Source organism: Hemiscyllium ocellatum, chromosome 12 (assembly GCF_020745735.1).
Source record: "Hemiscyllium ocellatum isolate sHemOce1 chromosome 12, sHemOce1.pat.X.cur, whole genome shotgun sequence".
NCBI classification, from domain to species: domain Eukaryota; kingdom Metazoa; phylum Chordata; class Chondrichthyes; order Orectolobiformes; family Hemiscylliidae; genus Hemiscyllium; species Hemiscyllium ocellatum.
In genome coordinates this window covers 57,457,120-57,561,399 of record NC_083412.1, presented here as the reverse complement: position 1 = coordinate 57,561,399, position 104,280 = coordinate 57,457,120, and the positions used below count along the sequence as shown (strand labels likewise).

General features: G+C 41.0%; 1 protein-coding gene across 1 annotated transcript; it reads right to left on the bottom strand.

The window, feature by feature from the left end:
• Positions 1-21,971: 21,971 nt before the first annotated feature.
• LOC132820773 (calsequestrin-2-like) lies at positions 21,972-73,867 on the bottom strand. Its single transcript, XM_060833065.1, has 13 exons — positions 73,772-73,867; positions 73,574-73,687; positions 73,105-73,452; positions 72,811-72,895; positions 60,263-60,363; positions 53,004-53,115; positions 45,391-45,464; positions 34,682-34,812; positions 32,101-32,146; positions 31,309-31,363; positions 27,122-27,222; positions 26,962-27,036; positions 21,972-22,386 (listed from the first exon to the last, which is right to left on the bottom strand). The coding sequence occupies exons 3-13, from the start codon at positions 73,342-73,344 to the stop codon at positions 22,141-22,143; spliced, it is 1,266 nt and encodes a 421-aa protein (XP_060689048.1). The 5' UTR covers positions 73,345-73,452; positions 73,574-73,687; positions 73,772-73,867; the 3' UTR covers positions 21,972-22,140.
• Between the last annotated feature and the right edge of the window lie 30,413 nt (positions 73,868-104,280).

The window sequence follows — 104,280 nt, the reverse complement described above, 5'->3', positions numbered from 1 at the left end:
TTGCAAGAAGGTAAAGATAGCAGGTTTCTTTCTCTCAAGATTTCATCAATTTGAGAAATTTGGAGTGCAGAAACTATGATGGGTCTAGTATAAAGATAGGGTGCTGTTTCTCAAGGTTGCACTGACCTTTGATTGGATTAGATTACTTACAGTATGGAAACAGGCCCTTTGGCCCAATTCCACACTGACCCTCCGAAGAGCAACCCACCCAAACCCATTCCACTGCATTTACCCCTTCACCTAACGCTATGGTGTAATTTTGTATGGCCAGTTCACCTGAACTGCACATCTTTGGACTGTGGGAGGAAACCGGAGCACCTGGAGGAAACCCATGCAGACACTGGGAGAATGTGCAAACTCCGCAAGAGTTGCCTGAGGTGGGAATTGAACCCGGGTCTCTGGCACTGTGAGGCAGCAGTGCTAACCACTCTGCCATCGTGCTGTCCTGTGACTGCAGCAGAAGAGGATAGAAAGGTTGGAGTTAGATAGAGAATTAAAATGACAAATAACTGGAAGCTCAGGGTCACGCTTCCAGACTGAACAGAGATTCCACACCAAGGAAAGTAAATATTTTCTAGATATCAGCCCTACCTAGTCTCCTCAAGATCTCTAACGTTTTAATAAGATCACCCCTCAACCTTATAAACTCCAACTGGTATGCACCTAAACTGTTAAACTTTTCTTCGTACAATTATTTCAATTTTAAAAAGTCTCTCTCTCCAGGAATGAGTCTATGATCCAAATCTATAGTGTGCAAAGTCCCTGTTCCAATTTTCAGTCAATTTCCTTTCACTTATGGCCTGGTATCAATATGAATATTATTCATAATTAGATACCTTGTGCTATTTATTCCATAGAAGAACATGACATTCTCTTCCTGCGTCTTCTCTTTGATATTAACAATTATGTGGGCCTCTCCATCTTTTTAACATTCCGATGCCTTCAGCTGGGTACCAGCTCAATTGGGCTTTTCTGTATATCTCCTATGCTTTGATATACTTGCTCAACTTGTAATAATATAGGAAATAAAAGCTGGAGTGGACCATTTAGAGTGTTGAGCCTGATATGATTCAACAAGATTATGGCTCACCTGCCTAAATGCCACCACCCCACGCTGTATCCACATCCCTTCATATCTAAACATCTTTCACCTGTTTAACAATTGAGCAATTAAGTCTGTTTCAAGTAGAGAATTCTAAAGATTCACAGAAATTGTTGTTGCAGTCTTAAATTATTGATTCAAAGACAGACTCCCAAGTTCTAGAATATCCAAACAAGAAACATTTATCATCTATTCTGTATTTCACTCTGAAGAAACAAAATCTGCAATGGACAGTCTCTGATACCTGTGCTGTTGTTCGTTCGTTCTTTTTCTGTTTCCATTCAATAAGGTTACACTTGATCTGATTTCCCATTCCAACGTATCCCCAATAATCTTTCAGCCCCTGAGAATTCAAGAGTGCTACTTACTCAAACCACTGTACCATTGCTAAAGATGGTCCTAAGACATTCCACCTTGTGAATCAATGGGGAAAGAGCATCCAAGAATTTTAAAAAGCATCACCTTTCTATATTCCAAAATCCATGAAATAAAAGCCTAACCCTAAATCTGTCTATCTTTCCTTTGGGACAGATTAGGAACCAGTCTAGTGAAATTTTGTTGCAATCCCTCCAAAGTATTCTAATAGTCAAAAATGTCAAGATTTGGTAACCCTTCCTTACTGCTGTTTCACTACATTGTTCAGTTTCAGTATGGTTTCCACTATTACTCCCATTATTCTCTGCAGTGTCATGATCTGTAACAGATCTACAATGTGTTAGTTGTATATCAGTATTTTCCTCCCTAGACTGAATAAATAATGTTTATTCACAATGAGTATATCTCCTACTTATCTCTGATCCTGTTCTACTTTGCACCCAGCTAGTGACTCTTTGCCATGCTTACGGTTTCAAAACTACCATTTGAATATTTGTTAAACTGGACAAATCACTCTATCTTTCCTCATGTTCAAAAACCCACCACTTGAGTAATTAATCAATTGACATGGTGCCAGAAGCGCTCAAACCTTTGACCTGTTTCAGCTTTAGTAATCATAAATTAGGCCTTTAAATCAAATCTAGAAATCAAAAGGATGATAGGTGAATTGTGGTAAATTAAAGCTGAATCCAGAGGAACGGTACTTGAGAAATATTTTGACCCTGAAGTCAGATGAACAATCCAAGAGGAGCTAGATCTCTTTCATTGGACCCCTTTGTCAAGCACTTATGATGTTAAAGATCAATGGTTGAACTCTGTAGTCCAATAAAATCTTGGTCCATTTCCTCCTGTTTAAAATATATAAATGGGGCATTTGACACAAATAGGAGCCAGTCAAAACACAACCACTTCACATCAGATAAGAAGCCATAATCAAAATGATTTTAAGATACTAATCTAAGAATTACTCTGAAATTCAATCAATTCATGTTCATAGGTATCTGTTTGTACTTTTATATATGCTGTGTAAAATTGTAAAAACAAATTCTTAAAATGCAGGTGAAATTTGTAAAGTACTAAAATACATATCTGAATGGAATAAATTCTTTAAAACCTACTTTACTCTCATATACCATGAATGATCATCAGGAAGTAATAATGAATGATCATTGACCTGAACTATTAATCCTGTATCTGTGAAGAGAGAAATAGCATTGCAGAATTTCTGACTTAATTTTTAATGAGAGAATTTGAACATCCCATTGTTGCTTAAAGACTGAGTGGTTTACAATCATCTGACACAAGGTGAAATGCTGGCTGTACAATCATTCTGATATAATAGTTGAAAGTGCCCTTTTCTATGTGGATTTTCAAGTCTGTTTTATCAATACCTTGTGCCATGAGCACTATTTAATATCCCTGACATTCACAGAAGGGAATTCTACAATATAACTACTGTAGCCTCTATGGAAACCTAAGCACTGATGATGAAATCCACAATATGCCAAATAATAGATTAACTAAGCTGTTACCCCATGCTAGATTCAAATAACATCAAACTATGGGAATGAAGCAAGATGATTAAAGCAATGATTGAACCTGAAATTTTATCTTTTCTAAATGCATTGATACTTTAGAGTTGTAAGATTTCTTTGTGAAATATGCAGCTGAACAGTGTACCAAGCATCAATAATCTATCACCTGCAAACCATGTAGCCAAGGAATGGTACTCACATTAAAAGATAAATAACATCATGCAACTTTACGATTATTCAAGGAAAATACAAAATTATCCGGAAATAATGTTCATTTGTGGCATATAAAAATTAATAAGGAAATAATGCAAACACTCATCATTTTACAATATACACCTCACCAGCTCACATTCACAAATAATTAGCATCATTGCAATTTTGTTAATGAGAGACTAGGAGTGAACTGTGAGTTATGAAAAATGCCTTCATTTCTCAGCAGATGTTAGTGAAACATATTTAAATAAAAAGACAAAAGGAAGTCCAAGCAATAAAATAATTGAATAGACTTTAACTAAACTATGACAGTACAATCGATAACAGAAACCAAGTCACAAAATCAAGATTTTACCAGATATGACTGGGAGGTTGGGCATTCCACTGGATTTATGCCAAAAATTTACCCTGTGAAATTAAACCTACCACCATACCACACCATGTCATTTATTTAGCTAAATGAATATACAATTTCAAACAAAAATTAATGCTTTTGGAAAAGTTTTAAAACAGCGAGTTGATTTCGTTTTGTTAATCAAAATACTGTGCAAATTGCAACACTACAACAAGGGCAATTTATATTCAGGTGATGGAAGACTTAACAGAGGCAGTAAAAAGTGGAAATTCATTAGATGACTACAGCAGGGTTTTCTTTTCCTCTGGGGAAGCACCTAGCCCTAAGGTTGGTGAGTCCACACAGTAAGAGGTGATAAAAAAAATCAGCATAAAGAATGAGAAAAAAAGGCAGTACGTTGTTGAATTGAAGTACATTCTAGCTCAACTTCAAGATAAATTCCAGTTTATGGATTAATTCATTGTTTCAGACACGAGATACATAAAGTCTGATACATCCTAAGAAATATATAACATTAAAAAATTAATATATATCAATGACTTTTATTCAAAACTGAACCCACATTTGTGACAAAGGTAGCACTCAGGGTAGAATTTTTTTGTGAATGCACAATTATGATGATCTAGAATTTGATATTGTCACAGATGCATTTTAAGTAAATCCTGAAAGTACTGCGGTTTCTGGATTGAAAATAATATATTTAAAAATACTGGTCAGCAGTGAATATTAGGCAATGATTAATTGCAGTGAAAATGCATGTTAAATAAGTAGGAAAAAGAATGTTTTATTATTCATTAAGTGATGTGAATATTGCTGATAAAACCAACATTTGTTGTGCATTCCTAATTGCTGTCAAGAAGATGTGCCATTTTCCTTGAACCTTTACAGTCCATTTGGTGTAGGTACACATACAGAGGGAGTTTCAAGATTATGATCCAGTAATAATGAAATGTTGATTGATATGTCTCCAAATCCAAATAGTGAGAGACTTGGATGAGATCATGAGGTTGATGGTGATGTCTTCTTCTTGGTGATAGAGTACATATGTTTGGAAAGTTTTATTTATAAATGGTATACACTGGTGCTGCTGTGCGTCAGTATTTGAGAGAGTGGAATTTCAGGTAGAAGATAGGTTGTCAATCATGCATACTGCTTTGTCTTGAATGGTGTTGAGCCTAAGTGTTGTTGTAACTCCACTCATCCAGGAAAATACAGAGTTTTCAATTAATACCTGACTTGTGCCATCTGGATGGTGTAGAATCATTAAGAAATCTGGAGATTCGACACCCACCTCACTTACGACCTGCTGTCATGGACACAGTATCTACATGACTGCTCCAGTGAAGAAACACACATATCTTCCTTTCGCATTTAAAATGACTCTAATTATTGGAGAGTTTTTTTGCCACAGATTGCCTTGACTTCAATTTTACTCAGGTTTCTCAATGCTACATTTTGACAAATTCTACCCTGATAGCTAGACCAGTTATTCTCATTTCACTTCTGGAATTCAATCTATTTCTATGTTTGGATAAAAGCTGTCATGGTGGAAACAAAACTGAACATCAGTTAAGCACTACTGGTGAATAAGTGCTGAAGACTGAGAGCAGACTGATCAGTCAACAATAAGTTAAGATTTAAGTTCTTTTGTATTTTGTGGACAAGACATCCCTGGGCAATTGTTCACTTTGCCAGTGATGTAAACTGCACTGGAACAGCTTGACTGGTAGCACACCTACGTCTGGAGCATGCTTTTAGCACTACAGCTGGAATGTTATCACAGGCCATCATCAAAGCCATGTCCAGTGTATTTAGCCATTCTTGATATCATGTGATGTGAATCAAATATGCTGAGAACTGGCATCCGGGAAAGTGGACACCTCTCAGATAGTCAAGCACTCAACACTTCTGGGTGAGAATGATTGCAATTATTGCAGCCTTGACCTGTGCTTTAATGTGCTATATTAGAATAACGACCTTCATTCCTGATGAAGGGCTTTTGTCTGAAACATCAATTTTCCTGCTCCTCGGATGCTGCCTGACCTGTGCTTTTCCAGCACCACTCTAATCTAGATTTTAATGTGCTACACTCCGTTATCATTGAAGATGGGGCTATTCGTATAGCCTCTTTTACCAGTTAGTTGTTTGATAGTCCAGTGCAATTTGGAAGTGGATGTGGAAGGACCTGCTCCAGGTGGTTTTATAGGGCGGGTGCCCAGGGTCAAATTCCAGGTTTTGGGAGAATCCTCAAACCTGGGTATGGGGAGGCTGGCAGATTGTTGCACCCAATCCCTCCCTGGCTGCCTTTGGGCAAGACATAGAGGATGAATGGCAGAGCATGCTTGAAGGGCAAAATGGCCTCCTCCTGCTCCCAGCTTCTATGTTCCTACGTTTCTATGAATGTGGAATATCTAGCTTAAGTCTGCATATTCTCAGTAGCTGCTACATACAGAAAATGCAGTGGATGCTATTATAATGAATAATGCACAAATTGTTAAATTTAACTCTGATATTGAGATCGGAGATACTTTTTTATTGTAACTGCCTGGTTAGAATGTCCCAGCTTTCTGCTTATGCAATGGAAATGCTTCACCGATCTGTGGAAAGTGTGTGCAGTTACCTGACAGAGCAATGGCTGTTGTCACATTGAAATCTGCATTTTCCATGTTCTTTATAAATAGAAGTATAGAATACAAAAGCAAGTAATTTTTGTTGACCCTAGGTAACAGTTTGACTCCACTGCGATAATGGTTTCTAATCTGGGGGGCAGAAGGATCTGAATGCTGTGTAAAGGGTTCTGAAGAAATTTACTGTAATGGCTCCAGGGATAAAGGACTACAGAGACATTGAGGCAAAAACAATGACTGCAGATGCTGGAAACCAGAGTTTAGATTAGAGTGGTGCTGGAAAAGCACAGCAGTTCAGGCAGCATCCGAGGAGTCCGAAACGTCGATTTTACTGCTCCTCAGATGCTGCCTGAACTGCTGTGCTTTTCCAGCACCACTCTAATCTAAACTACAGAGACATTGAAGCTGTTCTCCTTAGGCCTGAGAGAATTTGATGGAGATGTATAAAAATAAAAAAGGTTTAGATAGAATAAACAGAAACCTTTTTCAACAGCTGACAGGGTGATAATCAAATACCTCCAACTTAACTTCATAAATAGGCACAAGAATCAGACGAGAAAAATCTTTACAGAGAGCAGTTAAGATTTGGAAGATGCTCCCTCCCTGAGATTGTGAAGATTACAGATTCAAATTAGTTTGCAAAAGGAAATCAGATTAATACTTAGAGAAACAAAATGGGAAAGATGGTTAAGGTGGAAGGATGTCGGACTGACAGGGTTTCTCTTTGAAAGAACTGGAGCAGATTCAATGGACTGAAAAGATTCCTTCTGTGATTTACTCATTCGTGAGCCATGGGTGTCACTGGCTGGCCAGCATTTATACCTAGTTATCCTTGAAAAGGTGATGGTGAGCTGCCTTCTTAAACCACTGTAGTCCATGTGCTGCAGGTAGATACACAACGCACTTCGGGAGGAAATTCTAGGATTCTGACCCAGTGGCATTGAAGGAATGGTTATATATTTCTCAGTCGGAATGGTGAGTGGTTCGGAGGAAAACTTGCAGATGGTGTCATTTCCATGCATTTGCTTCCCTAGATGGAAGTGATTGTGGGTTTGGAAGATGCTGTCTCAGGATATTTAGTGGATCTTTGGAAAGCAGTTTGTCATCCAGTCTTCTGAACTGTTAGAAAACAGGGTCACCTGACAGTCATAGGCAGAGTCAGGATTATGAATGGTACTTTGTTTATAAATTGATATGTTGGCCTGAAAGTAAACTTTAATTTAGTCACAAGGTAATTTAAATATGTATGAATAATCAAATGCTTACATGTATAGTTTTGGAGGTTGAATGTATTGTATGCAAGTTTAATAAGTGCTTTCTGTTCATAAGGAAATGTGAAATATGAGGTGAGCTTTGATTGAGCTAATACAGTAATGACTGGTTAGAATATAGGGGTGTAGGCTTGGATTAAATCCATCTAACTGTCACTTGTTAAAGTAAGTTTTAATATGCACCAGAAATACAATTAATATTATCTAATTCATTATTTCTTTAGTAAACTGGACATTTGCCATTTAAGTAAGATAACTTGGCTGGGACTTCATGCTGACTACATCATTATTCTGTGACAGCCTCACTCCTGCTCTGGATGTGAATGCCAAAGTAAGGATAGAAAACTGTGACCCCAAGGATTGGTTAAAAAATGAACTGGGCTTCAATCTGGGAACTTTTCCACTGCTTGAGAATTTAAAAGTTTCATACAAGCCTGTTGACAGAGATTGGTTCTTACTCTTGGAAAAATTAAATCTGTTTAATTGATACTATTAATATTCTACTTTCCCTTATAAGGTTATGGAGCAAAGGCTATACCAGTTTATTGTGACAGCACGGGATGAGCTCCAGTAAATTTTGAAACTCAATACAATCAAATGCTAAATCTAATCTGTGCCTTACAGGCATATGATCACCAAATAATTTATTGTGATGTTTTCTCTTCAAAGAAATATTTTCTAAATTAGGCATCTCAATACCTGTGGGAGAGGGACAGGACTGTTCACTTGCCAGCTCAGAAATGTCAAGTGGAACACTTGAGTCTGTTTGGGGGAGTTTATCTATGGTTGAAATTACATTCTACAACTTTGGAGTCTCTGTCAAGTGCTCAGTTTTGTTTTTAAAATTTGCACGTTTTTATTTTAGAAAACTTCATTAATCATCACTGCTGAAGAATAAAAGCAAAACAACCTAGTTCAGTAATATCAACACTCCTAACTTTCATGAATTATCATGTGGTTTATAAGGTGACCACGCAACTACGCACATTTTAATCTTGATCCTAAGCAGTTTTTGATAACTGAGTCCAAAAGCAGTGTTGCTGTACTATCAGTCAAAATACATCTAAATAGGGAATAAAACAACAATTTTCTCAGAATGGATGATGGAGGTGGTAAACTGGGTATTGCGATGGTATCAGTAGGAATGACAACTGCACAGTCTCACCATTACATTGAGGGCATCCCCGTTTATCACTACAACAACCATGCTAAATGGAATAAACTTTAAAGAGATTGGGTAACTCAAGACTGGGAATCCATGAGGTACTTTGTGCCATCACGTGCAGCAGAATTGTGTTCAAACACAATCCGAAATCTCATGGCCTGACATTTCCCTCACTCTACCATTACCGTCAAGCCAGGGGATCAGACCAGGAGCAGCATCAGATTGGACATAAAAGTGAGATGTCAGCTTGGCGAAGTTACAATTGAGGACTACATGAGTGCAAAATGACAGATGCAGCAAGTGCTGGTGCTAAGTCCTGTCACATCCAATCATAAATAGTGATGGTCAACTAAACAACTCACTGAAAGGGGCTTCATAAATCTTCCTATCCTTGATGATAGGGGAGAGGGACAGCACATCAGTGCACACGATAAGGCTGAAGCAATTGCAGAGATTTTCAGCCTGAAGTGCTGAGTGATCCATCACACCCTCCTCCAAAAGTCCTCATCATACATGCCCATCTTCAGCCAATTCCACATGATATCAAGAAATGGTTGTAGACTCTGGATACACCCTGCAAAAGCTATAGGGCATGACAACATTCTGGAACAGCTAGTTTGCAATGCAGAGTAATACTAACAGCAAGAGGTTCAATTCCCATACCAGCTCATGTTACCATGAATGCTTAATTTTCTATCTTTTCTCCCTAAGAGCTTGTAATGAAGAATCTGTATCTAGCTACCTTGTATTTAGATGATGTTATAAGTGGCAACTTGTAAGTGTCTTGCTGTAGTCTTTTGAGTACATGTGACAATAAAGCTAATTCAAAATTCAGTGCACAGTAGCAGTGCTGTGTACCATCCACAAGATGCATAAGTTCAGCATGGTTTCTTAAACAGCACCTTCCAAACCCAGAATCATTTCCATCTAGAAGGACAAGAGCAGCAGATATATAGGATGCACTACTTGCAATCCCCGCTCCAAGCAGCATACCATCTAGACTTGAAAATATATCACTGCTTCTTCACTGTTGTTAAGTCTGAAATTATGGAACAAACATGTGGAATTAAGAATCTATTGATGACCATGAACCATTGTCGATTGTCTGAAAATGCCATGTGCTTTGAAAATGAAATGTGCTTTAGGGAAGGAAGCTGCCATCCTTACCTGATCTGGCCTACATTGTGACTCCAGACCCACAGCAATGTGGTTGACTCTTAACTGCCCCTGGATAATTAGTCAGGGCAATAAATTCTGGCCTAGCCAGTGTTGCCCTCATCCTGTGAATGTATTTTTAAAAATGTCAAAATCCCAGAACTCCCTCTCTAAACATACTGTGGATATACCTACATCAAATGGATTATGGCAGTTCAAGTCAGTAACTTGATGCTACCATTTTGGACAACAATCAGGGATGGTCAATAAATGCCTGTGACATCCACATGTCATGAATGAATAAAAAAATCCCCTAAAAGAATCTGTCAATGTGAATTGTCTTGATTGATGGTGAAGAAGCTGTTGCCCTCATTGTGAGCAGCTTTAAACCAGCAGGATATTTTCAATGAAGGGAAAGTATTCACAATGAAATCTGTTTCTTTTCAACCTCAGTTAAAAGGCATCTATTCACAAACGTCCTTTGTTTCCTGTTCCAATGTTTAGCGACTTTAAAATACAACTTGCATTCCTTTGTCCCAAATTCCTTAGAATCCTTTAAAATTTCCTCACTGTTATATTAGTTGACAGGCTACAAAGCAGTGTGTTAGCAACATAGTTTACATTTGTAATATTAGAAATGCTTTTACTGAGAATCCGAAAACAAATCCCTGAAAGTCACCAGTAGCCATTGTCCCAAATTAAAACAAAGTTTATTATTCTATGCATTTCATTGCAAGTTGTTAATTAGCTAATTTGTCATTAAACGCACGAGTTTGGATTACGTTTAAAATACTATCCAGGTGGAACATTATCAAATGCCTTTTGAAATTCATGTAAATTACAAACATTCAGTCACAGATTTAGATAAAAATAGGTTTTCTTAGCTATTAAGTAAATATCATGAGGCCTGGCATCATTAGTACAAACTGATTAAAAAGATTGGAATGTTTTTCCAATTAAAAATAATCACCATGTATACCAATTAGGATTGTTTGAAAGAATAGCTGGAGTAGTTCCAGCCTCTTTACTTAATCTAATGCAGAAATTACATGGGTGAGTTGAGACTCTGGTTTCTTGAAAGTAAACCAAAGACCTTTTTGACCATCTAATGTAACTAAAAAGCCCTGGGCTGCCAGTTTATTTCAAGTTTAGTCATGAGTGGCTGAAACAGGTAAAGTAATTAGGGTTGAACAATAAACACTGACTTTGCTAATGATGTTCACCTCCTATGAATACACGAAGGAAGAAAAAAAGAAAGTTAATATCTAACCTATAAGAAATTATAACCCTAACAATCCAATATTTTCTGTATAATACAGATAAAAGAAATTAGCTGATACAGCATTGATTTTCTCCATCTGAAAAGGCATAAATAATTCTAAATAGGCAGTTGACAAGAGAACATAAAAAGAATGTCACAACGCCTGCATTCCCAGCACTGGTTTAACTACATTGCTGAACTGACAGCAGGAAATCACCTGGTATCCTATGCTTATTTCTGCAAGTGTTTAGAAAGAACCAAGAATGACCTCAGACTGGGAGGTGGGCAGAGAGGGAGGTGACTGTTCTGACATCTTGGGTATCTGTCATTTGATAGAAGGGTAATTGATACAAGGTCAACTACCAACCCCTAGAAGTAAATTACACTAACAAGTGCTCAGGACAGGCTGCCCTTGTCAGTTGGCAGTTCTCATTAGGCTTCTTCAGATAGATGATTGACAAGGAAATATGGAGGAAGACCAAAGGAAGAGCTCTTTAGCACTTTAACTAGAGAGCAGGATGTTGCCATCACAAGCTCCTGAGATCAATTCATTCCCTGCTATAAGTAATGAAACCCCAGCTATCAGAGGTTAAATATTTCTCCTGCCTATTTAGCTGATATATATCATATCTATACTGTTACCTCTGTTACTGTTAACCTTAAATAAACTACCTTAAAATATTCAACTTTAAGATTTGTGCTGTCTGAATCCAAAATCATGCAAGTGACTACGGGCATATAGGATGCAAATAATATGTGGCTTTAATTGCAAAGGTGCTGGTGTACAACAGTAAGGAAAGCTTTAAGATATTTGATAATGATGTTAAAATCGTGAAAATTTAAATACAGTTTAAAAAGTGCAATTGTTTCAGATGACTGCAGCTTGAAAACCTAGGAGGCACTGATCTCTGGGACTGGGAAAGATCCATAGGTGACAATGAATATTTAGGATGTGGAATGCACTAGGTGGAGGTTTAATAGTAGCCATTGACCAGTAACTGGATAAATATTTGAAGTAGAGAACAGGTAGAGAGATGGGAAAAAAGCAGCCAAGTGGCACTGACTGAATTGCTCCATGAAAACATCATTCAGACATTGGTAAATGTCCTCTTTCTGAGCGATACAACTCTTTGTCCCTATTTACAAATCCAAGTATCCATGTTCTTATTTAAACACATTATCAACACAATCTGTAACCTTCACACAATTTTGAAATGCATTTCCAGGGTTGTCTGTTCTTACACCTCTGCAAATTTATACCAGTTAGATCACAGTCTCTCCATGGTGCATCTCCCAAAATGTATCACTTCACACCTGTCAACATTGAATTGTATTTTCCATCTGTCAGCACATTTCATCGTTCTGTCATCCTGAATACTGCTACTGTCATGCCACTATTTACAATGTTGCCAGGTCTTGTATCCTACTAACTTCAAATTATAATCCCTACAGGTCTATTGTATATCAAAGGAAAATCTCTCAAGAACACCTTCTGAGACACCTACTTCTCAGAAAAGATCTGTTTGTTACTCGTCTCTGCCTCCTGTCCTTCAGGCAATTTCGTACCAATGTTATCGATGCCCCTTTCATATGAGATTGTAATGAGATACTTTATCAAATGCATTTTGAAAGTCTATATATAAACTTATAAAACTTTCACTACCTACAATCCTCTCTGTTACATCACCAAATCATTTTTAGCATTTGAGGTTAATGATGTAAGGTCAGAAAGTGAAAGGTCATCAACCTGTTAACTCTATTTCTCTCTCCACAGGTGCTGCAAGACTTTCTGGGTTTTTCAAACATCTCTGACTTTTATTATTGTCAGATATGATTTGTCTTAAACAAGTCCTTGTGAATGTCCCTTATCTACCTGTGTTTCTATGAGTGAGAATTTCTTTTGTCTTTGACAATTGGTTCGAGCAATTTTCCATCCTCTGATATTAGACTGATTGACCAGTAGTGACCAGATTAATCGCTGTCCTTTTTTTGAACAGCCTACAAATCTAAATTTACACAAAATGCCTAAAGGAGGGTTATACAATATGATGGATGTGATTAGTTCAATTACAACAATTAAAATTAATGTGAAATTAATACTTCAGACTTGTTTTCTTTTGTAACCTTTAAGTTCAACCACGTGCTTTTAGATTAGATTACTTACAGTGTGGAAACAGGCCCTTTGGCCCAACAAGTCCACACCAACCCACCCCCCTACATCTAAAACTACAGGCAATTTCACCTAACCTGCACATTTTTGGACTATGGGAGGAAACCCACACAGACACAGGGAGAATATGCAAACTCCACACAGTCTGTTGCCTAAGGCAGGAATTGAACCTGGGTCTTGGTGCTGTGAGGCAGCAGTGCTAACCACTGTGCCAACATGTATAATATGCCACATATTTCACAAACAACCAACTTCTTGACTGGAAATAGCTTCAAATATCAGGGATTCTTGAACTATGAGGTTGGTGTGTGCAGAATGAGGGCAACTCAAAGGTTAAATGCCAAATGCAGGGAATATGCTAGGGCTGCTACACATCATTCCATGCTTACACTCACTTTAGGAGTAAACTTATGGAATCAGTGTTAGAATAAAATGGTGGAATAAGTTAAAGGTTTAAGAAATGCTAAGAATTTCATGACTGGGGGCACATTTTTAAGGTGGGAGATTTTAAAAAGACATAACTGGCAATTTTTTACACAGAGGGTGGTTCACATGTGGAATGAACTTCCTGAGGAAGTGGTGGATATAGGTGCAATTACAACGTTTAAAAGAATTTGGCTGGATACATGAATAAGAAAGATTTGGAGAGATATGGACCAGGAGAAGGCAGGTAGGACTAGTTTAGTTTAGGATTATGTTCAGTGTGGACTGGTTGGACCGAAGAGTCTGTTTCCACGCTGTATGACTCTATATGTTTATCTAACTTCCTTTTAGTTGCATGAAGTTATGCCATCCATTCCTTGTGGTAACAAGTTGTACAATCTAAACATGTAAATACGCTTTGTCTAAATCCTCTTTTATATTTATTAGTAACTGGTTTATATTTGGCTGCGTTTATTGCCGCCTGAACTACAGGGGGTACACTCACTGCCCATGTAATTGTGCTGCCCATAGAGCACTGCCAAATGAAGTAGGAAGGCCTAACAAGGCACAGGGAGATCAGATGGAAGGGATGTGGCTGAGATGGGTGCTAGGATACCCTACTGGGAGTGGGAACACTGGTACTCTCTTTCTCATAACACTATCTAAAGTGCATTTACAGATAAAATGACTTTTAACATACCTGTATCTGGTGCCTGTTACTACATTCCAATGTTATAGGTACACTCTTGATTACTTACTTTAAAATCTGTTAAAAGTTCTGCAAATGGCCTTTTTTTTTCCTGATGTGTTTCTCTACAATTATTATTCATATGGTGATAAATGTCTGAAAAGTTAAACAATTCTCAAACTAATATCTGTGCTTAGAATGTGCTATTTAATATTTGGAGTGATTACCATTAATATTTGGATATGCTCAGTATTAATAGAAATTCATTCATTATTCATAACAGAACTATGCATAATGCAGGTAATTTATCTTATCCAACAGTTGACTTACAAAGCAAATATTCCAGAGATTTTACAGATGCATGAGGATGAAGGCCCCCTGAAATGGCCTTACAAGCTTCCAGGCTGTATACTAAAAGGCAGCTCAACACTTACATTTCAAGGGCAATTAGGAATGATAATAAATGTTGGCCCCATGAGAAACACCCCAAGAATGATTAAAAGAAACAAACCAAGGAGAAAAAGCGGGGTGATCAAAAGGTTAGTCAAAAAATTGCCCTGTTTTAGAACGATATTAAAAGAAGTGGAAAGGCAATGCATTATAGGAAGGGAATTCCTATAATCCACTAGGCGGCATGGTGGCTTAGTGGTTAGCATTGCTGCCTCACCAGGAATCTAGGTTTGATTCTAGCCTTGGGCTACTGTCTGTATGGAGTTTGCACATTCTCCCTGTGTCAGCTTGGGTATCCTCTGGGTGTTTCAGTTTTCTCCCACAGTCTAAAGATGTGCAAATTAGGTGAATTGTCTGTGGAAAATTGCCCATAAGGTTCAGGGTTGTGGAGGTTGAGTGCATTAGTCACGGGAAATATAGGGTAAGGGAATGGCCCATTTCCACACTGTAGGGATTCTGTGGTAATTCCAGAGACTGGAACTTACATTACAGAGGTCAAAGCTAACAACCATAGACCAAAGAGTGAATGTGATTGGGGAATCTCGAAGACACTATTCTGGGAATGGAGCGCTAGGGTGAGGCAGTAGTGATGTGAATGGGACAGAGGATTGGGGGTCAGGGAATTCACAAAGAAATTTAAAGTATGACATCCGTGAGGCTAGGCATAATAGCAATAAGCAATGCTGCATGATAAACTTTGGGCAACAGAGCTTTGTATAAGATTTACAGATGGTAGGAGATCAGGCAGAAAGCATTGGTGTCAATGGGCAATATTTAATGGAGGCAACAGAGCTCACCCATGGCTGAGAGCCAGTGAGGCGTGGTGGCACAGTGGTTAGCACTGCTGCCTCACAGTGCCAGAGACCTGGGTTCAATTCCTATCTTAGGCAACTGTCTGTGTGGAGTTTGCATATTCTCCCTGCATCTGCATGGGTTTCCTCCCACAGTCCAAAGATGTGCAGGTCAGCTTAACTGCTTGTAGTGTTAAGTGAAGAGGGGGGTGGCTTGCTCTTTGAAGGGTCGGTGTGGACTTGTTTGGCCGAAGGGCCTGTTTCCACACTGTAAGTAGTAGTCTAACCTAAGAATCCTGTGTCATCTCCTTTTGGAGGGGCCTTCCCTGAGATCAAGAACTGGAGTTTGAAATCTTGCCAGCCAAGAGATGTCAGCTAGAGATGTTCAGCTTTTCATTGATTGATAGAGTGACCAGGAAAAGTTGTAACTGCTGCCAACACTACACACACCCAAGGTTGACAGGATTGCCATAGATCCAGACACAAGTGAGTGATGGCAAAATGGAGTGATGACAACAAGACAGGGAATTACCAGCACCCCCAATCCCCTCATCTCTCTTTCCCAAAGCCAGGTCCCTTCATCATTCATGCAGTGCCTTTGGATAAAGAGAATTCACCTTGCCTCCAGGAGCCCACAAGTAAACACCAAATGTTTGTTTTAATGATAACTGGTGATAATTTCATGGCTACTGTTATACTGTTACTGAGGCTAGCTTTTCATTCCAGACTTATTTATTAATTGAAATAAAATTCCACCAGCTGTCATGGTGGAATCTGAAACCATGGCCCCAGATCATTAGCTCTGTGACAATATCACAATCCAACCACCTTAGCACAAATACCAGTAGTAATGTATTTGCCCACTGAGGGTCTCAATTGGTAATGGGGGAGGAAAGCCAACCACAAATTCCATGGCAGTGGTAAAGATTCATCCGCAGAGTTGACTTACCTTATGCATATTTATTTCTCTTTATATGTACTGATTACGCAGATACCAAAAGTATTTGAATCCATGCTGTATTTATGGGCAGACTCTTAAAGGGGCACAAACAATGTTGACTGTGGCAAGGTTTGTAGCAGAATCAGCTGCAAATGTGTTGCTGGTCAAAGCACAGCAGGCCAGGCAGCATCTCAGGAATAGAGAATTCGACGTTTCGAGCATAAGCCCTTCATCAGGAATAAGAGAGAGAGAGCCAAGCAGGCTACGATAAAAGGTAGGGAGGAGGGACTAGGGGGAGGGGCGATGGAGGTGGGATAGGTGGAAGGAGGTCAAGGTGAGGGTGATAGGCCGGAGTGGGGTGGGGGCGGAGAGGTCAGGAAGAGGATTGCAGGTTAGGAGGGCGGTGCTGAGTTGAGGGAACCGACTGAGACAAGGTGGGGGGAGGGGAAATGAGGAAACTGGAGAAATCTGAATTCATACCTTGTGGTTGGAGGGTTCCCAGGCGGAAGATGAGGCGCTCCTCCTCCAGCCGTCGTGTAGTTGTGTTCTGCCGGTGGAGGAGTCCAAGGACCTGCATGTCCTCGGTGGAGTGGGAGGGAGAGTTAAAGTGTTGAGCCACGGGGTGATTGGGTTGGTTGGTTCGGGCGGCCCGGAGGTGTTCTCTGAAGCGTTCCGCAAGTAAGCGGCCTGTCTCACCAATATAGAGGAGGCCACATCGGGTGCAGCGGATGCAATAGATATGTGTGTGGAGATACAGGTGAACTTGTGGTGGATATGGAAGGATCCCTTGGGGCCTTGGAGGGAAGTGAGTGTGGAGGTGTGGGCGCAAGTTTTACATTTCCTGCGGTTGCAGGGGAAGGTGCCGGGGGTGGAGGTTGGGTTGGTGGGGGGTGTGGATCTGACGAGGGAGTCACGAAGGGAGTGGTCCTTGCGGAACGCTGATAGGGGAGGGGAGGGAAATATATCCTTGGTGGTGGGGTCCGTTTGGAGGTGGCGGAAATGGCTATCATCCCCGCCATTTCCGCCACCTCCAAACGGACAACGTATCATCCGCCGCCATTTCCGCCACCTCCAAACGGACCCCACCACCAAGGATATATTTCCCTCCCCTCCCCTATCAGCGTTCCGCAAGGACCACTCCCTTCGTGACTCCCTCGTCAGATCCACACCCCCCACCAACCCAACCTCCACCCCCGGCACCTTCCCCTGCAACCGCAGGAAATGTAAAACTTGCGCCCACACCTCCACACTCACTTCCCTCCAAGGCCCCAAGGGATCCTTCCATATCCGCCACAAGTTCACCTGTACCTCCACACACATATCTATTGCATCCGCTGCACCCGATGTGGCCTCCTCTATATTGGTGAGACAGGCCGCTTACTTGCGGAACGCTTCAGAGAACACCTCCGGGCCGCCCGAACCAACCAACCCAATCACCCCGTGGCTCAACACTTTAACTCTCCCTCCCACTCCACCGAGGACATGCAGGTCCTTGGACTCCTCCACCGGCAGAACACAACTACACGACGGCTGGAGGAGGAGCGCCTCATCTTCCGCCTGGGAACCCTCCAACCACAAGGTATGAATTCAGATTTCTCCAGTTTCCTCATTTCCCCTCCCCCCACCTTGTCTCAGTCGGTTCCCTCAACTCAGCACCGCCCTCCTAACCTGCAATCCTCTTCCTGAACTCTCCGCCCCCACCCCACTCCGGCCTATCACCCTCACCTTGACCTCCTTCCACCTATCCCACCTCCATCGCCCCTCCCCCTAGTCCCTCCTCCCTACCTTTTATCTTAGCCTGCTTGGCTCTCTCTCTCTTGTTCCTGATGAAGGGCTTATGCTCGAAACGTCGAATTCTCTATTCCTGAGATGCTGCCTGGCCTGCTGTGCTTTGACCAGCAACACATTTGCAGCTGTGATCTCCAGCATCTGCAGACCTCATTTTTTACTTGTAGCAGAATCATGCAAGAAGTTTACCAAGATCTATCTTAATATCTGGCACAACTTGCTGCATTTTTTATGCATCTGTACAGCAGAGAGCCATGTTTCTCACTGGGTAGTGGTGAGTTGCAACTCACCTCATTAATATTCAGCTTCCTACTTTAACAAGCTAGACATCAAGAATTTTCAACATGGAAGTCAGAGCAGGTACCTGGCGATTTCAAAACAGCAACTGCTCATGGCACCTCTTTACTCCACTTGCATAATACTTAGGATGTACCCACCTGTAGAGCACACCAGCAATGTAAGTTGAAAGGCTGCAGCAGGAATTCTGTGTGTAGGGACAGGGACTCAGCTCACAGATCAGATCAGGACTGCTTGCTTGCTCTTTTAGCACTTACTTGTTTAACGCTTACTAGCATGTTCACAGCATCTGTGCCTTACCATGCATGTTGGTGCTTCAAAGGCTGTCAGTACTGCACCCTTTAACACAGACAGGCTGCTTTCCAAGGCTGTCTATAATGGCCTGTCCCACAGAGGGACAGTTTGATGGACAGCATACTAAGGCATCAATCTACACAACATGTGCCGGCTGCCAGTGTGGCAAACATACCGAACATTTATTCAAGAAGTGAACATGTCAGAAAGTAGGCGAAGGCTCATCCTCAGTCCAGTCTTGGTAGAAGGGAATGCCATTGATGGTCAAGAGATCCCAGCACCATCAGTCCCTGATATGGTCTGCACACTGTCTAGGGGCTTGTCCACAACTGGTCTGGAGACAGGTCCAGCTGCAGTTTCTGGACTGGTCAACACTCAATCCTGAAGGAGAAAGTGAGGACTGCAGGTGCTGGAGATCAGAGTCGAAAAGTGTAGTAGTAGAAAAGCACAGAAGGTGAGGCAGCATCCGAGGAGCAGGAGAGTTGGCATTTCAGAAACAAGCTCTTCAACAGGAATGTTGGACGGGGGAAGGGCGCTGAGAGCTCCTCGGATGCTGCCTGACGTGCTGTGTTTTTCCAGTGACAACTTTTCGACTCAGTCCTGAAGAGCTATCACAAACATACAGGAGAATCATGTGTCCATCAGGGAGCTGTAAACTCAGGCGGGTTCGTCATCATATCTAGAGGATGTTCATTGAGGTCGGTAGGAAATCTCATGTAAACACAGTCCTTGGGATCCATGCATTGATTGTTGAGGAACATTCAAGGACACCCTGTAGGGGCAGTGGGAAGATCACTACCAAAAGTGATGAGGGAGTCAAAGCTGAGGGGGAAGCTGAGACTTATGCAAAGATGAAAACAGGAATGGTGTTGGGGAAACACAAGGTGTGTGAGGAGTGGTGGAACAACATTGGAGGGCATGGAAAGCTACAGAAGTGGAATTATTGGCAGTGAGCACCATTGTGACTGGGTCAACACCCAGGGTGGTTGGAATCAAGGTCACTTTGATGGGTGCAAGCACGTGATCCAGGTCTATTGGGCACAAGGACATTGTAAAGGCATGAATACATGAAGAATTGTTAGTGATTAATAATTACTTAGCCAATGCAACACCTTCACCAAAACTGTGTGCATGCTGTGATCAGGCCAGTGGTGAAGTGGAAGATAAGGTTCCTGAAGATACAAGTCTGCTGCTTAGACCAGTTAGAGTGGATTCACATCCTCACATGCTGTACAATGCATAATTGGAGAAGTCAAAGAGGCGATGTGATAGATGCTTAGGAACTGGGGGAATAGGAGCAGTCTTTCAAGGAGGAGGATGAGGGGAGAAGGGGGGCACTCATTTTGTGTGACAGAGCTCAACTGTAACAGGCTGGTTTCTGTAGATGAGATCAGGATGCAGCAGAACATCATAGACTGTAGAACAATCGTTGATCGTGATGTTAACATCTCTTTTACATTATGGTGTCGAATAGCAGCTTTTATTAATTTTGTCTGTGTTTACCTTTGGTTTCCGGAAAAAAAAACATGTTTGGAATTGCCTGATTGCTTTCCTGCATGTGATGTTCCCCCACTGGGTACTGGAGACAGGGTAGTGGTGATGTAGAGAGGTATTTAGGTGGATGTAGCTGAGGGCATAAAGCTATCTGGTTTGGTGGGTTAAATGGTAACTAATTTGAGACAAAGGGGCTGTATGTGTGAGGGATTGTCAGCCATGTGCTGTGAGCAATGTGGCCTTTTAAATATGACATGGCCACATGGGATGCTGGTCTTTTGCTGGAACTCTGCTGAATGGAGATTGTTCACAGAATGGCATGTAGTAAGATAGGAATAGAATCAGGTGAGTGAGATGCCATTGGGATGGGTAGGTAATTAAAAAGGGAGGTTTGGTAAGATACAGCATATAATCTCACAAGGCCTTGCAGCAAGAAATCTTCCCAAACAAAAACTCAACATAACTGGCACTTAACCAAATAAATGTGAGATTCCGCCAATCATGATCCAGCTGTAGTCCAACTCAATTTGCAACAATGCTTTCATTTTCGACTCTAATGATTCAAATTGTGCTTCATATTGCGCTTCACAGCTGATATTTCTGCTTGAACTTTAATCCATAATTAATCAAGAGGGAATAGCAATGCTGTCCAACATGTCTGTGTCTGATCCTAGCTGACATTTGTGGTCAGATTATTTAATATGTTGCCAATGGGTTCCTGCTGAGATTCCTGCCCTCAGATTTTATGGACATCGGTTTCAAGGATTAATCCCCAAATTTTTACTTTATTTACAAATATTGTCATTGCAATTGATTGCCGAGGCTTTAAATATTAAATATTTCAGGTGATCATAACAATCCTGAACACTGTGTTGAATGCCTTCCTGTAATCTTTAACAGAGAAGCTCTATGGTTCATAATAAAAAAATGATCAGTTTGTGTTAACTAAAATTTGTTACAAGTATTTTTAATGAATATTAAAATGACTTAATTTAACCTTGCTTTTTATTATAATGTCAACAGTATTCCCTTTTGCAGAGACAGTATTTGCCAAAACAATGTTAGTGAGCTTTCCCTTATTCAGCTGAAGAAGATTATCTGAAGCATAATTTAAGGTGTTAGCCGTAGCTCATTGATAGCACCCTTGGCTGTGAGACTGAAGGTTCAAATTCCACTTCAGACACTTGAGCATATAATACAGGCTGTCATTTCAATGCAGTACTGAGGGAATACTGCATTGTTGGAAGAGATGTTAAATCCAAATCCCATCTTGCTGTCTTTGCTGAATGGAACATATTATCAAGAAATAGATTATCTGAGCATTTTGTCATTGCTGTTTTTGAAACTCTTCTGTGTTAAAATCATTGCAACATTTTCTCACATTAAAACAGGGACTACACTTAAAAGGTACTTCATTCACTGTAAGGTGCTTTCAGTTGTTCAGGGTAATGAAGGCCTCTATGTAAATGCAAGCTTGTTTCTCATAAATATAAAGATGTGGTAAGGAGAATGAGGAAAATATAGATTAAAGAAATAAACAGAGAGCAAGTTGTATAAACCAGGTATTTTTCATTTCAAATATCTGAGATTTTATCCCAGGGCCTTATTTTCGCACCATGAGAATTAGTATTCATTTTCAAATACTCATCTTAAATTACAAATATATCAATTTAAGAATCCCTTTAAACATGTAGAATTAGAAGATTTGTTGTTCACAGTATAGATAATTAATCTTAAACTGAAGAGTTAATCATCATCGTCGTCATCATTATCATCATCATCATCATCATCATCGTCATCTTCATCATCATCGTCGTCGTCATCATCGTCGTCGTCGTCGTCATCATTATCATCATCATCATTGTTATTGTTATCATCATCATCATCTTCTGTATTGACTTTTCCTGACAGAACATCATGAAGCCATTCTTCTAATTCATCAGTTGATGGTAGATCATCATCATCTTTAATATCCATCCAGACACTGTCAGCCTATAAGATAATAGACACGAAAAGCAGTGCTAAATCACAATCAATCAGGAAAATTATAAATTATTAACTTTCAGAACATGCATATAAATACAGATATTATCATATATACACCTACAAATGCTACATGAAGTCCTACAATCATGATTGTGAGGAATGGACATGACTATGAATAAATTCATCAAGAAATCTCATTAGCAGGAAATAGAATAGTCTTCAACTAAATCAGCAAAAGTCATTCATCAGAAAGAGACTGGTTCCAATTAGGAAAAAGCAAACTCTAAAACACTTAGGAATTTTTAAGTCTACGGTCAAATTTTCCAGTGAGTGGTAATTTCGCACGGATTGGCCCTCCAGCCATTTCTTGTTTACAAAAGAAGGAAGCTCTGCATTTCTCAGAGGAGATTCAGCACAGGGTTCTTAATTCCATTTTGGCTGTTCTTTTATAATGCAGAACTATCAGTGGAAGGCAAACCATATCAATTTTTCACAGCAGTCAGATGCTGTAATCTGAAACTTAAAGGTCTTGATAGACACTTTGACAACAGCTGTCAAACCATAGGTACATAAGATAAGTGAGATGTTATGGTGCTAGGAGGGCTGGATGCCAAATGGGTAGCGAGTATGGTGCCAGGCAAGTGGCGTACCCAGTGTAGGGTGCCAAGAAAGTAGGATGTCTGCTAAAAACGGGTAGGGAACCTGGCGATAGGATGCCACATGGAGTGCGGGTAAAGTGTCTGGGTGCATGGTGACAAGGGGATTAGTAAATGTTTAGGATAGGTCAGGATGAGCTGGTCCTGTGGGGCATGGGGAGGGTAGGCATTGTGTCTGGGGTGTGAGTGGTTATAAATGATGTAAATATGGAGTCAGTTTACTATTTACTTAGGAGTTAGACTATGTATTTAATAATACATACTGTCCTGAGTAATTATTTCACTTAATTTCATCTGAACCATCCAAAGTCTCCAATTTTAATAAAGACTTTTTGTAGAGATCCAAATGTAGTGGAATTGCCCAAGGAAGAAACAATTTCCTTGGCGATTCCTTAAGAGAGTGCTCCAATGGCATTTCACAGGGTCCTCATCCTTAACTCCATCTACGTCCACACAATGACTGACTGGTCTACAGAAAATGTACCCCAATATTCTGTTGCTGTATGAGGTGCAAGTCCTTTTCTGACTTGCAGGGTACTGGCTGGAGTTTTGGATGACTGATTTATGCAGTGTGGTAGAACATCCGACAATAATTCAATAGATTTCACTTTTGGTACTCAATCATTTTGCTTCCTTTCATTGCATTGGACTTCCTTGCAGAGATTACAGAAGTTGGGACTGTTTTAAAGCACCTTCACCTTGAGAGAGATTAGTTCTTTTTTCAATTATTCGTGGAATATGGGCCTTGCTGGCAAGACCAACATTTACTTCCAACGCTAAGTGCTCTTGAAAAGGTGGTCATGTAACACTTTCTTAAGGCTCTTAGTCCACAGGGTGAAAGTACTCCTATAAGACAGTTAGATAGGGTGGCCCAGGAATTTGATGTAATGATAAAGAAACAGCGATATATTCCCACATCAAGATTTCATCTATCTTGGAGGGGAACTTGGAAGTGGTGATACTCCCTTTCGCTGTTGCCTTTGTTCCTCCAGCCCATAGGGATGTGGCTTCAGGCAATGTTTTTCATGACCTGTGGTGAGTTTTCAGATATACATTACAGCTACATTGCAGCAATGGAATGTTTATAAGCTAACGAAGGGGTGCCAACCAAGTGGCTTTCTTTGTTCCGATTGGGATCGAGATTTTTGAGTGCTATAGCAGCTGCACTCATCCAGCCAAGTGAAGACTATTGCATCATGCTCTTAACTTGTGCTTTATAGATGCTGAAACAGCTTTGGGGAGTCAGGAGGTGAATCAATCCCCACAGAATACCTAACTGTGGTTGTAGTATTGATGTGGCTGTTCCAGTTAAGTTTATGGTCAATGGTGAACTCAGGGCATTGATGGTGGGGATTAGGCAATGGTATTGCCAGTCAATGTCATGGGGAAGTGGTTAGCCTCTTAGAAGTAGTCATTGCCTGACACTTGTGTGACAGGATTTTTCATTTGTCATTTATCAGTCCAAAATTGAAACCTATCTAGACCTTGACATCTACAGACATGGACTGTTCCTTTATATGAGGAATTGTGAATAGAACTGAACAATGTGCAAGCACCAGCAAACATTCCCACTTTATGAAGGAGTTGAAAGTCATAAATGAAGCAGTTGAACATGGTTGATCCCGGGACACTGTCCTAAGGAACTCCTGCAGTAATGTCTTAGAGCTGAGGGGATTGGGCTCCAATAGCCATAACCATTTTCCTTTGTGTTAGGTATGAGTCAAGCTAGTGCAGAGGTCTTATCCTTCACTCTGAATGACTTCAACTCTACCAGGGTTCCGTGATGCCACACTTGGTCAAATACAACATTAATGTCAAGGGCAGTCACTCTTACCTTACCTACAGAGATCACATCTTCTGTTCATGTTTAGTTGTAATGAGATCTGGTGCTGAAAGGTCATAGTGGAACCCAACTTCATGCATCAGGGTTTTGGAGAATAGGAGAAGGGTGATATGACAATCCGTGGACTAATAATCTAGGACCCCTGGATACAAGGTTCACATCGCACCATGGCAGATGATGAAATTTAAATTCAATAAAAATATTTTTAAAACACAGAATTAAAAACAGATTCTAGCCTAAGAGTGAGCATGTAATTGCCACTGATTGTCATAACAACACATCTGGATCACTGATGTCCTTTAGGAAAGGATATCTGCTGTCCTTACCAGGTCTGACCAACAAGTGAATCCAAACCCATAGCAATGTGTTTGACTCTAGACAATTATGGATGGGCAATAAATGCTAACCAAGCAATACTCACATACTATAAATTAATAAAAAAAGGAGCCATTTGATAGCATTGTCAACAGCCCTCACATCATTTTTCTGATAATTGGGATAAGATAATTGCTGTAATTAATCAGAATGGATTTGTCCTAATTCTTGTGGGCAAGTTTTCAGTTTCATGGCTACAGGTTAGTTTGCTATTTGGCTGGAGGTATAGCTAGTTATAATGCAAGTTACAAATTTTCAGCACAGTATCTGGAATGTGATTCTCTTCATTATATCCAGTATGTTTGACTGTTTCTTCACATCACCTGAAGTGAGTTGAATTGGCTGAAGACTGGTTTCTGTGCTGAAGACCTCAGGAACAGGATCCACTGTTGATTATCCTTGCAACATTCTGGCTAGTTGAAAATGCTTCAGCCTTGTCTTTGCCTACAAATGCCAGTCTCATCCACCTACCAGCATGGAACCTTCTCTTTCCATTGTTTAACTATACATCACTATTAATGGTGAGGTAGCACAGAATTGCATTTTAGATCTGATCTGTTGGTTGTAAGTGTAGTCTATAGAAAGCTACTTTGTGGTTTATTGGGCATGTGCTGTACCCTATTGTGGTTGCCACTTCATTCTAAGGTACATCTGATACAGTTTTTCATATGTTTTATAACGCTCCTCACTGAACTAGGTAATGGTTGAGTAAAGAAGATTCTGGTTCAAGAGATTACAGATTGTGGTGGGATATAGCTGTACTGTTGAGGTTGACCTACAGCACCTTATGGATGCCCAGTTTTGAGATTTCTTCTAAAATGAATCCTTTTATGTTGATGGCACTGCCACACAAACTGTGTTCATTGCAAAGATGATCTTGCCTTCATAACTGCTGTATAGTGGCCAATACCACCAGTACAGTCATGGTTAGATGCAACTGTGAAAGGCAAACTGATGAGAATCAAGTCAAGAAGATATTTCCCTTGTCTTGCCTCTCAGCACCTATCACAGGCCCAATCTAGAAGCTAAGTCCTTCAAGACGCAGCCAACCTGATCAGTCCTGATTCAGTATACATAACGGGGTGAATGGTTAATCTCCTTTTGTGCTGTATTCTTTCATTAGTAGCTTTAGGAAGTGATCAATAACAAAAAATGAATCCTGGTCATTTCTTTTGCACTCACAGTCAACATCACCGATGCCTTTACTCCAAACTTTTTTGCACCCCAAAAAAAACATAGTTCTTCTTTCATTCTGGATACTTGACTTGCATTCGTCTGAAGCTTTAAGTATGCACACACATTTCCTTGCAATTCCATCCACAGTATCTAATCCCATACGTTTATGTGAATAATGAAATTGAAAAACACCATCACATAGTTACACAATGTCTTAAAGAAATAGATATTGAGTGAATATGTAGTGATTTCTTTTGACAAAGGGTCAGTTAGACTCAAAACATCAGTTCTTTTCTCTGCTTACAGATGCTGCCGGATCTGCTGAGATTTTCCAGCATTTTCTCTTTTGGTATGTAGTGATATCCATCTGCAGTCACAAATGGTATGTAAAATCACAATTAAAACAAAACATGCAGACATAAAACATGAACATGCATTCCGACAGTTCTCTAGCTCATGGTAAAATATAGTTATATGAGAAAGATTACAAGAACACCAGACCAATGACTGGATTTTGCTGATACTACTTACATCAGTGACATTAACTATACCAATCTGAGGTTTGTGAAGGTCAATCTTGAAAGTTTTCTCCCAATAGGTAAACAGCTGAAATAGTCACAGAAGGAAAGTAAGATTTAATTATTACAATATAATTCCTACTTATTTGTTACTCTGTGACATGCGTACTCACCAGTGGGAAGTCATCAGGGTCAATCCACACAATGCTTAGATCTGGATTATTAGTGTTTTCTCTTGCTACCTCTTTTAAAATTGACAGAAATTCATAACCATCTGTAAAGGAATAGAAATTCCTTAGTTACCCCCAAGCATGTGACCAAGAATTACTTAAATGAACAAATATACCAGAGATATCAATTCACTTCTAGCTGCCTATGAAATACATTTTTGGTGGATTGAGGCATCAACTTTGTAGGATAGATACAATACTTGAAATAATCATCACCAATATTAATGAATAGACATTTAATACACTCGTTGAGATTGTGTTGCTAGATGGCACAGTGTTTAGCACTGCTGCCTCACAGCGCCTGTAGACCCGGGTTCAATTCCCGACTCAGGCGACTGACTGTGGAGTTTGCACGTTCTCCCCGTGTCTGCGTGGGTTTCCTCCGGGTGCTCCGGTTTCCTCCCACAGTCCAAAGATGTGCGGGTCAGGTGAATTGGCCAAGCTAAATTGCCCGTAGTGTTAGGTAAGGGGTAAATGTAGGGGTATGGGTGGGTTGCGCTTCGGCGGGTCGGTGTGGACTTGTTGGGCCGAAGGGCCTGTTTCCACACTGTAAGTCTAATCTAATCTAATCTAAAAAAAAGCATAGCAGGTCAGGCACCATTCAAGGAGCAGGAAAATCGATGTTTTGGGCTGGAGCCCTTCACCAGGAATGCCCCACGGTCTCCTATTTAATACACTTGCATGATCTCCTGCAATTTGAATCTAAAGTACTTGAATGAACACTTGAAATGTCATAATGTTCAAGGCTAATGGCCAAGTGTGAAAAGTGGAATTAATGTAGATAAATTGGTGCAGACTTAATGAGCTGAATGCTTTCTTCTATGCTGAATGACTCTTTGAATTAACACAGGAAAAGCAGAAGGCTATTCAATCTCTCAAGCCTGTTAAGTCATTCAATTCAATCAAAGCTGATCTATTTTGCTGCATTTCACCTATTTTCGATTGATAATCTTTAATAAATATCTGACTTTTTTTTGTCTTAAGAGTTTCAAATTCCCAACAGGCTTTTGAAGTAGATGCTTTCCAATGCCATGATTGGGTACTTTATCAATATTATTCCATTGTTGAATATATTCAAAGCTGGAATAGATATATTCTTGATTTCTCTGAGAATCAAAGGACATGGGGAGTTAGCAGGAAAGAGGAGTTCAGGCATAAATCAGCCGTGATCACACTGAATGATGGAGGAGACTCAAGGGACCATATGATACATAATGCTGGTTCTGTTTCTGAGGATCTTTTATTCTCTTCATTCTTTCCTAATGTTCCTGTCCTTTCCGAATATTTTGTCGAGTGGTGTTGCTCAGTGTTTGGCACTGCTGCCTCAAAGCACCAGGGATCAGATTTCAAGTCTTGCCTCGGGTGGAGTTTGCACACTCTCCCCGTGTCTGCATGGGTTTCCTCCCACAACCCAAAGATGCACAGATCAGGTGAATTCGTCATGCTAAATTGCCATTGTATTAGGTGCATTAGTCAGGGGTAAATGTAGGGGAATGGGTCTGAGTGGGTTACTCTTTGGAGGGTTGGTGTGGACTTGTTGGGCTAAATGGCCTGTTTCTACACTATAGGGAATCTAATCTAATCTATTACTGCAACAGCTACAGCTTCAATTCATTTAGTGTTTTTAACATAGCAAACATTTTATACAATGTTGTGGTTCTGTTCGCCGAGCTGGAAGTTTTTGCTGCAAACGTTTCGTACGTTTTGTATTTTATACAATACTTGCGTTAAGCCTACTATCTACATTTTATTTTTACAGACAATTTCCAGTCTAATTTGAATAGGAGGCCCAGATTTCCTGGAGAGACACAGCATATCTGGGTGAAAATCTGGCAATCCCTATTTGATATGGATTTACTGCAAGGCAGGTATTTATTTGTGCCTTTTCTCATCTCATGTTATTATTTGTGCAATTTAAGCTTCCCTTTTTTTGTTGAAGCACTTACTTGTTTGTTCACATATGTGAATGTGTTTTTCCTAATTCATTTTAAATGTTGTATGTGTGAAAAAACTGATGGTTTGTTTGATGTGAGATTCACTGGTTAATTCTTTTGTACGTGTCCACAGATGCTGTCTGACTCAACGAGTGGACCAATACATTTTCTTACAGTTTCAAACTTCCAGAATCAACATTTTCATTTTATATCTACAGTAGTGTGAGCTGTCCCACATAAAAACATTTTAATAATAACTTAAAGTTTATTCAATAACACGAGGACTTCCTTTGAGCAGTGAGGGTAGGAAAATTGTAAGGTGATCCTTTGCAAAGAGGTTTATAGTTTTATGTTTCAAATGTAAGATATCTTCCAGATATTGCCATATAAGGTTTCACCAACATTCCTCAATAATGAAACATAACTTAGTGATATGAATAGAAAAATAAACTTTTCTAAAAGAATCACTCAGTGCAAGGCAACATTCCCACAAAGGGTATATAACAATACATACAAAAAAATTGGAAAATGATCCTCAACTGGTAAACTAAAAGAAAAAGAAATACTTAAGTATCACATTTCAAGATTTGTTTTCAGGAGTCTCATAGGCCGACAATTTTTTCTTGTGAGAACTCTTGCCACAACATTTGCAGGGTGTGACCTCTGCCAGCCCCTGTAGCTCATCATTTTTCAGTCGTGGATTTCAGATATTCACAGTCAGGGCAGGGCACAGCAGCTGAAGTCAAGAATACATTTTATTTTTAAATTTATTACGCAAAGGGAAATTAATTGATTACCTTCCTTCAAGAGGTGAGGTAATTACATTTCTAAACTTCCCACAAAGCTGTATGTCATGAACACATTTGTGTTACTTGTGTCCGGTGTTGCTATGGTATTGATGGGATTACATAATGTCATCATTAGTACATCACTTGAATGTACATTCTCTCTTTGGCTTTCATGTCTGGCAGAAAGTCCCGCAAGTAGCAGGAGGCTCAGGAAGACAGCTGAAGAGCTCCAAGCCAGAAATCCTGCTTCCTGCCTATCCTACATCTTCTCAAAATCAGGCAAATGTGACAATTAATTTAAACAGATGGAATTATTTTGAAATCGTATCAACTATTGTCCACTTTAACATAATTCTCATAACATTTAAACTGTATTTAGATATTCACTTGCATTGCCACAGCCTCCAGGGCTATGGGCCAAACTTTGGAAAAGTGGTTAGTGTTGTCACATTTTTGTTGACTAGTGTGGACACACAGTGGGCTTCCTTTGAGCTGTAAGCAACTATGTGTCTCAGTCAGCATGATAATGTCAAATAACTACAGTTAACATGACAAGTCATTGGACTTCAAAGTGATTCACTGGGCTGACTTTTACCAGAAATTGGCTAAGTATCAATTCTGGGCAGTTTCATGGAGAGTCTTACGACAAAGTCCAGCAAATTTCTCACGTTACCTTCCCAACTCCACCTCCTTAGCCATCTACCATAGCCTTATGGTACTTTGCCTTTCATATTCACTCATTTGCCATAAATGAAAGTACTTGGCACTACTAGACTTTCCCAGGATTCCTGGCATCAGTATCAGTGCACTAGTTGTGTGCCAGGTGAATTGTTGGCAGCCTGGAATTGCTCTGCACAGTTTGTGTTGTTTGCCCTGGACATGTTAGACAAAAGAAAATCAGTGCCCTGCTTTGAGGACACGGACCTGAAAGGCTTCCTTTCAATGGATGAGGTGGTACACAGGAGGGCCATCTTCTTACCCCAGGACCAGCCAAGAAGACCATACCACAAGACCTTGGCCTGCCTAGTTGAAGACCACCACTCAAATCAGTGCAGTGTCTACGATTTAGAGAAACATCCAGCAGTGTAGGATGATTAATATTAAATAAATCTAAATCTAAAGAAGGTCAATGACCTTCTCTGCTCCACAAGGATAAGTGCCATCATCATCTATCTTCCACCTCACACTCGCTCTGTTTCTGTTACTGTACCCATCTCACACATACTCTACCATTCTTCCCCAGCCCACTCTCATCCCTACCATCTATGAATCCTGCAACCCCTCTGTACTGTACTCACCCACCCAGGGAGTGAAGTTAAACTACGGCTTTAGACAAGTGAGAAAAATAAGTGATATGTCACATGGCTTTTTTTCGTATTATAGCTGATTCAGCTTTAATAGAATTTACCAGGGTCTTCTTCTTCAGCAAAAGCAACAATCTGGATCCCATCCATATCATCCTCCTATACAAAAGAATTACAAGTTTATGTTACTTTGTGAGAGATTTGAGGATGTTCCTGAATATCGAAAAAAAATCTTGTACATATATGGTTGCTTTTACATCTTTAGTACATCTCAGAGTGATTTACATGCAACATATATTTGTCTAAAGTGGAGTCATTGTTGCTAGATTCACAACTGCAACAGCCAATTTGCATTCAAAATCCTACAAACAACATGGAGATAAAATCTGTTTTGGTGGAGGAATAAGTATTTGATTTTCTCTTTGCATTGTGTAGTACAGTGGGATCTTTTGTATCAGTGTAGGGTGTCAGGACTTTATGTTAAATTCCAGATTAAAGATGGTATCTGCAATAATGCATTACTCCCTCAATACTGCAATGGTGTCAGCATGGATTAATCACACAAGTTCTACAGAATGGCATGAGTACTCCTTACATGATTCAGAGATAGCACTGAGTCATGTTGAAATTATAATATCATACATTATGATATTTTTGAATACACGTTGTGCCTGAATTTTGCTGAGAAAGGAACCACACTCTTCAGTATCTGATTCTCCTAATCTGTGGCTTCTAATTTGTTCAGCCTAGTCATCCTCCTCCTTGGCTGTCTTATTTATTAATGATGCCTCTTGACCTACCATCTTTCTCATTGAGAAAAAAAACCAAATTTATTTAAATTTAACAGTTTCTCATTCTTGCTAATAACTCAAAATGTCATTTCAGGTTTGTCTTACCCATGTCTCAAACACGTCCTCTGGACGCAGTTTCCTGAGGGTTGATCTAAAAAGAGAACAAACACAGCTTTAAAATAGTTACTATGCTCCACTGTTCAAGATTTTCCAACCTACCTCTCCTTGTGTGTATTCGTAAAGGATTGACCTTATTTTGGATCATGTTTGTATGTCTTCTTGATACTGACTTGACTATCGTCTCTATCAGAAAATCTGAAATTGACCCTGATGTCCACCCGGAACTTTCCTATAAAGTCCTAGCAAGGAAGGGATAAATTGGATGACCTTCTGCATGATCACGACTATATGACAGAAACATAAGCAGAAGGTAGAAGACATAGGATGGTGGTGGAGGGCTGTCTTTCAGACTGGAGGCCTGTGACCAGTGGAGTGCCACAAGGATTGAACCTGGGTCCACTGCTTGTCATCATTTATATAAATGATTAAGATGTGAACATAGGAGGGATGGTTAGTAAGTTTGCAAATGACATCAAAATTGGAGGCGCAGTGGACAGTGAAGAAGGCTACCTCAGTGTACAACAGGATCTTGATCAGATGGACCAATGGGATTCTACCACTGCTAATGATTTTACAGTGGCACAGAGGCCCAGTGGTTAGCAGCACCAGGGACCTGGTTCGATTCCAGCCTCAGGCGACTGTCTGTGTGGAGTTTGCATACTCTCCCCATGTCTGCGTGGGTTTCCTCCAGGTGCTCCAGTTTCCTTCCACAGTCCAAGATGTACATGTTAGGTGAATTGGCCATAATAAATTGTCCATAGTATTATGGGATGTGTAGATTAGGTGTATCAGTCAGAGGAAATGTAAAGTAATGGGGTAGGGGAATAGGTCTAGGTGGCATACTCTTCGAAGGGTTGCTATGTACTTGTTGGGGCAAATGGCCTGTTTCTACACTGTAGGAATTCTATTATAGGTGGAGTTTAATTTAGATAAATGTGAGGTGCTGCATTTTGGAAAGGTAACTCAGGGCTGGACTTACACTCATAATGGTAAGGACCTCGGGAATATTGCTGAACAAAGAGACCTTGCAGTGCAGGGTCCTTGAAAGTAGAGTTGCAGTTAGATAGGATAGTGAAGAAGGCAATTGGTATGCTTGCCTTTGTTGTTCAGTGCTTTGTGTATCAGAGTTGGGAGGTAATATTGTGGCTGTATAGGGCATTGGTTTGGCCACTTTTGGAATACTGCATGCAATTCTGGTCTCCCTGCTATAGGAAAGATGTTATGAAATTTGAAAAAGTTCAGAAAAGATTGATGTTGCCAGGGTTGGAGAGTTTGAGCTATAGGGAGAGGCTGAATAGGCTGGAGCTGTTTTCCCTGGAGGGCGGAGACTGAGGGGTGACCTGATAGAGGTTATTAAATCATGAAGGGCATGGACAGAGTAAATAGACAAGGTCTTTTCCCTGGAGTGGGGCAGTCCAAAACTAGAGGGCATAGATCTAAGGTGAGAGGGGAAAGATTTATAAGGGATCTAAGGAGCAACTTTTTCACGTAGAGGGTGGTGTGTGCATGGAATGTGTTGCCAGAGGAAGTGGTGGAATCTGGTACAATTACAACATTTAAGAGGCATCTGCTTGGGCATATGAATAACAAGGGTTTAGAGGGATAATGGCCAAATGCTCGCAAATGAGACTAGATTTATTTAGGATATCTGATTGACATGGATGAGTTGGATGCAAGGGTCTGGTTCCATGCTGTATAACTCTATGACTCGAACTGGCCATTCAACTTCTCTGGCAGCATCCAATGAACAGGAAAATTAACATTTCCTGGGCCTGCCCGAAAAGTCGAATTTCCTGATCCTTGGATGCTACCTGACCTGCTGTGCTTTTCCAGTACCACTCTAATCTTGACTCTAATCTCCAGCATCTGCAGTGCTCACTTTTGCCCATTCAACTTCTCTGTCATTCCAGAAGATCCTGACTGAGCCGTTTGCTTTACAAATACCACATTCCTATCGACCCATGATAATCTTTGACTCACTGCCTCATAAGAATCTATAAACTTCTTGCTTTAAAGTATTTAATGACCCTGCCTCCCTCTCTCCTGAGGGAGAAATTTAATAAGTCATATAATCCTCTGAGAGAAAAAGCTGTCCTTATATCTGCACTAAAAGATGGCCTCCTCTTCTAAAACAGATCCCCTCTCACTCAGTTCACAAGAGGATACATTTTTTCCATGTCCACCTTAGGACCTTATCCACTTCAATCAAATCACCTCTCACTCTATTTAAAGTCCAGTGGAAACAAGGCCAACCAATCTAACCTATCCTCCTAAGAGAACCTACTTATTCCAGGTACGTACCGAATGAAATCAAATCAAAACAGCCATTAGATTAGATTACTTACAGTGTGGAAACAGGCCCTTCGGCCCAACAAGTCCACGCCGACCCGCAACCCACCCATACCCCTACATTTACCCCTTAACTAACACTACGGGCAATTTAGCATGACCAATTCACCTGACCCGCACATCTTTGGACTGTGGGAGGAAACCGGAGCACCCGGAGGAAACCCACGCAGACACGGGGAGAACGTGCAAACTCCACACAGTCTGTCGCCTTATCTACCTTTTATGTTCTTGAATAAATTCTACGATTTCTTCCTCTGAGTGGGGTTTATCCGGAATCGTGACCGAATCATCCATGAAAGGCTCATAAAAATCCACCTCATTCATCTTCAGAGAGAGTTTCTTTGCGACCTAACCAGAGAGTGCATCAATGAAGAAAATGATAAACTTAAACAGACCTACATAATACTGTAAAGTGTATCCTGCCACAATTTTATCATTGAAGAGTGTGGTGCTGGAAAAGCACAGCCGGTCAGGCAGCATCTGAGGAGCAGGAAAGTCAATGTTTCGGGCATAAGCCCTTCATCAAGAATGAGGCTTGTGGGCCAATGGGGCTGAGAAATAAATGGGGGGGGGTGGGGTTGGGGGAAACGTAGCTGAGAATGCGATAGGTAGATGAAAGAGGGGCAGAAGTGATAGGTCGGAGAGGGGGTGGAGCAGACAGGTGGAAAGGAAGATGGACTGGTTATACCATTCAAAAGGGTAGTGCCAAGTTGGGAGGTTGGAACTGGGATAAGATGGGGGAAGGGAAATGGGGAAATCCACATTGATCCCATGTGGTGGGAGGGTCTCAAGACGGAAGATGAGGCATTCTTCCTCCAGGTGTCAGATGGTTAGGGTTTGGCGACGGAGGAGGCCCAAGACCTGCATGCTGTTGGTGGAGTGGGAGGGGAAGTTAAAGAGGTGGTGGGGTTGGTTAGTGTGGGTGTCCCAGAAATGTTCTCCGAAATGATTTGCAAGTTGCCATCCTGTCTCCCCAATGTAGAGGAGACCACATCGGGTGCAACAGTTTCAGTAGATGATGTGTGTGGAAGTACAGGTGAATTTCTGTTGGATGGGGAAGGATCCTTTGGGGCCTTGAAAGGAGGTGAGGGGGGTGGGGGAGGTGTGGCTGCAGGTTTTGCAGTGGTGGCAGGGTAAGGTGCTGGGAGGGGAGGGTGGGTTGGTGGGGGGTGTGGACCCGACAAGGGGGTTGCGGAGGGAATGGTCTCTCCAAAATGCAGATAGTGGTGGGGAGGGAAATAGCTCCACTCCCCTCCCATTTATCTGTCAGCCTCCTTGGCCCAAAAGCCTCATTCCTGATGAAGGGCTTATGCGCGTAATGTCGATTCTCATGCTCCCCAGATGCTGCCTGACTGGCTGTGTATTTCCAGCACCACATTCTTTGACTCTTATATCCAGCATCCTCCATCCTCACTTGCTCACAATTTTAGCATGTCAATCCAAAGGATAGAAAATGACACAACAAACTAATATAAACCTCCAAAAAGCAATGTATTTCAAAAACAACACCAAATAAAACAAGTTTATACATGTAAGTGGAGGCTGGAATTCCTGACATAGCTATACGATACAAATTAATCACATTGAGAAAGCAATTATAATTAAATGGTTTTCACTTATAACCACAGCTGCATTTCTGTTTTAAATGTTTCCATTTGGAAACATATAATGTTATTAAATTAATTAACATTCATTATGAAATGCTGAATTAATAGACATTGTTTAACAACATTATTACTACAGGCAGTACCCAGGTTGCGAAAGGGTTCTTGAGTCCATTCACAAGACAATTTTCACACAAGTTGAAGCACAATGCAGGAGAATGCAAAGCAAACATTCATAAGTACAGGAAATGGTCATTTCTAAATTGGGGACCTCTGTTAATCATTGCATCACTGTAATGGAGGGCCCATACTCTTCATGAAAGTTATTTTTAAAAATCTGACAAAACATCAAATGGCATATCTAACTGAAGTCTAATAAAGACGTTAAATACTGTAGATGCCGGGAATCTGACATTATCAGATCTGCTGAGGTTTCAGTGGGAACCTTATGTTTCTTATTTTTGCTTTTGGACGGCAGCAGTTCATAATTCTATTATTCTCACTTTCTCTGGCCCTGTCTTTTGTCTCATGTGCGTTTATCATGCCCTTTGGCTATTCCCATCGATTTGTAATTGTCACATAAGGTTTCCCATCCTCTGCTCAATCACAGGCTTGAATATTTTTTCATTGTTCCAATCTTCCCATCTCATCTCCTTAAAAATGATTGCATTTCAAACTTTTTCCAGTTCATTTGAAAAGTCATGACCTGAAGTATTAATTTTGTTTTTCTCTCCACAAGTATTGCCAATTGAATATTTTTACAATTTTCACAAATCAATGTGGTTTTACTAAAGGGAATTTGTATTTGACAAATCTATTGGAATGTTCTGAGGATATAACTAATGAAGAAGATAAAGATGAAAGCTGTAATAGATGCATTTTCAAAAATAAGCATTTGAAAAAGTGCCACAAAAAAAGGTTAATAGGCAAGATAAAAGACCATGGATTTGATTTAATATGTTAGCAGAAATGGACGATTGGATAACAGGCATGAAGCAGCTATTAGACATAAATAGGGCATTTTTAAAATGCCAAGTAGGAATGGTAACATACCACATGGATTAGTGCTGGGACCTCTACTATTTCCAATCTGTGTTCACAACATAAATGAAGAGACAGGGACTGCTGTGTCTAAATTTGCTGAAGATATAGTGCTCGTGCAAATGGAAACTATGGCAAGGACACACAAAAAGACTCAGCAATAAAGAGATGACCTCAAGATGGCAGATGGATTGTATTAAACTGAACTATGCAGTTATTCCTTTTGGTCTTTTGACTAGACAGGCAGATTTTTTTTTAAAAGCGTAAACTTGTAAGTAAAAGCAAAATACTGCATAAGTTGGAAATCTGAAGTAAAAACAGCAAGTGCTAGAGAAACTCAGTAGATCTGTCTAGTTCGGAACAATCATAATGAACTTGAAATGTTAACTCTGTTCCTCTTTCCATAGATGCTGCCAGACCTGCTGAGTTTCTCCAACAGTTTCTTCTTTTATTTGAAACTTTTAGGTATTTGTTAAAGATTGGTGTCTTTGTAAAGGAATGCAGAAAGTTGGCATTCAGATACAGCAAGCAAATAGGAAAGTATATGATATATTGGCCTTTGTTGCAAGTGAATTGAACTACTGAAATAAAGAAGGTTTGTTAAATTTGACCAGGTTTTGGTGAGACCACATCTGGAGGACCATGCCTAATTTCCATCTCCATATTTAATAAAAAATATATTTTGTTAGGACTGTGTAAGGAAGGCCAATTGAACTTCCTCTGTTTAACACCCTCTCCATCAGCTGCAACAAACAATTTTTTAAAGACACTGCTATCACATTCCAAGTGTACTACAGCAAATTATCAAGATTTGCTTCGGTGAAAGAAAGAGGAATCCCCTATGAAAACATAATAAAACATGTCATCAAACATTGTGAAGGTAATAAGTGAAAAACAGTGAGTAACTGGTATAGCATGGAGAAAAATGCAGTTCAGAATCCTACAGTCATTGAGCTGTTATAACTGAACCCACAACTATTTGTTGTCCGTTAATTTCAAGAATTGTGAGGTTTGAGGGATCTTTGAGCTTTTGATGAAGATTGATTCCCCAGAATGCTTTTTCACCAGGTACCATTTCCTGGGGTGATGAAAGAAATTGGCAGTGAGAGAAAGAGGGAGCGAGATAGATTTTTCCAGTTCTTGCTTCAAATCCATGTTTCTTTCTCTCTGCTATGCTGCAAAAAGCAGCTATTTAAATGATAATTCAGGGTATTTACCTGAGTCTGGCTCCATTTGCTTTACAAGCCAGATAACTGGCAGATAAACCTTTCATCTCCCAATACATGGAAATTATCATAAAAATATTATATGTAAATTTCTTGACACTGACTCAATTGCCTGGTTACATTGTCTTTCAATAAAATGGTAATTTCGGTGCCAATGGATTAATTAATTGCACAAGGTGCTGATGAGATCACATCTGGAGTACTATAAGCGGTTTTGCTCCTTTTATTTAGAGAATGATGAGATTTCATTGGAGGCAGTTCAGAGGAGGTTCACTAGGAGGATGATCTCTGGTATGGAGGGATTGTCTTATGAGCAAAGATAAACCAGATTGGGACTCTACTCATTGAAATTTGAAAGAATGAGGAGTGATCTCATTGAAGCACATCAGATTCTTAATGGGCTTGACAGGGTAAATGTTGAGAGGATCATTGTAGAACAACTAAAGACTGAGGTGATGACAAATTTCTTCTCTCAGAGGGTCATCAGACTTTGAACCTCCTTGCCATAGAGAGCTGTGAGGGCAGAGTGCTTGTTCATATTTAAAACTGTAATGGTAGATTCTTGATCAGCAAGGGTTACTGGGAGAGGGCAAGAAAGTGGACGTGAGGATTGTTGGAAAACCATAATCCTATTTAATAGTGGAAAAGGCTCAAAGGGCCAAATGGCTCACACCTGTTCCTATCTCTTATGGTCTTAAGAACTTACATTGCTGGCAATGCAGTGTATCTTCACTAAATTAGCCCTTGGGAAGACGGGATTGATTTATGATGAGAGGGAGAGCAAACTGGTTCGATTTTCTCTAGAATTTAGAAGTATGAGAGACAATCTCATTAAAATATACAAGATTTCAAAGAGGTTTGATAGGGTGGATGCTGGAAGATTGATCAGAGAATCTAAAATGCATGGGCACAGTCTCGTTACTCTGTTCCTAATACAATTAGTGGCAATGGTTTGCACATTACTCTTCCATCAGACTTAAGTTTGTACTTTATAACTGGATCTAATCAGAGTGATAATTCAAAGCATTGATTGTTTCTGGTTGAGATGAGGAGAAATTAGTTCACTCAAGGGTCATGAATCTTTGAAATGATCCGTACCAGAAGGTCATGGATGTTCCATTGTCTGATACATTTAGGACTGGAATAGACTGGTTTTAGATCTCTCAAGGAACTAAGGGATATGAGAATTTGGCAGAAACGTGAACCCTTACCCCATAAAATTCAATGCATGTTTTTCATAAAACCTTTAGAACAAGGCAACGCATGAACTTTGGAGTTTTTTTCAAGTAGCTTTTATCATAAAATAATTTTCCAGGTAGTCCTTATTTACTGACAGAAATATGCAGGTAGACATTGACATTAAATGATAGAAATTGATGGACAGATTAGAACAAACTGCAGAAACACAGGGAACCAAGTTTTGATGAGGAGTCATCTAGACTCGCAAGGTTAGCTTGCTGTCTCTCACCGGATGTTGCCTGACCCATTGAGATTCCCAGCAATTTTTGCTTTCAGTGCAGCAACAGTTAGTAAGAGGTTTAGACAACAGCAAGATTGAGTGAATTGAACAGTAATATGAAGCCAAACAATATTACACAACATTAAGCTTCTATAAATGGAATATTGATTGTATTTTTCAATGTATAATATCAGTTACATCACACTGTAAACTTTTGCTATAAAATCTGTGTCTTACAATTGTGTACTCCACAACCACCTGATGAAGGAGCAGCACTCCGAAAGCTAGTATTTCCAATTAAACCTGTTGGACTATAACCTGGTGCTGGGTGATTTTTAACTTTATACATCCCAGTCCAACACTGGCATCTCCAAATCATAACTGTTCCTAATATAATTCATGGCAATGATCTGCATATTAGACTTAAATTTGTATTTTTTGACTGGATCTAATTAGAGTAATAAGTCAAAAGAATATGTAGATCAGTATTTAGCTACAAACTGTTTTGCCATTTGGCTTTGCTTTTTGCTGAAACAATGGTTGGCACAGTAAATTACAATGGCATTACATCGTTTTGTTAATTATTTTTTCGAAAAGCACATTAAACCAAGACAAGGCATCCTAATAGCCTGTAGAGCAGCTACATAATTAGAGGCAGTAGAATTAGGAATGTAAGTACAGAAATAGGTCATTCAGCCTCATGAGCCCGGTCCATCATTCAATCAGTTCGCAGATAAAGTGTATCTTATCTTCATCCACCCACCTCGACTCCATATCCCTTTATACCCTTGGATAGCAAAAATCTATAATTGTACTATCATTTAAGTTTTATTTGTGGGAGATTGCCAAATTTCTACAATGTTTTCTTTAAAAAAATGTTTTGTAACATCTCTCCCAAATGGCTTGATTCTGATTTTACCTCCTTGTCTACGAATCCTGAATCAGGAGGAAAAGTCTGTCTCCATCTACCATACCAACTGCTTTCAAAATCTGAAAACTCTCAATCAAATCAGTCTCAATTATCTCTATTCCAGAAAATACAAGTCTAGTTTATGTATTGTGAAATCTCTCATTAGTATTTAATCTTTAGTGCCTTTGTAATATTCTGAGGAATCTGTGCCCTTCCAAGGCTGATATATCCTGATAAAGGTGCGCAGGACATTTCGTACTACTTCAGATGATGTAAGTAGATTTTGAGTAAGTAGAAAAAGCTAAAAATCACACAACACCAGGTTATAGTCCAACAGGTTTATTTGGAAGCACAAGCTTTCAGAGTGCTGTTCCTTCATCAGGTGGTTGTCCTGATGAAGGAGTAGCGCTCCGAAAGCTAGTGCTTTCAAATAAACCTGTAGGACTATAACCTGGTGTTGTGTGATTTTTAACTTTTTACACCCCAGTCCAACACTGGCATCTCCAAATCATAGAAAAAGCTATTTCCAATTATATTCTAATCTTCCAGTTATAAAGGTTAACATTCCAGCAGCCTTTTGGATTATATTTCATACCTGACTGCTACACTTTATTTATATGAATTCATAACATTAAATCTCATTGGAAATCTACGATACTAGCTTTTCACCACTTAGAAAGCAGTGGATCTACCTCTCTTGGTCCAAAAAGTATCAAATTTAGTATTATGCAAAAATAAAAACGTAAAGTGCTGGATAAACTCAGCAGGTCCAAAAGCATTTGTGGGATGTTTCTTGGAATTTCCGAAGCAGAATCATAGCCGACTTGAAACATTTAACTCTATTCTCTCTCCAGAGATGATGCCAGATCTGCTGGGTTTCTCCAATATTTTCTTGCAGCACTGCTGCCTGTACTTCTGGATTGTAGATACAGCACTGACCCAGGCAATGACTACAGACCAGGCTTCCAGGGTCTGGTGGTGTGGCTTCTTCTGACAGTCTTCCATGGAAAGTATTCCCCTCTTCTAGGCCACCTGGTCTACTAGGATGTCCAGGTGACTGTCAGAGAATTGCAGCGCCATTATCCCTATCTCCACCACCTTTGGAATGACTGTCCTTCGAAGAGCAGGGCATCTTTGAAAAGCCGCACTCACCTGGGTGCATAGTGGCCTTTTAAAAACGGCACACGCGCCAGAGATGCTGGGTCTTTAGGTGGATATGCAGTAAGTGGTGAATTCTTCTGGGAGCAGCAGGGTGATAGAGTGGGGTTACAGTTGGGAAAGGTGGCCACTACATAGTTGGGGTAGGTAATTAATGAAATATTAATATTAATAATTAATAATTGGTAAGACACAGTGACAGATCATGCTAGACCTCATGTACAGAAATCCCCATGAAACTCGTCAAAATTGACATGCAGGCAGAAATAATGGAAGATTTAGATCCATGAGTTTTTCCTTGCCATTCCACTGCATGCACAGAATCTGCAAACATACATGAAGTGTTGTGGCAGGAATAACTGCATCTATTTATTTTAATCAAACTGTTCAGATATCTTATGGCTAGCCTCAACAGCATGTGGGACTTTAGCCAGAACCACCAGACAGAGATAGGGACGTTGTCACTGTGTCATAAGACCTTTGAGTTTTTAACTTCCACAAATTGCTCGTGATTTGAATCCACGTTCATTGGTATTTAGGTGAACCTCACAATTACAAGCCCAGTGACATTACCACAACACTAGATCTCCCCTCTTAAATAAGAAAGGGATGATAACCTTATTGGGATTGTATTATAGACCCCCCCCCCCCCCCCCCCCAATAGTCAGAGGGAAATTGAGAAACAAACTTGTTAGGAGATCTCAGCTATCTGTAAGAATAATAGGGTGGTTATGGTAGGGGATTTTAACTTTCCAAACATAGACTAGTTTTGCCATAGTGTTAAGGGTTTAAATGGAGAGGAATTTGTTAAGTGTGTATAAGAAAATTTTCTGATTCAGTATGTGGATGTACCTACTAGAGAAGGTGCAAAACTTGACCTACATTTGGGAAATAAGGCAGGGCAGGTGACTGAGGTGTCAGCAGGGGAGCACTTTGGGGTCAGCGACCATAATTCTATTCATTTTAAAATAGTGATGGAAAAGGATAGACCAGATCTAAAAGTTCTAATTTGAAGAAAAGCCAATTTTGACAGTATTAGGCAAGAACTTTCAAAAGCTGATTGGGGCAGATGTTTGTAGGTAAAGTGACAGCTGGAAAATGGGAAGCCTTCAGAAATTAGATAATGTGAATCCAGGGAAAGTATATTTCTGTTAGGGTGGAAGGAAAGGCTGGTAGGTATAGGGAATGCTGGATGACTAAAGAAATTGAGGGTTTGGTTAAGAAAAAGAAGGAAGCATATCTAAGGTATAGACAGGATAGATTGAGTGAATCCTTAGAAGAGTATAAAGGCATTAGGAGTATACTTAAGAGGGAAATCAGGAGGGCAAAAGGGGGATATGAAGTAACTTTGGCAAATAGAATTAAGGAGAATATAAAGGATTTTTACAAATATATTAAGGACAAAAGGGTAACCAGGGAGAGAATAGGGCTCCTCAAAGATCAGTTGGTGGCCTTTGTGTGGCGCCGCAAAAAATGGGGGAGATACTAAATGAATATTTTGCATCAGTATTTACTGTGGAAAAGGATATAGAAGATAAAGATTGTAGGGAAATAGATGGTGACATCTTGCAAAATGTCCATATTACAGAGGAGGAAGTGCTGGATGTCTTGAAACACATAAAGGTGGATAAATCCCCAGGACCTGATCAAGTATACCCTAGAATTCTGTGGGTTGCAAGAGAAGTGATTGCTGGGCCTCTTGCTGAGATAGTTGTACCATCGATAGTCACAGGTGAGGTGCCGGAAGACTGGAGGTTGGCTAACGTGGTGCCACTGTTTAAGAAGGGTGGTAAAAACAAGACAGGGAACTATCAACCAGTGAGCCTGATGTAGGTGGTGGGCAAGCTGTTGGAGGGAATCCTGAGGGACAGGATGTACATGTATTCGGAAAGGCAAGGACTGATTAGAGATAGTCAACATGGCTTTATACGTGGGAAATCATGTCTCACAAACTTGATTGAGTTTTTTGAAGAAGTAACAAAGGATTCATGAGGGCAGAGTGGTAGATGTGATATGTGTGGACTTCAAATAAGGCATTTGACAAGGTTCCCTGTGGGAGATTGGTAAGCAAGGTTAGATCTATGGAGAACTAGCCATTTAGATACAGAACTGGCTCAAAGGTAGAAGACAGAAGGTGGTGGTGGAGGATTGTTTTTCAGATTGGAGGTCTGTGACCAGTGGAGTGCTACAAAAATCAGTGCTCAGTCCTCTAATTTTTGTCATTTGCATAAATGATTTGGATGTGAGTATATGAGGTACAGTCAGTACGTTTGCAGATGACACCATAATTGGAGGTGTAGTGGACAGTGAAGAAGGTTACCTTAGATTACAACAGGATCTTGACCAGATGGGCCAATGGGCTGAGAAGTGGCAGGTGGAGTTTAATTCAGATAAATACAAGGTGCTGCATTTTGGGAAAGCAAATCTTAGCAGGACTTATACATTTAATGATAAGATCTGAGGGAGTGTTGCTCAACAAAGAGACCTTTGAGTGCAGGTTCATAGCTGCTTGAAAGTGGAGTCACAGGTAGATAGGATAGTGAAGAAGGCATTTGGTATGCTTTCTTTTATTCGTTAGAGTATTGAGTACAGGAGTTGGGAGGTCATGTTGTGGCTGTACAAGACATTGGTTAGGCCACTGTTGGAATATAGCATGCAATTCTGGTCTCTTTCCTATTGGAAAGATGTTGTGAAATGGTTCAGAAAAGATTTACAAGGATGTTGCCAGGGTTGGAAGATTTGAGTGATAGGGAGAGGCTGAACAGGTTGGGGCTGCTTTCCCTGGAGCGTTGGAGGCTGAGGGGTGACCTTATAGAGGTCTACAAAATTATGAGGGGCATGAATAGGATAAAATAGACAAAGTCTTTTCCCTGGGGTCAGGGAGTCGAAAATGTGGAGTTTGCACGTTCTCCCCGTATCTGCGTGGGTTTCCTCTGGGTGCTCCGGTTTCCTCCCACACTCCAAAGATGTGCGGGTCAGGTGAATTGGCCATGCTAAATTGCCCGTAGTGTTAGGTAAGGGGTAAATGTAGGGGTATGGGTGGGTTGCGCTTCGGCGGGTCAGTGTGGACTTGTTGGGCCGAAGGGCCTGTTTCCACACTGTAAGTAATCTAATCTAATCTAAACTAGAGGGCATAGGTTTAAAGTGAGATGGGAAAGATATAAAAGAGACCTAAGGGGCTACTTTTTCAGACAGGGGGTGGTATGTGTATGGAATGAGCTGGCAGAGGAAGTGGTGGAGGCTGGTACAATTGCAACATTTAAGAGGCATTTGGCTGGGTATATAAATTGGAAGGGTTTGGAGGGATATGGGCTGGGTGCTGACAGGTGGGACTAGATTGGGTTGGAATATCTGGTCGGCATGGACGTGTTAGACTGAAGGGTCTGTTTCCATGCTGTACATCTCTATAACTCTATGACTCTATGCAGTTTACCCAGTACTCTTCTTTCCACTAACAAACCAATCTCCCAGCTAGGATGATACTTTCCTTTCAATTTCATGAATTTTAATTCGACTTCAATTACTTACCCCTTTATTAAACGTTGCAAAGAACTTGATATAAGGGTGGAAGTGCTCTGCTGCATCTTCAAAAGCTTTGTAATCTGCATTAGAAAGAGAAGACAAAATAGAAACAAGGGTAGAAATGTAAAATAGAATACTCAGTGCATTTTAAAGAAGTGACTTTATCAGAACATCATGTAGCATCTTCAAATTTCCATATTTGTGTTCCGAATCCCACAAGAGCAAAGGTGTAGAATAACAAAATTTGTAAGATCCTGAACAGTTATGACTGAGACAGATGTGGAAAGGATGTTTCCCTTTGTGGGTCAGTCCAGAACTAGGGGAGATGGTTTTAAAATTAGGGGTTGCTGTTTTGGATAGAGAGGAATGGAAATCTTTTCTTTCAGATGTTTGTGTGAGTTTTGAACTCTCTGCATAAGATAATTTTTAAGACAGATGCAAAGATAATTATTCAGTGAGAGAATCAGAGGTTATCGGGGAAATGAGAATGTGGAATTTCAGCACATGAACAGATCAACCATGATATTATTGAAGATATGGTGGAGCTGGCTTACATGGGGCAAATCACCAAATTCATATGCATGCATGGTGCATAAAATGGATCAGTATTTTAGCCAATTAAAAGTTAATTTTGATGTCACTAAAAATGTTATGAAATGTTATTTTTCCATTGGCATCACTAGAGTATCATATAAACCATCACTGTTAAAATTCCTCCCTTAGTCAGTGTGGGCTTGCCCATACAATCCAGACTTAATAGATGAAATGTGTGCAATAAAAAGATGTGCTATCGTATAACCTGCAGCTGCTTGACATGTCACCAGTGAATATTTCTTTCATTTCAAGTATCTACACATTTGGATTTGGTTTCTGACTATTTCAAACTCAGACAGCCAGTCACACCAGAATCCAACATTTGTTGCCCATCTCTAATTGCCCTTGAGAAGTTAATGGTTATCTGCTTGTTTGAAAATTTGCAGTCCATGAAGTATCAATAATCATGTGGTACTGTTAAAAGGGAGTTATTGGATTTTTGACTCATCAACATTGAAGTACAGACAATACAGTTTGAAGTCAGGATGGTTTATGGCTTGGAGGAGAACTTGCAGATTGTGATATTTGTATTCCTCAGCTGCCCTTGTCATTTCAGGCAGTTAAACATGCAGGATTGGAAGGTGCTATCAAATCAGGTTTGGGAGTTGCAGTTGGGCATCTTGTAAATGGTACAAGCAATGACCACAGTGTATCAGTAATGGACTTAATAAATGCATAAAGTGGCGGATTTCAGGCTGCCTTGTCCTGAATGGTATCATATTTTCAAGTATTGTTGCAGCCATTCTCATCCAGACAAATGGAGAGCATGCACCATGCTCCGCACTGTGCATTTTAGGCGGTGGATATCATCAAGAGTCAGGAGGTTAAGTTACAAGCTGCTGACCTGCTCTTGTAGCCATATAATTATAATGCTTGTCAATGGAAACCCTAAGGATGTCAATAGCAGGAATTCAGCGATGGTAATGCCATTGAACTTCAAAGGGAGGTAATTAGATTCCCTCTGGTTATAGGCAGTCTTTGTCTGGAATTTGGGTGGCATGAATGTTATTTGCTACTTAGCAGCCCAGTCTGAATGTGGTCCAGATGTTGCTGCATGTGAGTACTGCTCAGTTCTGAGGTATCATGAACGATACTGAACACTTTCGATTAGCAGCAAAATCCCCACTCCTGGCCTCATGATGGAGGGAAGGTCACTGATGAGGCAACTAAAGATGCTTGAATCTGGGACCACCCTGAGAAACCCCTGCAGTAATATCCTAGTGCTACCAACAACCACACCAATTTCCTTTATGCTAGGTATACTTTCAACCAGTGGAGAGTTGTTTTTCCCATGTCTCACTGACGTTAACTTTTCTTAATTTCTTTGACATCAGTCTTGGTCAAAAGGCACTTTGGACAGTCACTCTCATCTCATGTATTGAATTTGACTCCTTTGCCCATATTTAGACCAAGTCTTGACTTAATGCCTAAACCAAAGAAATATGCAGGTATAAATTATTGGTGTAACAAATTGATTAATTCTTGATTAAATGTTGCACTGAATGCAGTATTTAAGATATCTGAGCTTTCTGCAGAACAGAAAATAATGATCAGGTTAATTATTCTAATTTTTATATTTGACAATTGTTTCCAACCACAAATTCTCTTATTAAATTGTCACTATAAACCACTCCAAGTTTAAAGATATTTTAATGCTACAATTTAACAGGCAGAGTAAGTTTATGCAGCAAATGTGAGGCCATTTTGAGTTTTCTTCTGTTTAGATACATTCAGGATACCTTATCAATGCTACAACATAGGCACGCTTCAATTTTTAAAAATCTATTTTTTTAACACATCAATAATTCTGTTGTTTAAAAACATAGAAATAGGTAAACTGAGTATTTATAGGCCAGCCGGTCTAAGCTCGTTGTGGGCAAATCACTGGAAAAAAAATCAACATGTTTTAATTGATATTTAGAAAGTCATAGATGATTCAAGAACAGTCGGAATGATGCATTGTGGCAAGATCATAGAGTCATAGAGAGGTACAGCATGGAAACAGACCTTCGGTCCAATCTGTCCATACCGACCACATATCCCAACCCAATCTAGTCCCACCTGCCAGCCCCTGGCCATATCCCTCCAAACCCTTCCTATTCATTTATCCATCCAAATGCCTCTTAAATGTTTCAATTGTACCAGCCTCCACCACATCCTCTGGCAGCTCATTCCATACACGTAATACCCTCTGCATGAAAAAGTTGCCCCTTAGGTCTCTTTTAAATCTTTCCCCTCCCACCCTAAACCTATGCCCTCTAGTTCTGGACTCCCCGGCCCCAGGGAAAGACTTTGTCTATTTATCCTATCCATGTCCCTCATAATTTCGTAAACCTCTATAAGGTCACCCCTCAGTATCCGACACTCCAGGGAAATCAGCCCCAGCCTGTTCAGCCTCTCCCTATAGCTCAAATCCTCCAACCCTGGTGACATTCTTGTAAATCTTTTCTGAACCCATTCAAGTTTCACAACACCCTTCTGATAGGAAGGAGACCAGAATTGCACGCAATAATCCAACAGTGGGCTAACCAATGTCCTGTATAGCCGCAACATGACCTCCCAACTCTTGTACTCAATACTGTAACCAATAAAGGAAAGCATACCCAAACGCCTTCTTCACTATCCTATCTACCTGCGACTCCACTTTCAAGGAGCTATGAACCTGCACTCAAAGGTCTCTTTGTTGAGCAACTCTCCCTCAGACCTTATCATTCAATGTATAAGTCCTGCCAAAATTTGATTTCCCAAAATGCAGCACCTCACATTTATCTGAATTAAATTCCATCTGCCACTTCTCAGCCCATTGGCCCATCTGGTCCAGATCCTGTTGTAATCTGAGATAACCCTCTTCACTGTCCACTACACCTCCAATTTTGGTGTCATCTGCAAAACTTACTAACTGTACCTCTTTTGCTCGCATCCAAATCATTTATGTAAATGACAAAATTAGAGTACCCAGCACCGATCCTTGTGGCACTCCACTGGTCACAGGCCTCCACCCTGTAAAACAACCCTCCACCACAACCCTCTGTCTTCTACCATTGTGTCAGTTCTGTATCCAAATGGCTAGTTCTCCCTGTATTCCATGAGATTTAACCTTGCTAATCAGTCTCCCACGGGAAACCTTGTCGAACGCCTTACTGACGTCCATATAGATCACATCTACTGCTCTGCCCTCATCAATCTTCTTTGTTACTTCTTCAAAAAACTCAATCAAGTTTGCAAGACATGATTTCCCAGGTACAAAGCCATGTTGACTATCTCTAATCAGTCCTTGCCTTTCCAAATACATATACATCCTGTCCCTTAGGATTCCCTCCAACAACTTGGCCACCACCGAGGTCAGGCTCACCGGTCTATAGTTCCCTGGCTTGTCTTTACCACCCTTCTTAAACAATGGCACCACGTTAGCCAACCTCCAGTCTTCTGGTACCTCACCTGTGACTATCGATGGTACAACTATCTCAGCAAGAGGCCCAGCAATCACTTTTCTAGTGTTCCACAGAATACTAGGGTACACTTGATCAGGTCCTGGGGATTTATCCACCTTTATGTGTTTCAAGACATCCAGCACTTCCTCCTCTGTAATATGGACATTTTGCAAGATGTCACCATTGATTTCCCTACACTTTATGTCTTCCATATCCTTTTCCACAGTAAATACTGATGCAAAATATTCATTTAGTATCTCCCCCATTTTCTGTGGCTCCACACAAAGGCCACCTTGCTGATCTTTGAGGGGCCCTATTCTCTCCCTGGTTACCCTTTTGTCCTTAATATATTTGTAAAAACCCTTTGGATTCTCCTTAATTCTATTTGCCAACGCTATCTCATGTCCCCCTTTTGCCCTCCTGATTTCCCCCTTTAGTATAATCCTACTTCCTTTATACTCTTCTAAGGATTCACTCAATCTATCCTGTCTATACCTTAGATATGCTTCCTTCTTTTTCTTAACCAAACCCTCAATTTCTTCAGTCATCCAGCGTTCCCTATACCTACCCGCCTTCCCTTTCACCTTGACAGGAATATACTTTCCCTGGATTCTTGTTATCTCTTTTCTGAAGGCTTCCCATTTTCCAGCTGTCCCTTTACCTGCGAACATCTGCCTCCCATCAGCTTTCGAAAGTTCTTGCCTAATACCGTCAAAATTGGCATTTCTCCAATTTAGAACTTCAACTTTTAGATCTGGTCTATCCTTTTCCATCACTATTTTAAAACGAATAGAATTATGGTCGCTGGTCCCAAAGTTCTCCCCCACTGACACCTCAGTCACCTGCCCTGCCTTATTTCCAAAGAGTAGGTCAAGTTTTGCACCTTCTCTAGTAGGTACATCCACATACTAAATCAGAAAATTGTCTTGTATGCACTTAAGAAATTCCTCTCCATCTAAACCTTTAACACTATGGCAGTCCCAGTCGATGCTTGCAAAGTTAAAATCCCCTACCATAACCACCCTATTATTCTTACAGATAGCTGAGGTCTCCTTACAAGTTTGTTTCTCAATTTCCCTCTGACTATTGGGGGGGTCTATAATACAATCCCAATAAGGTGATCATTCCTTTCTTATTTCTCAGTTCCACCCAAATAACTTCTCTGGATGTATTTCCGGGAATATCCTCCCTCAGCACAGTTGTAATGCTATCCCTTATCAAAAATGCTATTCCCCCTCCTCTCTTGCCTCTCTTTCTATCCTTCTTGTAGCATTTGAATCCTGGAACATTAAGCTGCCGGTCCTGCCCATCCCTGAGCCATGTTTCCATAATTGCTATGACATCCCAGTCGCATGTTACTAACCATGCCCTGAGTTCATCTGCCTTCCCTGTTAGGCCCCTTGCATTGAAATAAATGCAGTTTAATTTATTAGTCCTAACTTGTCCCTGCCTGCCCTGACTGTTTGACTCACTTCTGTTCTCAACTGTACCAGTCTCAGATTGATCGCTTTCCGCACTATCTCCCTGGGTCTCACCTCCCCCACCTTACTAGTTTAAATCCTCCCAAGCAGTTCTAGCAAATTTCCCTGCCAGTATATTAGTCCCCTTCCAATTTAGATGCAATCCGTCCTTCTTGTACAGGTCACTTCTACCCCAAAACAGATTCCAATGATTCAAAAATGTGAATCCTTCTCCCATACACCAGCTCCTCAGCCATGCATTCATCTGCTCTATCCTTCAATTCCTGCCCTCACTAGCTCATAGCACTGGGAGTAATCCAGATATTACTACCCTTGAGGACCTCCTTTTTAAAATTCTGCCTAACTCTCTGTAATCTCCCTTCAGAATCTCAATCTTTTCGCTTCTTATATCGTTGGTTCCAATGTGGACAATGCCCTCTTGCTGGCCCCTCTCCCCCGTGAGAACATTCTGCACCCTCTCTGAGACATCCTTGATCCTGGCACCAGGGAAACAACACATCATTCTGCTTTTTCTCTGCTGGCCACAGAAACAGCTGTCTGTACCTCTGACTACAGATTTCCTAACACAATTGATTTCTTGGAAGCCGACGTACCCCTCGTTGCATTAGAGCCAGTCTCAATACCAGAAACTTGGCTGCTCGTGCTATGTCCCCCTGAGAATCCATCACCCCCTACATTTTCCAAAACAGCATATCTGTTTGAAGAGGTGATATCAGGCTAATGCGATTGAAATTTTGGAAAAGGTAACAAGCAGGTGATAGTGTACATAATGTGATCTTAAAAGGCGTTTTTATCAAGAAGTCACATGCAGACCACTCAGAAGAATAAAAGCCCATGTGATCTTCGAAAAAGTACCAAATTGGATCTGAAATGTGCCCAGAGCAAAAAGAAAATAACCGATGTGTCTTTTCAAGATTAGCAGGTTATTTCCTGTGGTGGTCCATGGTGCTCAGTACTATGTCCTTGCTTTTTGTTTGGTATCTATTATTTGGATGTTAAATCAAGAAGTTCTCAAAGGATTAAAAAATTGGACAAGTGGTTTATAATAAAGAAGAAAATGATAGATTGCAGGAAGTATTGATGGACTGATCAGGTAGGTTAATAAATGTCAAAGTGAATTCAATCCAGAGAAGTGCCAAGTACTGTATTATGGAAGGGCAAGCAAGACAACAAAATACACAATACATGGGAAGACACTGAGAAGTGCAGATGAACAGCGAGACCTTGAGTGGAAGCCTACATAGGCAGAAGGCAGTAGTCAAGGTTATAAAGAAGCATAGGGTATACTTTCCTTTATCAGATATGGTTATGGTGAGATGGTCAAAAACAATAGTTACGCTAAAACTATGATACTTCATAAAATACTTGTCATAGTAGGATCCCAGAAAGGGTGTATTTGCATCAGGGAGAGCAAGAAGAGATTTGTGATCCAAAAATGTTAACCAAGAGAAACGTTTCGGTAGGTATGGGTTGTCTTCTTTGGAACAGAGGATGCTGATGAAAAACTTAATTGAGATGCTTAAAATATTGAGGAGTTCATTTGAAGTGAATTCATGTTTCTGTTAAGAGAAAGCCGTAGGTTTAAAGTAATTAATTGGAGAATTTGACAGGAATTGAGCAGGAGATTTTCACCCAGAGTGTGGTGACCTGGACCACATTTAAAAAATGTGTCAACATGTAGTTGAAATGTTTTAACTCACAAACTTATGGGCTGAGAAGTGGAATGTGGGATTAGGTTGCATGGCTTGATTTTCTGTCAAAATGGGTAATATATCCTGCTTTTGTGCTGTATGCTTCTCACATTCTTTCTACTGTTTTATATTATCATTTAAAGGTTTCCTGTGTTTATAAAATCTTTCACACTTCGAGTTAAGTTTCCAAGCTGATGTCTTTCCATCTAAACCATTACACAACAGTTACCTTTGGCACTAATCAAAGAATCTGCTACAGTTCCTTTGCTGTTTATTTGTCTCAATGTGCAGTATCTTTATATTTATTTCTATGGTCAGGCATGCATGGCATCTTAAAAGTGACAGCGTGTGAATCTTGTGCAGTCCCCTTAATGTTTAAATCACACCTGCACAGTTTAAAGGGAACACTGGAGGTGACTCACGTTCAGAAACTTCACTTTTAAAGTATCCAATCAATTTGATCACTTCATCAGTTCTTTCAAAAGAGCGAACCTCTGCTCGAGATTCAATTATTTCCACTGGATCTTCCATCACCTGTTAATGAAAGGGAAGTTCCAACATCAGTCTCATTCTTAAACACTGTTATATTTTCAGTGTAAAAAAGATGTCCTTCAATACTTTTTTCTGAACTAAATTTAGCAGTGTTGGATATCGCACATTATAATACTGGCTTCTTTAACTTTAATGCAGCAACAGGTTGTCTTCTGAGGAACAGTTATTGTCATTTTGTACCTTCATAGCCTTCCCTTTGGTAGATGTTGTGAAGTAATGTAAGGACTTTCAGTCTAACTATCAAGTGAACAGTCTGCAACATGAATGATACCTCCATGTCTGTAGCCATCAGTCAACAGGATAATTAGTCCTGAAGAAAAGGCATCATCACAGGTGGAGGGAGGTCATCTGTTGGACTGCACATACAACTAGTTAGTCCTGGCTGCCTCAAGGCATACCAACCTCGCTATAGAGGCTTCAAATGTGCCTGGAGACCCATACTTCTACAATAACATAATTAAGGCTTCAGTTTATCTATGTAACTGTTATTGTAAAGAGTAGTCTTGACCATTTTCATGTGCAATAATATCATGTTTCACATCTTTGAGTCATTTTAAATCTTCAGTGTGCTTTGAAACCCTACATGTGTCAAGCTTATACTGAAGGTGTTCACTTCACAGAATTAACTACTTTTTCCAGAGGAGAAAGTGAGGACTGCAGATGCTGGAGATCAGGGCTGAAAATGTGTTGCTGGAAAAGCGCAGCAGGTCAGGCAGCATCCAAGGAGCAGGAGAATCAATGTTTCGGGCATGAGCCCTTCTTCAGGAATGAGGAAAGTGTGCCAAGCAGGCTAAGATAAAAGGTAGGGAGGAGGGACTTGGGGGAGGGGTGTTGGAAATGCGATAGGTGGAAGGAGGTTAAGGTGAGGGTGATAAGGTGAGGGTGATAGGCTGGAGTGGGGGTGGGGGGCAGAGAGGTCAGGAAGAAGATTGCAGGTTAGGAAGGTGGTGCTGAGTTTGAGGGTTGGGACTGAGACAAGGTGGGGGGAAGGGGAAATTAGGAAACTGGAGAAATCTGAGTTCATCCCTTGTGGTTGGAGGGTTCCTAGGTGGAAGATGAGGTGCTCTTCCTCCAGCCGTCGTGTTGCTATGGTCTGGCTATGGAGGAGTCCAAGGACCTGCATGTCCTTGTGGAGTGGGAGGGGGAGTTGAAGTGTTGAGCCACAGGGTGGTTGGGTTAGTTGGTGCGGGTGTCCCAGAGGTGCTCTCTGAAATGTTCCTCAAGTAGGCGGCCTGTCTCCCCAATATAGAGGAGGCCACATCGGGTACAGTGCATGCAGTAAATGATGTGTGTGGAGGTGCAGGTGAATTTGTGGTGGATATGGAAGGATCCCTTGGGGCCTTGGAGGGAAATAAGGGGGAAGGTGTGGGTGCACGTTTTGCATTTCTTGCAGTTGCAGGGGAAGGTGCCGAGAGTGGAGGTTGGGTTGGTGGCGGGGGTGTGGCCCTGACGAGGGAGTCACGGAGGGAGTGGTCATTTTGGAGTGCTGATAGGGGAGGGGAGGGAAATATATCCCTGGTGGTGGGGTCCGTTTGGAAGTGGGGGAAATGACGACGTATATGGAAGTTGGTGGGATGGTAGGTGAGGACCAGTGGGGTTCTGATCTGGTGGCGATTGGAGGGGTTGGGCTGAAGGGTGGAGGAGCGGGAAATGAAGGAGATGCGGTGGAGAGCATCGTTGACCACGTCTGGGGGGAAATTGCGGTCCTTGAAGAAGGAGGCCATCTGGGTTGTACGGTATTGGAACTGGTACTCCTGGGAGCAGATGCGGTGGAGACGAAGGAATTGGGAGTATGGGATGGTGTTTTTACAGGGGGCAGGGTGGGACAAGGTGTAGTCTAGGTAGCTGTGGGAGTCGGTCGGTTGATAGTAAATGTCCGTGTTGATTCAGTCGCCCGAGATAGAAATGAAGGTGTCTAGGAAGGGAAGGGAGGAGTCTGAGACGATCCAGGTAAATTTGAGGTTGGGGTGGAAGGTGTTAGTAAAGTGGATGAACTGTTCAACCTCCTCGTGGGAGCACGAGGCAGCGCCGATACAGTCATCGATGTAGCGGAGGAAAAGGTGGGGGGTGGTGCCAGTGTAGCTGCGGAAGATGGACTGTTCCACATATCCTATGAAGAGGCAGGCATAGCTGAGGCCCATGCGGGTGCCCATGGCTACTCCTTTGGTTTGGAGGAAGTGGGAGGATTGGAAAGAGAAGTTGTTCTGAGTGAGGACCAGTTCAGTCAGTCGAAGGAGGGTATCAGTGGAAGGGTACTGGTTGGTACGGCAGGAAAGGATGGAGGTGTATAGGGACTGGATGTCCATGGGGAAGATAAGGCATTGGGGGCCGGGGAAGCGAAAATCATGAAGGAGGTGGAGGGCGTGGGTGGTGTCCTGAACGTAGGTGGGGAATTCTTGGACTAAGGGGGGAAGGACCGTGTCGAGATATGCAGAGATGAGTTCGGTGGGGCAGGAGCAGGCTGAGACAATGGGTCGGCCGGCGCAGTCAGGTTTGTGGATTTTGGGCAGGAGGTAGAAACGGGCAGTGCGGGGTTGTGGGACTATGAGGTTGGAGGCGGTGGATGGGAGATCCCCGAGGAGATGAAATTATGAATGGTTTGGGAGATGATGGTTTGGTGGTGGGAGGTGGGGTTTTGGTCAAGTGGGCAGTAGGAGGAGGTGTCCGCGAGCTGGCGTTTAGCCTCAGCGGTGTAAAGATCACTGCGCCAAACTACCACCGCGCCTCCCTTGTCTGCCAGTTTGATAGCGAGGTTGGAGTTGGAACAGAGGGAATGGAGGGCTGCACGTTCCAAAGGTGAGAGATTGGAGTGGGTGAGAGGGGTGGAGAGGTTGACGCGGTTAATGTCGCGGAGGCAGCTGGCTATGAAGAGATCGAGGGCAGGTAAGAGGCCAGCACGGGGTGTCCACCGGGACTTTTTCCAGAGTCTACTTCATTTAACATCTTCTTCATTTAAATGCAGAGAACTTCTTTGGGTGTGCACGGTTCAGTACCCTGATTGACACTCCTGAGATTTATCAAACTATAAATTCATTTAAAATGCTTAAGAGCAATCTCACAACTGCATTCTCTCCCATTGTTACAAGACAAAGCAGAACAGAAAGGATAACAATCTTATACGCCATTGATCTTGTTGAGGGATTAGAGCATAGGAGCAACAGTAGGCCATTCAGTCACTCAAGCCTGTTCCACCATTCTAAGTCATAACTGATCATCTATCTCAATCCCAGATCTCTTGATGCCAACAGTATCCAGAAATCTATCGAAGTCTGACTGAGTTCCACAGCTCTCTGAGATACAGAAATCCTAAGATTCACTCCCCATTGAGTGACAAAATTCCTCATCATCTCAGTCCTAACTGGCTTGTTCATAATTCTGAGACTGTGTCCCCTATTTGTAGAACCCTCCCTCAAACCAGTGTGACATTCTTTTTGCATCTACCATCTCAAGCCCTGTAAGAATGTTATAAATGTCAATGAAATCATCTCCCATTTTTCTGAACTTCACAGAATACAATCCTAGAGAATACAGAATAAATGCACTGATTAGAGACAATAATAAATACACTTATTAGTATCATGTATGATACACCAGACATTAGAGTTATTTTGGTAATGCTGGCCTAGCAGTTGACACTTCCTCCAAACTAAAGGAGTTGCCATGGGCACCCGCATGGGCCCCAGCTATGCCTGCCTCTTCGTAGGATATGTGGAACAGTCCATCTTCCGCAACTACACTGGCACCACCCCCCACCTTTTCCTCCGCTACATCGATGACTGTATCGGCGCTGCCTCGTGCTCCCACGAGGAGGTTGAACAGTTCATCAACTTTACTAACACCTTCCATCCCGACCTGAAATTCACCTGGACTGGCTCAGACTCCTCCCTCCCCTTCCTAGACCTTTCCATCTCTATCTCGGGCGACCGACTCAACACAGACATCTATTATAAACCGACTGACTCCCACAGCTACCTGGACTACACCTCCTCCCACCCTGCCCCCTGCAAAAACGCCATCCCATATTCCCAATTCCTTCGTCTCCGCCGCATCTGCTCCCAGGAGGACCAGTTCCAACACCGCACAGCCCAGATGGCCTCCTTCTTCAAGGACCGCAGATTCCCCCCAGACGTGATCGACGATGCCCTCCACCGCATCTCCTCCACTTCCCGCTCCTCCGCCCTTGAGCCCCGCTCCTCCAACCGCCACCAAGACAGAACCCCACTGGTTCTCACCTACCATCCCACCAACCTCCGCATACAACGTATCATCCTCCGTCATTTCCGCCACCTCCAAACGGACCCCACCACCAAGGATATATTTCCCTCCCCTCACCTATCAGCGTTCCGCAAGGACCACTCCCTTCGTGACTCCCTCGTCAGATCCACACCCCCCACCAACCCAACCTTCACCCCCGGCACCTTCCCCTGCAACCGCAGGAAATGTAAAACTTGCGCCCACACCTCCACACTCACTTCCCTCCAAGGCCCCAAGGGATCCTTCCATATCCGCCACAAGTTCACCTGTACCTCCACACACATCATCTATTGCATCCGCTGCACCCGATGTGACCTCCTCTATATTGGGGAGACAGGCCGCTTACTTGCAGAACGCTTCAGAGAACACCTCTGGGCCGCCCGGACCAACCAACCCAACCACCCCATGGCTCAACACTTTAACTCTCCCTCCCACTTCACCGAGGACATGCAGGTCCTTGGACTCCTCCACCGGCAGAACATAACAACACGGCGGCTGGAGGAGGAGTGCCTCATCTTCCGCCTGGGAACCCTCCAACCACAAGGTATGAATTCAGATTTCTTCAGTTTCCTCATTTCCCCTCCCCCCACCTTGTCTCAGTCGGTTCCCTCAACTCAGCACCGCCCTCCTAACCTGCAATCTTCTTCCTGACCTCTCCACCCCCACCCCACTCCGGCCTATCACCCTCACCTTGACCTCCTTCCACCTATCCCACCTCCATCGCCCCTCCCCCAAGTCCCTCCTCCCTACCTTTTATCTTAGCCTGCTTGGCTACTCTCTCTCATTCCTGATGAAGGGCTTATGCTCGAAACGTCGAATTCCCTATTCCTGAGATGCTGCCTAACCTGCTGTGCTTTAACCAGCAACACATTTTCAGCTGTGATCTCCAGCATCTGCAGACCTCATTTTTTACTAGCAGTTGACTGTAAAAATCTCCCCAAAGTGTTACAGTGCCAAATTCAAGATTTTTCCTCAGCTCAATTTAAAATTAGAGAGCGTTAGGTTATAAGGTCATTTAGTTAACATTTGAAAGGAAAACTCTCATCTTCAGAGATGGCCTCTTTGTTATACGTTAGGCACAGGGCTATTTGCTGATCAAATGCATATTATTTAGCTGCACTCACAATTCCTCTGAGGATGAAGAGGCCCAGGTCAGTCCACATCAGGACTTGGTCAACATCTAAAATTGAGCTATCGTGTTTCAGTGAATGTTCATGGCAGTTAAGTGCTAATATTAGCTAAATTGAATGGGGAGGCCCAGTTTTCTCCAATTAACCTGTAATTCTTCATCCATACCAAGCACTTCACGATCAATGTGTTCATGGCCACTAACCAGAAGGTGAACTGAATTAATACTAAGCCTACAAGAGCAAGGCAAAGTTGAATATTCTATGCTGAGTTGCTCATTTCCTTAACCCTCAACTCCTCTCTTCCATAGAAACTCAAATCAAGGGATTGATAGAATACTCACCCCTCCCTTGGATGGCTGCATATATAACAAAATTGACTGAGCTCAACTTCAATTAGAATAGAGCAGCTTGCTCAATCATTGCCCCTGTCACTGGACTCAATAACTCAGAAATTCCAATTAGCGTCAGAAACACAATTTCTTACCCTGATGAGACAAATGTACGTGCCTTTAGATTACTTCTATTCTGGTAATTCCTGGACAGGAATTCCCTGTTCCAAAACAGGGGAGATCTGTCAAAGAATCTGTGTAACCAGCAGGGAGAAATTGTCATTGAAAGAACACCCTCCTTTGTAGCAGTCAGTGTGAATGTTCTGTAGTTTTAGAGTCCACAGCGAAGTCAGCCACTCTGGCAAATACTGTGATAGGTAGATATATAAACTAGGTGTAGGGGTAGGGTGGCAGATGGTGAGAGTAGGTTGAGTTTGTCAGATAGGTGAGCAGGGTAGGATGGCAAATGGGTGAGGGGTTATGGTGGCAGATTGGTTAGGGAATAGAAGGATAGAATGCCTGGAATGCAGGGGGGGGAAGAGTTTGGGGGAAGGGAATAGGACGTCTGGTAGTTTCGGGAGTACTGTGGCAGATAAGCGTTGTAATATTTAGAGTTGATGAAAGGTCAGGTTGGGAGGGTGATTGACAATGTTCATACCAGGAGGAGGTTTGTATCGGGCTGGAAAGGGTGGCAGGGTAGGTAAGGAGGAGCAAATCCAGTCGGGAGAGTGTCAGATGCTTTGAGTAGAGTGGGTATGGGTATTCGATGGTAGGGTTGGGGTCAGTCCAGCAGGGGCCTAGTGCTAGGCTGAGTTGGGTTGAGATGATGTCATTGTTGGTCAGTGGTGAGCCAGGGATTCAGTTTAACAATTACTCAGGACTTGGGGTAGGCTTTTAAGCCTCTAATGTTTCCTGGGTAACTATCAAACTTACCAGAGATGGAACCCTCTGAAATCCCTGATTTTGAAGAGCTTTTTTGGAAGGTTCCAAACCCAAATAATTTATCCATCGGAATTTTCAATTTCCTAGGCACCACCTTTGGAGTCACCAGGGATTTCAGCTTGGTCTTGACTCAAGTCCAGTCAATACTCCTTTAATGGGTAACTGACTATCAGAATATCTGAACCAATCCTGACTCCACTACGATGTAATGTGGTTATATATACAATGCACTGATAGCACTGCAATGTGAGATTCTGGACTTGTTAGCCAGCCTATGTCTTCCCTTAGTAAGTGTGTGGATGGATGTCAGGGAAAGAAAACTTGGACTCAGCTGTACTGTTGAGTAGCTGCTAACACATGAAACATGACTACGTGTGACCCTGCCACACATATGGCACTGAAAAATAGACAAAAAAACTATATCTAATTACTTGAGAAGAAGGTACTGGTAATAACAGAGTTGGTTTTACTCACATCCAGAAGGAATGAAACAAGGACTTCAGGTGAGAGTTCACCATCATACTCAATCAGATGATCATCTTTAAAAATATATACGCTTCCAATTTCGATCAAACCTGTGAAAAATGGAGACATTAAGTGAAACAGAACATATTCTGGAAGCTGGATGTTATTCTGAAAGCTTTAAAATCTCACACAACATAGGGAAGAAAATCACATTTCCATGAATATTTACTGCTCAGCTTTGAGTGGCTCTGATGCTTCAACAAGTAGTTCTACTATTGATGCAAATTGCTGTTTGAATTCAGTCCTAGTTACAATAATCTTGCAGCTCATACAACAAAATTTGATCGTGAAACTGGGCTTCACAGTCTGAAATCTGTAAAAAGTGGTCATCATTCTTTGGAGACACTACTAGTGGAGTCCATACAGTGGCCACACACTGGAAAGAATGCTGGGATGGGAATGGCATGCATATGCTGGAAGAATCTGAAGTGTTTGGAATGTGAAGATTCCTCTCCAAAGCAGTCTTTGGTTGCTCCCCAACCCAAACAGGAGAGATAATTTGCAGATCTGTGGGTGTGCCAATCCCACAACCTGCCACTGACCAGTTGGCCTTCTTATTTCCTACTAACAAGGCAAAGGAACCTTCACAGGCATCAAACCACACAACTATACAATATTCATTCTCCTCCATTCCAAGATCAGATGCTGGTATACAAGTAGAAGCATTGTCATTATATTTCCTTGTTTAGACAGTAGCAGGATGATACGTCATGTGGACTTACCACACAAACAGAGCTTACACTGAGGTAGGGAACCATTTTCTACACACATGTGACTCTGTTGGTATTTTGTGCTGGGCAGTTACTGGTTCCAGTCAGAACTAATACAGTACAAACTCATTGTTTGCTGCAACCTAACAGAAGTTTTTTTTTTCAATCTGAAGCGGTGCACTTTGTAAAAGATCATATAACTCTGAACAAACTCATGAGCATAGGCTGAACACTTGCCAGTGTCACTTGACTCACTTCTTCAAGAGACACTGTACCATTATAACATACAGCAACTCTAACACAGAACAACCTTCCCCATTTATTTTCAAACTTCCTCTTAAATAAAACTCCCAGTATTTCCATTGTTCCAAATACAATATATATTTAAGCAGCAAAACATTCACAGAGGCATGATACACTAAACACAACAAACAGGGATATGGGATTGGGGGGCTGGCAGTGCTTATAATAATAATCTGTTCAGTGTGTGTATATTTTTCACTAGCTGTCTTTTTACTTTTGGTGTTGGATTCATTTAGTGATATGTGGAACTCTTGCATAAAGAGTGCTTAACTCTAGAGGACACACAGACAGTATCTTTCCACAGGGGCAGTATCCACACTGGCTCTGGTGAGTTGCTCTGGAGACAGTGTGCTGTCTTCAGGAAGTAATGATGTGGAGGTGCTGGTGTTGGACTGGGGCGGGCAAAGTTAAAAATCACACAACACTAGGATATAGTCCAACAGGCGTATTTGGAAGTATTAGCTTTCAGAGTGCTGCTCCTTCATCAGGTAATCTATAGTTGGAATTTTAACTTCAAGAAGTACGGCAGTGGTCCCGTCTTGAGGTTATGTGGTGGTTGGAAGTTCCAAAACTTGGAATGTGCTGCTAACAGCTGGTCAGGATGCCTTCACCATACAATCTTATCAAGGATCTAGACTATGTAGGATATGAGACCCATCTTGGACAGGAATGTGACAGGTACCCACACTGAAATGACTCCACAGAGGCTGCTATCCTGTTACCAAGTCACCCTTTATTTACATGTGGACTGTCTTTGACACTGACACAGCTCCCTCACAGCCCACTCTGAGTGAACAGAATCTCTGACACACCTGTTTATATCTGTTAGCCAGGGCTCCTCGATTGGACCAGATTAACAGCACCAATCAGGGAACTCATATTCTATGACGTCCATCAGGCTGACTTTGTTACTATCACTCCACACCTCAGTCATGGTGTAGCTTTGTGCCAGTACCTGGTTACCTTACAAAAGGAATATTCCTGGAGTCTTTCCCATCTGGACAGCTGGACTAAATTACTCTTCTTGACAATGCATTTCTTCAAGTAGCAATAAATTGAACATAGCTCAAAACTTCCAATTCAACTGCATGTATGCCGACAAGTTCTGGTCATGGCATGAAGGTGTTTTAGTACATGATCAGGAAGCTGTTGGTCTGAAAATCAAGTGATCACTCCCCTTTTATGCTTTCAATTAGCGCTTTAATGACTGTACAAATCCTTTCACAAGACCATTGGTCGAAGGATGATAGGGTATTGTGCTGAATGTCATTCCATTTCATGTGGTCAGTAAATTCCTGCATGAGAAACTGAGGACCATTGTTGCTGACAACATGCTGAGGGCCACTGAACCTTGCAAACATTTTGTCCTGTTTCTCATAGGTCAGGTCTGCAGAAGTGAATTTCATTACTGTCACCACTGGCTATTTAGAATGAGCATCAGCTATTAGCAGCAGCATTTGACCCTCAAAGGAGCCAGCAAAATCAATGCGGACATGGTGCCATGGTAGTTTGTGCCATTCCTAGGGGTGTCCCCAGTGTTTCTGATTTTGCCACAAGCATGGCACAAGCTGTTTTTTGCTTCAATTTATGCATCCAAATTCGGTCACCTAAAATAGTGAGTTAGTCTTGGTGAGTTCTCGATGGCGCTTGGTGTACCATTGGATTGGAGGGAAGATCAGCCTCATCCTCCAAAATAGACTGTCTTTCTGAACAACCAACTCCCATCTACAGGATATAGATGGCATGACCTCTGGGTGGCTCCTTCCATCACCTATCACCGTCATTGGTACAGTTTCTGACTGGGAGAAGTAGAGAATAGAAAATCATCAATCTACTATGGATTGCACTTCATTCAAGGTTGCGAACAGTTTGGACTTGTGTTTGCGTGTCCCTCTGACTACTCATATTTTATATCATTTGAGCTTGCCAAGAGGAATAGGGCACACTCTGGCCGCCACTGAGGAAATCCCAGTATGTGGGCTGAAGATTAACTTAAGGGGATGATTGTTAGCAGAACGAAGTGGCGGCTGTATAAGTGACAATGGGCTGAGGAGTGGCAGATGGGGTTCAATTTAGATAAATGTGATGCTGCATTTTGGAAAGGCAAAGCAGGGCAGGACTTATACATTTAATGGTAAGGTCCTGGGGAGTGTTACTAAACAAAGAGACCTTGGAGTGCAGGTTCATAGTTCCTTGAAAATGAGTCACATGTAGATAGGATAGTGAAGGAGGTGTTTGATGTGCTTGCCTTTATTGGTCAGTGCTCTGAATGTAGGAGTTGGGAGGTCATGTCACAACTGTACAGGACATTCGTTAGGCCAGTTTTGGAATACTGCGTGTAATTCTGGTCTCCTTCCTATAGGAAGGATGTTGTGAAACAAACAGTTTCAGGAAAGATTTGCAAGGATGTTGCCATGGTTGGAGGATCTGAGCTATGGGGAGTGATTGAATAGTTTGTGACTACTTGCCCTGGAATGTTGGAGGCTGAGGGCTAATCTCATTGAGGTTCTTAAAATCATGAGGGCTATGGTCAGAGTAAATAAGCAAAGTCTCTTCCCTGAGGTGCGGGAGTCCAAAACTAGAAGGCATAGGTTTAAGGTGAAAGGGGAAAAATATAAAAGGGACCTAAGGGACAACGTTTTCACACAGAGGGGGTGCATGTATGGAATGAGCTGCCACAGGAAGTGGTGGAAGCTGGTACAATTATAGCATTTAAAAGACAGCTGGATGGGGATAGGAATAAGAAGGGTTTAGAGGCATGCAAGCCAAATGCTCTATGACTATGACTAAATAGTGGTAAAGTTTCCTCACGCCAAAAATGATGCCGAGGGCCTCCTTCTCCAATTGGCCAATCACATCTCTGAGTTCATGAACACATGCAAAGTGAAGACAATCGATTTCCCCTCTCCATTGGGTAAGCTGTGTACCAATTCCATATGGTAAGGTAACTGCAATTGCAAGGGCAACCTAGAGTCAAATGAACCAAAATATCTGACCTTTGGTGCCTGTTTAACAGCAAGATCCATTCACTCACAGTCCAGGTTCCATTTCCAAGACCTTTGCACAGAAGATTGTGTAATAACTTCAAAAGCGTCACCAAATTTGGAACAAATTTTCCATAATAATTCACAACCCAAGAAAGATCTTAAATGGGACCCTCCAGGACTGCCTCCACTGTCTTTGCTGCCTTGTGAAGCCCCTTACAGTCGATGATGTGCCCTAAGTATTCAATTAAGTTCTGGAAGCAATCACACTATCCTTTTTTTTAACTTGCAACCTATGTGTTTGCAGGCATTTTAGGGTCTCCTCCAAAATCGAGCATAAGCCCTTATGCTCGAAACGTCGAATTCCCTATTCCTGAGATGCTGCCTGGCCTGCTGTGCTTTGACCAGCAACACATTTTCAGCTGTGTTCTCCAGCATCTGCAGACCTCATTTTTTACTCTCCTCCAAAATCCTCAGGTTCTCTTCCTGTGTGAAGAAATCATTAAGGTAGCATTGTAGCACTTTTAATCCACTTAGAATTTGGTCCATAAATCTCTGAAATAAATCAGGTGCTGACATGATCGCAAAGGAGAGCCTTATACAAGTAGCCTCCATTATCGAACATAGAGCATTCCCAGGAAACTTTTTGTAAGCTGAAAATTATTTATATGGGAAGAAGTATCAGCAAATCTAGTCTTATGCGATTTTTTTTAAAGGGGTAATAATGAAGAAGCAGCCTTGTGAAGCAAACCACAAACCTACTTCAAAAATATCTGAATTTTAAAAGTTGAGATAATTAGGTACAACACTCCAAGTGAATTATTATAAAGGGTAATGTCATATAAATCCATAGTTTATCCAGTAACCTTTGTTTCTAAAACAAACACAGAATGCTGGAGAAACTCCACTCTGACAGCATCTATGGCGATTTCTGTTTATTTAACAACTGTTTCTGTTTATATTATCGGACAGAACTATTTTCTGTTAAAGTTTAATTGCATCAGAGTACTGCAGCATTGTTTGCAATAACTGTCAACTTTTGACTCTTTCAGGATTCTTCATATATGGAATTTATTGAGATTGTAAGGAGTATTAGTAACACAAATGCAAACATCACCATCTCACAACTTTTGAAATTAAACTAATATTCCTTCAGAGAAGACAAATTGAAACAGTGAACATAATATCCTGTAGCAGATACTAGACCTTTCCAGTGTAATTTCATTGATACTTTAGGATGGAAATTATTGAAAGTATAAGCCGCTATAGTTGCAGCAAGGAAACTGATCTAAGTGAACAGGGCCAGCAATAGTACATAGCCTCAACCAATCAGACTGAAAGAATTAAAGTGCAGGAGAGGAAAGTGTAAATTACCGTTAAATTATGATAAGCATGTTAAATCAGATATATATTAGGGTTTGTGTGAGAAGAAAAATAAGTGGCAGAAAGTAAGATTAAAAGGAACAAAAAGAGAAAATAACAAGAAAGGAAAAGAAAGATTGGATTAAAGGATTCTGATGAAAGTTACTGATCTGAAATATTAGTTCTGCTTGTTTCTACAACTTTTGCCTAACCAGTATTTTGTGTTCTTGTTTTTATATTGGATTTCTGAGAATTACTGAGAGGAAGGTCTGTTTCCATGCTGTACATTTCTATGACTCTAAGATGTAGTCATAAGACTTTCACCTATTATTAAGCAAAATAAAATTGAATTTTAAATAAAATAAAAAATAAGTTTAAAAGGGACAAGAAAGAACAGGTTCAAAAATAAATGTTACCTTTTTAAAAACATCTCTTATAGTGACATAAATTTTAAGGGATGATACTCCACACCTGTAGTAGATCTTTTTCAGCGGCAGAGAGATCAGTCAACTTTAGTCAGCATTTGCAACACTATTAATGGGTACTTAGACTGAAATGGACAGGATTTAATTTTTGTTGGTCAGATTAGCTCACATTTGCTCACAAGTTGAGGACTTTCAATCATAGAACAGTATGGCACAGAAGGGAACCTTTTGACTCATTGAATCTGCACCATTTCTTTTAACAACCAATCAAATTTGTCCCATTCTCTGAATTTTACCCATTATCTCTGCTTTTTTTTCCTTTTTCCTCCAAATATTCATTAAATTCCCTTTCTGAAGTCAGAATCTGTACACTTCAAATCCCAACAAATTGCTGCATTGAATGATCCTCCCAATGTCACATTTGTTCATTGGTCAATTACTCCAAATCTGTGCCCTCTGTTTCTTGATCTTCCAACGTGACATCTCTTCTAGGAGATACTATACAGAATTATTGTAATAAAGAATCTCAAGACTCTTCATATTGACAGCAAAGGGATCTGTTTAGGAGTGCATTTTGTGTACCGTACAGTGAAAATGCTGCTAACTGAAAAAATACCTGATTCATCAGCATGAAATTATGCATACTGTACCTATGCTACATTTAACCAGAACATGACTGTAGCAAAAATAAACAGAGTCTGACTAATTTGGGAACATTGTAAATTCAGAGCAGCATATTGGTAAACTTAAGAGGACACAGGCAAGCTGGTGGGAAAATGAACTAACCAATGGCAGATGAAATTTAATGTACGGAAATGTACAGTGATGCATTTTGCTATGAAGTTTGAGGAAAGGTGATACAGAATGAAGATTAAAATTTCAAAGACAGTTCTGAAAAAATAGACCTGAAGCTTTATGTATATACAATGCTGAAAGAGGGAGGTTGGCATAAGAAAGTGGTTAAAGAAAAGTACATGATTCCTTGTTTTCTAAAGTATGGAATAGAAAAACAAGGAATTTATGATAAACATTGATAAAACATTGATTTGGCCTCAATTACAGTACTGTGCAGTATTTTGTCTAATTCTGGGCATCTCATCTCAGAAAGGCTTTAAGGAAGATGCAGGAAAGATGTGATGAGGGACTTCAGCACAGTTGATAGATTGAAGCAGTTCTTCTCCTTAAACAAAGTTGAAAGGCTTAACAGCAATCTAGGTTTGTTCCATATATCAAATCATGAGCAAACATGAATGTTTGACTGGGTTGGTTTACAGAACATGCTAGTTTTATTTTACATATTTCAGAATTATGCTTAAGATGGGTAGTTGCTAGGGAGACCTAGCAAAACTGAAGTCAGGAAATACTGCTTATTGATTGGAATCATACCCAACAGCAAGGAAGCTGGTTTTGGTTGCTTGAGATCAATCAGCTCAATCCCAGGGCATCTCTGCAGGGTAGTTTCCTAGGCCCAGTTAAAATTAGATTAGAAATGGAAATATTCACTGACTCAGTGCCACTTGCAACCCCTCGGATATTGAAGTGGCCTTGTCTAGATGCAGTAAGACTGAGATAATATTCAGGGTTGGATTGATAAGTGGCAAGTTAATTTTGTGTCACACAAATGCCACACAGTGAGCATTTCCAACAACTTGACCACCTCACTATGATATTAAAGGCATTACCATCACTGAACTTCCCAGTATCAACATCTTGGGTGCTATTATTGACCAGAAACTGAACTGGATGAGCACTACTGCAGTTAGAACAGAAATTCAAGGCTAGGAACTCCTCACAAGTGATTCACCTCCTCACTCTCTAATCGTTTTGCATCAAATGCAGGGCATAAGTCAAGAGTGTGATGGAATACTTTCTACTTGCTTGGCTAAGAGGACCTCCAACAACATTCAAAAAGCTCAGAAGATCCAGAACAAAAGCAGCATGCTGGATTTGCAACCCATGAACCTTCAACATTCTCTCTCTATACCACTGACACACAGTGGCAGCAGTATGTACCGTCAACAAGAAACACTGAAGTAATTCACCAAAGCTTCTGTTACAGCAGCTCCCAAACACATGAACCCTCCATCTAGAAGGATAAGAGCAGCAAATGCATAGGAACACTACCTCCGGCAAGTTTCTCTCTAAGCCACAAAATAACCTGACTTGTAAATCTATAATGGTTCTTTAAGTGTTGCTGGGTCAAAATCCTGGAGCTTCCTTCCTAAAAGCATGATGGATATCCCCACACCCCAAGGACTGAAGTATTTCAAAAAGGTAGCTCACCAACGCTTTCTAGAAGGTAATTAGAGCTGGGCAATAAGTGTTAGCCCACATCTTATCTTTGAATTAAGAAAAAAAGAGTCTGAAGATGTGGAATAAAATTATCTTGTTCATTTATGAGTCTAAAAAGATTATCCATTATAAATTTCTGAAGTGGTAAATATAGAATTTGTTGTCAGTGCTAACAGAGATTCCCAAATTAGAAAATGATTAATAGAAAGTGGCAACAGCGGTTACTACTCCAGTATTAAAGACATGGTAGAGTTGGCCATTACTAAAGTCTGAACACTGCCAAGCATTGTAGTGCTGCTTATCGCATGCTGGTTGCCCAGAAGAATTAGATTACATTCAGGATTTGATTGCATCACATTCCTAAGGCTGCTAAAACCCATCCCATGCTGTCACACTAAATGTTTGCAGCCCTGATCCATAACCTTATAAGGGAAAATAAACCATTGGTTCACAATTAAATATTTTTCCAAATCTTTAAATTTTCCAAAAGGCACTAATGACATAATAATGTAATAGGCCCCATTTTCCACTTCAATTACACTGCTTCTTTTTATTTCATTTGCAAGCACATTTTGCTATCTCTGCATTTCTAAACTATTTATGGCTCTCCTTTTCTCTTGGTTCCTCTCATCACCTCATGTTCTGGACTTAATATTGAGTTTTCAACATCTTCAGATTGTGAACTCAACACACTTGTTCCCTTTCTTTTACCTTTACTTGTTGCATTCTCTATCACCACCTCTTCTCTTCCCTCCCCTGACTCCAGAGGGACCACCTGTTCTTTCCAGTTTGGCAGTTTGACACACCATTTTTCGGCCATTCTCACATTCTGATCACGTAATGCTGCCCCCTCCATACCTCACGTCAACTTGAGATGAAGAGTCATCTAGACTCGAAACGTTAGTGCTATGTCTCGATGGATGATGCCTGACCCGCTGCGAATTTCAACATTTTTTGTTTTCAGTACCTCTTGTCATCTCTCTTGCCTGTATCAGTTTTAATATTCTTTCAAACCTCTCTTCTTTACATTTTGATCGTGGATGATGACAATCACCTTATTCGCCTCAACAAAATATACCACATCCCCAACTTTAACTATTGTAATGGACGTGTGACCCTTAGCACCCAGTTATGTCTGGGTCTGTCCATCTCCTCCTATGGTAGTTTGTTTTCTTCGAAGAACTTACCCTATTCTCTCTCTTTCAGATGGTGAAAACATTTCTTACCATTGTTAGTTCAACAACACTTGCTTTCGTGGCATAGCTTTCATTGCTGGCCCCCGTTAGAGTTACGGCTAGTTTCTTTATGGTGGTCAGAAGCCATGAATGAAAGGGCTAGCCCTTGCTGCACTGAAAATTAGTGGCCTTGCTTTAATGAAGGTAGTACAGAGGAGGTAATACACATGTATGATTTATGTTTATGGTTACAAAGCAGTTGCGTTTTGAGGGAGTCAAATCTCTTTAAATAAAGATGCTGTATTGACGTGGGTAGGTGCATGAAGGGTTATGGAGGAAGTGGTCAGTGGCATCAGTCTCAACAAGCATTAGTGACTATTTACATACTCTTCAATACTTTAAATAGTTGTAATTTCAGCCACCAGCAGAGAAACCTCATGCTAATATGGAAGTCAGCACATTCTGGCATGAAATGAGAAAATGTACCCTAACTGCCATGTTGGAAGCTTATACCCATTTTAACTCCTTGAATTTCTAAAACAAAATAACTGATGATATCATAAACCTCCAATCCAAGTGGTCATATGAAAAATAAATGCTGTTTCATATATAGTAAATTAGATAGGATTGAGGATAGTCAGGCAAATATAAAGAGGCTTCAAGGCAATTTAGGTAAGTCAAGTGAGTGAGCAAATGTGCGGCGAATGCAATATAACATGGGTAATTCAGTCAGAGAAAAAGAACAGCAGAGTATTCATAAAATGGTGATAGGTTGGGAAACATTGATGACCATTAGGATTTGGGTGCTGCTGTACACTGTTCACTGACAGCAAGCATGTTGTTGCAGCAAACAGTTACGAAGATAAGTGGTATGTTGGCCTTCACAGCAAGCTGGCTTGAGTAAAAGAGCAAAGAATTTGTATCGCTGTTGTACAAGGCCTTGGTGAGATCAGATGTGGTATAATGTGCAGTTTTGGTCTCCTTACCTAAAAAAAATATATATTTGCCATGGAAGGACTATAGTAAAGGTTCTCCAAACTGATTCCTGGGCTGGCAGGTTTGCTCTATAAGGGGAGTTTTTGTTCACTGGGTCTGTATTCACTCGAGTTTAAAAGATTGAGAGGGGATCTTACTGAAACATACAAAATTCTGATAAGGCTGGAAAGAAAGTATGCAGGATGGCATTTCCTCTGTCCATTGGGCTTCAGAACAATGACCAAACAGCCTCAGAATATTGCACAGGCTATTGCAGACTGAGATGAAGAGAAATTTCTTCACTCAGATTTCAGTGAACTGTGGTATTCTCTGCCATAGAAGGCCATGGAGGCGAAGTCACTGAACATGTTTACGAAATAACTAGATTTCAAGAGGCTAAAGATGTCAAGGGGTATGGGGAGAGGGTGTGATTACGGCATTAAGGTAGATGATCAATTCAATTTAAGCAGACATGAGGGGCCATTTAGCCTATTCTTATTTCTATTTTCTATACTTCTATGTTTTTACATTAATATTGGATAATGCACTTGTGCATTAAAAATAATAAAACTTCTTTATGCAGCATTAAGCATTTTGCTTAAAATATGTCCAGAATCATTGTCACGCTGTATGCTAGGGAATTAGATTAGATTTCCCACAGTGTGGAAACAGGCCCTTCAGCCCAACAAGTCCACACCGACCCTCCGTAGAGAAACCCACCCAGACCCATTCCCCTACATTTACCCCTGACTAATGCATCTAACGCTACAGGCAATTTAGCATAGCCAAGTCACCTAACATGCACATTTTTGGACTGTGGGAGGAAACTGGAGCAACCGGAGGAAATCCACTCAGACACAGGGAGAATGTGCAAACTGCATACACAGTTGCCCGAGGCAGGAATTGAACCCGAGTCCCTGGCACTGTGAGGCAGCAGTGCTAACCACTGAGCCACCATGCTGCCCTGAATTGGTTAGTTCAGTCGGCTGGATGACTGGTTTGCAATGTGGAGTAACAGCAACAATGCAGTTTCAAATCCTATATCTGAAGTCACCATGAAGGTCTGACCTTAACTTCACTCCTTGCCTAAGGCATGGAAACCCTCAAGTTAAACTCACTAACAGTCATCTCTCTAATAAGAGAGTGGGACTATGGTGACTTTACTTTCCAAGATAAACATAATGTTACATTGTATAACTAAAAATGTATAGAGCAAATCCAAGGAAGTCATGCTGGCAATGCACAAAACAAAGTCGATTAATTCCAAGCATAAGGCTGGGATTGAATTTTCAGTTTATTTGCTATAAGCAGTATTTAAAGCAACTACTTTTGCTTTTGCTGGACAGAGAAAAAGGCAAGTAAATGATCTCAATATTTTAAAAAACATAAAAACAACAGTGGGAGTGATGATGAAAAAGTTCTTGCCAGGAGCAAGGTGAAGGGGCTTTTGGAAAGGTTACAAATTGAGATCGCAACATGCCTTCTACTCAGGAAGCATGTTGTAAATAAATAAGTTTGATTTGATTAAGTGTATAAGATCCTGTGTGGGTTGGTTTAGCTCAATTGGCTGGACAGTTGGCTTGTGAAGCAGTGTGATGCCAACAGTGTGGGCCCAATCTCTATACTTGGCTGAGATTACCACAAAGGACTCTTCTTCTTAAACTTACCCTTTACCTGTGGTATGGCGCCCTCAGGTCAAATCACCATCAATCGTCTCTCTCTGAGAAACCAGCCTATGGTCTGGTAAGACTATGGTGACTCGATAAGATCCTGAATAGCCTTTACAAAGTGGACATAGAAAGGATGTTCACACTTGCGGGTGAGTACAAAACTAGTGGACACCGGAAATTAGGGATCACCCTTTCAGGCCAGAGATGCAGAGAACTTTCTTTTCTCTCAGGGACTTGTGCAAATTTGGAACGCTCTCCCTCAGAATGCAGTGGCCATAAAATACGTTTAAGACTTTTTAAAATTTTACTTTTTACTACATCTGCTGGGGGTTGTGAGGGGACAAATGTGAAGGTGGGACTCCAAACAAATGAATCAGTTACGATCTTATTGAATGATGGAACTGTCTCAAAATGGACTGGAAGTATGATAGGACTTGCCTCTTTGCATAAATGTTTCATTAAACGATGCCCCCATCTTCTCTGGTTGTTATTACATTCAGCAATGACAGCAACAGTAGTTAGTAGTCTGAGGGGTTCTCAGCTTAGGAATTGTTTTCAGTAGTTAACATGTGTCAATTAGTTTCAACAATTTACTTCTCACCCAGTTTCTTAGCCAGCTTTGCATCCTTCTTCTCATCTACAAGCCCAAATCCAATGTTCTTATCTTGCAAGACCTGAGCTGCCAGCTGTCTCGAAAAGAGAAGGGAAAGAAACAGAAACTATTAGCTTTGATCTCTTGCAATTTTCAAATAAAGTTCGCATGTGCCTTTACTATGCAAAATTGTGGAGTTGATCAAAGTCAGTCCTCGGCTGTAAACATACTGCTGGGAGTGTTTTAGTCTTGGAAAAGTACTTAAAGAGTCCCCAACAGGATCAACCCTGAATCATGCCTTACCTCGAGAACCAATTCCGCGCGGTCAAACCGTTTCTGAGCAATTTTGTCTCCCGCAGGGACCGACGCGTGATACAACAGGCACAGGATATCATACTTTTCCAAAATCTTTGGGTAGTTTTTCATGTCGACGTCGGCAACTCTGTCTTTTCCATCATACCGGGGGAATTCAAGTCCATCTTCTGCTCTACAGCTGATGCAAGCGACAAAGACAGCCGCCAAACAGAGCCAGACTGCATTCATTGTAAAAGTTATATTATTCACACAATACCACACACAAAAACAACAGGGGTAATAAAACTGGTTCGTTGGAAAGATTTTGCCTTCCTTCTTTAGTACTTGTTACAATTCCTGATCAGAGAAACAGGGAGAGAAAGAGAGGGAGAGGTAACAAAGTTAGAACAGTCCCTGGAGAAAGAATAGATGGAGGCAGAGCCCAGATACTTCACATACCAACCTCCTGCACCCTTACCATTACAAACTCCATTTTAAGAAGCCAGTTGTTTCCAGCTAAAAATACTCTGCACTGAAACAGCAAAGGCACGAGGCAAAGGGGGATTCGCCATCCTCATTTTGAAGGGCTTTTCTGTGGAGGGGAGGGAGAGATTGACCTTTCAGATAGACACTGCAAACAGTAAAAAAAAACCTATCAGCCCGATATTAACGTTACCTTCCATCTCTCAAAGCAACTAAAGCTGAATGCAGATTATGTTTCCATCTTGGCACGCTGACGCTGTTTGGAAAGGTTACGGGGATGAAGAGAGAATACTTCACACGCAGGCGGAGTGAATGATTGTACCGTTCTGCTTTATATAGACCATTAGAACCCATACCCAGGAGGCCAGCCACATAGTTTATTGTAAGATCTGTAACACTAGCAACCCGATCTGACTGTTTCATAGTGCACTTTTCAATGTATTCAAAAATACATGAAATAATAATCGAACTTCTTTCTCAACTGTAAAATCAAAGTGTAATAATGTAAAATAGTTTAATCTAAATCCATCACTCGAGCTGTAATGTTATTCAATGCGTTATGTTCTGAAGAAAACATATTTCATGGATATATTTTAAAACGCACTGCTCGAAAAATTCCGTGGCGACAAAATAAATGCAAAGGTGAATCCTAGTTTGTCGTTTACAAGAAGTCTGGTTTCAATTATTTCAGTGATTATTAACGGTTCATTGGCTGTACCTTATCACAATACTAACTGGTTCACAGCGCGCATCATTCTCAGGGTTTCAGTATTATAAAGGATGTGCAATGAGAGTTAATGATTGACAAGTCGATAAAAGGAGCCACCTCCTACCTCCCTCTGACAGTCCGCAAGGATCAGTTTGATCCATCCAATACAACAGAAGAACAGCGCCCTCCACTGAACTATAAAGCAATAAACCCACTTTCGGAGTCAAAATGCTACATGGATGAATTGTGTATACATATACATTTTTATTCAGATCCAGGAATGCACTGTATATATGCTCCGTATCTGTGCATGTTATGCCAACAATTTGTAAACGATTCCTCTGATTCTGTTAATGACACTGACCAAAATAGTTGTGTTCTCTAAAAGATTATAATTCTCTAAAAGATTATTATAATATCGACTGGTTATACATTAAGTTTTTCTCATCAGAATAGTGATGATTTTTCCTCATTGTGGGAATCTGGGGAAGTGAAAAACTACTTCTCTGTGCCACTGAACCTGATTATGTCATAACTTGTTGCTTTTCCTTAGAAAACCTGTTCATGGCTTCTTTTCCAGTCTAGAGGCTAGGGATGCATGAGATTTGATTAATTGAGTGCACTAAAATGATTTCCTTGTTTTTCTTCTTTTCAGAGTGCTAGAACTACAGCCTAGAAGAAAATAGCTGCATTTCTGCCATCAAGACATGGCCTGGTGCACCAAGTTTACACCTCTTTGTACTATCTTGAAAAATGTGATGCTGGAAAAACACAGCAGGCCAGGCAGCATCCGAGGAGCAGGAGAATCGACATTTCGAGCATAAGCTCTTCTTCAGGAACCAGCATCTGCAGTCCTCACTTTCTCCACCTCTTTGTACTATGTTGAGAGTGTGGTGCTGGAAAAGCACAGCAGGTCAGGTAGCATCCGAGGAGCAGGAGAATAAACCCTTCATGAGGAATCATAGATGTTTTTGTACTATGTGTGGTATTTTTCAAGATGACCACTACTAGCACCTTGTGGCATTTGTCACCTCTACTAATATGTGGTACTGGATAAGGGATGCTTGAGTCAGTTCGCAACCACCAGTTCTCCTCTATTTTTGCTTTGAGCTGGGTATATCTAGTGATTAGTGGCAAAGGGTACACCACTGTGGTAGAGGCACTGTTCTTAGATAACAATAAGGTTTATTGCATTGACCAGAAGACCATAATACATAGGAGCAGAAATAGGCCATTCAGCCCATCAATTCTGCTTTGCTATTTGATGAGATCATGGCTAATCTGATAATCCTTAACGCCCCATCCTGCTTTATCCTCATAACTCTGATTCCCTTATTGATTTACAGCATCTGCAGTTCTTTCGGTTTTTATTTCCCCTACTGATAATCTGACAATCTTAGTCTTGAACATACTTAACTTAACATCTCCAGCCCTTTGCAGTGAAGGTGTTCACAGATTGAATACCCTCGGAGAGAAGAAATTCTTTCTCGTTGCTGTCTTAAGTGGGTGACTCATTATTTGAGATTATGCTCTCTCACAGGGGAAACAACTTTTCCACACCAATCCTGTCAAGTCTGTTAAGAATTCTATATGTTTTAATAAGTTCACCTCTCATTTTTCTAAACACCAATGAGAACAGACAAACCCAATCTAATAAATCTCTCTTCATAAGACAGTCTCTTCATGTCCAGGATGAACCTGGTGAACATTCGCTAGACTTTCTCCAATGCCAATATACCTTTCCTTAGATAAGGGGTAAAAACTGTTCACAGTATTCCAGCTGTAGTGTAACAAGTGCCTTGTATAGTTTTCCCAAGACTTATTATCTTATTCAAATAGCCTAACATGCAGCATCACTGGCCACTACAATGCTAAATTACCTGTACCTTGCAAAACCTTTACTTCAGTCAAATCATTACCTAGGAGCAAGACAACTCCATCTATGGGTAATTTCCTAACAACTACTACCACCACTGCTCTGGACAACAATCTATAATCTAATTCCACTTTGGACAACCAATATGCCATATACTCTTCACTTCTCCTGTTTACTAAAGTTCTTGCTTTCATTTCACTTTCAAGTGAAAACTAGGTCTGTCTACAGAGAAAATTGTTTGAAAAGTGATTGTGTTCCTTAATACAGTTATGAATTTAGCTGCATCATTTGAAGGAAAAGGAGTTATCTTCCCTCTTCACAAAACACTTTAGATCTCTCAACTACCTTATTCACCTCTCCTGCACTCACAGCAGTGTTTACCTCCAGTCTCATAATTAGAATCATAGAGATATGCAGCACGGAAACAGACTCTTCGGTCCAACTCGCCCATGCCGACCAGATATCCTAATCTAATCTAGTCCTATTTGCTAGCACTTGGCCCACATCCCTCTAAACCCTTCCTATTCATATACCCATCCAGGTGCCTTTTAAATGTTGTAATTGTACCAGCCTCCACCACTTCCTCTGACAGCTCATTCCATATTCACACCACCCTCTCCATGAAAAAAGTTGCCCCAGAGGTCCCTTTTAAATCTTTCCCTTCACACCCTAAACTTATATCCTCTAATTCTGGACTCACCCATCCCAGGGAAAATATCTTGTCTATTAACCCTATACATGCCCTTCATGATTTTATAAAACTCCATAATGTCACCCCTCAGCCTTCGACACTCCAGGGAAAACAGCCCAACCTATTCAGCCCCTCCTTGTGGCTCAAATCCTCCAACTCCAACAAGGCAACATCCTTGTAAATCTTTTCTGAACCCTTTCAAGTTTCACCATATCTTTCCAATAGGAAGGAGACCAGAATTACATGGAATATTCCAAACTGGCCTAACCAACATCCTGTGCAGCTGAAACATGACCTCCCAACTCCTGTACTCAATACTCTGACCAATAAAAGAAATCATTCTTCACTATCCTATCTACCTGTGATTCCACTTTCAAGGAAATATGAACCTGTACTCCAAGGTCTCTTTGTTCAGCAATACTCCCCATGACCTTACCATTTAGTGTATAAAGCTGCAATTTTATCCCTGACATGTTCCTTTAGAGGTCCTTTTACTCACTCTTCTCAGCCCCAGTAAATTCTATGGGTTTACTTCACAACTTCCATATTCTGAATGAAGGTGTTCCACTTCATCACAATGGAGACACTTTCATTTTGTTTTACACCTCCAACCTTAACACCTTCCTTTCTGGTCAGAGAAGATGATCTTGGACAGTCCCAACTATCCTTTCTTTATCCTGTCTACGTGCCTTCCTTTAACTTTTCCAACCTTCAGCCTTCTGGTTGTGATGGAAAAGAGGTCTAATATGATGAATCAGATCATAATCATCAGCTGCTTGTCTAGCAGTTGCAAATTTCTTGTCTTCAACATGGGTAACTTATTAGAAAAGATTGAGGTTTTAAATTCTTAAAATAATTTATATTTGTTCAGAGCTTTATATGTAGTTTCAACTCCTAATTCTTGCATCCAAATGTTAAAATTACTTAGCTGAATCCTTTCAGATTCAACATAGGATTGTCCAGGCTGTTTTCCTAAATTATGAAACATTTTCCCATATGAGAGTAACTCATATGCACACAAAATAGTCTGTTTTACAGCATCATAATCCTAACAAACCTCTTCCGATACCGATACATAAATTTGAAATACTCTTCCTGTTAAATGGGCAAATGTCCTGGATTTCCTTTGGCCATTTCATCTGACCTTGCTATTTTCTCAAATGACATTAAGAATAACTCCACATCCTTTTCTTCAAATTTTGGCAGGCCTTTACAAACTTAAACATTTCCTACTAGATTTTAGATATAACTAAGATTATCCCATTAATTCCTATATCAGCATCTCACATTTTTTTTACAAACTGTATTACTTAAGCTTATTTCTGTGTTCTCTCTTTTTCTCTGACTTGTCCCTCTTTCCTTTCTCTTTCCAATTCTAATTGCAGTGTCCTAATTTCTCTTTTTTGTTTTTTCTTTCCTCTCTGGAGTTCAATTTCAAGTATTTTTAAGCTTTAGTTCCTTCTTTTTATCTCAAACTGCTTTAACTGTAATTCAATATGAACTGATTCTGATGTCTCACTATTTGGAGAACGTGGTCTCTGTTAAGCTCAAACGTTGTGCCAGTCCTTCAATTATTTCTGTCTTCTGAGTCCAGCACACCAATTAACTCAACCTGACCTTTGTAATCTCTTTTTCAAGTTTGTCAGTGACAACTCTGATACCTGAAGGAAGACTTTAGCATTATCAAGAGGCATAAAACCCAAACATTATAAGAACTAGGAACAGAAGTAGGCTCTGAAATCTGCACCATCTTTCATTAGGGTCATGTCTGATCCAACATGCCTCATGTCCGCTCTCCTCCCTATCCCCATGACCCTTGATTCCCCTACTGATCAAGAATTTATCTATCTCAGTCTTCAATATCCAAAGGGACCCTGCCCCCACATTCTCTTCCAAAGACTCACAACTCTCTGAGAGAGGCAAAACCTGGTGTCATTTATCACTTACTCTAATCCACACTTAATTTTACGGTTTTTTTGTTCCAATATCTTGGATACATCCCTAAACATTGCAATATCTCACTGGGGCGCTGTGCTGGAACTCAAGCACAACTCTTCCTGAAATTGTCACATATGTAAAAATTTGTTTAAATCACCAAACTGCCAGTTTTATTTTCCCCTGCCACCGCAGGAACTGTAAAACCTGTGCCCACACCTCCTCCCTCACCTCAATCCAAGGCCCTAAAGGAGCCTTCCACATCCATCAACGTTTTACCTGCACATCCACTAATATAATTCATTGTATCCGTTGCTCCCGATGCGGTCTCCTCTACATTGGGGAGACTGGGCACCTCCTAGCAGAGCACTTTAGGGAACATCTCCGAGACACCTGCACCAATCAACCACACCACCCCGTGGCCCAACATTTCAACTCCCCCTCCCACTCTGCCAAGGACATGGAGGTCCTGGGCCTCCTTCACCGCCGCTCCCTCACCACCAAGACGCCTGGAAGAAGAACGCCTCATCTTCCGCCTCGGAACACTTCAACCCCAGGGCATCAATGTGGACTTCAACAGCTTCCTCATTTCCCCTTCCCCCACCTCATCCTAGTTTCAAACTTCCAGCTCAGCAGTATCACCATGACTTGTCCGGACTCGTCCGACCTGCCTAGCTCCTTTTCCACCTATCCACTCCACCCTCTCCTCCCTGACCTATCACCTTCATCTCCTCCCCCACTCACCCATTGTACTCTATGCTACTCTCTCCCCACCCCCACCTTCCTCTAGCTTATCTCTCCATGCTTCCAGCTCACTGCCTTTATTCCTGATGAAGGGCTTTTGCCCGAAACGTCGATTTCGCTGCTCATTGGATGCTGCCTGAACTGCTGTGCTCTTCCAGCACCACTGATTCAGAATTTTATCAAACTGTCTAATTCTGGTCAAATAAATATGCAGACCAAATTTTTATTGGTAACAAGGCAATCATTGCTTGTTGTGATCAAATTGTTTTTAACTGACAGCAAAAAACAATGAACTGTTAACTTACAATTCTATAACATAATCACTATCCCCTTTTAAAATCCCCACACACATATAAACAGATACACAAAGAGACAAGGCAAGACACAATATTATGGGTGGTGAAGGAAAAAAAAAGTCAAAATTGCAGTTCTTGTACCAGTTTGGATTAAAGATGTCAATTAATTGCTTTCTTTTGGCTGCCTTCCAACTGCTTCCAATTCTTTGCTAATAATGCAAGCTTGTGGATACACCAATTCTCAACCTTTCGTTCACTGAAGACTCTCTCATCCAGTGTCTTTTAAAGTGGTGTTCTCCTTTCCCTGCCAACAAGGGAATTTGTGGAGAGAACAGTTTATTGGGAAATAATGAGTGAGAACATCAAACAATACTTCCCCACACAGGAGGGATAGAGAGATTGAATCAAAAACAAATGTAATGTTTTGAATCCAGTGACTCCTCATCTTCATCACAGCAGGTCACACTGTTTTGTGGTGTCCCAGGACAACTTCATTCAGAGATGGCTCTGCATCTCATTACTGTGGAAGAAATGATATTAAGGATGAAATACCAAGGGCCTCCTTAGCAATTTCTTCATGTAGAGGTTATCTGATAGCCATTAAATATTGCTGCTGTTCCTGGGCTTGCTGGCATATGTGGTCCTCCGCAATATTTGTGGACTTTCATTGTGCATTGATTATAAAGATGTTAATGCCCATTGTGGATGGATTCATTGGTGATGCTTCCAATTAATCTGTGTGGGGAATGTCAGAATCAAAGCAGCTCCTTAGCAATGAGAAAACTCAGGAGTTACAGTACACATAAATGGTAGCCCTTAATACAGTTGGACATGGAGGTCTCTAACAAGTTGGGCCTTACAGTGGTTTTACATGGATCTTTTACATAACAAATCTTGTTCAGTTGCGATTTGTAGATACCATGTTACCTAAATACACTAGGAGATTATAATGCAGGTAGGATCACAGCTCACACATCACTATGAAAAAATAGCACTGCATATAAGAGTAGTTTTTGACATAATTACAGTTCAATGTGAAAGGAAAGTAATTCTGTGTTTTTGTGCAGCCTATGAGATTTTGGAATTTGTTTTGTAATTATAGCCAGTAGGTGAGCTTTTAGAGCTTCTTGTGGACAATTCTGCTTCACCGAGATTACTAGGAGTAATTTGTAATAATCAATGACATGGTCAGGTTTGCTTCTGGCCAGGATTTGTAATCTTTTGCAATCTACATAGTTGGTTTACATACAGTTCACCTACATACAAATGAACCTTACAAACACAATTTTGTGATTGCAGATGTTCTTGATCTGGAATCTATGGGAGCCTGATTAATGGAATTGCCCTTTGAAGGGCCCCACAAGTGGAGTGCACTCCCACAAATATAGAAAGACTAATTTACTCTACCCACTCTGGGTGCTTTGGCAGTCATTTTTCATTTTCATTGCACAGTTGAAAATCAGAAGAAAATGGAAGGTTACACAGTGCTCCAGAGAACTATCTGTTACTTTATGTGCTCTGCTCCTTATCTTCATGTTTCTTTCTGCATTGCACTCCCTGTCAGCCCCACCAAGTTTGAGAATCTTCATGTTTCCACTCCACTCTTTTTGACTGTTCATCACCCCACTTTACTTCCTGAGCACGAAGCCTATGCCTCAGTAATGCTCAACATTTTAATGCATTCTCCCTATTAAAGCTAGAGTGTAGGGTGGTGGTTACCATTGATGAGACACCCCGCAGCACCCCTGTCCCTCCCACGCTCTATTTTCTCTCACCCTTATCTGTTAAGTTGTCTTCATAGTAAATGTTCCCTCTATATCCTTGCATGCTGCCTCCAAATCCCAGAACTGACTTTCTCAAATTCCTTGGTACAGTATTCATCCCTCAGACTATGGTCTGAGAGTCATAGAATCATACAGCACTGAAATAGACCCTTCATTCCAAACAGTTGACCTTTGACATGCAAACTCCCACGAGTGACCATGGCTGTATGACTAACTTTGAATGACATGTTGGTTGACGGTGAACCGGACTCCTCCTAACCTCTGCGCAGTTCCCTTGCTGCCATACAGTTGTTCCCTGGACTAGGTGGACTCAACCTATAAGATTGGCCATGTAACTGGAACCCTGGAACCATGATCCAGACTATAAGTACACAGAACTCTTGGCCCTGATTGTACCAAGCAGCCAAATAACTGCTTATGTGAGATACATTGTATGGACTTCAATCAAATGGATGTCTAAGGGGAGTAGTCTTTTGTCCAATCAAGTGTGACAATGGTCAGGTGGGATATCCCATCACAGACAATAAAGGGCAGCATCATTGGACTGAGATTAGATTGAGATTAGAGATTAGATTAGATTACTTAGTGTGGAAACAGGCCCTTCGGCCCAACAAGTCCACACCGACCCGCCGAAATGCAACCCACCCATACCCCTACATTTACCCCTTACCTAACACTATGGGCAATTTAGCATGGCCAATTCACCTGACCCGCACATCTTTGGACTGTGGGAGGAAACCGGAACACCCGGAGGAAACCCACGCAGACACGGGGAGAACGTGCAACTCCACACAGTCTGTCGCCTGAGTCGGGAATTGAACCCGGGTCTCAGGCGCTGTGAGGCAGCAGTGCTAACCACTGAGCCACCGTGCCGGATTGACAATAACCAACAATCCATCCTGGACTTCCCATATAGATGCTACGGTCCAGAAATCACAACAATGCTCCTTCTTCCTCAGGCGGCATAGGGAATTCAACATGTCCATAAGGACCATCTCCAACTTTTACAGATGTATCACAGAAAACATTCTATCCAGGTGCATAATGGTCTGCTCTGCCCAGGATGTAAGAAACTACAGAAAGTTGTGTGCACAGTTTAGACAATCACAGAAACCAACCGCCTATCCATGGACTCCATTTACACTTCTTGCTGCCATGGAAAGGCTGCCAACATCATCAAAGAGTCCCCTCACCCTGGTAATGCTCTCTTCCAAGGGAGAAGGTACAGAAGCTTGAACACATGCACCAACAGGATCAAGAACAGTTTCTTCCCTGCTGCTATCAGACTGATGAATGGACTCTCTAACTCCAAATGATGTTGTTCTTGTTAATGTTGATTGAATTAGAACTGCAGTGTGGAAACAGGCCCTTCGGCCCAAAAGGTCCACATCAATCCTCTGAAGAGTAACACACCCAGACCCATTCCCCTGCCCTCTCTTTACCCCTGACTAATGCACAAGTCTATACATCCCTGGACACTATGGGCAATTTAATCTTGCCTCACCCTGTCTAAGCACCCTATGATCTGTATGTCCTTGCATGTTATGATCTGCCTGTACTACTCATAAACAAAGCTGTTCATTGTACTTAGGTACATATGACGACAATAAATCAAATTAAATTAAATCGGCATGTACTCAGTGAAAGGTTTACAGTGCCCTCTTAGGTACAAAGGTACCTAGGTACAGATTATCAACTACAAGTCCTTTGGAAAAAATTAGAAAAATAAAGAAATAAGAAGTATAGCATTACAGACCTTTGTCATCTTAGGCACAAAAATACAAAATCATAGGAATAAATTAGAAATAAAAAGAAATAAAAAGTTCAGAATATCAGTCCTTCCAACCCAGTCCACGTCAATATGTAGCCTCCAGACTGCACTGGGCTACCTCGAGGCCCTCGAAGCCAGGATGCTGGAAGTCCACTCCAGATTCACCTCGAGGGCAGAGTCTGCATTAAGGCTGGGAGCCCTCAATGGCTTCACCCAGAGGCTTCAGAGGCCAGGAATCCACACCACCATTCCTTTAGTGTCACTGGGTCAAAATCCTGGAACTCCCTCCCTAAGGGCAACATGGGTCAACATAGAACATGTGGATGGCTGCAGTTCAAGAATGCAACTCACCACAACCTTCTGAAGGGCAACAATGGACTGATAATAAATGCTGCCCCAGCTAGTGATACCCATGTCCAACGATGCTGCCCTGTACTGTCTGTGATGGGATATCATACCTGACCATTGTCACCCTTGACTGGACAAAAGATTACTCTGCTTGGACATCCAGATATGGCCATTTGATTGAAGTCCATACAATATATATGTCACATAACCAACTGGCACATGTTTTAGGTGTGTCATTGACATACCCTAGTGCCACTCCTCGATTGATCATTACTGGCAAACATGACAAGCTACCTACGTCTGCCTGCTAAAAGACAAAACAAGATGAAACTACCATGAGCCTGTAAGTTCTCAATGAAGTGGCAATGCTCAAAAATGCAAAGCAAAGCAGACTTAGCTCTGAATCTCCAAGTAAGTGCAAAGTGTGTGAGGTCTAAAAGCAAGCTATGCTCCTTGTTCTGATATATGAGATTGGTATCTGTCCCTATGTACGAAGTGGCCTGGCAGCAGTATTACAATTAAGATGTCAGTGAGCCCCAAAGTACAGAATTAAAGTACTGAATGCTAATATAAGTTAGTCTGAGATGTGCCATCCAAGTACTAAAGGTGTAGACAGTCACTGACCATGGAGGGTACCCTGGAATGTTGGGGAGTTCTGGCTAAGATGGATGCCCAAAGAAGGGCTGCAGCCACCAGGTAACCATTCTGACTTTTAAGTTCGGAATTGGCACGAACTAATTTCTCTCCATTATCTGGAAAAATAGCAATCTGCATATAAATGAAGCAAGATTAGGTAATATGAGATGTTAACACATCCAAATAGGCCCCTCACTGCATTTTAGCAAGATTCTTACCTAACTGTTAAAACCTTTTGCAGAAAATCGTACTGTTCTTTGTGAATTTGATCATTTTAAAAAGCTTTTTGCTTTATATTCCTAAATGTCTCATCAAAGACTACGTTATTTAGAGGCTGACAATATTCAGCCCACTAAATTGGCTGCTCTTTTCACATATTTGCCTGCTCAAATTAGCCATCAACATCTCCTGGATAATTGCATGTATATAATAATACATTGAAGTTAAATATAGAAATTAGTAGGTTGAGTTTGACTACCCAATAGGCTCACAACTTTATGCACTCGTATCAAAATTCTCCCATATACACTGCACCTGACAGTTATTTCTCTAACAAAATCATACTCTAATGTGAAAACTTATATAGATGTTAGTACAGTAAAAGATATTAGTTCTAAAGATTATGTTGTAACTGTGATCTCAAAAAATAGTACTTTTTGTTGGAACTAGATATATTGATATTCTGACCAAAACCCTTAAGCAATTTTTTCATCCTTTGTAGATAATACAGGTCTGTAAGAAGGAGCAATTGTTTTGAAATGCCTCTAGATGGTGGCAAATGAATATCTTATTGCACCTTACCTCAGAACATTTCCCTGTCATTCTGTTACTGGTGAAGTAGACCACTAATATTTAAACATTTATCTTTTAGTAGTGTTCCGAAGGTATTTCATTATTAATATTTTTTGATGATCTGCATTTAAAGGATTGTGGAAAGTCATTGATTTGAAAAGATGGAGGGGACACAAAAGGATCACAAAATGAAAATATTGGGAGTTTTTCAAAAAGACAATTTTTTGGAAATCGTATGGGTTTGAAGTTATTTACTAGAAATCAAAAGCCTTAAATACCTCAGGGGTTATTTCTTGATTTGGTTATTGTTGGAATTGAGTAAGTGTACACAAAAAGATTTAAGGATTAAGATTGGTATGAAATCTAGTTTTTTTCAAATTGAGTAATTGACTAAAATTAATCTTTAAACTAAAAGAAATTAAGTTTTATTTAAGCCTTAAAGCAAGACCATTCAAGATCCTCGAGAACAGCTATAGCTAGTGAAACAGCTGACTGGGTAAAGCTGTTTTTCAGAGCTTGAAATCAATTGTTTTTCAAGGAGGTCATAGAGTGGACTTGTCAAGGGATTTTCAAGTGCAGAAGTAGTGCTTGGGCCCCAAGACCACCTGACGCAGGCTTTGTGACATAACATTAAAAAAACAATTTGAGTATTGTATAAGATTGAAAGAAAGGCCTATAAAATTGACGGATATAGTTATAAACCTGAGGATTAGGACAATTTTCGGTGACAGCAAAAGGAGGACAAAGAAACTGATGATTGTGACGGAAAATCAAATATGAATGCGAATTCACAAAAACATTTATAAAGGAAACATTCAGCTATAGCATATGTTCCATTTGCAGAGTCAGAAGAAAATATCTTGGAGAATAGAGAAATGGCAGAAAAGTCAAATGATTATTTTCTGCCAGCAAATATATTACAAACAAAAGCTTTCACACATATGTGCAGGCAAGAAAGCAGCTGGGAGAGTTTGGGCCCAGATTTGCTATTGGATGTTACGGGCACTTTGCATGCAATTATATGATCAAAGTTAAAACCACACAACACCAAGTTATAGTCCAACAGGTTTAATTGGAAGCACTAGCTTTTGGACTATAACCTGGTATTGTGTAATTTTTAACTTTGTATACCCTAGTCCAACACCGGCATCTCCAAATCAATTATATGATTATAGAGCTTGAGTGTCACCACCCTGAAATATTAACTAACATTTCAGATGCCAACTGATCTGATGCTGGAATTTGACATCTATACTAATAATTTCTGAAAGAGTACTATTAAACTTGAACATTAGCATTGTAAGAAGATCACTAGAAATTGCAGGGAAACTGCATAAGTAACTTCTGAAAAAGGTCACTGGATCCAGAACATTAACTCTGCTTTTTCTCCACAGATGCTGACAGATCTGCTGCATTTCTTCAGCCATTTCTGCTGCTGTTTCATAATTAACTACTCATCCTGTTCTTCTTGGGATTCCATGAATTCTGCTGAGGTCAGTAATTAGGAGAACATTTGGCCTTTAGCACTTATAATTGGTGAAGCTGTATAAGAGAACAAAGGTTACTTACACCTGAGCATTCAGATGATGCAATTTAATTCCTACTTTAAAACTGTCCTTATTTCTACAGTCTTTTTATAGATGCTGTATTGAAAGGTGAATAGAATTACAATGGGGCAAGTTTAACTATGTAGTTCTATTATAAATGCAATCAAGGGAGATTCAAGATGCTGGCGACTCAACAAGTCTGAGTCTGTAGGGCTCTGTCTAAGACTCGGCCAAAGTGGGGCACCTGCTTTACCACACCCTTTAAATCATTTAAGATAGCTTTTGGCCAGCATTGTTAGTCATTTTACATCAAACTTGGACAGTTTTGTGCTGTTTTTAAAGTGACTAAGGGCAAAAAATTCCCGCAGTTCGCTACAGACAGGGACCCCTCCCCCCACCCCCCACCCCCCACCCCCTCCTGCAGCAGCAGAGACGTCTGTGGCCACTTCCGCAGGACTTACCTGCGGAGGCGAGCCTAATCTCTGGGATCAACAAACTTCAAGAGAAGATCAATGCCTTTATTGAGGAGTCCAGATCCAGGTGGGAGTTGTCCTTGGTCATACTTCTGCAGCATGACCAAGAAATCAAAAAACTTGAACAACGTGTTGGAGGGGTGGAGCAACGGGCCATGGCCTCAGAGACTGCTGCTGAGTCGCCGGTGGGTTGGGTCCAGGCTCTCAAGCAGTGAATCCAGACCTTGGAGGAGCACATCGGCAACCTCAACAATCAGCGCCATCGAAAAAATATTCGGTTGCTGGGCCTTCTCGAATGGGAAGAGGAAGGCCAGCTTGTAGACTTTCTGGAATGATGGCTCCCACAAATATTAAAGTTGGAGTTGGGATCAGGCCAGGTGTGGGTGGAGTGGGCCCACCGGGTTGCTGTACGCAGGCCCGGGTTGGACCAGCGCTCCTGCTGGTTCTATTCTGACTCCAATGTTATACAGAAAAACAAACATGGAAGCCTCCAGAGTCCTGGGGAAGGATCCCCAAGCCATGATGCAGAAGGGTTCCACGATAATGTTATTTTTCTCCAGCAGTGGTCAGCAAGAGGAGAGCATTCGATGAGGCAAAGAAGCGTCTAAGAGACCTAAATATTCAGCCACGAAGGATCCGTATATAACTTTGGATCACTGGAAAAGCTAAAGAATTCTTGGACTCTCTTAAATAGCCTGCGGGATTTAAACTGTATGGATAACGATTTTATTTTGCTTCCCCCCACTCCCGTTTACTCTTTTTTCCTTCTTCATCTCTTTTCTACTATCTTTCCCTGGGGGTGGGAGGGGGTTTTATTCTTTACTCTCACTTTGGTTTCTTTTTTATAGGTCGTGTGGCTTATTCAATTTGTGTGTATGTGTGTGTCTGTGTGTGTGTGTGTGGGGGGGTGGAATTTGTTTTGTTCTACCTCTCTTTAGAGCGGGTTTCTTCTTTTGACATTTTACTTAGTCACCTAATACTTGCTGGGATTGCAACTTTGTAGTTTTATATATTTATATTTATATTTTGTATTATGCTTCCTAAACGCACCTAGGTGTTGGTGTGGGGTTGGTGGTGGTGGTGGTGGGGGGTCACTCACTTTTAACTTTGGTTTTATAGAATTCTTGAATTTGTCTACTTCACTCTATAACACCTGGGCCGAGGGTAGGGCCTTAGTTAGGTGAAGTTATGGTGGGGTTACTGACAGGTAGCCACGCCCCCTAGGAGCAAGGGGGAAAGTCTCCTATCAAATATGTTTTGCGTTTTTAGGTTTTAATTGTGTTTGTGTAAATGTTTTAAAGAATTTTTGCATTTGTGAATTTTCTATGGTCTTTATTCAAGGTATTTTGGGTAGGGTTCTTCCTCCTGGAGGGTCTCGGGCTTGCCTGGACCATCATGGCTAGCCATTCATTTAGGTGGTGCACCTGGAATGTCAAAGGGAGTAATTCACCAATCAAAAGGAAAACAATATTATCAAGCCTCAAAAAAGAAAGGGTTGACATAGCTCTCTTACATAAGACACATCTACTTGACAAAGAACACTTAAAGCTACAAGAGGGTGGATTTGATCAAGCCTTATTCTCATCTTTTAGTTCAAAAAGTAGGGGAGTAGTCATTTTCATTTGGAAGAATCTTCCTTTCCAAATGTTAAGCCAGATAAAAGATGAGTCTAGACGGTATATACTGATCGAAGCCCTAATATATCGATAAGAATATGGAATTTTGAATCTTTATTGCCCCCCAGTGCACCCTTTTAAATTCATAACGGAAGCATTCTAAGTTGATGGCTTTTGGGGTCTGCCATACAATTATAGGAGGAGATTTTAACTGTATTATGGACCCAGAGACAGAAAGGATACCTAAGAGCACTATGGATATATCTCTTCGATCTAGACAATTGATGGATCTGAATAAGGAGCTAGGGCTTGTAGGTGTGTGGAGGTGCCTTCACCCCCAGGGTAGAATCTTTACTTTCTACTCTAACCCACACAAGTGCCATACCAGAATTGATGTGCTCTTTGCTCCCTTGACCCTTTTGAATTCCATATTGTCTTGTAAAATAGGTAATATAGCTATTTCTGATCATGCTACAGTACACATGAAAGTCAAGACTGGGGATGATGGGATAGGCCCCGACATTGGTGTATGGATTCTTTCTTATTGAAGGATAGCAAATTAATAAAATATTCTTCTCAGGAATTCAAAGCCTTTTTGGAAATTAATTCAGGTATGGCCAGTAACTAGTCGATGATGTAGGAGACCATTAAGGCTTATGCGTGAGGTTTGGTCATCTCATATTCTGCGACCCAGAAAAGACAAAAGGGAGAACAACAGCGCCTGCTCAAGGCTCACTTGAAGGCAGCTGAGACAGCATATGTTGATAGGCCCTCCATTTCTAAGCTACAAATGATCACAGCCCTTAGGGCAGCCTTGAATACCACACTTACCCAAACAGCAAAGAGGGAAATATTATTCGCAAAGTAGAGATTATATGAATATGGCGACAAACCTGGCAGATACCTAGCATACCTTACTGTGAAAAAAAAGGCTCCTCATGCTATTACGTCCATTAGAGAAAGTGTTGGTACTCTGACTTGTCATCGTAAAAAGATCAATACAGCCTTTAGAAAGTTGTATTTTGAACTGTATAAATTGCAGGACCGTGAGGATAGAACTGAGAAAATGGAGATCTTCTTTAAAAACTTGGCCTTTCCGGGCTTAACCTTGGAGCAGGTGTTGATCTTGAATGCCCCCCTGACAACCCAGGAAGTACTCAACGCAATTAGACAGCTTCAGAGTGGCAAAGCGCCTGGACCAGGCAGATTCCAGGTTGAGTTTTATCAAGAATTTATAGGTGTACTGGCTGGGCCACTTATAAATATGTGTAATTACTCACATAGTCAGGGCTGCCTCCCGCCTTCGTTCAGAGAAGCAAATATCTCGCTCATTCTTAAAAAAGGAAAGGCCCCAGAAGATTGCTCATCATTTAGATCAATATCCTTGCTAAATGTGGATTTTAAAATTATTTCTAAAATGTTAGCATTAAGATTGGAGAGGGTCTTACCATACATCATAAAAGAGGACCAGACGTGGCTTATTAAGGGCCACAGATCAACTAATAACATTAGAAGGGCCATAAACATGATACAAGCATGTCAACAGGGAAGAATACCGGGGTTAGTTGTCTCCTTGGATGCAGAGAAGGCATTTGATTGGGTAGAATGGTCATATCTCTTTTATATACTGGAAAGGTTCGGTGTTGGAGAGACATTTTCTAAATGTTTCTCAGTACTATGCAATGACCCCAAAGCAGCTATGATCACCAATGGTTTAGGTTCCGTTAGTTTCAGTGTTGCTAGGGGCTGTCGTCAGGAATGTCCTGTCTCACCATTATTATTCACACTTGTAATCGAACCCCTAGCGGAAGCTATATGAACTGACCCTAACATAGCAGCTCCGAGTGTTGGTTCGGGTAAACATAAAATTACAGATGATGTTCTCCTTTTTCTTAAGTGATCCTTTGATATCCGTGGCTCGCCTAATTCAATTAGTATGTTCTCAGGCTATAAAATCAATTTTATGAAATCAGAGGCCATGCCATTGGGTGGTCTCGCCAGTATAACTAACTTACCAGACGGAACTTGCTTATCATTTCGGTGGTCACTGGAAGGTTTTCTATACTTAGGCATTTTTATCACCCCAGTATTTGGTCAGCTGTATAAAGCCAATTTTGTGCACCTATTAGAGAAAATAAGGAAGGACCTTCAATGCAGGGGAGATCTCCCAATATCCTGGTTAGGCAGAGTAGCCCTAGTTAAAATGAACATTCTCCCTCGTCTTCTATATCCTATGAGAATGCTCCCTCTGATGTTGCCAAGACTGGCATTGCATAAGCTCCACGGCTGGCTTGGTTCCTTTATCTGCAATCATAGACGGCCCCTTATCAAATTAGAAAGGTTGCAGCTTCCACAGGCAAGGGGAGGACTGGACTTTCCAGACTTTAGGAGGTATCAGTTGAGCTCTTTATTATCTTACGTAGATGATTGGGTCTCTTGTGACCCACAATCAATTTGGTTAGACATTGAGACCTCCCAAGCAAAGTGTGCCCTCATCAATCTTTTATTTATGGATAAGATGAGAGCTATTATGGACTATTGCAAAACCCTATTGTATTAAGTACAATTAAAGTCTGGAGGATAATGCGACAAGATGAGGGTAACCTGCAAAAACCCTCCCCTTATACTCCTATAGTGGGAGCATCAGGATTTCAGCCAGGGCTGACAGATGTTACATTTAAAACTTGGAAGTCCAGAAGCATCTCTTGCTTAGGAGAATTGTTTGATGGAGAGGTTATGATGTCTTTTGAGCAGTTGCACCAGAAGTTTGGACCGCCTAACAGGGACCTTTAACGGTATTTCCAAATACGAGATTATATACAGAAGAAGACCACACTGATAGGCAATCCCTATCGAATAGGGAAAGAAGAGTGCTATGGCTGATGGGGCCGCCCTCGGTCAGTGCTCTTTATTACTCATTATTCAATGAGATATCAAAAGACATGGAACGATTATTTAAAACTTCGAACCAAGAATTGAGGTTAGAAATCTCTTTAGAAATGTGGGAGGACATGTGGGAAAATGCCAGAAAGATCTCTATTTGTAATTGAATTGAAGTTATTCAATTAAAGATACGCCACATGGCTCAAATAGCACCTGAACAACTCACAAAACGTAAGGTAGGAGCATCCCCAATGCAAAATAGAAGTTGGCACTCTCATGCATTGTCTATGGACATGCCATAAGATCCACAGGTATTGGGACAGAGTATCGAATGCCTTGAGATAGATCTTGGGTACGGAGATCAGATTGGATCCAGCGTCTCTACTCTTGGGCTTTTCAGATTTTCCCTCCCTGGACGTGCATGGGAGGAAACTATTTTCCATTCTCTCCTTTTGTGCAAGGAAAAATAATTTAGTGAATTGAGTAGCTGAAGGCCCTCCAGGACTTTTGAACTGGCAGAGGTTAATCATGGAATATATCCCTCTTGTCTGGCTGTGGTAATGGTTCTGGCTGGTCCGGGGGGGCCCCGGGAGGAGGAATCCCGTATAAATACAGGTTTTATTATGACTTGATGTAAATCTATTTTGAGCATGTACTTAGCTATTTAATTATTCTGTTGTTTATCGCCAGTAATGTATGATATCCTATTTTATGTTTTGGTTGTTTGTAGGATAGATCAGTAGTTAGTTGGGTTTTTCTCTTTTTTTTGGTTACGGTTATTATTTATTTCTTTTCTTTTTTCTTATTTATTTAATTTTATGTTGGTGTTTATGCTTGTTTATATTACTTTTGTAATTTTGTAAAAACACATTAAAAATTTCCTTTTTTCAATACAAATACCTATAAATAAAAATATGCAATCAATGTCCTTTGGTGATGATTTTGTAATTGAGGATAGAAAATAATCAAAAGTTGCTCTTCAAATGTACTTTTTTTGGAAGCCTTCCAATCTGCCTGCTTCTTTCTCGCAAAACTTTCCCATGATGTTCTGTGATAATTATGCCTGGGAAACAAAAACAAAGCAAGTTCTCCATGCTTGTGTTTGAACAGCATGCTTTCAAATGTTGCCAGTATAATAAAAACTGAATAAACAAACCACAGTACCATGAAGAAATGAGGATTTAAAAAGTCTTCAAGCTCATGTCACTTCCAGTTTCACCGTTCCATTGAATTCATATCCTGTAGGAATCTGAGACTTACGTGTAATTGCTTATTTCTCTGAATAAATTGATAACTATTATGCTTTCAGACAAGCAATTTATAACATATTTTCATGAAAAAAACAGAAGTCTTTGATTTTTTTATAGTACTGCTTTCGAATCAATTTAAATGCGGCACTGTCACATAGGAATCATGTTGATAATATGATTTCCATGAAAGCTAAAGACACGATGAGGCAGTGAGATATTACTTATGGTTGTTGCCTCTGAAATATCTGCAATCTATGGCAATCTAAATTTAAAGTATTCCTAGGCAGGAGCATGGACACCAGCAACACTTTTAAATGTAACAATAAACGAAAAGAGGAGAGAGTTTCCATTTTCTTAGCTCTTTCCTCATGTTAAAATCAAAGAATCCCGGAACTGTACAGTACAGAACACTTCAGCATACAAATGAAAATATGAATTAGGAGCAGAGTAGGCCACTCTGCCTGCCCCTGATCACCTTTCACCCCCTTGCTTATCATGAATCTATTGACCTCTGCCTTATATATATTCAAGGATGCTGCTGCCACCTCATTTTGGGGAAGAGTGTTAAAAACATAAACAGCTTGTGAGAATTGTTTCCCTTTACCCCTGACTTAAAGGTTAGCTCCATGTTTGAAACAGTGTCCTCTAGTTTTAGTTTTGCCCACAACATTCCTTCCACACACATCCTGTCAAGACCTATTCTAAACTCCAGCGGATTTAAGCCCAAACTGTTGAACTTTTCCTCATAAGACAAAAAACCTTTTCCAAGTACAAAATCTGCAAACCAATGTCTGTTTGCACCGCAACACTTCCCAGGACCCTACCATTAAGTGTATAAATCCTACCTTAATTTGCCTTTCCAAAATGCAGTTCCTTATATTCATCTAAATTAAACTTCATCTGCCACTCTCTGGCCCACCTGCCCACCTAATCATGGTCCCATTGTACTCCGAGATAACCTTTTTCACTTCATCTGCAACTTCCAAACTATTATTTTATCAAAATAGGAGTTAATAGCCTGCAACTCCAGAACCACATGCCGCTCTTTAACATCACTGTTGTGGTTCCCATTCTTTTGAATCATATCATGAAAAATAATCTGAATATGTTCTGCCAAGAAAATGATAAATCAAAGAACAAGCCAGAGAACTATAGACCGATAAGCCTGACCTCGGTGGTGGGCAAGATGTTGGAGGGAATCCTGAGGGACAGGATGTACATGTATTTGGAAAGGCAAGGACTGATTCAGGATAGTCAACATAGCTTTGTGCGTGGGAAATCATGTCTCACAAACTTGATTGAGTTTTTTGAGGAAGTAACAAAGAAGATTGATGAGAGCAGAGAAGTGATCTACATGGACTTCAGCAAGGCATTCAACAAAGTTCCCACGGGAGACTGATTAGCAAGGTTAAATCTCATGGAATACAGGGAGAACTAGCCATTTGGATACAGAACTGGCTCAAAGGTAGAAGAAGGTTGTTTTTCAGACTGGAGGCCTGTGACCAGTGGACTGCCACAAGGATCGGTGCTGGGCCCTCTACTTTTTGTCACTTACATAAATGATTTGGATGTGAGCATAAGAGGTACAGTTAGTATGTTTGCAGATGACACCAAAATTGGAGGTGTAGTGGACAGCGAAGAGGGTTACCTCAGATTATAACAGGATCTGGACCAGATGGGCCAATGGGCTGAGAAGTGGCAGATAGCGTTTAATTCAGATAAATGCGAGGTGCTGCATTTTGGGAAAGCAAATCTTAGCAGGACTTATACACTTAATGGTAAGGTCCTAGGGAGTGTTACTGAACAAAGAGACCTTGGAATGCAGGTTCATAGCTCCTTGAAAGTGGAATCGCAGGTAGATAGGATAGTGAATAAGGCGTTTGGTATGCTTTCCTTTATTGGTCAGAGTATTGAGTAAAGGAGTTGGGAGGTCATGTTGCAGCTGTACAGGACATTGGTTAGGCCACTGTAGGAATATTTCATGCAATTCTGGTCTCCTTCCTATCGGAAAGATGTTGTGAAACTTGAAAGCGTTCAGAAAAGATTTACAAGGATGTTGCCAGCGTTGGAGGATCTGAGCTATCAGGAGAGGCTGAACAGGCTGGGGCTGTTTTCCCTGGAGCGTTGGAGGCTGAGGGGTGACCTTATACAGGTTTACAAAATTATGAGGGGCATGGATAGGATAAATAGACAAAGTCTTTTTCCTGGGGTCGGGGAGTCCAGAACTAGAGGGCATAGATTTAGTGTGAGAGAGGAAAGATATAAAAGAGACCTGAGGGGCAACTTTTTCACGCAGAGGGCAGTACGTGTATAGAATGAGCTGCCAGAGGATGTGGTGGAGGTTGGTACAATTGCTACATTTAAGAGGCATTTGGATGGGTATATGAATAAGAAGGGTTTGGAGGGATATGTTTTGGGTGCTGGCGTGGGACTAGATTGGGTTGGGATAGCTTGTCAGCATGGACGGGTTGGACCAAAGGGTCTGTTTCCATGACTCAATGACTCTAACTGGGCAGCCACGTAATTACTCTTATTAAGTTATTTATTTGCTTCAGCAAACATTTAGTTTCTACACTGCAGGCTTCAGATGTGGTCTGGAACTTGTCCAATCTTAACAAGCAACAAAATGTGTTGTAACATGCAGACATGTCCGATTTTTGACAAAAGAATTGTGTGTGTCACCTGAATAAAAAAGTTAAATTCTGCACATCATTGTTAACAAAACCCAAAACCATTGCCAAAACATGTAAAACTTGAAGTGGACGAAAAAGCACTAATACGATTGTCCAGAGAAAATTGAATTAAGCTGAAACTAATTTTAGGATCTGTACAGCAACATAATTGAATTTGGAAACAAAAATCATGTTACTGAGAATTGGAAAATTGTTTTTTTGTTCAACCCAGATGCATGCTTAATATTATATGAAATTTAACAGTAATTGCGGTAATTCATATGAGGATCAGAGAGTAGTTAAGTCAAATAACTTCCACAGCGTCAAGTAATTACATAATATATCTTATATTATGTACTGAGATAGGAGTGATTGTCGTAGACATCAAGTTGACATTTCACTGAATGTGACATCAAGGATCCTGTTTCAAAATGGAATCAATGAGAATTATGGGAAAACTCTCTGCTTGGTGGCACAGTGAGGAAGTGGTTAACACTGCTGCCTCACACACCAGGGACCCAGGTTTGATTCCAGCCTTGGTGACTGCCTGTGTGCAGTTTGCATGTTCTCCCTGTTTCTGCATGGGTTTTCTTCCAGTGGCTAAAAGATTGGTGTGGAAAAGAGGGATTCCATTTGATGGGACATTAGCACCAGTTTTGGAACCAAGCCTATCTGTACCAATGAGACGGTCTCCACCTGAACCGATCTGGAAACACTGTTCTGGTGGAAAGGATAAATAGGGTGGTCACTAGGACTTTAAACTTGTGAGTCAGGGGAAGGGAAAGGGAAAGCAACAGGGAGTATGGAGTCAAGTAGAAAGATAAGCAGCAGGTTAGCAGGTGTGCAGGATTTAAGTTTGAGGCAGACTAGGAATGAAGCAAAAAGGAAGGATAACTTAGGACATATTACTAAAGATGTTGGAAATCATGAGGATAAGGAAATTAACATTAAGGTGCGTTACTTGAATGCTCATACTATTCGTAACAAAGTAGATGAATTAATAGCACAAATCATTGTGAATGATTATGATGTGGTAGGCATTACAGAGACGTAGTTGCAGGGGGTTCAGGATTGGCAGTTAAACATCTAAGGATTTACAACTTATCGAAAAGACAGGAATGTGGGCAGAGGGAGCAGGGTTCCCTTATTAGTTAAGAATGAAATTAAATCTATGGCACTGAATAACATAGGGTCAGATGATGTGGAGTCTGTGTGGGTGGAGTTGAGGAACGACAAAGACAAAAAAACCATAATGGGAGTTATGTACAGACCTCCCAGCAGTGGTCAGGATGAGGGGCACAAGATGTACCAGGAAATAGGTACAGCATGTCAGAAAGCAAAGGTTACGGTGATCATGGGGGCTTCAATATGCAAATAAACTGGGTGAATAATGTTGCTGGTGGATCCAAAGAAAGGGAATTCATGGAATGCTTACAGGATGGCTTTTTGGAACAGCTTGTGATGGAGCCCACAAGAGAGCAGGCTATTGATAGACTTAGTGTTATGAAATGAGCCAGACTTTTCAAACATCTTAAAGTAAGGGAACACTTAGGAGGTAGCGATCTTAATATGGTAGAGTTCAGTTTGCAATTTGAAAGAGAGAAGGCAAAATTGGATATCATGGTGTTACAGTTAAATAAAGGTAATTACAGAGGCAAGAGAGAGGAACTGACGAAAATCAACTGGAAGCAGAGCCTAGTGGGGAAGACAGTAGAGCAACAATGGCAGGAGTTTCTGGGTGTAATTGAGGACACAGTACAGAGGTTCATCCCAAAGAACAGAAAGATTATCCGGGGGTGGATTAGACAGCCATGGCTGACAAAGGAAGTCAGGAAATGTATCATAGAAAAAGAGAGAGCCTATAAAGTGGCCAAGAGCATTGGGAAATCAAAAGATTGGGCAGAATACAAAAACAGACAGAGGATAACAAAGAGAGAAGTAAGGAAGGAGAGGATCAAATATGAAGGTAAGCTAGTTGGTAATATTAGAAATGATAGTAAAAGTTTTTTTCAATAAATAAGAAACAAACGAGAGGCAAAAGTAGAAATTGGATCGCACCAAATTGATGCTAGTGATGGGAGATAAGAAATAGCTGAAGAACTTAATAAGTACTTTGTGTCAGTCTTCACAGTGGAAGACATGAGTAATATCCCAACAATTCAGGAGAGTCAGGGGGCAGAGTTGAGTATTGTAGCCATTACAAAAGAGAAAGTGCTAGAAAAGCTAAAAGGTCTAAAAATGGACAAATATCCTGGCCCGGATGGGCTACATCCTAGAGTTCTAAGGGAGGTGGCTGAAGAAATAATGGAGCCGTTGGTTGTAATCTTTCAAAAATCACTGGAGTCATGGAAAGTCCCAGATGATTGGAAAATCGCTGTTGTAACACTCTTGTTCAAGAAAGGATCAAGACAAAAGATGGAAAGTTGTAGGCTGATTAGCCTAACCTTGGTTGTAGGTAAAATTCTAGAATCCATCGTTAAGGATGAGATTTCTAAATACTTGGAAATGCAGAGTCGGACTAGAACAAGTCAGCATGGATTTTGTAAGGGGAGGTCATGCCTGACAAACCTGTTAGAATTCTTTGAAGAGGTAACCTTAGACCACGGAAACCCAGTGGATGTTATTGACTTAGACTTCCAAAAGGCCTTTGATAAGGCTCCTCATGGGAGGCTGCTGAGTACTGGGTAAGGGCCCAGGGTGTTCAAGGTGAGCTACTGGCATGGATTGAGGATTGGCTGTCTGACAGAAGGCAAAGAGTTGGGTTAAAAGGTTCTTTTTTGGAATGGCAGCTAGTGACAAGTGGTGTCCCACAAGGATTCAGTGTTGGGGCCGCATCTGTTCACTATATATATTAATCATCAGGATGAGGGGACTGGGGGCATTCTGGCGAAGTTCGCCGATGATACAAAGTTAGGTGGACAGGCAGGTAGTTCTGAGAAGGTGGGAAGGCTGCAGAACGGTTTAGGAGAATGGTCCAAGAAATGACTGATAAAATTCAATGTGAGCAAATGTGAAGTCTTGCACTTTGCAAAAAAGAATACAGGCATGGACTATTTTCTAAACGGTGAGAAAATTCATAAAGCCAAAATACAAAGGGATCTGAGAGTACTAGTCCAAGATTCTCTAAAGGTTGACTTGTAGGTTGAGTCTGTGGTTAAGAAAGCAAATATAACGTTGTCATTTATCTCAACAGGGTTGGAATGTAAAAGCAGCGATGTGCTACTGAGATTTTATAAAGCTCTGGTTCAGCCCCATTTAAAATACTGTGTCCAATTTTGGGTCCCACACCTCAGGAAGTACATACTGACACTGGAGCATGTCTGGAGGAGATTCACATGGATGATCCCTGGAATGGTAGGCCTAACATACGATGAATGGCTGAGGATCCTGGGAGTTGAGAAGGTTGAGGGGGGATCTAATAGAAACTTACAAGATAATGCATGGCTTAGAAAGGGTGGACACTGGGATTTTGTTTCCGTCAGGTGGGGATTCTAGGACTCATGGCCACAGCCTCAGAGTTAGAGGAGATCGATTTAGAATGGAAATGAGGAGACATTTCTTCAGCCAGAGAGTGGAGGGCCTGTGGAATTCATTGCCATGGCGCGGAGGCCGGGACATTAAGTGTCTTCAAGGAAGAGATTGATAAATTCTTGATCTCGCAAGAAATTAAGGGCTACAGGGAGAGTGTGGGTTAGTGGAGTTGAAATGCCCATCAGCCATGACTGACTAATTGAGTGGACTCGATGGGCCGAATGGCCTTACTTCCACTCCTATACCTTACGGTCTTATGATTTTATGGTCCTCTGGGTGCTCCAATTTCCTCCCACAGTCTAAAGATGTGCAGGTTAGATGGATTGGTCATGGCAAATACAGGATCACAGGGGTAAGATTGAGGATGGGTCTGGATGAGATACTCTTCGGAGGGTCGGTGTGGAATTGATAGACAAAACAGTCTGCTTTCACACTGAAGAGATTCCATGACTGGATGTATACCTGGCACAAAGGGAAGATTGTGGTTATTGGAGATCTCTGCAGGAATTCCTCAGGCTTATATCTGAAGCACAAACATGTTTAGCTGCTCTATCAATGACATCCCTCCATCATAAGGTAGGGAAGTAGTGTCGTATGCTGATGATTGCACATTGTTCAGCAACATTTGAGATTTGAGATACCAAAGAGTACATGTCCAAATGCAGCAAGAGGTTATCCAGGTTTGAGCTGACAAATGGCAAGTAATATTTGCACCACACAAGTGCCCGGTGAAGATCATCTCTAATAAGAGATAATCTTGCCATCACCCATTGACATTCAATGGCATGGTTGAAAAGTGTGGCACTGGAAAAGCACAGCAAGTCAGGTAGCATTTGAGGAGCAGGAGAATCGATGTTTTGGGCATAAGCCCTTCATCATGAAACTTCGATTTTCCCTTGCTCTGCAGATGCTGCTTGACCTGCTGTGCTTTTCCAGTGCCACACTTTTCAACTCTATTCTCTAGCATCTGCAATCCTCACTTTTTCCTATTCAATGGCATGCCCATCAGTGAATCTCACACTATCAACATCCTGGATGATTATCATTGACCAGAAGTTAAACTGGACTAGTCACATAAACACGGTGGCTACAAGAACAGATCAAGATAAGAAATCCTGCGGTGAGTAACTTGCCTCTTGACTCCCACAGGCTATTCCCAAGACACAAGTCAGAAGTGTGATGGAATACTCCCCACATGCCTGGATGAGAGCACATTTAAGAAGTTTGAAACCATCTAAACCAAAACAGCTCACTTAATTGGCACCACATCCACAAACATTCAGTCACTCCATCACTGACACTCAGTAGCAGCAGTGTGTACAATACAGATGCACTGTAAAGATTCACCAAGGTTCCTTAGACAGTATCTTAAAATAAGAGTCAACATTCCATTAGCCTTGTGCATATTTAAGTTTGAAATAGATAGATTCTTGATCAGCAGGGGAGCAATGGTTATATTGAGACAATCCCAATTTTTCACCAAATATCCTGATAACCCAATGGGAAGGGCAGGAAAGTGAATGTAAGTAGTGTCAGATCAACTGTGATCCTATTGAATGGCAGAGCAGGCTCAAAGAGCCAAGCAGTCTACTCCTATTCCTACTACTTATGGTCAAGCACATTTTTTTTATTGTAAATTATTAAAAGGGCCAGGTTGGCATCCATAAATCAACCAGTCAGTAGGATGGTGAAAAAAGTCATGCCTGGCAGGCTATGTGAAGGGGAAAGTCAAAGAAATATGCTAATAAAATGAAACAGAAGAAAAGAGAAATTGCCCTGTGCTTTGAATAGCATTGACAGTAGCCGTGTTCAAATTATCTTTGGTCATGACATTAGGCTCACCCAGAGGGCTACAGTGCTAAAGACTGGGTAATGATTGAGATGATGTGGAACTCTGTGAATGAGAGCTGGTAAACAGGGATCCAAATTTCACCCTAAGTGATGTTACATTTACCATCACTTGTTTTACAGTATTTCATTCACTAATGGTTGGGTGAATTTTTCCATATGATGTGCTGTGTATTTCCTCTGCTTGAGGCTGGGATTTCTGCTCCTGCCTATGCCTAATGATTTTACTTATAGCTGCAGCGACAATTTGGGTGGGGGGGGGGGTACTGTTGGCTTTTACCAAGAAGCAAATGAAGGCTTGACTCAAGGTGGGATTCCCACAGCTTGTTTATTGCACGTAATCTTTCCAGGTGTGAGCCAAATTGGTTTCATAAAGTTTATTGGCTCTTCAATCAGTTTGACATTATAGTTTAAAGACTGGTAGTTCTACCTTTCATGTGCATTGAATACTTCTACATTAACTGTCATCAATAACTTGTTGAGAATACACATTTATGTTTAGGGACTTTATAAAAACTGAGTGATATGGAACTGTTTAGTCACTTTCTGTGGGCTACCTGCTCTTCACAGAAAGTCAAACAGCTTTGGAGAAAAACTTTAGGGGGATAAGCGATGGGGCTTATGAACCTTGATTACTGGAGTAGTGCCTTTGGAAAAGACTTTGGGGAACATCGTGATGATAATTGCCTAGCAAACCTTGTTTGGACCTAGGTAATCAGTATAGAAAGAAATGTTTGGAATTTCAAATCTTTCTCTCTCATTCCCTTTTTCTTCTTCACTTAGTAGAAGTCTTTTGAAAGTTGATAATATTTTGGAATAAGTGTTTCCAGTGCATCTTATAAATCTTGAAAAACTGAATTATGGCCACTTTTCAAAGACTCAGATTCAGCTCTCTACCAACCTGAACTGAAGATCTTAAATCAATCTATGGCTGTCATAGAATCATACAGCACAGAAACAGACCCCTCAGACCAAACTGTACATGCCAAACAAGTTTCCCAAAGTAAACTAATCCCATTTTTCCTATTCATATACCTATCCAAATGTCTTTTAAATGTTGTCACTGAACTGCAACAATTCCATCAACACAAAGTCTGAGGGACAGAGAGGTTATCAAATTATTTCTTTTGTTTCCAGACAACTTGGCCAACAGAGGTGTTTTCTCTTTTGCCTTTTTTAAACATTATCATTGCAGTGTCATGTAATCCTTTCTGTTGTATGAAAGCATTTGTTTTGGGATTCAAAGGAGATAAAGTTCAAATTGTGAATGAATTGTGAAACAAATTCACCACTTGTTTGTAGAAATGATATTGTTTTTGTTAAACTAATTATTTCTTTGAGTTTATGAAAAAAAGCCTGAATAAAGTCATGCTATACTTTCGGCTAATGGTACAAAGAAGAGATTGCTTGATCATTTGAGTATTCCATCAAAACATTTAGACTGGTTACCTCAGATTACAACAGGATCTGGACCAGATGGGCCAATAGGCTGAGAAGTGGCAGATGGAGTTTAATTCAGATAAATGCGAGGTGCTGCATTTTGGGAAAGCAAATCTCAGCAGGACTTATATACTTAATGGTAAGGCCCTAGGGAGTGTTGCTGAACAAAGAGATCTTGGAGTGCAGGGTCATAGCTCCTTGAAAGTGGAGTCGCAGGTAGATAGGATAGTGAAGAAGGAGTTTTGTATGCTTTCCTTTATTGGTCAAAGTATTGAGTACAGGAGTTGGGAGGTCATGTTGCAGCTGTACAGGACACTGGTTAGGACACAGTTGGAATATTGCATGCAATTCTGGTCTCCTTCCTCTCGGAAAGATGTTATGAAACTTGAAAGGGTTCAGAAAAGATTTACAAGAATGTTGCCAGGGTTGGAGGATTTGAGCTATAGGGAGAGGCTGAACAGGCTGGGGCTGTTTTCCCTGGAGCGATGGAGCCTGAGGGGTGACCTTATAGAGGTTTACAAAATTATGAGGGGCATGGATAGGATAAAATAGACAAAGTATTTTCCCTGGGGTTGGGGAGTCGAGAACTAGAGGGCATAGGTTTAGAGTGAGAGGGGAAAGATTTAAAAGAGACCTCAGGGGCAACCTTTACATGCAGAGGGTAGTACGTGCATGGAATGAGCTGCCGGAGGATGTGGTGGAGGCTGGTACAATTACAACATTTAAGAGGCATTTGGGTGAGTATATGAATAGGAAGGGATATGAGCCGGGTGCTGGCAGGTGGGACTAGATTGGGTTGGGATATCTGGTCGGCATGGACAGATTGGACCGAAGGATCTGTTTCCATGCTGTACATCTCTATGACTCTATGACATAAGAAATCCAATAAAACTGGGCAAGGAAAAGGTTTCAAGATAGAAAGACAAATCCTCTATGTTTAATTATGTGGCTGTACATATTTAAAATCTGATTGAAGATTTGTAGCTTGGGTATCCGTTGTTGTGGTTCTGCTCGCCGAGCTGGAAGTTTTTGCTGCAAACATTTCGTTCCCTGGCTAGGGAACATCATCAGTGCTGTTGGAGCCTCGTGTGAAGCGCTGCTTTGATGTTTCTTCCGGTATTTATATTGGTTTGTTCTTGCCGCTTCCGGGTGTCAGTTTCAGCTGCAGTGATTTGTATCTGGGGTCCAGGTCGATGTGTCTGTTGATGGATGTTCTTGCCGTTTCCGGGTGTCAGTTTCAGCTGTAGCAAGAACAAACCAATATAAATACCGGAAGAAACATCAAAGCAGCGCTTCACACGAGGCTCCAACAGCACTGATGATGTTCCCTAGCCAGGGAACGAAATGTTTGCAGCAAAAACTTCCAGCTCGGCGAGCAGAACCACAATATGTGGCTGTACCCCTGTAGAGATTCATGGGAGCCTGCAGAGCAGCATGGAAACATTTAAAAACTTCACAAAGATGAAGGAATAAGCAGATAATCATGCTGGAAACCAAATATTTAAACAGAGATGAAGTGTTGGTATTGTTACCTTTACAGGGTTAAAGCAAGATTCAATGGTCTCTGCAAGATAAGAATAGTAAAGTGAATTACCTGTTTGCAGGAAGAAAACTCAGCTGCATCCTATGTTGAAACAATATCGTCATTGTGAGGAAGATATGAAGGAATTAAAGATATGTCAGGTCATAAGAACAGTGAAGAATCTCCAAAACAATGACAGTGAGGGAGAGGATATGCAGGCAATTCACAAATTGAACCTCCTGCAGTTTGGTTAATCAATAGTGAAATAATAGGACGATAAGAATATGTATTCTTATATTTAACTGAAAGACAATGAGAGGATCTAGTGGTAAGTCTGG

Bases quoted from the DNA above. Each gene is read 5' to 3' on its own strand.
- LOC132820773 (XM_060833065.1), bottom strand. From the start codon at position 73,344: ATGAATGCAGTCTGGCTCTGTTTGGCGGCTGTCTTTGTCGCTTGCATC. The intron at 53,116-60,262 runs GTGAGTAAAACC...TTTCATTAACAG, and splicing joins TTGTTTCATTCCTTCTGGAT to GTGATGGAAGATCCAGTGGA. The intron at 31,364-32,100 runs GTAAGACAAACC...TCTTTTGTATAG, and splicing joins AGGACGTGTTTGAGACATGG to GAGGATGATATGGATGGGAT.